This window comes from Hemitrygon akajei, chromosome 30 (genome assembly GCF_048418815.1).
Source record: "Hemitrygon akajei chromosome 30, sHemAka1.3, whole genome shotgun sequence".
NCBI classification, from domain to species: Eukaryota; Metazoa; Chordata; class Chondrichthyes; order Myliobatiformes; family Dasyatidae; genus Hemitrygon; species Hemitrygon akajei.
The window spans coordinates 6,122,360-6,248,265 of NC_133153.1; the positions used below are offsets into that span (position 1 = coordinate 6,122,360).

Consider the following 125,906-nt stretch of genomic DNA (forward strand, 5'->3'; position numbering starts at 1 on the left):
CACTCCACCCCCGTCTGTTCCTGTGTCTGTATCTCTCCATCCCCTGTCTGTACCTGTGTATATCTCTCCATCCCCTCTCAGTTCCCGAGTCTGTATCTCTCCATCCCCTGTCTGTTCCTGTCTGTATCTCTCCGTCCCCTGACTGTTCCTGTGTCTGTATCCCTCCATCCCCTCTCTATTCCTGTGCCTGTATCTCTCCATCCCCTGTCTGTTCCTGTCTGCACCTCTCCACCCCCATGGGTTCCTCTATCTGTATCTCTCCATCCCCTGTCTGTTCCTGTGTCTGTATCTTTCCATCCCTTGTCTGTCCCTTTGTCTGTATCTCTCCACCCCCGTGGGTTCCTCTATCTGTATCTCTCCTTCCCCCGTCTATACCTGTGTCTGTATTTCTCCATCCCCTATCTGTTCCTGTCTGTATCTCACCACCCCCGCCTGTTCCTGTCTGTATCTCTCCATCCCCTCTCTATTCCTGTGCCTGTATCTCTCCATCCCCTGTCTGTTCCTGTCTGCACCTCTCCACCCCCATGGGTTCCTCTATCTGTATCTCTCCATCCCCTGTCTGTACATGTGTATATCTCTCCACCCCCTGTCTTTATCTCTCCATCCCCTGTCTGTTCCTGTGTCTGTATCTCTGCATCAGCTGTCTATTCCTGACTGTATCTCTCCGCACCCTGACTGTTCCTGTTTCTGTAACTCTCCATACTCCGTCTGTTCCTCTCTGTATCTCTCCACCCTCGTGGGTTCCTCTATCTGTATCTCTCCATCCCCTGTCTGTACCTGTGTATATCTCTCCATCCCCTGTCTGTTCCTGTGTCTGTATTTCTCCATCCACTGTCTGCCACTGTGTCTGTATCTCTCCAACCCCTGTCTGTTCCTGTCCATAACTCTCCACCCCTATCTGTTCCTGTGTCCTAATCTCTCCATCCCGTCTGTTCCTGTCCGTAACTCTCCACCCCTGTCTGTTCCTGTGTCCTAATCTCTGCATCCCCTGTCAGTTCCTGTGTACTAATCGCTCCATCCAATGTCTGTTCCTGTCTGTATCCCTCTATCCACTGTCTGTTCCTGTTCGTGTATCTCTCCATCCCCTCTCTGTTCCTGTGTCTGTATCCCTCCATCCCCACTCTATTCCTGTTCCTGTATCTCTCCATCCCCTCTCTGTTCCTGTGTCTGTATCTCTCCATCCCCTGTCTGTTCCTGTCTGTATCTCTCCATCCCCTGTCTGTTCCTGTCTGCACCTCTCCACCCCCATGGGTTCCTCTATCTGTATCTCTCCATCCCCTGTCTGTTCCTGTGTCTGTATCTTTCCATCCCTTGTCTGTTCCTTTGTCTGTATCTCTCCACCCCCGTGGGTTCCTCTATCTGTATCTCTCCTTCCCCCGTCTATACCTGTGTCTGTATTTCTCCATCCCCTATCTGTTCCTGTCTGTATCTCACCACCCCCGCCTGTTCCTGTCTGTATCTCTCCATCCCCTCTCTATTCCTGTGCCTGTATCTCTCCATCCCCTGTCTGTTCCTGTCTGCACCTCTCCACCCCCATGGGTTCCTCTATCTGTATCTCTCCATCCCCTGTCTGTACATGTGTATATCTCTCCACCCCCTGTCTGTATCTCTCCATCCCCTGTCTGTTCCTGTGTCTGTATCTCTGCATCAGCTGTCTATTCCTGACTGTATCTCTCCGCACCCTGACTGTTCCTGTTTCTGTAACTCTCCATACTCCGTCTGTTCCTCTCTGTATCTCTCCACCCTCGTGGGTTCCTCTATCTGTATCTCTCCATCCCCTGTCTGTACCTGTGTATATCTCTCCATCCCCTGTCTGTTCCTGTGTCTGTATTTCTCCATCCACTGTCTGCCACTGTGTCTGTATCTCTCCAACCCCTGTCTGTTCCTGTCCATAACTCTCCACCCCTATCTGTTCCTGTGTCCTAATCTCTCCATCCCGTCTGTTCCTGTCCGTAACTCTCCACCCCTGTCTGTTCCTGTGTCCTAATCTCTGCATCCCCTGTCAGTTCCTGTGTACTAATCGCTCCATCCAATGTCTGTTCCTGTCTGTATCCCTCTATCCACTGTCTGTTCCTGTTCGTGTATCTCTCCATCCCCTCTCTGTTCCTGTGTCTGTATCCCTCCATCCCCTCTCTATTCCTGTTCCTGTATCTCTCCATCCCCTCTCTGTTCCTGTGTCTGTATCTCTCCATCCCCTGTCTGTTCCTGTCTGTATCTCTCCATCCCCTCTCTGTTCCTGACTGTATCTCTCCACCCCCATCTGTTCCTGTCTGTATCACTCCACCCCCTGTCTGTTCCTGTTTCTGTTTCTCTCCATCCCCTCAGTTCCCGAGTCTGTATCTCTCCATCCCCTGTCTGTTGCTGTGTCTGTATCCCTCTATCCCCTCTCTATTCCTGTTCCTGTATCTCTCCATCCCCTCTCTGTTCCTGTGTCTGTATCTCTCAATCCTCTGTCAGTTCCTGTGTCTGTATCTCTCCATCCTCTGTCTGTTCCTGTTTGTATCTCACCGTTCCCTGACTGTTCCTGTGTCTGTATCCCTCCATCCCCTCTCTATTCCTGTGCCTGTATCTCTCCATCCCCCGTCTATACCTGTGTCTGTATTTCTCCATCCCCTATCTGTTCCTGTCTGTATCTCTCCACCCCCGCCTGTTCCTGTCTGTATCACTCCACCCCGTCTGTTCCTGTGTCTGTATCTCTCCATCCCCTGTCTGTTGCTGTGTCTGTATCTCTCCATCCCCTCTCTATTCCTGTGCCTGTATCTCTCCATCCCTTGTCTGTTCCTGTCTGTATCTATCCGTCCCCTGACTGTTCCTGTGTCTGTAACTCTCCATCCCCTGCCAGTTCCTGTGTCCTAATCGCTCCATCCAATGTCTGTTCCTGTCTGTATCTTTCCATCCCCGCCTGTTCCTGTCTGTATCTCTCCACCCCCGCCTGTTCCTGTCTGTATCACTCCACCCCGTCTGTTCCTGTGTCTGTATCTCTCCATCCCCTGTCTGTTGCTGTGTCTGTATCTCTCCATCCCCTCTCTATTCCTGTGCCTGTATCTCTCCATCCCTTGTCTGTTCCTGTCTGTATTTCTCCATCCCCTATCTGTTCCTGTCTGTATCTCACCACCCCCGCCTGTTCCTGTCTGTATCTCTCCATCCCCTCTCTATTCCTGTGCCTGTATCTCTCCATCCCCTGTCTGTTCCTGTCTGCACCTCTCCACCCCCATGGGTTCCTCTATCTGTATCTCTCCATCCCCTGTCTGTACATGTGTATATCTCTCCACCCCCTATCTGTATCTCTCCATCCCGTCTGTTCCTGTGTCTGTATCTCTGCATCCGCTGTCTGATGCTGTGTCTGTATCCCTCCATCCCCTGTTTATTCCTGTTCCTGTATCTCTCCATCCCCTCTCTGTTCCTGTCTGTATCTCTCCATCCCCTGTTTATTCCTGTTCCTGTATCTCTCCATCCCCTCTCTGTTCCTGTCTGTATCTCTCCATCCCCTGTCCGTTCCTGTGTCTGTATTTCTCCTTCCCCTGTCTGTTCCTGGCTGTATCTCTCCATCCCCTGTCTGTTCCTGTGTCTGTATTTCTCCTTCCCCTGTCTGTTCCTGGCTGTATCTCTCCATCCCCTGTCTGTTCCTGGCTGTATCTCTCCGTCCCCTGTCTGTTCCTGTCTGTATCTCTCCATCCCATGTCTGTTCCTGCGTCTGTATTTCTCCTTCCCCTGTCTGTTCCTGGCTGTATCTCTCCATCCCCTGTCTGTTCCTGGCTGTATCTCTCCGTCCCTTGTCTGTTCCTGTGTCTGTATTTCTCCTTCCCCTGTCTGTTCCTGGCTGTATCTCTCCATCCCCTGTCTGTTCCTGGCTGTATCTCTCCATCCCATGTCTGTTCCTGTCTGTATCTCTCCATCCCATGTCTGTTCCTGGCTGTATCTCTCCATCCCCTGTCTGTTCCTGGCTGTATCTCTCCGTCCCATGTCTGTTCCTGTGTCTGTATTTCTCCTTCCCCTGTCTGTTCCTGGCTGTATCTCTCCATCCCCTGTCTGTTCCTGGCTGTATCTCTCCATCCCATGTCTGTTCCTGTCTGTATCTCTCCATCCCATGTCTGTTCCTGTCTGTATCTCTCCATCCCCTGTCTGTTCCTGTGTCTGTATCTCTCCTTCCCCTGTCTGTCCCTGTCTGTATCTCTCCATCCCCTGTCTGTTCCTGTGTCTGTATCTCTCCTTCCCCTGTCTGTTCCTGTCTGTATCTCTCCATCCCCTGAGTTGCTGAGGTCAGTGATGATTGGGCTGTCATTTCGGACAGTGTTTAAGAGCCGACGATACGGTGTGGGTCTGGAGTCACATGTAAGGATGTCAGACTGAGTGAGGCCGGCATGTTTCCACTCTGAAGGAAGTTACTGTATCAGATGGGCGTTTAGAGCAAACTATTGGTTGTCTATGGAGATAATCACTAAACCAGCTGTTCCCGCCCCCCAAATTTCAGGTCATTAACCGAAGTTAAATGCCACATCTGGAGTGGTGGGGTTTCAACTCTGACCTCGGGTGTGTGAACTCTGGAGGTACAGTATACAGGTACAGTGGTCTGAAGCTGGCAGTATAAAGAACAGACTCTCCCATTCATTGGTTTGCCAAATAAACGGGTCAGTTATCAGTGTTGCATTCTCCGTGCCTCTGGTTTTGAAAGGGTTACTGAGTCTCGCAGGTGCTGTCTATCACTGCAACAATCAGTTAAACAAATGACTAGGAGTGTCCTTTAGGCAAGGCTTGTGGTTTGTGTTTCTGCCCTGTGCAGTCTTACGATAAAGAAATAGCTGCAGAAATGAAGGAGGGCGGCAGAATTAACATCAAGTAAATGCTTGGAATTTGAGACAAATCTGGCAGAGTGCTCGGGGTAATCAAATGAACAAAATCAAATGGCTTTTCTTCAGGCTGTCGATGACAAGCGACCACGCCTGGCTGATCCTGATAAAGGTGGAGCAGGGATACACCCACACAAACTATTTTAATGAGGAAGGGCTGGAACAGGTGAAATGTAGTTTGACAAGTTGGGTGAGGACCTGGTCCTAGATATGTCATACCTGAGGTGTTGCTAAGGAACGCTCTGGTCAGGGTGGAAACAGGTGACTTTCTCTGAAGATGTTTGCGTATGTTGTGATGGAACACTGCAGGCGACAAGCTGCCCTGCGCGGTCTTCGGGCTGACTGGATTGTACATCAGTGAACTAAGGTCAAACCTCTAAAACTGTTAAAGTTACTTACTGACCAAATGGAGACTGCAGACAGATTCTGAGAAGCAAGCTTCTGGTAAAGAGAGTTTCAGCCGCGCTGTGGACGTAACTTCGGAGATCAACGTTTTGGGTTAAATATACTCACAGGAAGAATGCCGCAGTTTAAATCGGCAACAACATGCACTATTTCAGAGGCATCAGAGCCTGTCAAGGCAAGTCACTTACCTCTTTAACAATGTGTGACAGTAGTTAATATGGATGGCATATGCGAAACGTGTGATTGCTTGGACCTTTAAAAAGTTTGTTTCTTAGTGATCTCTTATCTGCTCCTCAGGGCAACATCCGAAGAGTACGACTGACACTGCACGCTGATGGGAAAAACACCTCAGTAAAAGATGAAGTCAAAAGTAAAGGGAAAGCAGAAACGGTCAGTACAATCCACTTGTTCCTGCCGATGAGGCCCCACAGCTATTAGTATCGGGGTTTATTTTGGCAAGAGTGATTCTGGAGATATCTGGAGGTGAGGTCACGGAGGGAGCTGGAGAATGTTGGCAGAGGACAGCCAACAGAGCGTTGCTAGTTATCTGGCAGGGTAAGGGTTACGTGAGGGCCGGTAGAGAATCTGCTGCGAGAGGTCTGAACCACTGATACAACAACATAACTTCGAATCCCATCATGGCAGCTCGGAAGTTAATTCAACAATTAACCACTGAACTACCGGATTGTTATAAAACCCACCTGAATCATTAATAACCAGACCCAGCCTAATCTATATGTGGTTCTGCCCCAACAGTGGGCTTGGCTTTCTTCTGTCTGGGCCATGTAGAGGTGGACAGTGCGTGCACTCGCGGGGGGAGCACGGTAGGCTCACTGGCAGGGCTGTATAATGCATACAGTGAATGCACTGTCACACACTGTCCGCAGAGATCCGCTCCACGACCCCCTGATCTTCGTGATTTTTTATAAACAACTTGGATGAGGAAGTGGAAGGGTACGAAGTTTGCAGATTACAAATAGATTGGTGGAGTTGTGCGCAGTGTGGAGGGGTGTTTATAGTTTGCTGCTGGGCTGAGAAGTGGCAGGTGGAGCTCAATCCGGAAAAGTGGGAAGTGATACATTGTGGAAGGTCGAATTTGAAGGCAGAATACAGATTAATAGCAGCATTCTTGACAGTGTGGAGGAACAAAAAAAATCTTGCAAGTCCACAACCAGAGATTCCTCAAAGTTGTGGTGAAAGTTGATAGAGTTGTTAAGTAGGCTATGGTGTATTGGCCTTCATTATTCAGGGGTTCAGTTCAAGAGCAACTTTTCTTGTAGCTCTGTAAAACTCTGGTTAGACCAAACTTGCAATATTGTGTTCAGTTCTGGTTGCCTCATTGTAAGAAGGACGTAGAAGCCTCAGAGAGGGCGCAGAGGAGGTTTACCAGGATGCTGCTTGGATTAGAGGGCATGGCTTACAAGGATAGATTGAGTGGGCTATGGTTTCTCTCTTTGAGAGAAAGAGAATGAGTGGTGACTTGAGGCATTGATCAAGTGGTAAGCCAGAGGCTTTTTCCCAAGGTGGAAATGGCTAATACAAGGGGGCATAATTTGAAGGTGATTGGAGGAAACTAGAGGGAAGGGGATGTCAGAGGTAAGTTCTTTTTACAGAGAGTGTGGGTGCATAGAATGGCCTGCCCAGGGTGCTGGGAGAGGCAGATACATTAGGGAACATGGATGATAGAAAAATGGAGCCATGTAGGAGGGAAGGGTTAGTTTGATATTAGAGTGGGTTAAAAGGTCGTGGGCTGAAATACCTGTGCTGTGCTGTAATGTTCTACGGTGAGTCCACTGGCCAGCACGTAGACACTGTAGTGTGGAGGATGCACAAACAATAGACAGTAGGTGCAGGAGTAAGCCATTCGGCCCTTCTATCCAGCACAGCCATTCACTGTGATCATGGCTGATCATACACAATCAGAACCCAGTTCCTGCCCTCTCCCCATATCCCTTGACCCCGCTATCTATAAGAGCTCTATCTAACACTCTCTTGAAAGCATCATCCAGAGACTTGGCCTCCACTGCCTTCTGGGGCAGAGCATTCCACATATCCACCACTCTCTGGGTGAAAAAGTTTTTCTATATCTCTGTTCTAAATGGCCTACCCCTTATTCTTAAACTGTGGCCTCTAGTTCTGGACTTGCCCATCAGTGGGAACATGCTTCCTGCCTCCAGTGTGTCCAATCCCTTAATAATCTTATATGTTTCGATCAGATCCCCTCTCATCCTTCTAAATTCCAGTGTATACAAGCCCAGTCGCTCCAATCTTTCAACATATGACAGTCCCGCCATTCCGGGAATTAACCTTGTGAACCTATGCTGCACTCCCTCAATAGCAAGAATGTCCTTCCTCAAATTTGGAGACCAAAACTGCACACCATACTCCAGGTGGGGTCTCACCAGGGCCCTGTACAGCTGCAGAAGAACCTCTTTACTCCTATACCCAATTCCTCGTGTTATAAAAGCCAGCACGCCATTAGCTTTCTTCACTGCCTGCTGTACCTGTGTGCTTGCTTTCATTGACTGATGTACAAGAACACCTAGATCTCGTTGTATTTCCCCTTTTCCTAATTTGACTCCATTTAGGTAGTAATCTGCCTTCCTGTTCTTGCCACCAAAGTGGATAACCTCACATTTATCCACATTAAACTGCATCTGCCATACATTTGCCCACTCACCCAACAGGGACAGTGTATACACTGGCAGAGGTTGAATGATGTATGTGCTCTTGCTGGTCTCAGCAGGCACAGTCCAGGGATGAATAAGTAAATATTGGCTTCCGATGGACCTGAAGTTTATGATGGTGATAGTGTGGAGGGAATGAATTGGGGAGCTGGATATTGTCGCTGAGGGAGGAAGAGGTGCATTATGGTGAAGTGTTTGTGGTCAGCACATGCATGCATGCTGCGTGCTTGGACGTTGATGCTGAAGGTGGCATGTGAATTACATATTTGGATAGTAATGGAATGAGGGACGTGGTGTCATTGCAGAAAAGTGATACCAAGGTTAAAGGTCACCTACGAACTTACTGCCAGTCAAAGTTAGCGTGAAGTGTGAATGACCTCTTCCAGCTTCTGCTTCTCAAACTCTTACGAGAAATTGGAAGGGGAGCATGGGGAGATACTTGAGGTGTGAGCTCAGGAAGAGTGAGTGTCAAAGTTTCTCCAATGCAACCACACACAGTAAAACTCCGATAATCCACACTCCCAAACTCGTTTTAAACTTTCCCACATTCCCTCAAAATTTGCCAGCACCCTGTATCCCACATTCCCTTTGAATTTACAGGATTTCATAGAAACATAGAAAACCTACAGCACAATACAGGCCCTTCTCCCCTCAAGGTTGTGCTGAAAATGTCCCTACCTTAGAAATTACTAGGCTTACCTATAGCTCTCTATTTTTCTAAGCTCCATGTACCTATCCAAAAGTCTCTTAAAAGACCCTATCGTATCGGCCTCCACCACCTTTGCCAGCAGCCCATTCCACGCACTCACCACTCTCTGAGTAAAAAAACTTATCCCTGACATCTCCTCTGTACCTACTCCCCAGCACCTTAAACCTGTGTCCTCTTGTGGCAACCATTTCAGCTCTGGGAAAAAGCCTCTGACTATCCACATGATCAATGCCTCTCATCATCTTATACACCTCTGTCAGGTCACCTCTCATCCTCTGTCACTCCAAGGAGAAAAGGCCGAGTTCACTCAACCTATCCTCCTAAGACATGCTCCCCAATCCAGGCAACATCCTTGTAAATCTCCTCTGCACCCTTTCTATGGCTTCCATATCCTTCCTGTAGTGAGGCAACCAAAACTGAGCACAGTACTCCAAGTGGGGTCTGACCAGGGTCCTATATAACTGCAACATTACCTCTCAGCTCCTAAATTCAATTCCACGATTGATGAAGGCCAATACACCGTAGGCCTTCTTAAACACTGAGTCAACCTACGCAGCTGCTTTGAGTGTCCTATGGACTCAGACCCCAAGATCCCTCTGATCCTCCACACTGCCAAGAGCCTTACCATTAATACTATATTCTGCCATCATATTTGCCCTACCAAAATGAACCACTTCACACTTATCTGGGTTGAACTCCATCTGCCACTTCTCAGCCCAGTTTTGCATCCTATCAATGTCCCACTGTAACCTTTGACAGCCCTCCACACTATCCATAACACCTCCAACCTTTGTGTCATCAGCAAACTTACTAACCCATCCCTCCACTTCGTCATCTAGGTCATTTATAAAAATCACAAAGAGTAGGGGTCCCAAAACGGATTCAATCAGGCTCGTAAGATACAACCTGCTCTTGACAAAGCCATCCTGACTATTCCTAATCATATTATACCTCTCCAAATGTTCATAAATTTTGCCTCACAGGATCTTCTCCATCAACTTACCAACCACTGAGGTAAGACTCACTGGTCTATAATTTCCTTGTCTATCTCTACTCCCTTTCTTGAATAAAGGAACAACATTCACAATCCTACAATCCTCTGGAACCTCTCCTGTTCCTATTGATGATGCAAGTATCATCGCCAGAGGCTCAGCAATCTTCTCCCTCACCACCCGCAGTAGCCTGGGGTAGATCTCATCAGGGCCCAGCAACTTATGCAACTTGATGCTTTCCAAAAGCTCTTTCTTAATATCTACATGCTCAAGCTTTTGAATCTACTGCAAGTCATCACTATTATCACCAAGATCCTTTTCCATAGTGAATACTGAAGTAAAGTATTCATTAAGTACCTCTGCTATTTCTTCTGGTTCCATACACACTTTCCCACTGTCACATTTGATAGGACATATTCTTTCATGTCTTATTCTCCTGCTCTTCACATACTTGGAGAATGGCTTGGGGTTTCCTTAATCCTGCTCACCAAAGCCTTCTCGTGGGCCCTCTGGTTCTCCTAATTTCCTTCTTAAGCTCCTTCCTGTTAGACTTATAATCTTCTAGATCTCTAACGTTACCTAGCTCGCTGAACCTTTTGTAAGCTTATCTTTTCTTCTTGACTAGATTTATTACAGCCTTTGTACATCACGGTTCCTGCACCATACCATAACTTCCCTGTCTCATTGGAATGTACCTATACAGAATTTCACACAAATATTCCCTGAACATTTGCCACATTTCTTCTGTACTTTTCTTTGAGAACATCTGTTTCCAATTTAAGCTTCCAATTTCCTGCCTGATAGCCTCATAATTTCCCTTACTCCAATTAAATGCTTTTCAAACTGTCTGTTCCTATCTCTCTCCAATGCTATGGTAAAGGAGATAGAATTATGATCACTATCTCCAAGGTGCTCTCCCACTAAGAGATCTGGCACCTGACCAGGTTTGTTTCCCAATACCAAATCAAGTACAGCCTCTCCTCTTGTAGGCTTATCTACATATTGTGTTAAGAAACCTTCCTGAACACACCTAACAAACTCCACCCCATCTACACCCCTTGCTCTTGGGAGATGCCAATCTATATTTGGGAAATTAAGATCTCCCATCACGACAATGCTGTTATTATTACACCTTTCCAGGATCTGTTTCCCTATCTGCTCCTCGATATCATTGTTACTATTGGGCGGCCTATAAAAAAACACCCAGTAAAGTTATTGATCCCTTCCTGTTCCTAATCTCCACCCACAGAGACTCCATAGACAATCTCTCCATGGCATCCACCTTTTCTGCAGCCGTGACACTATCTCTGATCAACAGTGCCATGCTCCCATCTCTTTTGCCTCCCTCCCTGTCCTTTCTGAAACATGTAAAACCCGGCACTTGAAGTAACCATTCCTGTCCCTGAGCCATCCAAGTCTCTGTAATGGTCACCACATCATATCTGCAAGTATTGATCCACACTCTAAATTCATCCGCTTTGTTCACAACACTCCTTGCATTAAAATAGATACATCTCAAACCTTCGGTCTGAGCACATCCCTTCTCTATCACCTGCCTATCCTCCCTCACGCTGTCTCCGATCTTTCTCTATTTGAGTGCCAGATGCCTCTTCCCCAGTCTCTTCAGTTTGGCACCCGAGAACATTTCTATCACATTCAAGCCTTTGATTTCTGTCCACACAAACAGTCCTCGCATGACCTTTATCCTTTTCCACCTCACTATCTGCTCTAACACTCTGGTTCCCTTCCCCCTGCAAATCTAGTTTAAACCCCCTGGAGCAGCACTAGCTAACAAGGATGTTAGTCCCCTCCCAGTTCAGGTGCAACCCGTCTCGTCGGAACAGGTCCCACCTTCCCTGGAACAAGGCCCAATTGTCCAGAAACATGAAGCCCTCCCTCCTGCACCATCTCCTTAGCCATGTATTTAGTTGCATTATCTTCCTATTTCTAGCCTCACTAGCACGGGGAGCAATCCTGAGATCGCATCCCTGGAGGTTCTGTCCTTCAACTTTGCACCAAACTCCCTAAACTCTCTTTGCAGGACCTCCTCCTTCTTCCTATCCACGTCATTGGTCCCTACATGGACCACAACATCTGGCTGTTCACCCTCCCCCTGAGAATATGGAGAACTCAATCCGAGATATCGCGGACCCTGGCACCAGGGAGGCAACAGACCATCCAGGGTTCTCGATCTCTCCCACAGAACCTCTTATCTGTCCCCCTAACTATCGACTCCCTTATCACTACTGCTGTCCTCTTTTCCCTCCTTCCTTTCTGAGCTGAGGGTCCTGGAATGCTACAGTATAACTTATTTCTAAAAAAAAATTGAAGTAAAGAGCTTTGTGCATTGAAAGGAGTCTAATGTCTGGAGCGTGTAGCTCTACGACAACAAGGATGAAACCAGACAGCTGTGGTGCTGGCTGGCTGGATAAGCCACTGGAGGAGGGTGTTGCCGATCACACCCACTTCACATGCTGATCGTCGCTTCGATTAGAACTGTTTTGTCAAGGCTGGGAGCTTAATTGGAGAAACTTTAAAAAAAACATGGTTGTGAGAAACCTGGTCATGGGTTTTTGGCATTCTGCACACAAATGTGAAGATAGATCATTGGTTTATGATGATGGAGGGGGCTAAGGGACTTTGTTGGGAAGAACAGGATACATTTGGAGTGGTGACAAAGGAGGGCAAACCATTGCTGATATAACTAACACAGAGGCTAGACTGGATGGATTTGGGATCAAGTGTTTGCAAAGGCAGGAAGAGCTGTAGTGAGCTAGGGGATATTGCAAAGTATCCACAGGAAGAAGTCTGTTCTGGCAGTGCTGATGGCATGTTAGAAGAGCTGAGAGAGGAAATGAAGGCCGGGGGGCAGCTAACTGAAAATTGTATTGGTTTATTGTCACATATACTGAGACACAGTGAAAAGTTCTGTGTGTCGTACAGGCCGATCATTCTGTGCATAACTACACTGAAGTAGTAAAAAGGAAATGTAGAATATAGTGTTGGACTTACAGAAACCGTCCAGTGCAGGTAGGCAAAGGAAGGGCAATGGCAAGGCAGGTTGGGAGATCATACCTGTGAGTGGTCTGACGACAATGGGAGAGAAGCCGACAGGTCTGGTCTGCCTCATGTGAGGTGGGTGGGGGTGAATGGCACGGGTATGAGGGCTCCTTCAAGTTGGCTGCTTTTCCGAGGCAGTATCAAGTGTAGAAGGAATAAATAGATGGGAGAGCATTAGAATTTAAAGAAATGTAGAAAATGCTGGAAAGTTCCAGGCCGAGCAGCATCCGTGCGAAGAGAAAGAGAGTTAAGGTTCCAGGTGTCTGTAAATAAGAGAGCAAGGTGTGGTTCCCAAGTGCAGGACGAGCACAAGGAAGCAAAGGGAGAGTGAAAAGAATTGAGAGAACGATGTGTATTTGGGCTGCTGATAGTTCGGTTTCACACTGTGACAGAGCTGCCTGTGTTTGTGCTTGTATTTGAGGCATTTGTGCTCTGGTACTTTGCATGTTCTATATTTATTTTCTCCACCATTGGCCAGTGTCTGAACTCTGACTGTGGTCTCCGCCATTGGCCAGTGTCTGAGCTCTGACATGGCACCCCGCCATTGACCAATCCCTGAGCACTGATACTGGCCTCTCCAATTGGCCAGTGTCTGAGCTCTCACTGTGGTCTCTACAATTGGCCAGTGTCTGAGCTCTGACTGTGGTCTCTACAATTGGCCAGTGTCTGAGCTCTGACTGTGGTCTCTACAATTGGCCAGTGGCTGAACTCTGACTGTGGTCTCCGCCATTGGCCAGTGTCTGAGCTCTGACACAGCACTCCGCCATTGGCCAGTGTTTGAACTCTGACGCAGCTACCTAAACCTCTGCCTAGCGGGCCTGACTTTTAGTTACTTTGGTGATTCAGTACACCTGGACCTATAAGCAGAACAGCATTCCATCCAGGAACCTGAGGTACACAGAAACTCTTGGCACACCAAGACAACACCGTGACACAGACTCAGTTCTGAAAGATATCCTTCCATTTCATTCACTGACCATTCCTTTGTCTTGTTGTGGCACAAAGAAAGACTTTATCTGACTCCACTTCTATAATGTACTCAAGCAACACGCACAAAATGCCGGTGGAACGCAGCAGGTCAGGCAGCATCAATAGGGAGAAGCGCTGTCGACGTTTCGGGCTGAGACCTTATTGATGCTGCCTGGCCTGCTGCGTTCCACCAGTGTTTTGTGTGTGTTGCTTGAATCTCCAGAATCTGCAGATTTCCTCGTGCTTGCGTTCTATAATGTATTAGAAGGTTGAAGCTGGGAATGTGATATTTTGCATGGTTTCCTGGGTGTTCCCGGAATTCAATCATAGTCTGTCAGTCACTGCTGCATGAAACCAGAGTAAATGTCATCAAAGCATCAACAGAAATATTCATTTCACAATTCAATAGTGCTCTTGTTTATCAGTCACAGAAATAGTAAGTCAGCCAGTCAGCCAAAGAGCCTGTTCCTGTTCCAATCCATATATATAATAGGCAGGAGGCTCTTGGTGGTAGGAAGTCATTGTGTGACACTTGTGTTTGAAACCCTCAGTGTAGATCCTAGAAATTTAATAAAATGGGCTCAAATATATCAATTTCACTGTATTATTAATGTACCTTGTTCACAAAATGACAATTGTATGAGTTGGAGGAATCGACTTACAACCTACTGTGAGTTTTTGTAAATGTGTAACTCTTTATACCTTTTCCACAGGAATAGCTGGAGATCAGCTGACGTTTGCTATCTCTTTGGCATTATTTTGCTGATATATTCTTTGTGATTGAATATATTGACACAGAACACAGCAGTTATAACTGATTTTCCTTATGAATGCAGCCCTTAACAAACCATTATTTATTTTGGTTGAATAGCTTCATTTTGTAAAGTGGGAACAGTGGGAAGGATAAAATTGCTCAGCTGAGGTTTGGGCAGTGGGCAGCGTATCGACACAGTTCCAGCCTCCAGTGTTTACTGACTGACAGGCAGTAAAGTATAAAACATTGATGTAAGTTGAGCACTGTTTATCTCTGCTCAAACAAATAAATTATTTAACAAGTTCTGTGAGGAACACTATTGTTTACAGGGATGGTTTCTTTTGTTTTAGTTGTAAGGTCTGGTATGTAACTCTGTGAAAAGTCAGAGGCTCTTATCTGATCCATGAGTGCGTTTAACGCATTACCCACATGGTCTTGTTAATGGCAGGATTCTTAGCAGTGTGGAGGAACAGAGGGAACTTTGGCTCTACGTTCATAGCTCCCTCAAAGCTGCCTCGCAAGTTCATAGGTTGGATAAGAAGGTAAATGGTGCGTAGGGCTTCATTAGTCAGAATCAGAATCAGGTTTAGTATCATTGTCACATGTTGTGAAATATGTTAACTTTGCGTCAGCAGTATAATGCGATACATAATAGAGAAAATTTGTGAATTACAGTACGTGTCTGTGTGTATATATATAATAGTTAAGTAAGTAATGCAAAAAAAAGTAGAGAGCTGATGTGCAAGGATTCAATGTCCATTTAGGAATCGGATGGCAGAGGGGAAGAATGGTTCCTGAATTGCTGAATGTGCGCGTTTAGGCTTCTGTACCTTCTACCTGACGGAAACAATAAGAGGAAATGTCCTGGGCGATGGGTATCCTTAACGATAGACACTGCCTTTCTGAGGCACTGCTCCTTGAAGATGTCCTGGATGCTGGGGAGGCGAGGGCCCAGACTAGGTTTACAAGTCTCTGCTGCTTATTTTAATCCTGTGCAGTAGCCCCCCACCATACCAGACGGTGATGCAGCCAGCTAGAGTGCTCTCCACGGTACACCTATGGAAATTTGCAAGTGTTCTTGGTGACGTATCAAATCTCCTCAGACTCTTAATGAAGTACAGTCAGGGTACTGAGTTCCAGAGCAGTGAGGCAGTGTGGCACTGTAAAATTCTGGGTACATTGTGACGGTTTCTTGTCCGCAAAGCCTTGAATTCAAAAGATTTTATGTCCTGTCCAATATAGATATCCGGGGTACCCTGACTATAGGGAGGTTACATTGTATCCACCTACTCTTCAAACACTGGGTTACTTCCCTGCCTAGCCTCTGCAGTGAAGTTTAGTTGCCAATACCCACTGCTTGAGTGGTGAGACCCCTCCCTACCAAGGAGGAGATAAATGCAGCTAACAAAGTGGTTTAAGCACAGTTATTTTAATTTAAGTGTATATCATTAAAAATTAAACAAATACTGTAGTTCTTAACACGTATTTAACACTCAGGGGATTTCTCATTTGTTGAAGTTTTCCAAACACAAGTGCAATTCATATGAACTAGAAGAACATATCAATAGCTTGCAGATGAATGATTTGTCTATCACGGAGACCAAAGGTTAAGGAATGAAGTCTTGTTCTTCTTTCTGTAACCTCATCTTTTTGTCATTCTCCTCGTCATTACGAACAATCCCCAAAGCTTGTGACATTTATACTATTTTGTGCTATATGACATCATCTGCATATGCTTTCCAGATGCCTTTGCTAGGACAAAGTAACTTACACAGCTGGTCTTGAAAGCTTCTGGCAATAGATACCCCAGACATCCACAATTAATGTGATGATTGGCCTTTGAAGTACACAAACACCCCAACTTGTAACTATGTTTGATGTGCGAAGTAACATAACCATATAACAATCCACAGCACGGAAACAGGCCGTCTCGGCCCCCCCCTAGTCCGTGCCAAACTCTTAATCTCACCTAGTCCCACCTACCTGCACTCAGCCCATAACCCTCCACTCCTTTCCTGTCCATATACCTATCCAATTTTACTTTAAATGACACAACTGAACTGGCCTCTACTACTTCTACAGGAAGCTCATTCCACACAGCAATCACTCTCTGAGTGAAGAAATACCCCCTCGTGTTTCCCTTAAACTTTTGCCCCCTAACTCTCAAATCATGTCCTCTTGTTTGAATCTCCCCTACTCTCAATGGAAACAGCCTATTCACGTCAACTCTATCTATCCCTCTCAACATTTTAAATACCTCGATCAAATCCCCCCTCAACCTTCTACGCTCCAATGAATAGAGACCTAACTTGTTCAACCTTTCTCTGTAACTTAAGTGCTGAAACCCAGGTAACATCTTAGTAAATCGTCTCTGCACTCTCTCTAATTTATTGATATCTTTCCTATAATTCGGTGACCACAACTGTACACAATATTCCAAATTTGGCCTTACCAATGCCTTATACAATTTTAACATTACATCTCAACTTCTGTACTCAATGCTCTGATTTATAAAGGCCAGCGTTCCAAAAGCCTTCTTCACCACCCTATCTACATGAGACTCCACCTTCAGGGAACTATGCACTGTTATTCCTAGATCTCTCTGTTCCACTGCATTCCTCAATGCCCTACCATTTACCCTGTATGTTCTATTTGGATTATTCCTGCCAAAATGTAGAACCTCACACTTCTCAGCATTAAACTCCATCTGCCAACGTTCAGCCCATTCTTCTAAATCTCCCTGCAAGCTTTGAAAACCCACCTCATTATTCACAACACCTCCTACCTTAGTATCATCGGCATACTTACTAATCCAATTTACCACCCCATCATCCAGATCATTTATGTATATTACAAACAACATTGGGCCCAAAACAGATCCCTGAGGCACCCCGCTAGTCACCAGCTTCCAACCCGATAAACAATTATCCACCACTCCTCTCTGGCATCTCCCATCTAGCCACTGTTGAATCCATTTTATTACTCCAGCATTAATACCTAACGACTGAACCTTCTTAACTAACCTTCCATGTGGAACTTTGTCAAAGGCCTTGCTGAAGTCCATATAGACTACATCCACTGCCTTACCCTCGTCAACATTCCTTGTAACTTCTTCAAAAAATTCAATAAGGTTTGTCAAACATGACCTTCCACGCACAAATCCATGCTGGCTACTCCTAATCAGATCCTGTCTATCCAGATAATTATAAATACTATCTCTAAGAATACTTTCCATAATACTATCTCTAAGGATACTTTCCATGAGATGTTTTCCATGAAAACATAACCTTGTTTTCTTGTGCTTGGCTAATACAAAACAAAAGTTTTCTTGGTCACTTCATTTTGCAAGGCAGCCCTTTTCATGGGCAGCCACCTGCTGTGGGTTAGCAGCTTGTATTCTGCAACACTTGCTTGCAAAGTTGTGCCCCAGTTTCAAGCTGATTATTTCTTGCAATTTACATTAAGAACCAGAGACTACTTCTTGTTTACAAAAAAAAACTGAGCCAAGAATATTTGTTAAGAGTTTAACTTTATCAGCAACAACTCCGACCCTTTGGAAAGGTCAAGTCACTGTGCTGGAAAGCTGAGGTTGGCAATAAGCTTCTCGGGTTCCAGGAAAGTGAATACCCATCACAACATTATACTTGGGAGTATTGTCTTCAGTTCTTGTTGCCTCATTATAGGAGGATGTGAAGATTTAGAGAGGGTGAAGTGGAGATTTACCAGGATGCTGCATGTCTTGTGAAGATAGTTTGAGAGAGATAGGGTTTTTCACTTTGAAGCAAAGGGAGATGAAAAGTGACTTGGCATAGAATATAAGGCATAGATAGAGTGGACAGAGGGTACCTTTAACCATGGCATCAATGGTTAATACGTGAGGGCATAATTTTAAGTGGAGATGTTAGAGACAAGTTCTTTACTCAGAGAGTGGTAGTCTATGAAACATGCTTCCAGGGGTGATGATAAAGGTAGATACCATCAGGTCATTTAAGAGACTCTTTGCTAGGTACATGGATAAAAGAAAAATGAAAGGATATGCACGAAGGAAGGGTTAGATGGATCTTGGAGTAGGTTTAAAAAGATTGACACAACTGTGCTGTAGTGTTCCATTCTATGTTTGATTGTGGATTTATCCATAGTTCACTCCCATTCCTCTGTCTGCATTCCTGAAATGTACAATCCAGCGTACCCTCCAGACCTCCCAGCCAAACAAATCCACACTTCCACTCTCTTAAGTATGTCACACACCCCATTAATGAGACCATAAATTTCTCCTAAGTACTTAGTGTCTGGAATATATGGTCATGACTGGTGGACTGACACACCAGGGACATTTAAAAGACTTTTAGATAGGCACACAGAAGTAAGAAAAATAACGGGCTATGGGTTGTAGAGGAAAGAAGTGTGGGATAGATTTATTTAGGTTGAAATTAACATCAGAGTCCAAGGGGTCCATACTTTGCTGGATTGTTCTATGGGAAGACCGAAACCACCACCTTGGTCCTCATCACAAAGTCCAGTCCAACCACCTACTCCATTTGTCTCCCTGAGACCTGTCTGAACACGAGCCCATTTCCTCAGAAGAATGGTGCCATATCTGATGCCAAGTTGAGCTTCTAATTGCACATCCATGTTACTGCCAAGACCCACACCTTGCCCACCTCTGCCCTTGCCACAGTTTAACTGTGGTTGAGAACCTCATCCATGGCTTTATTAGCCACTGGTTGAAAGCCTTGGTGTGTTTTGCTACATGAAAAATACTTTTTTAAATGCACATTACTCCATTTCCAAAGCATTATTATGGTGCCTTTAGCAAACTTTGAATAATTCACTTATTGTTGGAGCACAGTGCACATTCTTTGATCAGTTAAAGCACATCCACTATTGTTTGTTTTGTAGGTGAATGTTTTGAGTAGAGATTCAATGCTGGTAGCTGTTTACCATAAATTCCTGATATTGGAGGTTACTAGATTGAGGTAATGGATACATTATGATCTCAGTTCCCACAAGACTCTAACTGTTCTCCGAAGCTCTGGCTTGGAGCCGGAGTTTTGTTGCCGGCACTGAGTTTCATCAAACATTTTCCACTCAAGCCAGTAACTTTGGTTGGCACAGTGGCACTGCCAGGTAGAGCTGCTGCCTCACTGTTTCAGTTTGACCCTCACCTCTGGTGCTGCCTGTATGGAGTGTGTGCTTTCACCCTGTGACCACGTGGATTTTCCCTGTGTTACGAAGGTTAAGCAACTCTGAGGGGCCGAAGGGTACAATGTCGCCCCCTCCTTTTTGAGAATGGCAAGATCGCTATTATTTCGGGTCTGAGACCCAGGAACTGAGAGAGAGACACACAGAATACACAACCAGGTGGAATGTGTCCTGACATAAGCGGATGGAACCACTGATTACTGCCATTGTCTCTTGGAGAAGGAATTGTGTATTGAGTACTGTACTATTCATTGAAACCCCTCAGGGGACAACCAGAGTGGTCTGGTTGAGGGATTGCATCATCCCAACCTGATTGACATCTGAGACCCCGTGAGTAAGGATAAAAGAGGGGTCTGGGGGAACAACCCCTTTAGACGCACCAGGAGAAACGCTAGAAATCCCGTGACAGCATTTTATAGCGAAAGCCGGTGGGGGCTCGTGAGCGTCCTCCCTTGCCTGGGTGGCGGGCTCACCACGGAAGAATGGTTTAGCTAAAGGAGAGGTCACAATTGAACGGCCATGGCAATGAGACACCAGACGGATCAAAATCATAAAGGAAGGTTGGCAAAACCCGTAGCGGTAATATCTCTCTCTCTCCCCCTCTCTCCCCCTCTCTCCCCCTCTCTCCCCCTCTCTCCCCCTCTCTCCCCCTCTCTCCCCCTCTCTCCCCCTCTCTCCCCCTCTCTCCCCCTCTCTCCCCCTCTCTCCCCCTCTCTCCCCCTCTCTCCCCCTCTCTCCCCGCCCGATGGCAGCTTGTGTGAACTGAACTGAACTTTATATTTCCATCGGACAATACATTATCCCCTAGACGATAGAGCTTATTTCTTATTGATTATTATTATACCCGCACTTTTAGGTTTAGTATTGACGACGTAGATTATCTGTATATTTGCATTGATATTATTTTTGTGTATTTTTACTAATAAGTACTGTTAAAAATAGAATCATCAGACTTCAACGGATACTCCTATCTTTGCTGGTAAGTCACCCAGTCACGGGGTTCATAACACCTGTGTGATTCAGTTTCCGGTCACACCCCGATAACTCAGTGGTGGGTTAACAAGCTATTATGGTGTAGCTAGATGGTGGCAGAATCGGTTGAGCCCATTGGTTATGTCAGCTCATAAGAAATAGGAGGTGATCAGCCCCTGAAGCAATTCTACCATTCAATGAGATCCTAGCTGATCTTGTGGACTAGGTTATAAGAGATTAAATGGAAGAATAAGAAGGATGGGGTTGCTCTGACAGCACTCTTAGCTTCAAGGGCGTGTATAGCCCCGTATATTGTAAGGAAATGTATGCCGAGGATGCGGCCTAATACATTAGCTCACCTTTGGAGTTCCGGGATCTCGTGGCCCTGGAGATGAGCGGACTGAAGGCTGGTTCCTCTGCAGGAATCCATTGTGTCGTGGGAGATGGAAGATCGAAAGCAGCGAGCTGAATGCTGGCTGTGTGCCCAGAGACCCGAGTTCTTTGTCATAGAGCTCGGAAAAAGCGATGCAATGGACTTTTAACATCGTAAATCAGCAAGTTGTTTGTTAAGTGTCTCCTCTTGCTGTGAAATGGGGACACCTCTTCTTCCCTCATTAGGGGGAGAGAGAGGGCCTGTGGTATGTCGAATACCGGGTGAACAAGTAGTCTTTGGGGTACTTGCAAGTCTGTGTCTTTGCTGTTGCTTTGCTGCACGCTGGAGTTCTCGGTGGTGGGTGACGATGCTTTTTTTTTGCTGGTGGGGGAGGAGGGATCGTCGCTTTGCTGCTGCTTATGCGTGAGATGGGGGAGCTTGGGGGAGGCTTTGGGGTTCTAACATTTAACTGACATCATTCTTTGGGGGCACTCCTCTGTCTTTGTGGATGGTTGTGAAGAAAAAGTATTTCAGGATGTATATTGTATACATTTCTCTGACATCAAATGTACCTTTGAAAGACACATAGCAAGTAGGCCATTTAAAAAATAACAGCTCAGTGGGTTGTAGCCAGTATCTCTGTGAACTTGGCCATAGTTGGACAATACTCAGTGAGCTCGTAGATACATCTAAAACACCTAGTGTGGTGGGCCCCACCAGGAGGAGCATGTTTGGAGAAAATTAAGAAAGGGTCCAAATTTTATAAAGTGACCCAAAGGAATTAATTTAATTTCTGCAGAAGTATAAAGAAAAATGTAAACTGCATCAAGAAGGAGTTCTGATTTTAGAGTACACAACCTGAGAAAATGTAGCCCATTAACCATTGTGTCAGAATTTTTGTTCAGTGCCAACACTTCTTTGACAGTTCCCCAGACTGAAGATAACTTGTTTCCTGTCTGCTTTAGTGGCTGATGAGGTGTAGAGCCATGGAGCTGTACAGTTGTACAATAACCACATTTGCCTGCATTAAAAATGTATCACTCTGTTCCTCGTCTATTTAATTGTCTATCTAAATGCCTCTTAAACCATAGTGATTCATCTAATGCCACCATCTCCTCTGGCGGCACCTTCCAGATATCAAGCATTCTGTGTTTTTACTCCTCAGTTCTCTTTAACAGCTCCATCCTCTCTCCTAACCCCACGCTTCCTTTGTATTTGCCAACCTAATCTACATACTTGTCTCTTACGTACTTCATTCAGTTCACCTCTCAGCGTCCTTCACTCAAGGATAGCAATCCTATTTTTCTCTGCATAAAGTAAAATTTTCCATTCCTGGTGAATCTCATTTGCACTGGTTCCAGCACAGTCACATGCTTCCTTTAGTGTGGCCACCAGGACAGTACACAATACTCCAGCAATGGCTTAGCCAGTGCTTTGTGAGGTTGCAACATAACATCTACGGTCTTCTATTTAGTCCTCAACCTGTGAAGCCAAGCATGTCGTGTGCCTTCTTCACTGCCCCATCCACCTGTGTTGCCACCTTCACAGCATTTATATTCATGTACCCCTTGTTCCTCTGTTCTTCACAATCCTCAATCCCCTACCATTTACAGTATCACACCCCGCAGGACTTGCCATGTCGTACATTTTGATATTCAATTTCATCTACCAAGGCTTTGCCCAATTTTACAACTGATCTCTGTCTTGCTACAACCTTGGGCATCTATTCTCACTTTTCACACCACTACCAACATTTGTGTCATCCATAGATTAATTAATCATCTTTACTACGTTCACACCCCAGTGGTTGATATACATGATTGACATGCATGGTCCTGACACCATTGGTACACCACAGAAAAACACCAATCTACCTCTGCTCTAAGCCCATTTTGGATCCAGTTGGTCAGCTTTCCTTGGATCCCATGGGTCTTAACCCTCTGAATCATCTTGGTCAACTGCTGAGCCTTCTACAGCTGGACTGGAGGTGCCTGAGCATGCAATACCATCTCATATACTTCTTTTCCTGTTTGAGATTCCAGGCTATCCCAGAGTCAGTGGGATGGAAGTTACATTTCTTTGAGGAGGCTTTGAGCACTTCTTGAATGACAGACATTCTGCGTGGTGTCTTTAACTTCCTGAGATTAGACATTGTCGCTTAACAACTCTGTTCCTGTTATGCATCCTTTCAGCATGAACCCTGTTCGACAAACCACCCCCACTGCTAGATCTTTGCCCATGTTTGTTTCTCTGACCTCCTTACAATCTCACTGCGTCACACAGATTGGTTTTGATTTCAGTCTAACTTTACCTTGTTCTCTTCACATTTCAGTTCTCTTTCTCCCATTCCAAAACTCCTCCTTATTTACTTATCATTCTGTCCATGAGGGAGTTGGGAGAGTCCACACCTTCCTAACCTGGAAGAACCGAGAGGCAGTCATTATGATGGTAAGAGTTAAACAAACCTTAGTGAGAATTCAACTCAAAAATATCTCCCTCCTCTAGTGTAATGGTTCTGTGGAAAGTATTGACAAGAAAAGTGAGATCTGGAGTTCTCTAATTTTTATCCTTTTCCATATAATGTAGAAAGAAGCCAATTTGGCTCATCAAGTCTACTTTGGTAATATCAGCAGATCCTGACCCAGTCATCTACACGCTACAGATAATTTACAGTGACCATCTAACTTGCCTTTGGGATGTGGTTAGAAATCAGAGCAGCGCGACCGGTCAGAGGGATTAGCGCCCTTGAATGAGTCCACCAGATAGGACTGACCCAGGTCATGGGAGCAGGCTGAACAGCTGTGGCCACTGGGCTGCCCTTCTGATATTGGTATTGGTTAATTATTCTCACATGTACCGAGATACAGTGAAAAGCTTGTCTTGCATACTGTTCATACAGATCAAAAAATTACACAGTGCATTGAGTTAGAATAAGGTAAAACAAAAAACACACACAGAATAAAGCATTAAAGCTACTGAAAGAGTCGTAGGCAACCATCAATCCCAGGGGATCATGGGTTTGGGCCTCTGGTGGACTTTCCTCTCCAGGGCACAAGCCGGGGCGGGAAGATTTGAAGAACCGGCTGTTGCCCATGCAGCTGGATCCCCCTCTCCGCGTCACTGATGTATCCAAGGGAAGGACAAGTGTCGATACAGCTTGGCACTAGTGTCGTTGCAGAGGTTGTCAGAGTGAAGTTGTAAACAACATCAAACTGCCTTAGGGACCCCGGCTCCAGATTTCTTCCTCAGGGTTTACTCCCAAAGCCTTTCCCATGGGTGGGTATGGCCGCAAGGCAGCGGAGCTTTCAAATCAGTCATCCGTCTCCTAGGTGGGCTGCCGTCCAAGGCTGACGAGCCCAACCGGTCCGAAGCAACTGGTTTTGAGGCACCAGTGGTCCGCCTTTGCCCCTTCTGTTGTCAGTAGAAACCGTTCTGTCGGACCTAGTAGCTAAGCCACACGTGAAGCCCAAGAGTTGGAAATGATTGTCAGAGGCTGTTAGAGTTGCAAGCCATTTTGGAATATTTTATAGGTAGTGGGAGCTTATCCCCACTACCACCCCCAGTATGACAACCTTAGGAACTACTGAAAGAGTGCAATGTGGGTAATCAATAAGTGCAGGAACATAATGATGTGGACTGTGAGGCTAAGAGTGCATCCTATCATACAAGTGGTCCATTTAGAGTCTGATAACAGTGATAACGACAGAAGCTGCCCTTGAGCCTGGTGGGACATGCTTTCAGGCTTTTGTATCTTCTGCCCGATGGGAGGGGGGGAGAAAAGAGCATGTTCAGGTTGGGGGGAGGGTGTCTGATTATTTTGGCTGCTTTTCTGAGGCAGTGAGAAGTACAGACAGAATCCATATAGGCAGGATGTGATGAGGTCTGTCCACAACTCTGAAGTTTCTTTCAGTTCCATGCAGAGCGGTTGTTTATAGTTCGAAATGAGTCCTCGAGTCATAGAGGAGGTAGTCGTGGAAAAAGATCAGGATGGTCCTGAAATGAAGGTTTCAAACTGGGGGTCGTCTGATTTCAGCAGTAAAAGGCAGCCTAGTGGAAGAAGATCAGGAATCACTGCTACAGGGAAAACAATAGGTAATCAGTGAGGGGTGTTCAGGAGTGAAATAGGAGTTCAGGGTCAGCATTTCCCCATCAGAGTAAGAGGCAAAATTGGAAAGATTAGGGAATCTCCGTTTACTAAGCAAATTGAAGGCTTGTTCAGAAATGAGGAAGCGTTGTTAGGTTTAGGACTGGTTTGAAGTGCTTCCTTAGAGGTCCACAGGGGATGTAAGAGAGGTCTTGGCGTAGTTTTGTGCTAAACACTGATACACTTTGGGGTTTTCTGGAGTTCAGAGTTCAGGTCCAACTTTGTTCTGTGAGGAGTCTCCGTAGTCCTGATAGAATGCAGAGATTTCCACTGGGGTCTTCTGGATTCCTCCCCCAATCCAAGGACGGACTGGTTATTGTAAATGTTCCTGTGTTTACAGGTTAGGGTTAAATCGAGGTTGCTGGGGTGGCAAGGCTCAAAGGGCCGGAAAGCCCTACTCTGCACTGTATCGCTAAATAAACACAAATGCACCTCACAGACAACATGGCCGTCATCACCGTGGCAAAGCGTACATATTGACTTTGCTGGGCTCCATGTTTCTGATTACTGTGAATGCTCAGATGAAGTGGCCAGAGGTTATACAAACGAAGTCAACCATCTTAGCAAAGGCTGTCTCCACTCTGAGAACTATCTTCGCCTGAAATGGCTTACCAGAACAAATTCTGAGTGACAACGGACCACAATACATGTCAGAAGAGTTCAGACCATCCAGGCAAACGGCATCAGACATTTCAAGTCAGCTCCTCACCACCCAGCAACGAATGGGTTAGCTAAAGCTTCAAGAAGTCCATTAAAGCAAGGGACAAGGAGGACATATTGTGCATTGGAACTCTGTTCATGCGATGACAAATCAAACACTTGCAATGCTGTTCATGAGCTGTTCTGAGACCTCGCATAGACCTCCTGAAACCAGACCTCTGGAGGGAAGTACAGAATAAACCGTTCAGCCAGTTGCCAAGTGAAGCAGCAAGGAGCTTCAAGATTGGACAGGAAGTCCTAGCGCATGATTACCGAGAAAGCAAATGGGCACCCAGTAGGATCGCCACAAGAGCTGGACCACTGATGTACTCGGTGAATGCTGGAGTCTTCATGCAGACCAGATGCTGGATGCTCATTTGAAGAACACACCTGGATCAACTACCTCCAACATTAGTGACTGGACTTGCCTCTCGGTGGTGATGTCACTGACAGAAACGTTGTGTCGGAAACCGTGAACGTTGTCTTAGGCAAGACACCTGCCAAACCTAATGCCTCTCCACAGGTCCAGAGGTGCTATCCTGAAAGAAGCAGAGTGCCACCCAAAAGACTGAATCTTCAAAACTGTGAAGTTAGCTATGGACTGTTATTGTGAAAACATATTTATTTTGGAATACGGGTGTATGGAAGGGAAATTGAATGTTTTGTACATAATGTTTTGTACATAATGTTTTAGGTTTCATTAATCTAAAGGGGGAGAAAGTGTAATGTATGCACCTATTGCCTTTCGAACAATGACCACCCCTAGCACAACGTATTGATCTGCTGTCTCCACATGCACTGTTGTCTATGCATGCACATTGTTCTTCCTTCTCTCTCTCCCCCCTCTCTCTCCCCCCTCTCTCTCCCCCCTCTCTCTCCCCCCTCTCTCTCCCCCCTCTCTCTCCCCCCTCTCTCTCCCCCCTCTCTCTCCCCCCTCTCTCTCCCCCCTCTCTCTCCCCCCCTCTCTCTCCCCCCTCTCTCTCCCCCCTCTCTCTCCCCCCTCTCTCTCCCCCCTCTCTCTCCCCCTATCTTTCACGGGCATGTTTTTATTTAATTGAAATGTGGTTGTGCACAGACACAACAAAAATCTTTTGTAAGTATATTAGATGCAGGACAGTATCTTGGGTAAGAGTAAGTTGCTCGGGGAACTTGTGTGGAACCAGGGAACATGAATGGGATCCTGACAAATATATATCCTCTGTATTCATCAGTATCAAGGATGTGGAGGATGGAGAGTTAGAGGTTGGTCATGCTGACGTTCTGGAAAATGTTCCTATCAAGAAGGAGGACATGTTAAAGATATTAGCAGCCAGTAAAGTGGATAAATCCCCAAGGCCTGAGGATGTCCCCTGGGATGCTGTGGAAAGCATGGGAGGAGCTTTCTAGGGCTCTGATGGAGAACTTTTGCTTCATTGTTAGTCACAGGAGACTGGAGGAAAATAATGTTGCCCTCTTGTTCAAAATGGCTGCAGAGATAATCCAGGAAACTGCAAACAGCTGAGACTGTCATCTGTAGTGGGAAATAATCAGAAAAAGTTTGAAGGACTGGATTCAATCTGGATTTGAACTCCTGCAACAGATAAATAAAACATATCCTAAGCCATTCAGGGAAAATCCTTTTGGAAATGTTAATCCAGAAACATGTTAAACCAAAGAGCTGTGGAGGCAGAGTTAATAAGTAAATTCAAGTGTGACCTAGATGTATATTTGGTCTTCTTGTGAATCAAGGATGATGGAGACTGGGCTGAACTTTGGGAGCTGTAGTCTTATTGACTGACCAATCGGATCAGCTCAAGGCACGCTCTCATGCACTGCAGCTTGCAAACATTGATAGTGGAGTTTGGGCAGATGTACAGCTCTGGTGTTGGAATTTGCTGGAAATGTAGAAAGATCTCAGAGCAAGTGTATCTAAGTTTCTGTGGAAGCTCTTTCCAAGCCTCTGTTCCTGGTCTCAGCCTTGTGCACAAAGACTGTAATGGGCCAACTCTGAATGAAGGTAGGGGGAAACCAAGGTGATCTCAACGTCTCTCCAACACCAGCATTCAGTGATTCAGAGGAGCCAATTCAGTTAACAGAAATGGCAACTTCTGAAACAAAATTGCAATGGTGTCAGCAAATCAAATCATGGATTCTTTAGATTCATGTGGTTTAAGCACAGTGAAGAGTCTTCATCCACTGGAAAGTCACACAGCGTAATGGAGAGTTAGACAGGTAATATGAAAGGAGCTGGACAGTGAAATCCAAGCCAGTATCAACATCCAGTACGATATTTGCTTTGTTTATTCTGAAACATTTAGTAAAAGGACGAGTTTGCTAGGAGTTTGCCCTTTGTGCTGGCCACCTCCTCCTTTGTATATCCAATGCTCCGGCTAAGGCAGGTGCAATGAGATGGACTTTAGCATAAACAATGACAAAACATTGAATGTCATCCAGCTTCCTGTTCCAAAGTCAGCATTACAATCCTTGTGCAGTATAATGATCTGTTTCATACTCCTTTCTTCAGAGACTTTCCACCTTCTGCATCTTTATCCTTCCATTGTAAATTGCATCCAAAATTGTGTAAGCTGTTTTAATGTGGTTTCCAATAAACAGACAAATGCCTGGCTTCACACAGTGAACCTGTGGTTTCTCTTAATTTAAAAAAAAGGCTTTAAAATATTCCTTTTGTGTTTAAGAATAGTTGAATTAATGCAAATGAAAATAGCCTTATCAAAAGAGTAAGCATTTTAATCTGTGTCTAATTCATCACCTAAGACTAATATCTTAATATGCAAATAATTATTAAAAAATCCACCAGCACCTTTATTAAAATCGAGGTACATCAGCTATGTATGTTGTGTATTAGTTTTGTTAAAAAAATTGTATGCCCTTTGTACCGATACCACTAAAAGAACAAACTTCATTTTCAGTGTTTTCTCCAAGCCTCTCAAATGTTTGGATTTAATCAGCTGTCACTGGTGATTAATTAGAGCTGTGACATGACATGTTCGGTGGGCTGGTCTTGCTGAAACTATGCCAAGTATTGTGGAGATGTGCGTTTCACTGAAATTACTTGCACTTGTGTAGTCGTTTATATTGTTTGGTTGGGTTGAGTGTGAACTGCAGTGGAACAAAACAGCACAACTAAGGGAATATGTGGACCTCGGCTCTATCAGTGCCAGTGCTGCTTTGAAAACGTGGCCACCCTGTAATAAATTCCAGGTGAATCAGTCATTTTAGACAGTATCAGCCACTATTTTTTCCCCCACTTTTGAAGACTGTCAAGGGACACAATTTAAAATTTCCAATGATTTTCTGACAAAGGGAACTCTAGCTAAGATGGGACGTATGCATTCTCCAATTGATTGAGAACGTGGGCAAGCGTTCAGTTTCCAGACTCCATGGCTCTGAGAGCTGTGTTTCAAAATGCTGCCATTTCACTCCCGGCTGTTCCCCTACTACAATCCGGAGAACCCAATCAGCAGGAAATGTTGGAAGGCTGCGCTACTAAAAGTAAACAGATTTCCATTGAACTCTGTGGGTCAGCCAGCAGCTGTGGAGGCAAAAGGTGTAGGGCGACGTTTCAAGTCAAGTCCCTGCCTCAGGGCTGAAAGGAAAGAGGGAAGACTGCTGGTATTTAGCAGTGCAAGTGTAGGGTGAGGTAGAGGCTGCTGGGTGAGGGTAGAGCCAGAGGGGAGGGGATGAGGGGTAGAAGGAAGAAAAAAACCAGGTTCACAGGGAAGTGTGTGTGAGAGGGGAGCACTAGGCATGAGGGTTAAATGGAATTGAAAAATTTCAATGAGACGTATGAGACGGTAGCTGACTATAGAAGCTTTGCGACTGGTTATCAAATCCATACATACTATCCATGGATGGATATGATGTGATAAGTTTTGTATGAATATTGAATTTTCCAAAAACATTGACTTGGCGGTTTTCTCCCTTGGTCCATGCCCACCTTATAAGCAGTGGTCATTGTGAGCAGTTTATGGCCCCACATCAAAGAAAGGCATTGGAGAGGATCCAAAGGAGGTTTATGAGAATGTTCCTGGGAATGAAAGGCATATGAGGGGCTTTAGGACTATAGTCACTGGAGTGTAAGAGAATGAGGGCGGGATCACATTAAAGGCTGCTGAATATTGGAAAGCCTAGATAGAGTGGGCATGGAGAAGATGTTTCCTACATTGGGGGAGTATAGGACTAGAGGGCACAGCCTCAGAATAGAACAGAGATGAGGAGGAATTTCTTTAGCCAGAGGGTGGTGACTGTGTAGAATTCATTGTCACAGATGACTGTGGAGGCAAAATCATTGGGTATATTTAAAACAGAGATTGCTAGGTTCTTAATTAGTCAGGGTGTCAAAGATTATGGGGAGAAAGTAGGTGAATGGGGTTCAGAGGGAAAATAAATCAGCTGTTATTGAATGGTAGGGCACTTAATGGGCCGAATGGCCTAATTCTACTCTCATGTCTTATGCTCTTGTCCACTCTGCTAGCTGGTTTCCTCTGCCCATTTTCCTTCCCCCTGTGACTTAACCTATTAGCCACCAGCCTCTGGCCACCCCACCCCACACCTGCCCTCTTATTTATTGCCCTCTTCCTCCTCAGTCCCGATGCAGTGTCCCAGCCCAGAGTGTTGACTAACACCTTTTGCCTCCAAACTGCTGCTTGACCCACCAAGTTCTTCTGACACTCTGTTTGTTCTAGATTCCGGCATCTGCAGAGTCATTTTTGACTCCTTCCTGAGGAAAGCTGGATCATAAAATCAGATATCGAGGCACCAAGTTTACATTAACCATCAAAACATTAGGGATCTGAACTGTGTGTAAAGTTCTCTCATGCGCTGTATATGGAATAGGGAGAAGAGACAGTTGCAGGAACTGTATCTCTTTCAGTGAAACACTTCAATGATCTATTCTCTCTCAGCTGCTATTGTTTCTCTCCTAACTGTAGAAAACTTTTACAGAAAAGAAAATGTCTTGCAACGTCACAGGACTGATTTGACACATAGCGTATTTCCCCATTACTGGTTTGTATCTCTTTCCGGAGTCATCCTTTGATTGACTTGGACACAATATGAGATCCTAGAAATCGCAAATAAAGCAGGAACTCTCAGTGGGTGAGGCAGCATCAGCGGAGATGAAACAAGGGTTAACATTTCAGATGACCTTTGGTCAGTTTCTTCCTCCTCAGGTTCTCTCTCGGAGTGACTCAGTGTGAAGAGTAAATTCATGGCTATCAGTGAGCTGGCATGAGGTTTCTGTTGTGGTTAGACTTTTCCTCTTTATTGCAGGAACTAGTGCCAGTGTTTGGTTTGGATCACTTGTTTGTTGATTGCTACCTGCCAGGCTGAAAAGTTGAACACAGAGGAAATGAGCTTGTCCCTCCAGCTGTGGCCATAATTGTATTATTGTCACTGGAAGCCTGTGAATGCGGATCCACGCTTGTGTAATACTGGCTCTCAGTTTTCTGAACTGAGAACTATTGTATATGGAAATTGAAACTCAGTAATTCATCCTCAGATCTCTATAAACAGCCGATTCTTGGTCCCTCTGGCGAGGTCATTGGCAGAGCACAGTTCCTATTAGATCGTGTCTAAGGCCACAGATTAGGATTATGCTTTTGTGGGTTTTGGATGTGGAAAGACGTCTGGGGCTGTGGTCAGGGCTCAACTAATACAGACAAATTGGTGGGGCCATTGTGTTTTTGGTGTCTCCACAATCTGCCTTGCACATCACCCTTGTTTTGGCAAATCATCTGTGTTTTGTTAGATTTCCTATTTGCTTTGTTCATTAAATTCCCTTTCCTCTCATTCCTTGCAAGTGCCCCTGTGATGGACCAGTCCTGTTGTTCTTTCCTCATTGGCTGTTGGTAAACTGACTCTGAGTGTCAGCCAAGGGTGTTAAGAGTAACCAATTGAGATTGAGACTTGATTCAGGAATTTCTGAGCAGTAGTTACTCTCCAAACTCTTTCAAAGATGACCACTCTGCACTACACACATGTGTAGCCATTCCAGTAACCCATCCAGGTTTGTCCATAAGATTCCTACTGGAGATAATCTGTCACTATACCTCAGCAAGGATATCAGAAGAGAAAGGAGTGTCATTGGAAATAAAGACAAAAAGAGTTCATGTCCTGAACAATGGATTAATGGGCCTCTGCTAGTCGAAATATGCCCCCACATGCCATAGAATCCACTGAAAGGAAAAAGACCCTTCGGCCCTCTGATTCTATCTACCATTTGTCTACACACCAGAGGGGATATTTGCAATGAGGAAGTAACTTATCAAGCCATGTGGCTTTGGCATGTGAAGAAACTGGAGCAGTAGGAGGGAATTCAAGTGGTTGTGGGGAGAACGTGCACACTACACAAACACCCTGGCCACTGGAACTGTGAGGCAGCTGTTCTACCAGCTTCACCACTGCATTTTCATGTGTGCTGCATTGTAGTAACACTGCAGTCAGCAGCAATGCATTCACTTCCAGATGAAGGTATTGACCCAAAACATCCATTGTCTGTTTTCCTCCATAGATGCTCCAGATTCCAGGATCTACAGTATCTTGTGTCCCTGTTGTATGACTCCTCTGAGAAAACTCTTCAAGATGTGTTCACTTTAAAGAGGCTTCCCTCCTCTTTTTGATGAGAGTTCTCACTCTCTCACTGCACACCCTCTGTGATCTCTGTCCTCCTCAATGAGTCCAGATTAAGTGACTCAACTAGAAGTGCCTCCTCTTCATTTCCCTCCACAGATGCTGCCTGACCCACTGAGTTCCTCCTGCATTCTGTTTCTTTTTCTATTCATTTCTGTCCCTTTATTTTCCTGCTGTTTATTCTGCCGTGTGACTGATACTACAGCCCTGAAGACAAAGCTGCTGTCAGAATGTTCCATCCCTCAAAGCCGGGAAGCACGCTCTCAGCAGGAACCTGCAGAACTGCACTGATGATAATGAGTAGCCAGAAAAAAATCCAGCACAATGAGTGGAAATGTTTTGTTCCGAGTCTGTAAACAAGGTGAAACTTGGCGTTTTGCCAGAGTTTCTGTTGCTGACTCCTGCTTGCCAGGGAGCACAGAAGTACAACACGAGAGGGGGGTTGGTGAGTGACACTGAGCTGAGAGTAAACTGCGAACATGACCTTCTCCACAGAGGAGACTTCACTGCAAAACGTGGTCATTACATCCTCCACATCGGCAAGGAGAAACGACTAATCAATCACCAAACACGGGAGGATTATCCTATCATGTGCAGTGTGAGCGCAGGGGGCTGAGGGGCTCAGGCAGAATCCATCTTAAATCAATATCTGAGTCCCTCTGTTCTCTGCATTAAAGTGGCAGCATAATTAAACTGTCATCGTGTCATGGTGGAGACGCAAGAGACTGCAGATGCTGGGATCTGGATTAAGGAAAAGCTGCAGGAGGAACTCAGTGCTCGAGCAACATTTATGGGAGGAAACTCCCTTGTATTTCTTCAAAAAAAAAATAGATCAAGGCATTTCATGTATTGTAAGCTGGATCCTCTTTGGTAGATATTTTTATTGTAATAAAATTAGTCAGAAATGAATTATTGACGCGTTCAGTACCGTTTCAGTGGGAAAGAACAACGCTTCACAAAAATGAGAATAGTTTACTAGTGTAAGAACCTCACCTGACTGAAGTGAAGCCGCTTATAAAAATCGCTCAAAGACATTTGTAGATGTGTAGAGGTTTCTACACAACATTAACGTGCAATAGATGGAGCAGGGAAGATAAAGTAGACGTCGTTATGATTTGTAACTCCAAAACCGAAGTTAAGAAAAAACACGGGAGCACTGGCTCTTACTTTAGTAAAGTGCACATACATGATGTGATGGCATAATGACGTATGCCATTCATGTACTTCTACATATAACCTGTAATGAATTATGTCAACAACAAACAATGCTTAATCAAACAATATATTTACAATATTACTAATATAAATACACACCAGAAGTCTTAATGTTGTAATGTTTCTTCAGAGAGTAATGTTGGGGAGCCGGTGATATGGAATCATTGGCTTAAAACTGAGCAAGAGAGGAACTAGAAGTCAGGAAGTTGTTAACATATGGGATCCTTTGTTTCAGGGAATTGTTGAAGGGAAATGAATAGTTTGAGTCAGGAGGAGATTCTGGTTCATGAAGTGAGATGCACAGCAGAGCTTCTTACGATAACTGTACGTAACTGGCCCAATCTCTCCCCAGTAGGTCAGCATTGGTTCTCTGTAACAATCCAGATGGACCTTGAACAGCTTACTACAGTATGCAGTACTTGTTGACTTTTTAGGAATGACTAAATAACCCAAATTCCAGCAGCCTTCCTTGGATCAGGACTAGAGGAGAGCATTCTGACGGCTGCATCACTGTCTGGTATGGAGGGGCTACTGCTCAGGACGGAAAGAAGCTGCAGAAGGTTGTAAATCCAGTCAGCTCCATCTTGGCTACTAGCCAACAAAGTACCCAGGACATCTTTAGGGAGCAGTGTCTCAGAAAAGCAGTGTCAATTATTAAGGACCCCCAACACCCAGGGCATGCCCTTTTCTCACTGTTACCATCAGGTAGGAGGTACAGAAATCTGAAGGCACACACTCAGCGATTCAGGAACAGCTTCTTCCCCTCTGCCATCTGATTCCTAAATTCCTAAAAAAAAACTGTTCAATACACATAATTGATTTACTTGTTTATTTATTTATTACTTTTTTCTCTCTGCTAGATTATGTATCGCATTGAACTGCTGCTGCTAAGTTAAATTTCGCACCACATGCAGGTGATAATAAACCTGATTCTGATTCGGAGGTATTTATGACACAGTGGATGCCCACTGAAAGTTTACCCTCTGCCAAGGATATTAAGGATCGGGAATTGCTGTGGTTCTGAAGATAATGGCACATATAGTGCTTTCAATTAGGGACACAGTTCATTGACCTTGAATCTTGACTCTGTTTCTTACAGATCCTGCTAAGGATTTCCTGTGTTTCTTGCTCTTACTTCATATTTCTGCAGTAGCTTGTTGTGTGATTCCTGATTCGTTGAGGTGGGATGGTCTATTTCCCTATGGAAAGTAAAAATAGTGTGGCTGCAGATGGGTTACATGAGGCCTCTGTTACTACCCTGGGTCAGATTTTCCGTTAAGGATGGTCCTGGTGTATCCATATTAATGAGGGAACTGGGGCAGGGAGACCGCTGAAGATGTGCAGCCCCTGGACTCAGTGCCACAACTCTCCAAATATCTGCTGGAGGGACTCAGGATATTTTATATGTTCCTTCACAATGACTCTGTCCGGGAACAAATGTCTCCCCTTATATCATATATGTCAAACTCAAGGCCCGCGGTGGAATTATCTTTGGCCCGCGAGATAATATCTAATTACTATTAAAGCTGGCCCCAGTAATCGAAGCGCCTATGGCGTATGATATGGCTAATGCTGAGTTTATTCAGGTACCAGGTTTTCAGGGTTTTTAGTGTTTATTCGGCAGTCTTGCTCGGCAGTCTTCTTCATAAGAAACGGAATTTGTAAAGTGAAACACTTTGTAGTTATAGCAGACACTGAGATACATGAGAGCAGGCTGAAAAAACGGAGGCAACGAAAGCTGCGTTCGCACGCGTCCGACTGATCCGGCCCGCATGAAGCTGCATTTTGCTCAATCCGGCCCGTGACCTAAAATGAGTTTGACACCTCTGCCTTATATCTTGAAACTCCAGGGTGACTGACGGTTGTTGAGCTATGAAGCAGGCTTAGACCCACATCAGAAGGCAATGCCAACCCTCATTGTTCACTTGCTACTGGATATTTGCGTTGGACTTTCGAGAGATGACGTTGGACATGTGGACAAGATTCCTTCAACATTGGCTCAATGGAAAATCTCTGAGTACATCACTAAAAGAGATCAGAATGATCTTGCTACAAACAGATTGTCAATTGTACCTGATTCACAGCTCCAAGGAAACCTTGTGGTCCTGAAGTGTTCTGGAGTTTCCCAGGCAACAATAGGAGTGCTAATCAGTTCAACTTCTGCATTATATAAGCTATTCTGAGCATGTTTACTGCCTTGATCTGACGTATCCCTTGAGCAGGCATCGAGGAAACTTATCATCTTGCACTTGAGGTTTTAAACTACAGCAGAAACATTTAAATGGCTGGCTGGCTTTGGTGTTGTCAGAATAGAGAGAGACTCTATTCTCTCATAGGCAGTCTCAGAGCTGGGATTAGTAGATAAGTCGATAAATGGTGTGACTTGCTGGCTAATTATATAAATGGGAAGCTGGTATGCTGTCTGCACCAGAAAACAGACAATGCTGGTGATGCACCATCAATAACTCTCTCTGAGACGTAAAGGCGAGATATCGGCTTTTATTGACTGGAAGAAGGAACAAGCAGTGATTGACCACCATACTACATCCTGGAGACTGAGAGGCCGGGCTCAGGCCTCAATTGCCTTTATACCGGGGTCTGTGGGAGGAGCCACAGGAACAGTCAGCAGGGGGGGTGTCCAGACAGGTATATGTAGTTCACCACAGCTGAAAATATGCAGCTGGTCAGGCAGTATCTGTGGAGAGAGAAACGGACTTAATGTTTCTGGTCAAGGACCCTTCCTCAGAACTGGGTGAGAGAGTAAATAAATCTGTTCTAAGTCAGAAGAGTGGTCCTGTTTACAGAGACCGTCAGGGTTTGTATGCAGTGCACACTCAAAAACCGAAGTGAGAGTCACAAACAGTTATAACCATTGCTTTGCTTCTGGCCTGACAAGAAGTACAGTGGAAACTATGAGGGAAGAAGACTTGCAGGACTGCATACTTTGAATTTTTACTAATAGATTGCAAGTTTTCAGAATATTTAGTGACCTAATCCACCTAAATTCAGGTTCCTCCACATGCCATCTCTGAATAACTGCAGGAACTCTGAGAGATATGTGGAGGGAGCTGAGTGTTTGCAGTGGGAGTAAGAAACAAACAGAGAATGAGGGAGGTGAACTTGTAATGGCATTGGGTTCCGTATTCACAAAGCTCTCAACTCAAAAGATGACTTTAAGCCTTATTGGCGATAGGTATCCTGGGTACCCTCACCGCGGAGAGGTTTACAGTATCCACCTACTTTTCAAAGACCAGCTTACTTCCCTGTCTAGCCTCTGCAGTGAGGTTTAGCTGCTAATACCCACTGCGTGAGTGGTGTATTCACCCCACCTACAAAGAGGAGATACTTCCAGTTAAGAAAATAACTTAAACACAGTTAATTTGTTTCTAATGATACACATTTAAACTCAGACAAATGATTCTTAACACACATCAGCACTCACAGAGGATTTATAATTTATAAAAGGTTTCCAAATTACAAAAGATTTATGAACTACAAGAGATTTCCAAACCCAGGTACAATTCTTACGAACTTGTAGAAAATACCAGCGAGTATCAGATAAATGAGTCATCCATTCCAGAAACTTTAGGCTGAAGAATGGATTCTAGTTCTTCTTTCACTAACCCCACCTTCCTGTTGGTCTCCTTGTCATTCCTAATAATTCACCAATTTTCCCTGATATTTTCTACTGGATTACATCATCTGCATGTGAAGCATTCCAGCTACCTGGGACAAAGTAACTCATAACTCATTCGGATAAGTTTCTGGTGATAGAGATCTCAAACATCCACAATTAATGCTGTGCAGACTCCCTAAGTACACAAACATCCCGACTTGTAAGCGTATTTGATGTGTTTGGTGACAGGACCACGTGGTCTTGTGTTTGGCTAATGAAGAAAAGTTGTCAGGTTACTTTGCAAAGCTGTGTGTCCAACTTCAAACTGATTGCTGTTTGCAATTTACATTAAGAACTGAAGATTTGGTTAGAATAAGAGAAGACACCTAGACATTTTTCCTTATTCGTATGTGATAAACACAGGAGACTGCAGCTTCTCTACCACACTCCTGAAATTTGCCTTCAACGATTCCTTGGAGGTCAATTTCAGAAATGGAGTACAGCCCAAAGACATCACCAAGATGCAGCTTCAGCACTGGTGTCTGGCTGGAACTTTACCCCATCATAGACTGCACACATCAGATGCCCTGACATGTTAAATGTTGCATGTGTTTGAATGCAAACTGATTCATTATTACAAATTTTAATGACAACTTGCAATTTCATTGCCACTTTACCATAGTTAAAGATTCAGTGCAAAATTAGCATTGGAATTTGGCCACATTCCAGCAATGCAAATGGCAGTACAAGGAAACAACTCACTCAGAAATGTTTAGGTAGCTTCTTAAAAAAGGTAGCAAGGTTTCGACAGGAGCCTCCAGGAGACGAGGCTTTAGAAGCTGAAACTTCCCACCAACATTGAAGTTAAGGATTAAAAGTGGGCCTATACTTATATTGTGTTGGCCAAAGAGACTGCACGTGCTGGAGCTTAGGGCAACACAAAAAAGTGCTGGAGGAACTTGGCGGTGCAATGAAGTGCCTTGCTGACATGAAGCTCACGAAGGAAATGGAAATGGAAATGGCAAACCCTTCAGAACACAGTAACTCAGTCATTCAGGCAGGGAAATAGACAGCTGACATTTCCATTGAACGGCAGAGGGCAGGGGTGGAGATGTATACAACACTCCTGAGTGGCATCCTCTCCCCTGAGAGAGCAGGCAGGGTGACCACTTCAACAAGCACCATGGCCATTGGGAGCTCTTTTTGCCAGCCATTTTAATTTTCCTCCCCATTCCACAGCAGAATATCTGCCCTTAGCCTCCTTTGCTGGCAGGGTTAGGCTAAATACTAACTTTATATTCTGCAGGGGTACTCTGCTACCCAATAGCCTGAATATTGAATTCTCTAAATTATGGTAAGTGCACCCTCTGTCCTTTTCTCTCTCCTCCTGATCTACCCAGTTCCATCTGTACTCATCCCAGCAACCCCCATCCCCTTGCTTATTTCTCTATTTCCCCTCCTCCTCCCAAACCATTTCCATCTGCCTTCCCCACCTCCCTCACTTCATTCCTTGCCCCACCCTCATCTCCTGTCAGGTTTCATCATCTCCGACCTTCGGTTCCACTTCACCTGGATCCACAGTCGCCTGCCGGCCCTTGTTTCACCCCTCCCCTTCACCCTTCTGCACTGGCCGTCTCCCTCTGCCGGATGAAAGGTCTCGCCCTGAAATCTCTGTTGCCATCTTTCGCCAGCGATGCCACACAACTTGTTAATTTCCTCCAGCATCTTGCGCGTTGTTTAACATAATGCCTGTCCCAACCATGCGGTGTTGCAAAGATCTTTTCAGCGAATTAAATGCAATTGTTACAGCAATATTCAGATTCAGTTTATTGTCATTTAAAAACCACAAATGCAATGCAGTTTAAAAAATGAGACAACTTCCTCCAGAATGATATCAACAAAGCACATGACAAAACAGTCCACACCAGAAAATCCACATAATGATTGGCAATCCCCAATCCAGAGTCCAGAGAGGCTGCTGCGTATTAATATCGCGCTACCATCTTAGCGCGTTCCCCGGAAAGGAGAATATGACCATGGCTAGACCATCTGTGCTAAGGATGTTGATTGTGCGATTAAAAATATCGTGCAGGGTGGCAAGGAAAATCCTGACTCTTATTCAGGATGGTGCTGGTGCTTTTTATTTACATCCAGCTCCAAGAGCAGATCCAAGTCCCAATATCATGCCTCCTCCACAAGGCAACCAGGCAAGCACCTGGCTGGATTATAGTGTTACAGTTCATAAATTTCAGTTTAAATTCACAACCTTTTGACTTGGAAACATAAATGTTATCAAGTGACAGGTGGCTGAGTTGGAAGTACATAAAATGCTAGAACTAGAGCAAGCTAGATACTTGGGCAGTTAACTGGACGGAGCAGGTTAGAGGGAGAGGCAAGATTGGAAGCAAAATTCAGGAATTTTAAGGCCAAGGCAATGTTTAACTAGGAGTCAATGTCTGTCAACAAACATGGGCAACGGAGCAATGGGTTTAGTCAAAATAATAACATAAACTACAACTTGATTGTGACTCAGCACCTAAGCCCAGTGTGAGACCTCACAATCCATACAGACGTAACCTGTTCTGTATAGACTGTGTGTTTAGATGGTGTTGCCGCCTGCCTGGAATGTCGTCTCCACACCCCGCTGCCCACGGGAGGACTGCAGTGAGGAGGAGTCGGTGACCCACCTCTTTGCACACTGCGGGTTCGCGGAGAAGGTGTGGAGGAGGATGGAAGGGACAGTGTCGAGGTTCGTCTCCAGCAGCTGCGTAACAGAGGACTCTCTGATCTACGGGCTGTTCCTGGGAACGCACACAGAGACCAGATCATCAACTCGGTCAAAGACGCTCTTTGGTCAGCCCGAAACTTGATGGTCCACCAGCACATGGAGATGTCCGTGGGGGAATGCTGCCGACTGGCACATTCTCGGCTGCAGGAGTACGTGCTGAGGGACGCACTGAAACTTGGTGCAGCCACCGCAAGGGCCCGGTGGGGAAGGACCACAGTCTAGGGTTCTTCTCCTGCGGGAGTTGAGGGGTAAGGGGGGGGGGCGGGGTGTATACCCCTCAACAAGTGTATGTAAATATGGAATAACAGAGTGCCACGTGCGTGGCAAGAAGTGTGAAAATGTAAGACAGTAATGGAAATAATTGTAAAGAATTGAAAGCCATTGATTGGTTTATTGTATATAATTTTATTTTTGCAGCCTGCCAGGCAAAACTGGGACCACTGCTGTTCCCACCCTGGTGTAAGAATGGTTACTCTTTCTGCACCATAGCAGTAACGGTGTCGTTCCAGGAGCTTCCCGGTCTCCAGTGCTGGTCTGCCGAACCGCTGAGGCTCAGTGGAAGTTTTCACTGTGATCCGTCCACATACAGAGGCAGACTTGATCCTAATCCACTCACCTCATCTGATTTTACAATACATCATACATGGGCCATGTCACATGGAGAGCAGAAGTGGAGGGTGAGGGGTTGGGGAGTTGGGCCTCACTGGATTTAACGGCAGTGTTGGCCAATATTTCCCACCCCTACAGTGGAGTGTGGTGTGTGGACACAGGCTGCAGGCAAGGAGGGGAGGAGAGGAACTCGGACTCCCAAGCAACATGTTGGACAGTAGCAGATCAGCCTTGGGCTGGGGAGAGTTCTTGCACAGAGCATGACCCACCAACAATGCTATAACCCCACCCACCTTGACTGCACTCTTCCTGCCTCCATTTTGTCGAGCTTTGGGCTACAGTCATATAGAGATACAGCACAGAAAGAGCCCATTTAGACCACAAAACATTCTCTCCACATTCTCTCCACATTCCCATCAACTGCTCCAGATTTTACGAGGAGTGCCAAATGGAGTTTCATTCGGATAAGAGCAAGGTGTTGTATTTTGGAAAGTCAAATCAAAGTAGAACTTTCAGAGCAAATGACAGGGCCCAGGAAAGTGTTGTAGGTTAGAGGAACCTCGGAGTTCAAGTGGAATCACGGGTAGACAGGGTGGTGAAAAATGTTTTTGGTATGTTGGCTTTCATAAGTCAGGCCATTGGGTGTAAAGGTGGGTGGCCATGGTAAGGTTTTACTGGACACTGGGGAGGCTGCACTTGGAGTACTGTACTGACATCTGGCTGCACTTTGCTCGGTAAGATGTTACAAAACTGGAATGAGTTCTGAAAAAATTTACAAGGACTTTTCCAGGATCTGTGCGGCTGAGCTATAGAGAGAGGTTGGACAGACTGGGACTTAACTCCTTGGAGTGCAGGAGACTGAGAGGTGATCATATAGAGGCGCATTAAATCATGAGGGGCATGGATAGGGTGAATGCACGCAATCCTTTTGCCAGGATTGGGGCAACTTTTTTAGACTCAGGCTGGAAAATGAGCTGCGACAGGAAGTGGTTGATACGTGGATAGGAAAGCTGAGAGGGTTATGGACCAAACCCTGGCAAATGGGTTGACTTTGGATGGGGCATCTAGGCTGACATGGATGAGTTGGGACAAAGGGCCTTTTTCAGTGCTGTGTAAGTCTATGTCATTGAGAGCATCGAGTCTCTCTAACCGGACAGTGAGAGCATCTATTAAACATGGTTTCCTCTCATACCTGCTGTGAAGGTGTATGAGTCTCCCTTGAGAACTCTTAAATTTCTCTCTCTACAAAAACAAATGTTCCATTGTTAATTTGTACAAAAAATAACAAGCTTTCCTCAGTAAGATACCTGATTTCATTTGTTTTATTTTTAAATGCTCTTAATTTTTCTCTCAGTTGTTGAACATCTTTTGGCCACAAGGTTTAACCTCATGTGTCTGTGACACAAATGTCTCCCTTAGCTCTGGCCTGATATATATCAGCCTCAATTTGTGTGCTCAAGTTATTGACAACCGCTAGCAGTTTGCCTTTGGCAAAGTATGTAATAATCTGGTGTGAGCACCACACGCAACAGGCTGGAGGAACTCCGCAGGCCAGGCAGCATCTATGGAGAAAAAGTACAGTTGATGTTTCGGGCCAAAATGTCGACCGTACTCTTCTCCATAGATGCTGCCTGGCTGCTGAGTTCCTCCAGCATTTTGTGTGTGTTTGGATTTCCAGCATCTGCAGATTTTTTCTGGTTTGTAATAATGTGGTTTGAGACTGGTTTCAATAGTTTGACTCTTTAATAAATAAGTCTTTTGACATGTGAAACCATCTATTTCTTTAATAATAGTAGCTAATGCAGGTTAACTACCCCTTATCCGAAATGCTTGGGGCCAGAAGTTTTTCACATTTTGAATTTTGGATATATAATGAGATAGTTTGGGATTGCTGTAAGAACTTAAGAAATAGGAGCAGGAGTAGGTTAACTGGCCCATCGAGCCTGCCCCGCCAGTTAGTAAGATCATGGCTGATCCGGCCATGGACTCCCCTCCACCTATCTACCTTTTCCCCCAACTATGCAAAAATCTATCCAACCTTGTCTTAAATATATTTACTGCTTCATTGGGCAGAGAATTCCACAGATTTACTAAACGGTCTTCGTCTTACACTTGTTCGTCGCACATGTGTGCTTAGCCCCTTGCTCTCCTCACTTTACACTTATGACTACGAGGATAAGCACAGTCCGAGTGCAGAAGGAGAGACACAGACATGGAATGAACAGTTCACTGAGGCTGAACCAAAGGTGGTGATGAATCAGCATATTGGAGGGGGATTGAAAATCTGGCTGAGTGGTGCCACAACAACAACCCCTCACACAACATCAGCAAGACCAAGGAGCTGATTATTGACTTCAGGAGGAGAAACCAGAGGTCCATGAGCCAGCCCTCATCGGAGTCAGAGGTGGAAAGGGTCAGCAACTTTAAAGTCCTCAATGTTATCATTTCAGAGGACCAGTCCTGGGTCCAGCAATTAAGAAGAAAGCAAAGCTGCATCTCTACTTCCTTTGCAGTTTGTGAAGGTTCGGCCTCATTCAAAGATTCAAAATGCATTTATTGTCAATGAATGTATAAATATTACAACTTCGAGATTTGTTTGCTAAACAGGTAGTCACAAAGCATCTAAAGCTTTGACAAAATTCATGGAGAGTATATTGAGTGGCTGCATCACAACCTGGTATGGAAACACCAAAGCCCTTGAACAGGAAATCCTACACAAAGTAGTGGATACGGCCCAGTCCATCATGGTTAAGCCCTCCTCACTGTTGAGTGCAACGACATGAAACGTTGTCGCAGGAAAGCAGCATCCATCATCAGGAATCTCCGCCACCCAGGTCATGATCTCTTCAGGAAGAAGGTACAGGAGACACATGACTCACACTGTCGTGTTCATGAATTGTTATTACCCCTCAACCATCAGGCTCTTGTACCAAAGGGGTAACTTCACTCAACTTTACTTGCCCCTGAAATGTTCCCACAAACTGTGGACTCGCCTTCAAGGAATATTCAATGCATGTTCTCAATACTTATTGCTTATTTTTTAATTAATATTATTTCTTTTTGTATTTGCACAGTTTGTTGTCTTTTGCACACTGGCTGAGTGCCCAAGTTGGTGCACTTTCATTGATTCTGTTATAGTTATTACTCCATGATGGACTTATTGAGTATGCCCACAAGTAAATGAATCTCGGTTGTTTATGGTGACATGTATGTACTGTGATAATACACTTTCAACCTTAGGTGCTGAAACTCTAACAGCGTGTTAGATTTTCATCAGTGACAATCTTGGAAAACTCGCCAATAAGTTTATCTGTTAATTTGTGATCAGCAGGCACTTCATCATCAGAAGTCTTTAAAAATTTCATGCCATGCCATTTCTGAAATTTCTGCTGGAGGAGCTCAGTGGGTCGGGCAGCATCTGTGAAGGCAGAGAGATGTGGATGTTTTGTGCCAAGACCCAGTATCAGGTTTGAAAGTGTAGAGATGGAGAAAGACAGTATAAAGAGGACAGTATAGAGACAGTATAAAGAGGAAAGGACAGTATAAAGAGAGTATAAAGAGGAAAAAGGAAGGAATGTTATCCACCTGTTCCTCCCATCCCAATACCCAATTGTTTTTCCCTTTCCCACCTCGTTCCATCACCCACACAATATGCATACTCAGTTCAAGTTCAACTTTAATTGTCATTCAACTATACACATGTATACAGCTAAACGAAACAGCATTCCTCCAGGGCTAAGGTACAAAACACAAACAAATGAATGGTGCATGGGATGTTTTCTTAGAATTGAATTGAATTGACTTTATTGCTTACATCCTTCATAAGTGTAACAGCCTGGGAAAGGTTTCACTGCTAATGCAATGGTTTCTCTGTAGTAGCAGTGTTTGGGTTACGGCTAGAGATAACGGGGGCTTTGGAATGTGTAACATCCAATGAAGGCAGTGTTTTTTTTCTTGTTGCGTGCCTGAGAGCGAGTTAATCTGAGTCTTTTGTTTGGCAAGAGATGAGGAGAGAAACCGTGAGAAAGGGGAGGTGGTAGACTGCAGGACGGAATGGACTTGGAGTGGGAGTCGATGAAGCCCGGGGAAATCGATGGAGGACTAACGGAAGGGAAACCATGAGATCCAACTTGTGCACATTAGACTGTTTCATTAAAGTGGGCCCTTTTCTTTTTGTTTTACTTTACTAACCCTTTAGTTGAATTAAGAATTAAAAAGCTAAATCATTTAGTTCCATATGGTGTACTGTCTGTTATTTTGTGGTACTGATTTGTAACGGGGTAACATCCACACAAACAAGAGGTTTTACATCTCAGATTTCACAAGTTTGGTGGGGCCAGCGACTGTTGTCCCTAGACTGGTTCTGCCGGCCGAACCTGAGGGTCACATATACATGAGGAGTAAAATATTTACGTTGCATCTCTGTCTGAATGTGTAACTTATAGTAATTTGTAATAAATGGTAGGTACAATAGGACAGTCAATATAACATAGAAATACAATTGTATCAGCATGAATTGATCAGTCTGATGGCCTGGTGGAAGAAGCTGTCCCAGAGCCTGTTGGTCCTGGCTATTATGCTGTGGTACCGTTTCTCTGACAGTAGCAGCTGGAGCAGTTTGTGGTTGGGGTGACTCGGGTTCCTGATGATCCTTTGGGCCTTTTTTACACAGCTGTCTTTGTAAATGTCCTGAATAGTGGGAAGTTCACATCTACAGATGCGTTGGGCTGTCTGCACCTCTCTCTGCAGAGTCCTGCGATTGAGGAAAGTACAGTTCCCAGTGATGCAGCCAGTCAAGATGCTCTCAATTGTGTCCCTGTAGAAAGTTTTTAGGATTTGGCAGCCCATACCAAACTGTCTGAGGTGACGCACATTTTGCAACAAACAGCCTGCAGCAGTTGCTCATCTCCTACCCCTCCCACAAATGGTTGCACCTGCACATTGTCCATCCTTGGCGTGTGACGTTCACAAGAGCCATTCTGGTCAGTGGGACACGAGGCTCGTCCCTCACCGGAGGCGATGTGGAGGACTCATCCCCAGCTTTGTAGGAGCAGTGGGTAACTCTGGACGTTCCAGTTGGACTTGCTTGTTTCTAAGGGGCTGTTTTGCGAGATGTCGTAGTATGTAAATAACATGCAAAATTATTTTAAATTTATTTTCTTGGGAACTACGGATTAAAGTTAGTAAAAGGCCAAGTAGGGCAAAACCCAGGGTATCGCCTTATGAAACATTACAACATTTTGATCGGACTCACAAGCAGATCAGAGCAGTTGGTGGCAAAAAGCCTGAAGTCAATTCTGCTCCACTTGTGCAGGTGGGCTTAGTAACCTTTGTTGTCTTGTGGAAACGATGTGCCTCTGCCACAGTGATTTTCAGCAGCTGGTTTTCATGGGTAAGACCTTTGGCTCTTTGCCACATGATTTCTTGCATTTTGTTCTGATTTGAGGGATTGTACTTTTTCCATTTCTTCACCAACTCAAAGGTCACTTGTGTCCGTTGATAGGATGGGAATTAATCTGACGATATCTTTTGTCCTCTGAAAGATAGGGGTGGACTGAAATCCCTACAAGAATGTGCACTGTATCAGTAATTGATAATTGGTTGATTAATGCCACATGTACTGCGATAAAGCTTTTGTTTGCGTACTATCTAGACAGATCATTCCGTATATAAGTACATCGAGGTACGGTGAAAGAAAAAAAAACAGAAGACAGAATATTATGTTGCAGTTGCGCAGAAAGTGCAGGTCAGGTAGTTTACCGACTTGCATCTGACCTGGTCTATAGTAACTCAGGTCCTCTGTAATGTGATAAATTATAAAGTGTTTTGACAAGACCATGGGTGCAAGATTGATTGCCCTATCTACAGATATTCCTGAAGTCAGTGTAGTTACGGATTCCCTGGCTGAGAGGTTTGCTCTGTGAAGAGAGACTGAGGAAATGTTTTTCTGGAGTTTAAAGAATGGGAGGGATGTCATTGAGATCTGCAAACTTCAAAGTGGGGCTGATGAGGTGAACACCGTGAGGCAGGAGACATAAACGGTGGAGGTACGGTCCAGTCATTCAGGACTGAAGGGAGGAGAATGTCCTTTGTGCAAACAGTTGTAAGCCTTCTTGAGTTTCCAATCCGGGGCGGCTGAGGCTGCTCAGTCACTTTGTGTGTTTATGGCTCAAAATAATGGAAATAAAGGGAATCAGAGGATAAGTGGGAATGAGGAAACACCATCAGTCACAATGGCAGAATCGGTCAAGCCTCCTTCTGCTCCTGATTGATGCACCATCAATAACTCACTCTGAGACGTAAAGGCGAGATATCGGCTTTTATTGACTGGAAGAAGGAACAAGCAGTGAGTGACCACTATACTACATCCTGGAGACAGAGAGGCCGGGCTCAGACCTCCATCACCTTTATACAGGGGTCTGTGGGAGGAGCCACAGGAGCAGTCATCAGGGGGCGTGTCCAGACAGGTATATGTAGTTCACCACACTGACATTTAGTGATTTTTGAATTTTCTGCAGATTGAAGATTAAAGTTGAAGTTATTCAGAATTTCAAGACACCATGGAACTGCAGTTGATGCAGTTGGAGTTGGGTTGTTAATCTGTAATGCAAATTCCCATTCAGCTATCGCAATTACTGGAGATTACATTGTGGCATGCAGGATCAGTGCTAAAACTGGCTGCTGAATTCTTGGTCATTAAACACAGTATGGTGCAGAGCCTTGTGAAATGGGTATATCCCAGTTTTGGTCTGCTCAATGTCTCCAGCTATCTAATTTCAGCCAGGGTGACGTTGTTGCCTTCGAATGAAGCCTGGAGAGCAACCCAACAGGCTCCTGTTTCAGTTCAAGTGGTTTCAACTCTGCTTAATTCAGTGAAGGAGAACCACACTTCGTATGCCATGCATTATGTAAATCTGCATCAGTTTTATTATAATAAATGGAATGAGTCATAAAATGAGGTGGTTGTGACTGTTACCACAAAATCTTTTGTGGGTATGAATTGAGTAATCCAGCAAATGTAGCCACAGGCCAAGCAATGTTATGTTTAAAAATAGTTCATTGCTCTTACGTGGTATGAGAAATTAGACTCTACTAAGAGACAGGAATCTTATTTTAATTTAGAATGCCGAACTTTATCATAAAATTGATATTTTTCAGCTAACTTATAAAGTTTTCTGCTTCACTTCACCATAATACTTTCCATTGGAAGTTATTATTTTATTTGATATCTGGTTTCAAAAGGAAAAGGAAGACCTGTGAGGCGCTTACAGATTGAGTAATATTGCTCTCAAACTCCTTTCTTGCTGCAGGAAGAGAAAACAAGCACGGGAAACAGGAAACAGCCTGGATCTCTTCATGCTGAAAGTGACAAATCTTCAGTTCTGGTGAGTGCCATGGATAACGCAGGAGCCACAGGCCCTCCTGTAGGGTAGTGTCAGTATGCCACATTGTCTCTCCTTTAAATGTGGCAATACAGTCCTGATCTCCCATCTCTCACCTTGTGCCTCTGGTCATTAGAATGGGCTTTTTACTCCTTTACCCCAGTCCTCTGACTCCTTGCAATTCCAGCCACGAGACAGTATGGAATTATTGTTTGGAAGTACAATGTGCCGCATATTTTAGAAAGTACACTTTTGAAAACTGTTCCTGCAGTTTCCGTGTTCTCATATCCATCCTCTTAATGTCTGAGGGTGGATAAATCCCCTGGACCTGATGGAATGCACCCTTGGGTTCTGAAGGAAGTAGCTGGAGAAATTGCGGAGACATTAACAATGATCTTTCAAGAATTGATAGATTCTGGCATTGTACTGGATGACTGGAAAATTGCAAATGTTACTCCGCTATTTAAAAGGGTGGGAGGCAGCAGAAAGGAAACTATAGACCTGTTAGCCTGACATCAGTGGTTGGGAAGCTGTTGGAATTGATTGTTACGGATGAGATTACGATATACCTGGAGGCACATGACAAGATAGGCCAAAGCCAGTATGGTTTCCTGAAAGGAAATTCCTGCCTGACTAACCTACTGTAATTTTTTGAGGAAATTACAAGCGGGGTAGACAAAGGAGATGCAGTAGCTGTGGTGTACTTGGATTTTCAGAAGGCCTTTGACAAGGTGCTGCACATAAAGCTGCTTAGCAAGATAAGAGCCCTTGGAATTACAGGAAAGTTACTAGCGTGGGTGGAACATTGGCTGATCAGCAGAAAACAGAGAGTGGGAATAAAGGGATCTTATTCTGGCTGGCTGCTGGCTACCAGTGGAGTTTCACAAGGGTTGGTGTTGGGACTGCTGCTTTTTACAATGTATGTCACTGATTTGGATGATGGGATTAATGGATTTATGGTTAAATTAGCTGATGATACAAAGATAGGTGGAGGAGTGAGTAGTGTTGCGGAAACAACGAGCCTGCAGAGAGACTTAGATAGTTTAGGGGAATGGGCAAATAAGTGGCAAATGAAAAGCAATGTTGGAAAGTATGTGGTCATGCAATTTGGTGGAAGAAGTAAATGGGCAGTCTATTGTTTAGATGGGGAGAAAATTCAAATTACAGAGATGCTAAAAGTCCTTGTGCAGAATATCCTAAAGGTTAACCTCACAGTTGAGTCAATAGTGAAGAAGGCGAATGTAATGTTGGCCTTCATTTCCAGAGGTATAGAATATAAGAGCAAGAATGTGATGATGTGAGTCATCTATAAGTCACTTGTGAGACCACACTTGGAGCATTGTGTGCAGTTTTGGTCTCCTTAGATTAGAAAGGTTATACTGACATTGGAGAGGGTTCAGAGAAGATTCACGAGAATGATTCCAGGAATGAAAGGGTTACCATGTGAAGACGTCTGGCAGCTCTTGGGCTGTATTCCCTGGAGTTCAGGGGATTGAAGAGAGATTCTGAATGTTAAAAGGCCTGAACAGATTAGATATGGCAAAGTTATTTCTCATGGTAGGGGAGTCAAGAGGGCACGACTTCAGGTTTGAAGAATGTCCATTTAGAACAGAGATGCAGAGAAATTACTTTAGTCAGAGGGTGGTAAATCTGTGGAATATTTTGCTACGAGTGGCTGTGGAGGGCAAGTCATTGAGTATATTTAAGGCAGAGATCAATAGGTTCTTCATTATCCAGGGCATCAAAGGGTATGTGGAGAAGGCAGGGGAGTGGGGATGACTGGAGGAATTGGATCAGCCTGTGATTGAATGGTGGAGCAGACTCGATGGGCTGAATGGCCTACTTCTGCTCCTATATCATATGGTCTTATGGTTTCCACCTCCACCCCTGAGTTGGCACCCCAATAATTTCCTTCTCAATGATCAACTCACAGGTTTTAAGACTCTGCCCCAGAATCCCACCATTTGCCATTCATCCTAAAAACTTTTCTTGATAATTACCCATGTCATTATCATGGTAAGATGAAGGAACACATACCAATCCTCACAGAAGGATCAGAAGTGGAGAGAGTGAGCAGTTTCAAGTTCCTGGGTGTCAAGGTCTCTGAGGACCTAACCTGGCCCCAACAAATCGATGCAGTTACAAAGAAGACAAGACAGCGACTATACTTCATTAGGAGTTTGAAGAGATTTGGTATGTCAACAAATACACTCAAAAACTTCTATAGATGTACTGTGGAGAGCATTCTGACAGGCTGCATCACAGTTTGGTATGGGGGGGGGGGCTACTGCACAGGACTGAAAGAAGCTGCAGAAGGTTGTAAATCTTGTCAGCTCCATCTTGGGTACTAGCCTACAAAGTACCCAGGACATCTTCAAGGAATGATGTCTCAGAAAGGCAGTGTCCATTATTAAGGACCTCCAGCACTCAGGGCATGCCCTTTTTTCACTGTTACCATCAGGTGGGAGATACAGAAGCCTGAAGGCGCACACTCAGCGATTCAGGAACAGCTTCTTCCCCTCTGTCAACCTATTCCAAAATGGACATTGAACCCTTGAACACGGCCTCACTTTAAAAATATGTATTATTTCTGTTTTTTGCATGATTTTTAATCTATTCAATATATGTATAATGTAATTGACTTATTTATTTAATATTATTCTTTTTCTCTCTGCTAGATTATGTATTGCATTGAACCGCTGCTGCTAAGTTAACAAATTTCACGTCACATGCCGGTGATAATAAACCTGATTCTGATTCTGGTGTCCTCCCAATCCATCGGTATTTCAACTTCAAAGTCATCCTAATGCCATCAGCCCTTCCAACATCTGCACCTCCTTTATCCACTGTTCCTTAGTCTACTCTCATTTAATGGAGCATCCAACACTCCCTCAGTCTGCACTTCCATTGTAAAAATCCGCAGAAACTCTGTTGAGGCGTTTATATTAGAAAAGGACGTACTAGCATTAGAGAGGAGGTTCATGAGAATTATCCCCAAAATGAAAGGGTTAATGTATGAGGAACATTTGATGGTTTTGGGCTTGTACTCACTGGAATTTAGAAGAATAATGGGGGGAATATCATTGAAACATACTGAATATTGAAATGCATAGATGGAGTGTTTCCCATAATGGGGTAATCTAGGACCAGAGGGCACAGTCTCAGAATAGAAGGACGTCCCTTTAGAACAGAGATGAGGAGGAATTTCTTTCACTAGACGGTGGTGTATCTGTGAAATTCATTGCCACAGAAAACCGTGGAGGCCAGTTGTTTGGGTATATCTAAAGAGGAGGTTGATAGGTTCTTGCTTAGTAAGTGCATCCAATGTTATGAGGAGAAAACAGGGGAATGGATTTGAGAGGGATAATAAATCAGCCACAACGGAGTGCCAGAGCAGACTTAATGGGCCAACTCGCTTAATTCTGTTCCTATGTATTATGGTCTTGTGCATGTCCCTATCTACAAAATCTGTCAGTGCGTATACGAATGCAGATGAACTTTTGACTAAACTATGTGCATGGCTTTGCACCAACATTAGTTTGAAATGGCCACCTTGAATACAGGATGCTCGATTGTTGGCTACTATTGAACTAGACTGCTTAATAGTACTTGCAGCAGCACCAAAGGTATCCGCCGATACTACACCGGCAATGAAGATGGGCTGTTGCTGCTTGTGACAGTATCAGGAGACGGGATATAGCCAGCGAGATTAGAGTTAGGTTCCATCAGCAGTAGGCGTAGTGAGGAAGCAGACATGTTATTATGAACATGAACAGTTTGAGCAAGCTTGACGATCTCTCCCGTGCACAGCCCATGTGGAGGTGAAGCAGGCAATAGAGCTGGGGATGTGCATAATGTTGGTGAATCTACCAGCTCCAGGATCCACAGGCTTGAGCACTTTAAGAACTCTGCAGAAAGCCCTGTAGGGTTCACTCTGATGTTGGAAGATTCTGAAGGAATAATATTAGTTATTATGGTGGACCTAACTCTTGAGGGAAGGTTGAATCTGAGCATGGGAGGGAGTTTCAAGATGGGGGGTTATATGGGAGGCAGGGTTTGAGGGTCGGCACAACATTGTGGGCCGAAGGGCCTGTAATGTGCTGTACTATTCTATGTTCTATGTTCTATGATCCTAAGGGATGGAGTTTCAAATGCAACTTGATCCGGAGGAATGGAACGTCAGGATTGCTGATGATCCAGTTTCTTATTACTTTCCAAAGATGTGTACCTTGTCAGGTTAGTTTCCCTAGTGTGTAGGGAAGTGGGAGAACTTGAGTGAATTTTTTGGGAACGCGGGGAGAAGAAAAATGGGATATATGTAGGAATGGTTTAAATGGCTGGTTGATGACCAGAGTAGAGTCAGTGATTGCAGGGTCTGTATCCTTTCTGTATGAACCTAATGGTCTACAACCTGCAGACCAGAGTCAGCGGCTACAAAGAAACTGCCCAAAAAAACAGAAGGAGATGGAGAGTGAGGCAGGGAGCTGACTGTCTTTGTAGGGTGAAACCCTTTGACTTGGTAATGAGATTCGGTACAGAAGACCTGAAGACACACACTGTTATTTAGGAACAGCTTCTTCCCCTCTGCCATCTAATTTCTAAATGGACATTGAACCCAAGAACACTACCTCAGTACTTTTTTATTTCTATTTTTGCACGACTTATTTGTCCTAACTCTTTAATATACAGATATATACTTACTGTAATTCTTTTTTTTCCTGTATTTATCATGTCTTGCTTTGTACTGCCACTGGAAAATTAACAAATTTCATGACATATGCCAGTGATATGAAACCTGATTCTGATTCTGGGATTGGACAAATGAATCGAGTCCCCTGGTGAAACGGGGCAGATGCAGAGTTTCCGAGTTCTGCTGGAATGATCATTAGCTTTGTGGTTTCAAATGAGTCACAGCAATGTGAGGGAGTATATGTGGAAGGCAGTGCTGTCTTGTGGAAAGGTGCTGTGGGGTCCCTGGTATTGGGAGAGACACTGAGGAGAAGAAACTGTTTACAAGAAACTGTACTAGTGGCTAGAGAGAAACTGGTGAAGAGATGTAACAGACGGGTCTTCACATGGAGTGGCTACAGAGTAGTCTTGGAGAATCTTCCACACAGAATGATCCTTGCTGACTTAGAGCAGGTGAGAGATGTCACAGATATTCAATGTTCTGGTTCCTTTGTTGGCCAAGGAATGGGATCTTGGTCCTGTTCAGTAGGAGAAGCTTTGTTAATTCACTTAGTGTACCGAAAGTTTGTCTCACATACTGTTCATACAGATCAAGTCATTACCCAGTGCATTGAGGTAGAGCAAGTTAAAACAATAACAATGCAGAATAAAGTGGAACAGCTACAGAGAAAGTGCAGGATAGGTAGACAATAAGGTGAAAGATCTTTCACAACCATGCAGATTGCGAGGTCACACACAAAATGGTGGAGGGACTTAGCAAGTCAGGCAGCACCTATGGAGGGGAATATACAGTCAATGTTTCAGGCTAAGATCTCCAACTTTTCAGCATCTGCAGACGCTCTTACGTTAAAAGACTGTGAGCTCAAGAGTCCATCTTACTGTACTGGGGAACCATTAACAATCTTATTACTGAAAGGTGGAAGCTGTCCTTGAGCCTGGTGCTACATGCTTTCAGGCTTTTGTATCTTCTGCCCCGTGGAAGAGGGGAGAAGAGAGGATGCCCAGGGTAAGTGGGGTCTTTGGTCATCAGAGCTGGAAATGAGCTAAGGTAGTTGTGGAAGACTGGGCCATGGAAGTCCAGATTGTTCAAGATGTATGATGTATAACCAAGCCAAGTTTGGAAGATGCTCATTGCAGTTGAGGGAGGTTCCTTTGACAGACCACGGCTGTGAAGGAAGGTCGTTGATGGCACTGGGAGAAATGACACAAAGTGATACACCCATACTCATGCTGGTTTAAGAAGAGAAGGACAATCGGGATGCAAGACAGCACGAGAATAAAGGCAGGATTGGAGAGAGTGAAAAGATCACCCAAGTCAACAACATAAGGGACGTAACTGTTGGGTTGGTGATAGTTAGTTATTTACCACATGCATTATGTTCTTGCAGTTATAGTTATTAGTTAGCTAATGCATGTTTAAGTAAACTCACTGTACACAGCGTGTTCAAAGTAATGCTGATAATTATGTTAATATGAAAAAGGTAGGGAAGGATGTTTTAAACTAAAGTCGTGGTGGTTTATTGGAATCACTGGTACTGGAGGTAGGTTCCTCAGAGGTGTAGGTACAGCTTGTAGTGAAGGGTTTTGTAATTGAGAGGACTAAGAAAATCAGTTAATTAAATGTATTGATATACATATCTATCAGCAATAATTGATGGTTTCAAGAGTTTATTATTTGCTTTTAAAGGTGGAAGTCAATGCAGCTTTTGTTGTGAACAATGGGAGTTTATCTTTAAGAACTGAGTTTATCACATGGTATGACCTCGATACCTTATTGCACGAGACACTGCAGTGTGGTTTGAGCGGGCTGCCTGCATTTAATGATGTTCTGTTGGGCGGTGTTAGCAGCAACACTGCACTAGCTTCTCATTCCTTAAAGCTTCTTTAGTTCTCTTTCTTCAGCACCATTCGGATCCTCAGCTGCTGATCTGGTTGGTGGTGTGGGGACAGCACAGTTCAAGGTGAAAGCATGCAACCTGAGAAGGAGGTGATGTAGTGTTATGTTGCTGCACCTGGAACCGTGGCAGTCTCGGTGTCACTGCAACTGTAGAGCGGCAAACCCTCACAATACCCCTCTAAAACCTGTGAGCTCATCCTCAGTGTGCTTGTGTAACTGTGTTGAGGGGCAATTCATCAGAAAGCTAGTGATCACTATGTTCTTGTTAAATACAGTCTCACCCAAGTGCTAGTTATTGGGTATAATCATACTGAATATTGAAAGGGCTAGACAGCATGGACATAGAGACAATATATCCACGAGTGGGGCATTCTATGGCCAAAGGACACAGCCTCCGAATAGAAGGATGCCCCTTTAAAACAGAGATGAGGAGAAATTTATTTAGCCAGAGGGTGATGATTCTATGTAATTCATTGCCACAAATGGGAGACAAATCATTGGGTGTACTTAGAGCTGAAGTTGATAGATTCTTGATTAGTAAGGGCATCAAAGGTTACAGGGAGAATGCAGGAGAATGGTGTTGGGGCGGGGGGATAACAAATCAGCCATGTTTGAATGGTGGAGCAGACTTTATGAGCCAAATGGCCGAATTTGGCATCTACGGCTTAAGGTGTTATGGCCTATGATCTAGTCAGCATGGTTTTGTGTGCATGGTCAAACTAGGGATATCAACATGGCTCTATGCAGGGGGAGATTTTGTTTGAGTTATTTGAGGAGGTAATGAAGAGGACTAAAGGCTCTACATGTTGTCTACATGGATTTTCATAAAGTACTTGACAAGATCTGACATGGTAGTTTGGTGCAGAAGATTGAGTCCACAATGAGATGGTATGTTGGGTACAAACTTGGTCTAGTTCTAGAATGCAGAGGTTATTTGTGGAGAGATATTTTTCTGACTGGAGGTTTGTAACCTACGATATTCCACAAAGATCTGTGCTGGGACCTTTTTTGCTTATAATATAATGTGGATGAAAATGTAAATTAAGAATCGGAATCAGATTTATTATCACTGCATATGTCGTGAAATTTGTTGTTTTGTGGCACCAGTACTGTGCAAGACATAGAAGTTACTATAAGTTGCAAAATAAATAAATAGATCAAAAGAAGAAGAATGAGGTAGTGATCATGGACCATTCAAAAATCTGATGGTGGAAGAGTAGAAGCTGTCCTTAAAATGTTGAATGTTGGTCTTCAAGCTCTTGTACCTGCTTCCAATGGTAGTAATAGGAAACAGACATATCCCGAATGGGGAGGGTCCTTAATGATAGATGCTGCCTTCCTAAGACACCACCTCTTGAAGATGTCCTCAATGGTGGGGAGGGTTGTACCTGTGATGGAAATGGGAGAGCTTACAATTATCGGCAGACTTGCAATCCTGTGCAGTGGAGTCTGGTTTGGAGGGGCCACTGCACAGAATTTCCTTATTTTTGCTCTCTTTTTAGACAATAGACAATAGGTGCAGAAGTAGACCATTTGGCCCTTTGAGCCTGCACCGCCATTTTGAGATCATGGCTGATCATCTACTATCAATTTTTTTGCACTACTTATTTAATTTATTTATATATTTTTATTGTAATTTGTAGTTTTTTATTAGGTATTGTAAGGTACTGTTACCGCAAAATAACATATTTCACGCCATATGCCAGTACCTCATTCTGATTCTGATGCAGTCAGAATACTCCCAGTGGTACATATATGGAAATTTACAAGAGTCCTTTGTGATATACCAAATCTTCTCTTACTCTTAATGAAATACAGACACTGGCATGTCTTCTTTGTGATTGCATCAATGTGGTGGGCCCAGGATATTGAGATATTGATATCCAGGAACTTGAAGCTGCTTACCCTTTCCACTGTTGACCCCTCAGTGAGGACTGCTGTGTCCTGATTCTCCTGGCTTCCCTTTCTGAAGTCAGTCAATTCCTTGGTCTCCCAGACATTGAGTGCAAGAATGTTGCAATGCCACTCAAATAGCTATGTATCTCTCAGTCCTGTATGTCTCCTTGTCACTGTCTGTTCTTATTAGTAAGTCTAATTAGTATAGTTTTATTAGCAAGTTTGCAGGTGATGCTGAAGTTGGTGGAGCTGTTGATAGTGAGGAAGTTTGTCAAAGGATATAGCAGGATTTAGATCAGTTGGAAATGTGGATGGAGATGTGGTAGACTGAGTTCAGTCTGAAGAAATGTGGGGTGATGCAAGCACAAGATTGCAGAGCCCTGAGAAACACTGGTGTACAGAAGGATCTTGAGGTGCAAGCCTATAGCTCCATGAGAGGGGCAACACAAATGGATAGAATGCTAAAGCAGGCATGCAGCATGCAATGCCTTCCTCATTTGGGAAATAAGGTATAAAATTTGGCAAGTCATGTTGTAGCTGTATAAAATGTTGAGCAGGACATCTTTGGAGTATTGTTTGCAGTTGTGGTCATCACACTATGGGATGTAAAGGCTTTGGATAGGGTGCAAAAGAGGTTTACAAGATGTCACTTGGATTAGAGATTTTGGACCTACTCAGATTGTTTTCTCTGAATTGTCAGATAGGAGTATGTAAAATTATGAGAGGCATAGATGGGTGAAGTCTTTTCCCATGATGGACGGGTCAAATACTTTCAAGGAGAGCTGAAAATAGGAGATTTTTGAGGCAATCTTTTCAGTCAGAGAGAGGTACGTGCCTGGAATACCCAATGGAAGTGGTAGAAGCAGATACAACAGCAACGTTTTGAAAGCATTTAGATAGCATGATCAGCAGCTGAAGAGCAGATACATGAGCAGGCAAATGGGACTGATTTCATTTGGCGTTGTGGTCCATAAGACCATGACATTATAAGATAGAGGAGCAGAATTAGGCCATTTGGCCCATCAAGTCTGCTCTTCTGTTCAATCATGGCTGATTTTCATTTCTGAGCCCCATTCTCCCAATAACCCTTAACCCTCTTACCAATGAAGAGCCTATCATCCCTGCCTTAATTACACTTGTGTCATGGCTTTCACAATCCCCTGTGGCAATATATTCATCATCCTATGACTGATGAAATCCCTCCTCATCTCAGTTTTATACTGAGGCTGTTCTTCAGATCCCAGACTCTCCTCCTAGTGGAAATATCCTCTCCAAGTCTACCATATCCAGGCCTTGCGGTATTTGACCTTTCAAAATCTGGTATGTTTTAATGAGATTTTCATTCCCCCCCCCCCCCACACCCGTCATCCCTCTGAAGATTGAGTACAGGCCTAGAGGCATCTAACACTCGTCCTTGTTCCCATGTTTCTAAGCTGTTCTGCTCCTTATTCTAATGAAATTCTCTAAATTGTAAGGAAATGTATAAGGTGTTGGTATTGCTGAGCACGGAGCAATCATTCTGTGTGTTGGTACCTTGACTAAATGACCTGTTATTTCTCCTAGCTTCTTCAGAATGGCTTTGGTTCCAATACCCCTCCCAATGGCACTGTGTATGGAGTGGTCCAGCGAGCTGACACAAATAAAGCCGAGGTGGTTGTGTACGAATGGTCGGTGAACCAGCTCAAGGAGGAAATGAACTACATTAAGGAGGTATGACATTTCATGCTTCCTGATCGCTCTGGGTTTGCTTAGTCATTGGCCATTGGCTGTGCAAGTAGCTAAAGCCTACAACAGTTCAGAAGTGCGGCCAGAACCAGAGATAACTCTCCACCAGATCTCAGTGAAGATCTGACACCAGTTAGCTTCAACTTGGGGAAGGTGGACACCTCAGGTATTCCCCAGTCACCTGCAGTCAGATCCCTCCACTGGTCTGGAGGGATGGCTATGGAGAAAGAAAACCCAGATCTCCGTTCCAGTCCAGCTCTGTGTTTACCTCGATGTGGCAGCTTGCTGTGCACAAGCCGGTTGCCTCGTTTCCTCCACACAATAGTGACCAGCTTTCCTTCAGGTTAGTCTGTTTGCCTCATTGCCTGATTACCTGTCCGTTTAGATGGCCTACAGTGAGAGGCAGAAACATAGTGCAGTACAGGCCCCTTGGCCCATCATTTCATAACGACCTTTTAACCTACTCTACAATCAATCTAACCCTTCTCTCCTACACAGCCCATAACCCGCCATTTTTCTTTCATCCACGTGTCTATCGAAGAATCTCTTAAATGTCTCTAAGGTATCAGTCTCTACCACTGCCCAGGGCAGTGTAATCCAGACCATTACCACCCTGTAAAAACCCTCTCTCTGACATCTCCCCTAAACCTTCTTCCAAAGGATGTACTCTGACATTATCCATTGCCTCCTGTGTTATGCTTTGTAACTTCAAAACAGTAAACTAATTCAAAGGAAGACACAGGAGTCTGAAATGTGAGTCCTACTTCATAAGTGAGGCATGCACATATCACGAGGTAGGGTGATGACGTAAGCAATTCATGTATTTATACATATAACCCACAATGAATAATTTAAGCGAAGAAGAATGCTTAATCAAACAATACATATGTATATACACACAAGATTATTCAAATATTACTGAAATATTAAATACACAACAACCTGGAACAAAGCTGTCCGCTCTCTCTATGCCTTCTATAATACACCACAATGCAGTCACCTCTCCTCCTCCTTTGCTTCAAAGATGTTTTGCTGGAATAAAAGTCAGAGGTCTTCGTTGACTGAAGATAATGGGTATTTGGTGTGGAGAGTGGTCCTTGGGTTGAAACGTTATCTGTTTACTAGGTGCGGCAGTCACTGGAGCAGGTCAGAGAGCAGATGTTCGGTGAGTTCAACGGAATGAAGCAGAGAATGCAGCAGCTGACGGATGAAGTGAAGGTGAGCTGGTACAACTACGGTATATGACCCCTGTCTACGTTGTTACATCCACCAGCTATCTCCCCTCCTTTCCAGTCAGATAAAGGATCTTAGCCTGAAATATCAGCTGTCCATTTCCCTTCACAGTTTTTATATCCCAGATTTCCACATCTCTAGTCTCTTGCATCTCCACAATGAATGGTACAGCCGTTCCTCAAGTACAGTTGTAAATGGGGGTTTATTCTCCAAGGCAGACTTAGTGAATCAGCAGTTTAAATGATTTCACAATAAATTCAGTCAGTTAGAATATCAAACAGGCAAACTTTGTACACCATTACTCCACGTCAATGTTTAACGCGTTGATCCAATTTCCAATCCCGGGGAATCCAGGTTAGGTTCTATACGACAAGCATTTGCTCTACACTTACACAGGACTGTACACGAGGGGTATCTGCAGGCAGATCCCCCACAAAGTGCAGGCTTACAGATGCATGCACATATGTCTTCCTTCCACCTGCATAAAGTTAAAGATGCACATTTTACCCTCTAGAAAGCCCTCAATGTACATTCCTGCCTGACACTTGCCTTCAGACACTTCATTTCTGCTATAACTTAAATTTAAAAAAAAAGCCAGATTGAAGCTAGATATAGTCCAATCAAAGGTGGTGATGAATCAGTATATTGGAGGGAGATTGAAAAGCTGGCTGAGTGGTGCCGTAACAACAATCTCTCACTCAATGTCAACAAGACCAAGCAATTAATTATTGACTTTGGGAGGAGTGAAGTGGGAGTCCATGAGCCAGTCCTGATCAAGGAATCAGAGGTGGAGAGGGTTGGGTATGGTTATTCATTGATTCTAGTGTGATGAATCAGCATATTGGAGGGAGATTGAACATCTGGCTGAGTGGTGCCGTAACAACAATCTCTCACTCAATGTCAGCAAGACCAAGTAATTAATTATTGATTCAGGAGGAGGGAAGTGGGAGTCCTGATCAGGGAATCAGAGGTGGAGAGGGTTGGGTACGGTTATTCATTGATTCTAGTGTGTTTCTTGGACTTACTGTGTTTGTCTGCAAGAAAATCAATCTTAGGGTTGTATATGGTGATGTATATGTAAATAATTTTATTCTGAAATTCAAACTTTGAGATAATTACACACCAGAAGTTCTCAGTGTAACAACATGAGCTGGGATTTACCTGCTCCTCATTTTTATACAATTCTATTCAACAGCAAGCTGAAAATATTTGAGAGTAAGATGCACCTCCCCTTTTACAAATATTGTCTAGGAGTGAATGTGTATTTTTTCACAAAGACTATAAGAAATAATGACAAGTTTGTAAATTGTTGTGAGAGTGATATATTTGTTGTTCAGCTTCCTTCAGTCAGAATTTGGCATCTGGGACCATACACCTCACTGTACATCAACACAACACACCAAAGTTCACAATGTACTATTGTCTAATTGTGGGCCCTAATATTTCAAGACTTGAGGTAAATATTTTTAAAAAGTTATGACCTTAAAGTTGATTCTTTTTAGATCAGCTTCTACACCCAGTCACCACTGAAAAGCAAACAATAACATATTGTGCAATATCTTCATTTTATTCATTCTTTGGGAAGTGGCCAAAACCGCCAAAAACCAGCATTTGTTGCCCATCCCTAATTGCCCTTGGGGAAAGTGGTATGAGCCACTAGTGAAGGTGCTGTTGCAGAGGGAGTTCCAGGGTTTAGACCTAGTGAACTTGAGGAACAGTGAACAACGTGTGAGAACAGGGAGTGCATTGAAGGACGATGCTACAATCGTCAAAGGGGATCTCAATATGCAGGTAGATTGGGAAAATCAGGTTAGTGCAGAATTCCAGGGGGGAGAAATTTCTAGAATGCCTACAAGATGGCTATTTAGAGCAACTCATGGTTGTGATCCAGAATTTTCTCACGGTTACCATCAGGTAGGAGATACAGAAGCCTGAATTGGAATCAGAATCTGGTTTATTATCACCGGCACGTGATCAAAATCCTGATGAAGGGTTTTGGGCCGAAACATCGTCACTACCTCCTCCCATAGATGCTGTCTGGCCTGCTGAGTTCTGCCAGCATTTTGTGTTTTTATTTATTTCCAGTATCTGCAGATTCACTCGTGTTGCCTATGTATATTGAATAGATCTTTAAAAATGCAAAAACAGAAATACTGTATATTTTTAAAAAAAAGTGAGGTAGTGTCCAAAGATTCAATGTCCATTTAGTAATCGGATGGCAGAGGGGAAGAAGCTGTTCTTGAATCACTGAGTGTGTGCCTTCAGGCTTCAGTATCTCCTACCTGATGGTAACAGTGAGAGAATTCTGGATCATAGCACAACACCCAATCCAAAATAGCTGAGAAAAGGGCATGCCCTGGGTGCTGGAGGTCTTTAATAATGGACACTGCCTTTCTGAGACACCACTCCTTGAAGATGTCCTGGGTACTTTGTAGGCTAGTACACAAGATGGAGCGGACTAGACTTACAACCTTCTACAGCTTCTTTTGGTCCTGTGCAGTAGCCCCTCCATACCAGACAGCGATGCAGTCTGTCAGAATGCTCTCCACGGTACAACTATAGAAGTTTTTGAGTGTATTTGATGACATGCCAAATCTATTCAAACTGCTAATAAAGTATAGCCGCTGTCTTGCCTCCTTTATGACTACATCAATATGTTGGGACCAGGTTAGATCCTTTGAGATCTTGACACCCAGGAACTTGAAACTGCTCACTCTCTCCACTTCTGATCCCTCTATGAGGATTGGTATGTGTTCCTTCGTCTTACCCTTCCTGAAGTCCACAATCAGCTCTTTCATCTTACTGACGTTGAGTGCCAGGTTGTTGCTGCGGCACCATCCCACTAGTTGGCACACACTCAACAATTCAGAAACAGCTTCTTCCCCCCTGCCATCCGATTCCTAAATGGACATTGAACCCTTGAACACTACTTCATTTTTAAAAAATGTACAGTATTTCTGTTTTTTTGCACATTTTTAATCTATTCAATATAGGTGTACTGTAATTGATTTACTTATTATTATTATTTTTATTTCATTTATTATTATTTTCTACATTATGCATTGCATTGAACTGCTGCAGCTAAGTTCACAAATTTCACGTCACATGCCGGTGATAATAAACCTGATTCTGAAAGCTTAAGGTGAAAGAACCCTTCGGGAAAGTGAACATAATATGATTGAATTCACCCTGAAATTGGAGGAGGAGAAGCTGAAGTCAGTATTACAGTGGAGTAAAGGGACGGCAGAGCAGCAATGGCTGGAATTTCTGGGAGCAATTCGGAAGGCACAAGGTATAACCATCCCAAAGAGAAAGAAGTATTCTGAAGGCAAGATGACATAGCCAAGGCGAACAAGGGAAGTCAAAACCAACATAAAAGCCAAAGAGAAGGGAGTATAATAGAGCAAAAATTAGTGGGAAGTTGGAGGATTTGGAAGCTTTCAAATAGCAACAGAAGGCAACTAAAAAGGTCATTAAGAACGTAAAGATGGAATACAAAAATAAACAAGCCAATAATATTAAAGAGGATACCAAAAGTTTCTTCAGATACATGAAGTGTAAAAGAGAGGCGAGAATGGATATCAGACTGCTGGAAAATGATGCTGGAGAGGTAGTAATGGGGGACAAGGAAATAGTGGACAAACTAAGTATTTTGCTTAGTCTTCACTGTGGAAGACACTAGCAGTATGGTGGAAGTTCCAGGTGTCAGGGGTCATGAAGTGTGTGAAGTTACCATTACGAGGGAGAAGGTTCCTGGGAAACTGAAAGGTCTGAAGGTAGATAAGTCACCTGGACCAGATGCTGTACAGCCAAGGATTCTGAAAGAGGTGGCTGATGAGATTGTGGTGGCACTAATAACGACCTTTCAAGATTCTGGAATGGAGCTGTAATACTGGAAAATTGTAAATGTCACTCCACACTTTAAGGAGGGAGAGAGGAAGAAGAAAGGAAACTATAGGCCAGTTAGTCTGACCTCAGTGGTTGGGAGGATGTTAGAGTCAATTATTAAGGATGTGGTTTTGAGGTTCTTGGAGAACATGGTCAGCATGGTTTCCTCAAGGGAAAATCTTGCCTGACAAATCTGTTGGAATTCTTTGAAGAAATAACAAGCAAAATTGTCAGGACGCTGAAGCAGGGACCAATCGCAGACTAAGTACTGTGCACACTGTGATATTTACTGAGTAGCAAATCCGGGGGGGGGGGGGGGGGGCAACAAAGTCGGCATCAAAGTTCAGGCAGAGATCGAAACATCCAGAGAAATCCAAAAACCAGAATCGGGAAATGGCAGAGTCAATATTCAGACAGAGTACAGACACAAATGCTGGAAAGGCTCAGGAAAACTCACTGGCACAATCTGGCAACAAACAGGTGTAAACACAGGACTGAAATACACTGAGTATTAAATAGAGAGGCAGATAATAGATGGCGTACAATGAGAAACAGGTGGCAGCAATACAGGTAATAATGAGAGATGGAGTACTCTGTAATACAGGGGCCGGAGTAGAGCAGGAGCACATGGCAATACAAAACCACAGACTGACAGCTAGGGGGAAAACACACAAAAAGAGAGTTCAACTAGAGGTACTGACAAGAACAGACAAAGGAGAATTGCTTGATATTGTGTACTTGGATTTTCAGAAGGTCTTTGACAAGGTGCCACATATGAGGCTGTGTTACAAGCTACCAACTCATGGTATGACAGGGAAGTTTCTAGCATAGGTAAAGCAGTGGCTGATTGGCAGGAAGCAAAGAGTGGGAATAAATGGAGCCTTTTCTGGCTGGCTGCCAGTGACTAGTGGTGTTTCACGGGGGTCTGTGTTGGGACCAATTCTTTTTATGTTATATATTAATGATTTGGATGATGGAATTGATGGCTTTGTTGCAAAGTTTGCAGATGATACAAAGATAGGTAGTTTTGAGGAAATAAGAGGCTACAGAAAGACTTAGATTAGGAGAACGGGCAAAGAAACAGATGGAGTACAGTGTTGGGTGAAGTGTATGGCCATGCACTTTGGTAGAAGAAATGAAAGGGTTGACTGTTCTTTAAATTGAGAGAAAATACAAAAAAGCTGAGGCACATAGGGACTTGTACAGGATTCCCTAAAGATTAATTTGCATTTTGAGTCGGTGGTGAGGAAGGCAAATGCAATGTTAGCATTCACTTCAAGAGGACTGGAATATAAAAGCGAGGATGTGATGTTGAGACTTTATAAAGCTCTGGCGGGGCTTCACTTGGATTATCGTGAGCAGTTTTGGGCCCTTCATCTTAGAAAGGATGTGCTGAAACTGTTCAAAGCAGGTCCACAAAAATGATTCAACTGTAACAACTGTTCCTGAACTTGCTGATGTGGGACCTGAGGCTCCTGTACCTCTTGCCCAATAGTAGTAATGAAAGAGAGCATGTCCTGGATGATGGTGGTCTTTAATGATGGATGCTGCTTTCTTGTGGCACTGCTTCGTGTAAATGTACTCAATGGTGGAAGGTGCTTTGTCTGTGATGGACTGGGCTGTATCCACCAGTTTATGTAGTCCATTCTGTTACTGGGCATTGGTGTTTCCATATCAGGCCATGATGCAACCAGTTCTCTACTGTGCATCTATAGAAATTTGTCAAAGTTTTTGGTGATGTGCTGAATCAATTTTCTAAGATTGTAGAGGCACTGTCGAACCTTATTTGTGATGACACTTGTGTGCAGATCCCAAAATAGATCCTTAGATAGGTCAATGCCAAGGAACCTCTGATCAGCTCAATCTTCCTTTGACTTCTCCACTGAATCTGTAATCTTAGGAGGATGTTACTGGAAATCTTAGTGATATGAATGCCATTGGCTATTGAAGGCAGGTGGTTAAGGTGTCAGGGAAATATTACTGCAGGCGTTTCTGTAGCACTGACATTACCTGAAACCCATCAGCCCAAACCTGAATGGTGATTATGTTTCACTGTATGCAGATGTGGATGGCTACACCTACTGAAGAGCTGTAAATGGCATTATTACTGTGCAATCTTCAGGGAACATCTCACTTACCTCAAAATGGAAGGCTGGTGATTAATGCCAATGGCGAGCGAAGTCTGGGCTAGGATCAAAATCTACTCATGGTGCAACTTACATGATAAATCTTCATTTGGCATGTTGATGTTCTTGTAGTTGGAATATTGAATCAGAACCAGGTTTATTATCACTGACATGTCATGGAAGTTATTGTTTTGGTGGCAGTAGTATGGTGCCCAACATAACTATTGCTATAAATTACAAAACAAAAAGAAAGTGCAAAAGATAAATAACGGGTTGGTGTTTATGGGTTTATGAACTGTTCAGAAATCTGATGGCAGAGAGGAAGAGGCTGTTCCTAAAATGCTCCATGTGGATCTTCAGGCTCCTGCATCTCCTCCCTGAAGGTAGTAATGCAAAGACAGCATGTCCTAGCTAATGAGGCTCCTCAGTGATGGATGAGGCACTACCTCACGAGGGTGTCCTCAGTGGTGGAGAGGTTTGTGTCCATGTTGGAGCTGGCTGAGTTTATAATCTTTGGCAGCCTCTTGTGATCCTGTACATTGTAGTCTCCGTACCATGCTGTGATGTAACCAGTCAGTATACGCTCCATCACAGAAATGTAGAAATTTGCCAGAGTCTTCGATGACATGCCAAATCTCCTTCAGCTGTTAATGAAATAGAGCCTTCTGTGAAATTGCATCCTTTGCCCGGGAACTTGAAGGTGCTCATGCTTTCTATTGCTGATCACTCACCTTGCTGAACTTCACAATCAATTACTTGGACTTGCAGAGGTTGTTGTGACACCACTCAACCAGGATATCTCATTGTCGCCATCTGAGATCTGCCAGCAACACTGAAGTCTTGACAAATGTCTTTCAACATGCACACCTAAAAATCATCAAGACCATTCGTCTGTGGTATTTGCATCAGTAGGCCAAAAACAAAAGGTAGTGATTACACTTCAGCACTGAAATATATCATGAGTTGACTTCACTACCACATTGACAGAGTTCTTAACAGTGTGGGAGACACCTGCCACCTACAGGCTGTGGTGGGTAGTTCAGCACCTGAGTTCTGGCACACTGACTCCATGCTAACTGGGTAAAACGTCCCAGTAAATAGAATCCTGGAGGCATGAAACCAATTTTCACAATGCAGCTAAGGAACTTAAACCAGCTACTGGAATTTACATTCCAATTGAATAAATACTGAATTTAAATGTGTTTTGCATCAGTAATGTTGATCATAAAATTTGTATCAGTAAACAACCCACTGGAGGAATTTAGCAGGTTGAGGTGTGTCTGTTAGGGCGGAAAGGAATTGGCACCACCAGTTCCTTCCCACCTTCCTCAGATGCTGCTCAACCTGCTGAACTCATCCAGCAGATTTTGTTGCGATTATACTATCAGTTGTTGTTAGTTTTATAAATATTCATCTGGTCTCTACCTGGTCTGACTGTACGTGACCCCAACTCTCTGACTTTCTCCAGTAAGGCAGTCAGACAGCTCCCATCTCCCAGTCTTACCTGGGATACCTGCAAATCAATAAAAAATAAGGATGAATAAAGACTTTCTCCCAGTTTTTTTTAGTACAGGGTTGTATACAAGAGTAGAAGAACGTAACAAGCAGGACCAGTCCTGTGTGCCTGCTCTGGTATTCAGTAAGATCATGGATGGTTTTGTTTTCCATGCACTCATCCTGTATTGCTCACTGTACAAACACCTCTCAGTCTCTGCCTTGAATATACTCCCTAATTTCTCCTATGCAGTTCCCTTGGGTGAAGAATACTAAAGATGGTTGGGTTGAGTTGTTCTCCAATCTTGACAATTTACTTGCAAACGTTTTGTCACCATGTGTCTGTTTGATGCATCACCCTTTCTATCTATTACGTTTACTCTCAGCAGCCCTTTGTCTCTTCGGTGACGTCTTATGGGAGCTCTTCCTATTTACAACCTGCCATTCCCCTTCTTGTCCCTCTTCTCTCCCCTTTTCCATTGATTCCTCCTCTTGGGATGGGCCCTGGGTGTTGCAGTTGTGGGTTGGGAGATCGAGACAGGTGGCATTTTTTCAGTCCTGCCCTTGGATTCTGTCTCTGCTGGGGTCTCTGGTGCAAAGACCTTAGACTGGATAAAAAAGTTTTGCAATCCTTTCCCCAAAGGTCCTGGCCAATTAGAGGTTCCAATTCTGAGATGAAGAGGCGCTCTAATGAAGGAACTGGACCCTGGAGTGGGGTATTGTAAGTTGCTGAGCCTCTCTGGTCTTATGGGCTCGAAGCTCAGATCCATCTGCCTTTCTCCTACCCGATCCTTGAGCATCATCAGACCAGTCTTAACCAGACTGAAAGGCATCAGACACACTTCCTGCCTTAGATCCAGCATCATCCCCACAGGGTTGGTAGAATTTTTGCTCATTTTGGCAATAACACACACCTTCTCCTTCACTGCTTGCCCCATCCTGCTCTGCTTGCAGGTGCCAAACCTTTTCTGACACCTTCCACCTCCCAGATCCCCCCCCAGTCTTCAGAGTGACACCCAAATCATTCCATTATGATGCTGTGCTTCTGGTGTCACTGACGGCGCTGGTCGGAATCTCTGGAAGACTTTTCTTTAGCCTCACTGTTACCATCAGGCAGGAGATATAGAAGTCTGAAGTCCCACACTACCAAGTTCAGAAACAACTACTTTTCCACAAACAGCAGGTCCCTGAACCGACCGGAATAACCCCAACTCTGCCTCTGCGATGGAACACTACGGAGCACATCCCTCTCTATGGACCCGTTTTCCATTGGTCTGGTTTTTTCTGCACGGTCTTGTTTTTGCAGTCTCTTTTTCACAGGATGGTATAATTTTATGTATATTTATATATCCTCCCACCTCGCAACACCCGCCCCCAGTGTCTCTGAGATGTGTACCATGCTCTTCCTTGTGCTTCCACACTCGCTCATTCTAGAGGAGCTGGTATGCCATTTGGAATGAGCTTTACTTGTGTTGCCCGGTCATCCCTGGGTACGACTGGGTATCCTCCTAAGCTTCTCCGGTTTCTCAGGGTGGGAATGATACTGGCCTATCTCCAACTTGTCGCAGCAGATTCCCCACTGGTGCTGTTGAGGGCAGGAGTTTAGATGTTGATGGGTTTTCTGTAATCTGGTTACATTCAGTGGAGTGAATGGGTGGGTCAGTTGCTCTTCCCAACAGAGTGACTCAAACTGGCAGCAGCCTTGTCTGCTGAAGTTTAATCCATCAGTGATAATTTGCAAAAACAACACATAGGTAACTTGTTGGAGTGTCAGCTCATATAGTACGGGGTATTAGAATACATAAGACCATAGAAGACCGAGGATCAGAATTAGGCTATTTGTCCCATCAAGTCTGCTCCACCAATCATGTCTGGTTTATTTTTTCTCTCAGCCCCATTCTCCTGCCTTCTCCATGTAACCTTTGATGTCATTACTAATTAAGAACCTATCAATCTCCACTTTACCCTATCACTTGGCCAACACAGCCACCTGTGACAATGAATTCGGCAGATTTCTCTCTGGCTATAGAAATTCCACCTCAGCTCTGTTCTAAAGGGACATCCTTCCATTCTTCATATTAGCCACAAAGCCATCAAGTCCATCATCCAGGTCATTTAAAGATATAGAAGTGGTCCCAACACCGACCACTGCAGAACACCACCAGTCACCAACAACCGACCAGAAAAGATCCTGTTTATTCCCATGCTTTGCCTCCTGCCAATCTTCTATCAATGCTACTATCTTTCCTGTAATACGGGCTCTTAACTTGCTTAGCAGCCTCATATGTGGTACCTTATCAAAGGCTTTTAGAAAATTCAAGTAAACAACATCACTGATTCTCTATGATCTATCCTGTCAGTTATTTCCTCTAAGAATTCCAGCAGATTTGTCAGGCAAGATTACTCCTTAAAGAAACTGTGCTGACTTCAGCTTCTTTTATCACGTGCCTCCAAGTATTCCAAAGCCTCATCCTTAATAATGGACTCTAACATCTTCCCCAACAACTGAGCTCAAGCTAAGTGACCTAATCATTTCTTGCCTTTTGCCTCCCTCCACTCTTTGAGATATTTCTAATTTTCCAGTCCTCCAGAACTATTCCAGAATCCAGTGATTCTTGAAAGATCCACAATCTCTTCATCTATCCTTTTTAGAACCCTGGAGTTCTGGGGTCCACCTGGTCCAGATGATTTATCTACCTTTAGATGTTTCAACTTCCCGAGCATCTGCTCCTTAGTAATAGCGACCACACTGACTCCTGCCCCATGGCGCTCTCAAATTTCTGGCATACCGCTGGTGTCTTCCGCAATAAAGACTGGCACAAAATGTCTGTTGAGTTTGTCCACTGTTCTGGGATTGGAAACCTGAAACCTGACTTCTTGTGTAAGGCTGTGAACTGAAGAGGTGATAGGGCCATGTTTGTTCCAACAGGCCAATCCCACCCATCCCATTTCCCTCTCCCAGTACCCCTTCAACCCTCCTACCTTTCACCATCTCCTCTTTCATCCTTGGCCACTTTCCTTCACTAAATGCTGAATTTCATCAAACAATCAACTCACCAGGATGGGGAGCTCCATAGGGTTACAGGGAGATCAGCAAACCCCACATGACTAGTTGGATCAGATCCATGTCCCTGGGTTGTTGGACAGCAGCACGAAGACACCTCATTTGCTTCAGTTCCACGAGTTGGCCATGTTGGTTTCCTCCCACATTCCAAACAACTTGGTTTGTGGTCTTAATTAATGTAAATAGTTCCTGGTGTGTAGGTCAGTGGTAGAATTTAGTGATGGGGAGGGAAAGCAAGGTGTGATCAATGTAAACTGGTGCTTGGTAGTCAGCATGTAGGCTGAAAGGCCTTTCTCTGTGCAGTATGACTATGACACATTCAGATCCAGAGAGGAAGAGGTGCGAAGGCTAAGTCGCTCCCCCTGCTCATCATTTATAAGTTTGAATAATTCAGTTCCTGAAATATGGAGACGAAGGCTGCAGATGCAGGAAGTGTTGTGGCACTGACCAGTCAGTGGGGACCTCAGTCTCTGGAACTTCCACACCAAATCTGAGTGATCCTGGTTTCTCAGCAGCCTTGCCGCACGTCTGCAGCTGTTCCTGCAGCTGGCTGCTCCTCCGTCTCCTGGTTTTGCTGCCAATAGCGTCATATGATCGGTATCCACCGAATAACCAAGGATTCAACTTGCTTTGATAAGGCAAGTGGAGCCTGTCAGGACTTGGCTGCGGAGAAGGAGACTGCGAGTGTTTTGGAGACATTTCCTTCTGGACTTTGCGCACCAGTTTTAAAAAGCAGGCAGTGCCAGTCAGGACGACTAAGGAGCAAGAGATTGGTGGGTCAATAGTAACTTAGCCTGGCCCAATAAAAAGAATCGAGGTTTCAGCAGAGCAGCCATGCCATGAGCAGACGCAGTCAGAGTGGTCAGGCTTGGGCGAGAGCAGGTGCAGATTAAAACAGATCCCCGATGACTACATCTGCTTCAGCTCCTGACTGGCAGGGTCAAGGATTGGAGCTGCAGGCAATCAGGACCATCCAAAAGCTGAAGACTTCATAGATGAGACTTTTAGTGAGGTGGTCACACCTCCAGTGCAATTTTCAGGTGGTAGCTGGGTGACCACCAAGAGGAGTAATGGGGTGTGAGCGTTCAGGGCAGGGTTCTCTGTGTGTTCCCCTCAGCAACAAGTATACCCCTCTGGATGCTGCTGGGGGAGGGGGGAGAGAATGACCTATCGGGACATGGCAGTAGCAGCAGCCGGGTCAGTGGCACTGTCTGAGGCTCAGCAGGGAAGTGATAGGAGACTCGATAGTTAGCCAGACAGACAGCAGGTTCCGTGGCCGCAAAAAAGAAACTAGAAGGTGTGTTACCTCCCAGTGCCAGGGTCCAAAATGTCTCAGAGAGACTGCAGAAGATTGTCAAGAGGGAGGGTGAGCAGCCAGAGGTCATGGTGCACATTAGCACCAATGGCATAGGTAGAAAGGGGGAAGATGTCCTGCATAGAGAGGGGAGAGGTTGAAGAAAAGGACCATCAAGAAAGTACTGTTTGGATTACACCCACTGCCATGTGCTAGTCAGGGCAGGAATAGGATGATGGTACAGATGAATGAGTGGCTGAGGAAGTGGTGCAGGGGGCAGAGTTTCGGATTTCTGGATCAATTGGATCTCTTCTGGGGAAGGTATGACCTGTACAAAAAGGAAGGGTTATACCTAAACCCTAAGGGCACCAATATCCCTATGGGCAGGTTTTCTAGAACTGTTTAAACCAATTCGGCAGGAGGAGGGAAACCGGAGTGATAATGCTGAGGATACAAGTAGATGCAGTGTGTAGTGAGACTGAGGAAGGACAGACAGATGATAGGGCAAAATTGCAGTCAGAGAGATGAGATGAAATGTAACATGGGGGCAAAATCGAAAAGGGTGATTGATACAGGAATTAAGGTGTTATCTTTGAATGCATGCAGTATACGAAGATGATCTTGTAGCACATTTCAAGAATGGCAGTTACAGCAGTGTGGCACGGCTGAAAGAAAATCATAGTTGGGAGCTTAATATCCAAGGATGTACATTGTATCAAAGGACAGGCAGGTAGGCAGAGGGGGTGGGATGGCTCCGAAATCAAATTCTTAGAAAGTGGTGACATGGGATCAGTAGATATAGAATCCTTGAGGATAGAGTTAAGAAACTGCAAGGGTAAAAAGACCTTGATGGGAGTTGTACAAAGACCTCTGAACAGTAGCCTTGACGTGGGATATAAATTACAATAGAAAATTGAAAAAACATGTTATAAGAGCAATGTTATAATCGTCATGGGGGATTTCAATATGCAGGTAGATTGGGAAAATCAGGTTGGTGCTGGATCCCAAGAGAGGTAATTTGTAGAATGCCTATGAAATGGCTTTTTAGAGTAGCTTGTGGTTGAGCCCACTAGGGGAAAGGTGATCCTGGATTGGGTGATGTGTAATGAACTGGATTTGATTAGGGAATGTAAGGTAAAGGAACCCTTGGGCAAAAGAGTTCATAATATGATTGATTCACTCTGCATTTTCAGAGGGAGAAGATAAAGTCAGATATATACACTGGAATTTAGAAGGATGAGAGGGGATCTGATTGAGACATATAAGATTATTAAGGGATTGGACACGCTGGAGGCAGGAAGCATGTTCCCGCTGATGGGTGAGTCCAGAACTAGAGGCCACAGTTTATGAATAAGGGGTAGGCCATTTAGAACTGAGATGCAGAAAAATTTTTTCACCCAGAGAGTGGTGGATATGTGGAATGCTCTGCCCCAGAAGGCAGTGGAGGCCAAGTCTCTGGATGCATTCAAGAGAGAGTTAGATAGAGCTCTTATAGATAGTGGGGTCAAGGGATATGGGGAGAGGGCAGGAACGGGGTACTGATTGTGTATGATCAGCCATGATCACAGTGAATGGCGGTGCTGGCTAGAAGGGCCGAATGGCCTACTCCTGCACCTATTGTCTATATCAGCGTTACAGTGGAGCAGAGGGAATTACAGTGGCATGAGAGAGGAGCTGGCCAAAGTTGATTGGTAAAGGACAGTAGCAGGAACAATGGCAGAACAGCAATGGCTGGAGTTTCTGGGAGCAATTCGGAAGACACTGGATAGATACATCCCAAAGAAGGAGATGTACTCTAAAGGGAGGATGAGGCAACCATGGTGAAAAGGGAAGTCAAAGATGGCACAAAAGAGAAGGTGTATAATATAGCAAGTTACTAGTGGGAAGTTAGAGGATTGGGAAGCTCTTAAAAACCAGCAGAAGGCAACCAGAAACATATAAGGAGAGAAAAGATGAAATATGGAGGTAAGCTAGCCAAAAATGTCATAGAGGATACCAAAAGTTTTTGTCAAATATATAAGGAGTAAAAAACTGCTGGAAAATGATGCTGGAGAGGTAGTAATGGGGAGGGGGTGTTCAGTGACAGAGAAATGGAAGATGAACTTAGTAAGTATTTTGCATCAGTATGCCAGAAATTCAAAAGTGTCAGAGGGCAGAGGTATAGTGGGGGAGTCTAGAAGCAGAGGGCACAGCCTTAGGATAGAGCGATGCCCATTTAATACAGAGATGAGGAGGAGATTTTAGCCAGAGATGGGTGAATCTGTGAAATTAATTGCCACAGACCGCTGTGAAGGCAAAGACATTGAGTGTGCTTAAAGTGGAGGTTGATATGTTCTTGGTTAGTCAGGCATCAGAGGATACAGGGAAAAGGCAGGAGAATGGGGTTGAGAGTGATAATGTATCAACCATGATGGAATGGTGGAGCAGACTCAATTGTTGAGTGGCCTAATTCTGCTTCTATGTCTTATGATTTTACGGATAAAACGTGTTTTTGCATCCACAGTCCGTAGCAAGTGTTCTAATCCATGAAAACATCTTCAAACTCCTGGGAGGATCTAATTTAAGAGACTGTAAATGCTGTAATCTGAAACATTGATCATTCCCTCCCCCCTCACAATGCTGCCCAACCCAGCTGCTTCAGTTTGATGGGTTGTGACGATCATCTCTTGTGTTTCAGGCATCGGAGGTACGGCAGGCATCTCTACAGCAGGAAGTGAGCAGCAATTCCTCAGCACTGGAGCAGTACAGGCACATGAACAACTCCCTGACAGCCATGACACTAGACATACAGGTATGACTGACCCCTCCCTTGCGTTGTTTGTGTCTCACTCATGTGATGGATTACCAGTCACCTGAGGATGTAGTTGCTCCTGATCTACTGAGGAGACTCACCAAACAGAGGAGTGAAGCTGGAAAGTGTCTTCCTGGGACGTTAGAGTCATGGAGTCATAGACGCAAGCAGCACTGAAACGGGCCCTTTGGCCCAGCTGGTGAACTTCAACCAAAATGGTAACCATCCAAGTTACGTAGTCCCATATCCCGTTAAACCTTTCTCATTCACGTATCTGTTCAACTGTCCTGTAAAAGTTGTCACTGTACTTTCCTCTGGCCGCTTATTCTACATATGGACTACCCTCCTTAATTAAGAAAAAAGTTGCCCATCAGGTTATTTATTACCTTTTAAATCTTTCCCTTCTCACTTTAAAGTCATGCCTGTAGTTTCTGATTTCCTAAGCTTGGGAAAAAGATCTAGTGCATTTACCCTACCTATACCTCTCATGATTTTACATGATCTCTATATGATCCCCTCTCAGCTTCCCATGCTCCAAGGAATGAAGTCCTAGCCTGTCCTACCTTCCCTGTAACCCAGTCCCTCGAATTCTGGCAACATCCTCGAAAATCTTTTCTTCACATTTACCAGGTTATTAACACCTTTCTATATCAGGATGGCCAGGACTGAACACAATACTTCAAGTGCTTATTCTTGAGAAGCAGCCCAAATGTCTACATGAAAATATAAGCAACTCCAAATGCCATAAGATGTCAGGCATAGGAGCAGAATTAGGCTGTTTGGTCCATTTAGACTGCTCCGCCATTCCACATACTTGATTTTTATCCCTTTCAACCTCAGTCTTCTGCCCTCCTCCCATAACCTTAGACACCTTGACTAATGAAGAGCCTATCAGCCTCTGCTTTAAATATTACCACTGACTTGGCTCCATAGCCATCCATGGCAATGAATTCTACAGATCCCCACCCTCTAGCTAAAGAAATTCCATCTCATCTCTGTTTTAAATGGACGTCTTTCTATTCAGAACTGTGCCCTCTGGTCCAAGACTCACCCACTCTGCACATTAACTCTATCTAAGCCTTTCAATGCTCAATGGGTTTCAATGAGATTCACCCCCACTCTTCTAAACTCCAGTGAGTACAGGCCCAGAGTCATCAAATGGGCCTCATATGTTAACCCTTTCATTCCCAGGATCATTCTTGTGAATCTCTCTGGGCCAGCTCCAAGGCCAACACAGCATTTCTTGAGCAAAACTGCTCAAAGTACTCCAAGTACAGTCTGACCAATCCCTTGTAAAGCTTCAGTTCTTGCTTTTATATTCTAGTCCTCTCAAAATGAATGCTAATGTTTCCTTTGCCTTCCTTCCCACTGACTCAAACTGCAGTCCTGTACCAAGACTCTAAACTCCCTGTTTTGAATTTTCTCCCCATTTAGAGAATAGTCTACGCCTTTATTCCTTCTTCCAAATTGCGTGACCATACACTTCCCTACACACTATTCCATCTGTCACTTCTTTGCCTATTTTCCTAATGTTTCAGTCTTCCTGCAGGCTCCCTGCTTCCTCAATTCTACCTGCTCCTCCACCTATTTTTGCATCATCCACAAACTTGGCCTCAAAGCCAAGTCATTGTTGTCATCCAAATGATTGACATATAATGTGAAGACACCGGACCGCTGAGGGACATCACTAGGCACTGATGGCCAATCCGAAAAGGCCCCCTTTTTTCCCACTCTTTGACTCCTGCCAGTCTGCCAATCTTCTATCCATGTTAGTATCTTCCCTGTTATGCCACGGGCTCTTAGCTCGTTTACGAGCCTCATGTGAGCACATTGTCAAAGGCTTTCTGAAAATCCAAGCAAACAGCATCCATGATGAGAAGAACCTAGGAATATGGTGGTGCAGTGAAGAATTCTTTGTCTTTGTCATATGACTGATATCATTCAGACAGATCCACTGAGGTAGAACAAAAGTAAAAATGTTAACAAAATGCAGAACATAGTGCTACAGATAGAGAGAAAATGTAATGCAGACAGACAAGTAAAGTGCACGGACCATGACTGGGTGAGACTGAGAGATTAAGAGTTCAACTTTTAGTTTAAAAGAAATCTGCTCAAGAGCCTTATAGCAGTGGAACAGCAGCTGTCCTAGAGCATGTTGGTTTGAATTTTCAGGCGTTTGTATCTTCGGCCTGATGGGAGGGAGGAGAAGAAACAATGTTCTGGGTGGAGGGGTCCTTGATTAGCTGCCTTCGCAAGGCAGTGGGAAGTGTTTCTTTAGGGTCTGAGAGTCAAGTAGGTAGATTGCCAAAGCAATAAACAGATTTGAGAGAATATTTTTATTAATTCATAAGGTCATAGAATAGGGATTTAAAAGAGTAGAATGATTACAATAAATGTAAAGAATAGACCTATTGAGTGCAACTTGTAAAGAGTAATCTTATTTTGGCACCATCATGTACATTTCATAAAGAAACTTCATCTTTCAATGCAATTACTTGTGTCTCATGTCTTCCTGGTGACATCTGATGTATGGCAGCCGCAAGCAGAGACCACCTTCTCGATCAGCAACCTGTGCTGTGGATGCAAAGGTGGGGAACACCTTAAAGCTTTAACTTTCTGCACCAGCTCACATGACTGCACAAATCATAATCAACTATTGAAGTTAGTCAATGAAGAAAACAAATTGCATATTCTTGAAACAAATATTGTAGAATGGGTGGTTTGAATTTTATTCCAGAAGAGGGTTTTTAACCAGGTGCCTTGTTTTTATCAGAGGACCCTCTTGGATGCAACAATAGATTCCAACAGGAGGCAGGAGAAAATGAGAGATCTTCAAAAGTCGTACCAACTGTCACTGGAGCAAATGAAGGAGAAAGATCAGCAGATACACAACGCACAAATGGAGAACCAGATCCTGAAACTCAAGGTAAACAACACAGTGAGAGTTGCAATGACAGCCTGCATACGTGGAAGCATAGAACAAGAGTGACCTCTAAAAGTGCAGCTGGTGGGTATTAACACACAGCATATTGGTATTAAATATAAATGAATTGTACAAAATATTGGGTAATCAATGTAACATGGAAAATGACCCTTGGTATTAATTGTAGGAGTTGGCCATTCCTTTCTTTGTGTGCCTCCTGTGGACCTGATCACGTGTGCATATACTTTACTTTATTGTCACCAAACAATTGATACTAGAGCGTACAATCATCACAGTGATATTAGATTCTGCGCTTTGCGCTCCCTGGAGTACAAATCGAAGTAATTATAATACAAATTTAAATTATAAATCATAATTAGAAAATAGAAAAGGGAAAGTAAGGTTGTGTAAGTCAGGTCCGAGATTTTTTGAACGTACGGCCCAGATCCGGGTCAGGATCTGTTCAGCAGTCTTATCACAGTTGGAAAGAAGCTGTTCCCAAATCTGGCTGTACGAGTCTTCAAGCTCCTGAACCTTCTCCTGGAGGGAAGAGGGACAAGAAGTGTGTTGGCTGGGTGGGTCGTGTCCTTGATTATCCTGGCAGCACTGCTCCGACAGCATGCGGTGTAAAGTGAGTCCAAGGATGGAAGATTGGTTTGTGTGATGTGCTGGGCTAGGTTCATGATCTTCTGCAGCTTCTTCCAGTCTTGGACAGGACAACTTCCATACCAGGTTGTGATGCACCCTAGAAGAATGCCTCCTACAGTGCACCTATAAAAATTAGTGAGGGTTTTAGGGGACAGACCAAAGTTCTTCAGCTTTCTCAGGAAGTAAAGGCGCTGGTGGACCTTCTTGGCAGTGGACTCTGCTTGGTCACACCAAGTCAGGTCATTTGTGGTATTCACCCCGAGGAACTTAAAGCTTTTGACCTGTTCCACCTGCGCACCACCAATGTAGGTGGGGTCGTGCGGTCCGCTACTCCTTCTGAAGTCAACAACCAATTCCTTCGTTTTGCTGACGTTGAGGGATAGGTTATTGTCTTCACACCATGCCACCAGGTTCTTAATTTCCTCTCTGTACTCAAACTCATCATTACCCAAGATGCGGCCTACAATTGTGGTGTCATCAGCAAACTTATATAGTGAGTTCGATGGAAACTTGGCTACACAATCATGGGTGTACAGTGAGTACAGCAGGGGGCTGAGTACACAGCCTTGTGGGGCACCGGTGCTCAGAGTGATTGTAGAGGAGAGCTTGTCCCCTATCTTTACAGCCTGGGTCCTGTCTGTGAGGAAGTTGACGATCCAGCTGCAGATCTGAGTGCTAAGACCCAGGTTCCGGAGCTTAGGAATCAGTTTATTTGGAATGATGGTATATTTACCATTTACTATTCTGGATTCTTTTTGACCTGTAGGTCAGTTAGCTGAAACTACAAAACTCGGCTTTTCACTTAGACCTTTCAGTCTATTCATAGAACACTGCATCTGTGAAGCATTTTTTATATCAGTCTTACATCATTCTTACATCATTTCCTGACACAGCAGCTGATCATCATTAATGGTGTCATTTGCCTGTTTAGATATAATCCCATCAGCGCCAATGTTGATTACAAGTATCTGCATACAGGAAGTTGGCATTTAGCACATATGCATCAGCGTGCCAAACATTGAACACAAGAAAGCCCACTCTATCCTTCAGCTTTGTCCTTCTCTTAGTGACCAACCACACTTCAGGAGAAGGTGAGAGCTGACCAAAGAGCTATGCCTGGAACCTCCCAGCATCAATAAACATTGATTTATCATAAGGTGTCCCTGTTTGGATCACTTTTCCCATTACTTTAACATAAACAGCAACCTTAAAGGGACAAGCCAGACTAAACATATTATTAGCAATTACATATCACAATTATGGTTCAGGCAGGCGGTAGGTAAGTAATGGCCTAGGTTACAAGCTATTGTACAGTTAGCTGATCTGAAGCAGGCGTACATACCTCGAGTCAGGATTGGTGGCTATCAGTATATGCAGTCACTACATGGATAAACTGATGGTAACTCTGGGACTTCCATGTACCAGTAGTTAAAGTGAGATCCTGAACAGATTATCAGTAGTTCTACCTACAGTTATGTTGTCGGGGTATTGTCATGTAAATGTTACTACAAATAGAGTATTTTTAAAGGATGTATTTGTTTCTGTGTATTTCAGTTTTTTAATGGTTTTAACAAGTGTGAACAGCTCGGTTTTCACCTGTTGACTGGAGAAACTGGGAGTGGTCTTTTTGAAGCAAAGTAGGTTTACAGGATATCAGACAAAGATGTATGACAGGGGTGTAATGGCCCTTAAAGAGGACATGGTTCCCATTAGCAAGTAGATCAAAGACCAGGGAACGGGGTTTGAATTTTTTGGAGCAAAGAGAGGAGAATGTGGGAACAATATTTTTACTCAGAGTCTAATCTGCAACTTATTGCATTTTAGAGTAATGAATCGTAAGAGCAGAGTTAGGCCATTTGGTCCATTGAGTCTGCTCCACCGTTCAATTGTGGCATTCAAATTGTTTTTTTTGTCATAAACCCATTTTCTCATCTTTTAACCCTTAACCCTTAGCTCTCTTACCAATCAAGTACCTATTACTCTCTGCCAATCTCCGCAATACACCAATGGTGTGGATCCACAGCAACGAATTCCATAGATTGACAACCTGAAGAAGTTTCTCCTCACCTCAGTTCTAAGCCCCTTTACTCTGAGGCTGTGCCCGTGGATCCTAGGCTCTCCTACTAATGAAAACCTTCTCTCCACGCCCACCTTTTCCAGGCCTTTCACTATCCAGTAGAAACAATCTATACCTTGAAAAGAAAATCGGATTGGGATGAGAAGGGATAGTTTGCAGATCAGTTGGGAATGAGGCTGATGGGTTTGATTTGCTGGGAGCTGGCATAGACTCAAACACTCAACTCCTTCCGTGCCATAACTTTCTCTGCTTCTATGATCTCAGCTGGGCGAGGAACCAGAAGCTCTCCCTCTGTGTGTAGAATGAGTTAAAGCCTTCAGGGAAGGATTGAAGGAAAATATCCCAAATAAATCACTTGCACATACTTCTAATAACAAACTGAAGACACAAGAGACTGCAGATGCTGGAACTTGGAGCAATAAACAGTCTGCTGCCGGAACTCAGTGGGTCTAGCAGCATCCGCGGGAGGAAAGGAACTGCTGATGTTTTGGGTCAAACCCCTGCATCAGGATGGTCCTAATGCAGGGACACCAAAAAGTCTTTTACCTTCACTCGTGCTGCTCGTCCAGCTGAGTTTCTGCAAGACTGTTTGTTGCTTCTACAAGTAAACATTGTGAATGACCAGCACCTCGGCTGCTGTAAGCATACCTCACTGACCTTCACACAATGGCTGACACAGAATGTGCTGCCAAGATTTTAGCTTCATGGAGTTGAGGGTGAGACTTCCACTTTTACAAGGGTCCAAAATTTATCAAGTTTATAGCCAGCCGAATGGACGAGCCAGCCTACACAGTACGTTATCTGTCCTGATGAAGGGTCTCAGCCCAAAGCATCAGCTGCTTACTCTTTTCCACAGATGCTGCCTGGCCTGCTGAGTTCCTCCAGTGTTTTGTGTGTGGTGCTCAGTATGTTGTGAGTCATTTGACTCCCTAGTCATCAAAGGTTTCTTGTCTTTTATACTCAAAACCTCTTTACAAGAACAAGGCAACAGTATCACTGCAACCCAGTGTCACCAGTTTGGTCATCATGCTGGTCTCCAAGCTGGTACTAGTCTTCATTCAGGCACATAACAAAGAGCTGCTGATAACCTGCACCATTTCTTTCCAACAGTGTTAGACAGTCCAGCTATTACCTCCCTGTCCCAGTGAATGGGATCAATCCTCATTTCCGGAGCTGTCTGTCTGTCTGTCAGCCTGCTCATTCCCCAGAACCACATGGGTTTCCCTTGGGTGCTGCAGTTTCTGCTCACATCCCAAAGATCTGCAAATTGTAAGGTCAATTGGACATTGTAAACTTGTCCCTGGCTGTGTGGGTGAGGGATAGAAAACGTGGGGAATGATAGGGGCTAGGGTAGTGATTGCTAAAAATGGGTGTTGGTTGTCTGAGGGGCCTGTATCTCTGCTGTATAGACGACAGAGGATAGAAACAGGCCCTTCGGCCCAACCCATACATGCCAGCCAAGAGGTGTATCTGAATTAGTATCCCTAAGTCTTTCCTATCCATGAACCTGTCCGTGTTGTAATTGAGGCTATCTCTACCATTGCATATACTCACTACCCTCAGTGTGAAAAAGCTCCCCCTCGGGTCTCTTTTACATCTTTCCCTTCCTACCATCTAGTTTTAGACTTCCCTACACTGGGCTAGACTGTGCCCCCCATGATTTTATAAACCTCTATAAGGTCACCCCCCCATGGTAAAAAAAAACAGCCTCAAATCCCAGTAACAACTTCATGAATCGCCTTTTCAGCTTATCTCTCTATGATTTAACAGTGTTGACATTTTGTATGGCGATTTGTGACTTTTATCCGCTATTACCAGTAAATGATCTTTCTGTTTTTCCAACTTTGGGATTAACTGAGGCTAGGGAGTAATTAACGTAATTTTATGTGGAAATACCCTGACAATATCAGAGATACAAACAAGTTTCTCTGAGCAGAATTGCATGAAAAACCCTGACTCCTATAGTTTATGACATTTTTTAAAATCCTTACAGAAAGAATGATGTTTTAAAAAAAATAAATGTACCCATTGTTCACATCTGCTTTCTGTTTGAATTTTACATTAATGCTATTGCAGACATGGTTATCATCTGAAACATTAATTTTAAAACAGCTGTTTTCAAAGCACAAGGAAGCTTGAGATTGCTATGTTTTCCCTGTGCACTAAAACTTAAAAATAATTTAAATAGCTAAAGTTAATATTTATATTTCAGGTATAATCAGGTGTGATCAAAGACTTTAAATAAATGATTCAAATGCCATGTTAATGAGACATGCCAAATGTTTACTAGCTGGCCTGGTTAGCCCACATTGAAAATATTGCGCTCAGTTCTAGTCGCTATACATGTGAGGGTACTGAGTAGATTCATCGGGATGTCACCTAGATTGGAGGATTCTAGTTGTGGGGAGTGACTGTGTCCCTCCTCCTCCAAGAGGAGGAGGCTGAGGGAGCCTTGCTGAATGTACACTACCCATCTAAAGGAAACAACACTTCCCTGGGAATAAGGTGCCAACCCAATACATATATCACATACAGCACATAGAATAATATTAACTGATAATTAAACATATTCTGTAGATGTTTAAGTTGCTGTAAAGTGTATCTATGATATATAGTTAAATAAGCTACAGTAAATAACTAAATAGTGAATAGTTAAATAATTAAACAGTAAATAGTCAAATAAGCTGCTGCTGCTGTCATTAATAACGTGGGGTACTGGGTGGTAGCAGAGTGTTCAGGAGTCCCACAGTCTGGGGCAAGAAGTTGTTAACCAGCCTAACAGCCCCAGTTCTTATACCTTCTGCCTGATGGTAGGAGGTCAAAGAGATTGTGGGACAGATGGGAAAAGTTCTTGAAAATGTGGAAGGCTCTGCGAACACAAACTCTTCTCGTGTATATCCTGGATGGGGGCAGGGTGGGGGTGTGGGAGACACTGATGATGCTCTCAGCAGTCCTCAGGATCTATTGTGGTCGGATGCCTTGCAGTTCCCATACCAGACGGTGATACAGCAGGTCAGGACACTCTTGCTGCTGCTCTGGTAGAACGTGGTTAGAAAGGAGGTGGGAAGCCTTGGTCACCTCAATTTCCACAGGAAATGAAGAAGCTGCTATGCTCTCTTGACTAAAGAGGTGGTGTTGAGGGATCAGGTGAGATCATTCATGATGTACACTCCAAGAAACTTGTTTCTCCTGACTCTCCGGAGAAGAGCCATTGATGTTCAGTGAGGAGTGGTCAGTCTGCACCTCCCTGAAGTCCACAATCATCTCTTTAGTCTTGCCCATGATGAGACTCAAGTTGTGTTTGCACTGGTCCACAAGCCACTCCAACTGCTCCCTGTATGCCGACTCATCATCGTTGCTGATGAGGTCAAACACTGTTGCGTCATCAGTGAACTTAATGACGTAGTTAGAGCTGGACCCAGCTGTACCGTCGTGCGTCAGTGGTGTGAACAGCAGGAAGCTCAACGTGCTGCCCGATGGGGCTATGCTGCTTAGTGTGGTGGAGCTTGAAATATTCCTGCCAACATGGACTGTCTGAGGCCTCTACATTGAGGGGTCCAAAATGCAATTACAGAGGGAGATGTTGAGACCTAGTAAGGACAGTTTAGCCACCAGCTTCTGAGAAATGATCGTATTGAATGTTAACTGAGTTGACCATTCTCTACCATTCTCCAGATGGGGCAGAACTGAATAGAGGGCAGAGGCTATTGCATCACCAATTGACTGATTGGAGTGATAGTCCAATGTTGTGGGAAGGCAGGATTTAATGCAGTTCCTGACCAGCTACTCAAAGCACTTCATTATTATTGAAGTCAGTGCCACCAGACAGTGTCATTAAGGCAGTTTACCAGTGGCTTCTTGGGCCCTGGGATGATGGTGACAGTTGTACAGCCGTTTAGGTCGTCTGTGACAACAACTGCTAGCTTGGCTGGACAGTCTCTCAGCACCAACCAGCAATGTTGTCAGACCCTGCAGCTTTAAAAGCGCAAACACGAGGAAGTCTGCAGATGCTGGAAATTCAAGCAACACACACAAAATGCTGGTGGAATGCAGCAGGCCAGGCAGCATCTTGTAGATTTATAGATGCTACCTGGCCTGCTGTGTTCCACCAGCATTTTGTGTGTGTTCCCTGGGTTGACCCAGACTAGGGTCTTCCCTGCATCCACTGTGGCCAGACAGAGTGCCTGAACCTCGGGAGATAGGGGGGCTTCCTCACTGGCACATCATTCAGTGCACCAAAACGTGTGCAGAAGACATTCAACCTATCAGGAAGAGAGGAGTAGAAAGTAAGTATTCTCCCCCCATGGCAGAGGCATCAAAGAACAAAGGGTATAGGGTAAGTACGAGGAGTGTGAAGAGATTGGAGGAAGAAATATTTCATTAAGAGTTGGTAGTACTTTGAAATGTGCTGTCTGAGGAGGTGCTGGAGGCAGAAACTGCCACCATTTTTAGGAAGCGTCTGGATGAACAGTGGGATTGGCCTTTTGGTTTAGTTCAGTTGCAAACTAAGCACTGCCCTTCTCACAAGTATTCTGCATTCTACAAAATGGAGGTGTTTGGCCCACTCAGCTGGGTCAACCATTTAGTGAGCTCATCAATGATCAGTGATCTAATTCTATGTGCCCATCTTTTCTCCTTTAAAATGGTTGTTGAACAAAATCGATTAAACTCCTGACGAACAACTCCACCAAAGCATTTGTACCTGACTTCTCTCCTTCACGTGTGGAAGTCTAATCTAAAGGCCCAGCCGAACACAGAATATTGTTTACTTGCAGAGTAGAGGTAGGTGCAGTTTTGCGGAGGTTGAGGTAGGTGTTTAACACAGAGAGTGCCTGGGATACACTCCGAGGGTGCTGGTAGAGGCAGATTCATTAGAGTCATTTTCGATAGGCACATGGATGAAAGCAAAGTGGAGCCCCTAGGCCATGTAGAATGGAGGGGTTAAATTGATCATCCATTAGGCTAAAAAGTCAGATCAACATTATAGGCCAAAGGGCCTGTACTGTTCGATGTTCTATTTACTTATTTTGAAACAGCTGAACCTTTTTAGCTTAAGAGTCACAACCTCTGCAACCTAACAAGTATTTCAACCCAATCGGTCATCTAGTGCTTTGAGAAACAATGCTGAGTTTCCTAGAAGTATTTGGTAGTTTGACTCTAAATTTGGAAAGCAACTACCATTATTTCTTTTCGTGAGAGAGACCCACTGTGAAGGACCTTAGTTGTTGCACAGAATACACAACGTATCCTTTATGGCAGGGATAACGGTTTAATCATTCAAACTGGGTCAGCTTCATCTGAGAATGGCCCCTTTGTTTCTTCTTTACTTAAGCTTGCACGCTTGCTACCTCGTCCACCGTTACCTCGTGCTGATTTCTAAAATAGTACAGTGTTTTGATACTTTATTTTGAAATCGAAGAGCATTTCCTTATTTACTAAACACTTCATTTCTTGTCAATGTGTTACAGATAGAAACTTCTCAGGAAGCCAATGCCAGTGCAATGAGGGAAATGACCAGAAAACTTTATAACCAGTACGATGATAAACTGAGAGAAGCGGAACAGAAACATCAGGCTGAAAAAGAAGCTCTTCAGGTCTGTCTGGGTACTAGTGGCGTGCTTCTATTCTCGGGGTGTGAGCCAGTTACCCCCGCCCCCCCCCCCACCACCTCTTGAGAAGCTCATGCTCCACCCTTCTCATTCTCAGTTTTTCTTAAATTTTAAAAACAGATTTCATCCCATCGTCTATTGGTCTCCCCCTCTCCCCATATATGTAAAATCTATCTATAGCTATCTATCTATCTCTTTCTTAATGGACATCTCAATGTGCTGGAAGGCTAACAAGTTTCAGGCTGACCTAAGGATCTTCCAGCAGCTCTTGATGTCTGTCCTGGTGTGTGCCTCATTCTTCACTCTCCATTTTGAAATAAGACTAATGAAGTTAAGTCCTGGGGGAGGTTCCGCAATGATCCAGCTTTTTTCAACCCCACCTCAGTGACACTGCCGTCTGTTACTGGAATGAGAATATTAAATGAGAAGTGATTTGGGAACTAGCTAAAATACCCATTGAAAGAAGGTCATGTTAACTCAAACTTTGTGATTCAGGAGGAAGGAAACAGGGTTATTGGAATCTGGGAAGTGTGCACCTGATTGGGTAAAGGTTGCAAAGAGAGTAAAAATGGAAACTGAGAAATGTGTCTGAACTTGCAGAAAATCAGGCAATTCAGCGGCAGAAACAAATGTCTTGGTGGAGAGAGCCCATACTTCCCTCCCAATTTGGAAATAATCTGAGACTAAAGTTATTAATGATCCTTAAATGACCCTCTTATCGTGATTAACTGTTTGTAAATAGACATTCTTTGATACAACAAAATAAAATGATTCTGTTTAAAGTACAATTGTGAAGGTACATTTAGTCAGTTAAATAGAGAACTCTAAGCCAGGAAATTTGGGGAGAACTTAATGCTTACTGCGCCCAATATGACATCACTGATAGAATTGCCCTTACACCTGGAGAGCAGGGTCAGATGCTCAGGATCTAGGCACAGTTTTATTTTGCTTCTTTATGTTAACTCCAGCACAGTTCTGTGGCTCTGTGCTGAGAGCCAGAAATGATGGGAATACAAATCGGGGTTTTCTTTTTTTATTGAAGGCACGAATAAATCAAGCTGTCCATGAACTGAAGTTAGCCAATGAAAAGATTTCGGCAGCAGAGCAGAAAATCGCAGAAAGGGACCAGAGGATTCAGGAGTTGGATCAACTCATTGCCCGAATGATGGAGGTATTATGAACTTGCATTATATTTCTTTAGAATGCTTCAGTCATGGCGAATAGTCTGCTGTCCAGCTGACTGTCTTCTGTTGTTATTATCTTCAAGCATGGCTTGAGCAGACTGCCTTGATGATCTGTTTTAAACCCCAGGGAAGACAACTGCATTCTTCATCCAAATCCTACAATGCCTCCAGGTCCTTGGGTGTGAAAACGCCCATCTAGTATGCCAAATGTCAATGCATCTCAGTGGCGCAAAAATATATGTTGGCACGTTAGGGCTCCTGAAACATATATATATATTTGGTGGAGTGAGTGTAAGTTTGCACAATTTGTTTAAAGATAGAGATACCGGCATCTGAATTACAATGATTAAAATGAAATGGGCTAGATGCTGTTTTCAAATTCTAGCGTGTGGATTTTCCTATCAATATTAGAAAGGTGAATGAAATTTGGACAAATATTAAAACATCCCAGTTTCTGTGGGTGGGATGAATGGAAGTAATGAGGCGCACCCTGGTACACATGGAAAAGTGCAGTGAGGACCTTGTTACTTCAACAGCAGGAGAAAGCCACATTGAAAGTTAGACTGTAGAATCAGTTCTGCATTGGAACCACCAAACTAAACGTAGGTTCAGACCTATGATAAAGTTAGGAATTCCCAGCAGTCTTGCAGGTTCTCCTAAGGACTCATTTCGAAATAGACACTACACTACATATTTCTGAGGTTGGTCACCTACTTATGACATCAAGAAGCCGATTCAGTCCCTTTGGCTCCACACTGGCTTCCAGCTCACTGCTGACATCTGGAGGTGAACCTTTGATAAGACAACTACATCGATATTCAACATTCAAACCCCAGGAAAAAGCACATAGCACTATGACTGATATTCTTCATGTTCAATATTCAAAGTAAATTTATTATCAAAGTACGTATATGTCACCATATACTACTCAGAGATTAATTTTCTTGCTGGCATTCACAGTAGAACAAAGAAATACAACAGAATCAATGAAAAACTAAACACAAAGACTGACAAACAACAGAAGTGCAAAAGAAGACAAACTGTGTAAATGCATAAAAACTAAATAAAACAAACAAATAAATAATAGTACGTAAGAACATAAGAAATAGGAGCAGGAGTAGGCCATCCGGCCCATCGAGCCTGCCCCACCATTCATTAAGATCATGGCTGATCTGTCTGTAAACTCAGCTCCATCTACCTGCCTTTTCCCCATAACCCTTAATTCCCCTACTATGTACAAATCTATCTAACTGTATCTTAAATATATTTAGTGAAGAAGCCTCAACTGCTTCCCTGGGCAGAGAATTCCACAGATTCACCACTTTTTGGGGAGGAACAGTTTCTCCTCATCTGCATCCTAAATCTTCACTCCTGAATCTTGAGGCAATGTCCCCTAGTTCTAGTCACACTTACCAATGGAAGCAACTTTCCTACTTCTATCTTATCTATCCCTTTCAAAATTCTGTATGTTTCTATAAGATCTCCTTTCATTCATCTGAATTCCAGAGAGTATAGTCCCAGGTGACTCAATCTCTCCTCATAGTTGTCAGGTCATTGAAAGTGAGTCCATAGGCTGTGGAATCAGTTCTGAGTTGAGGTGATTGAAGTTATCCATGCCAGTTCAAGAGCTAATAGCTGATGGTTATGTGGTGAACTACATATACCTGTCTGGACTGCTCCTGTGGCTCCTCCCACAGACCCCTGCTGACTGCTCCTGTGGCTCCTCCCACAGACCCCTGTATAAAGGCGACTGAGGCCTGTTGCCCAGCCTCATTCTCCAGGATGTAGTGTTGTTCATTCTTCCAGTCAATAAAAGCCGATACCTCGTTTCCTACGTCTCAGAGTGAGTTATTGATGGTGCATCAGGTTGAAGGGTAACAACTGTTCCTGAACCTGGTGGCGTGGGTCCTGAGGCTCCTGTACCTCCTTCCCGATGGCAGTAGCAAGAAGAGAGCAGGGACTGGATGGTAGGAACCATTGATAGTGGATGCTGCTTTCTTGTGGCTGCACTCCTTGTAGATGTGCCCGATGGTGGGGAGGTGTTTGTGTGATGGTCTGGACTGTATCCGCTACTTTTTGCAGGGTTTTCTGTTCTTGTGCTTCGGTGTTTCCCTACCAGGCTCCGATGCGATACATCACAGTGAAGTTTGTCAAAGTTTTACACTACACGCTGAATCTGCAAAAACTTCTAAGAAAGTAGAGGTGCTGTCATGCCTTCTTTGTAAAGGCATTCATGTACTGGTCCCAGGACAGGTCCTCTGGAATGATAACACCAAGGAATTTAAAGTTACTGACCCCCATCACCTCTGATCCCCTAATGATAACTGGCTCATGGGCCCCCAATTTCTTCCTCCTGCCGTCAATAATCTGCTCTTTGGTTTTGCTGACATTGAGTGAGAGGTTGTTGTTATGGCACCATTCCACCAGATTTTCAATCTCCCTTCCACATGCCGATTCATCACCACCTTTGATCTGGCCAATGCCAGTAGTCTCATCAGCAAGCTTAAATATGGAATTGGAGCTGTACTTAGCCTCACAGACATAAGTATAAAGCAAGTAGAGCAGGGGCTACACACACAGTCATGTGATGTACCTGTGAGGATGGTGATTGTGGAGGAGATGTTGTTGCCAATGCAAGTGAAGAAATGGAGGATCAAATTGCGCAAGGCCCAGGTCTGGGAGCTTATTGATTAGTTTCAAGGGGATGATAGTGTTAAATGTTGAACTATAGTCAATGAAGAACATGTTGATTTATGCATCTTCACTGTCCAGATGATCAGGGTAGAGAGAAAAGCTAATGAATGGCATCTTCTGTAATATTGCTGTCATGTAGCATGTGTTATATAACTGCCAGTAATGTTACCAACTAAACCTTTGGCTCTGCCTGCTCTCTCAGGATGATAGATGTCCCATGACACTATTTTGAAGAACAGGAAAGGTTGGTATGGGTTTATTATTTTCACATTTACTGAGATACAATGAAAAGCTTTGCTTGTATGTATCCAGGCAGATGATTGCACTGAGATGGTGAAAGTAAAAGGTGGACTGCACAATGTAGTGTTGCAGCTGTAGAGAAAGGGCAGTGCTGGTAAACAAATACACTGCAAGTGCCATAGTGAGGTAGATGAGGAGAGCAAGAGTTTATCTTTCAGTGTAAGGGAGGGCTGGAGTTAATGGAGTCTCAGACAATATTTATTCCTCAATCAGCACAACTAATATTAATAGTTACATTTCTGTCCCCGCATTGCAGTCTGCATTTCAAGCAAAACAAACTTTGGCTGTAAAGAACTTCGGAATATCTGGAGGTTTTGATAGGTTCTTTATAAATGATCTTCCTTTTGTTCTATTTACATGTTAACATCTACTTAGCCAAGTACTGTAGTCAACAATGTCTGATTTAGATCAATTAAAAAAGTGAGTAAAACACAAATGAAGATTCAGACTCTTTCTATGAAAACAGATTTTTCTACACAAAGCTCCCAAAAGAGATCATCTTTTTCCAGTTCTGTCATGTGATGGGATTTCCAGACGGACAGAGGAAAAGATTCAGAAATGTTTCAAAGCTTTTTAAAGTCTGTTGTAAAGTCTCCACCTTCCCTGGGATGTTCAGGCTCTATGAGGAGGAGTGGTGAGATGATGTAGAGACTGTATATAAAGAGCACATAGAAAACCAACTAAGTGACAGAAAGGTTGGAGCAACTCATCGCCTATCCACCTGCTACCATTCCCCCTTCACCCCCTCAACAACCATAATTACCACCATCATGCCCCTCCTGCCCCATCTGTGGAACAGCCCATAATTCTCATGTTGTCATTCAGACATCTTCCAATCCACTAAGCCATCGTGGAGACAAATAATCCTTAATCCTAAGGGACAACCTAAGAATTTTTACTAGTCTCAAATTTGTTGCTATCTCATCCACCTCTTCAAAAAAGATGCCATAGTGTTACGTAAGTGGAATTGAGACTAAAGATATCTGATTCCCTTTTGATATGTTCCTCATTTTCACTGAGATCTCAGTTGTATTTTGAGAGCTCCAGTGGGGTGGGGGTGGGGGGGGGGGTTGTACTGAGGTTATCTTAATCATAGGTTTGCCTGCAGATGTAACGATCTGCAGTGTACTCATTGGAGCCAACTTCTCCAACTTCTCCTAAGTCAGTGTGGGCTTCCCTCCCAATAGGCACTCCTGACTGGTTACCTTAGCGCAGGGAATAGCTTCCAGGTTCATCCATGCCTGATGCCCCACTCAGCCCAAGATTACAAAGTAGTCAGGACTAGGAGTAACAAAGGTCCATGCCTGCTGTTTGGAATAGGACATGGATGTCAGGGGTGTAGCATGTGAGGGCTGGATGTTCTGATGCATGCTCAGAACCAAATTTCCCACCTCAAGCCTGGTCCCAATGGACATACGTGGATGCATGTGTATGGGGAAAAAATGACCAGCTTAGGTAGAAGAATGGACACAATCTGTAGTCCTGCAGCCCAGCATACCAATTACTGCAACAGGGGAGGAAGGAATCCTCACATCCAAAAGCAAGAGAATAGCTTACCATTTCTGCTAACATTATTTAAATATAAACCAATTAACCATTTGGAAAATGAAGCTACAGATAATCTAAAGTATAGAAATGTTCAGTGTGTTTTGAAGATTGTCACTTCTATTTGGATGAAATAGCTTTAATGAAGTGATCTGACCAGTGTCTGATCCCTTGTTACAGGAGCGTCACCTTTTACAGCAGAGGTTACAGGAACAAGAGGAGCGGCTCCGACAGCACAGACAGAGAGATGAACCAGATGCACGGACCAGTGAGAGGTGCAGATAAATCGAGTCCAGCTCTGCATTCTTCACAGATGTGCAATGCAATCTCATAATTCAATTACATTTTTTCTTATTTTTCAAGCAAGACTACTTATTTACAGTCTTAATTATGTAAACAGTTCAGTGTTAATTAATTCCCTGTATATTACTATAACCTCTCTCCTTCCTGGAAAAATCCCTCAAGTGTAGTAACATTTCTGCACTACATTTATAATGCTGAAACTTCCATATAACACTTACCTCATTTTTTATTGTTAATCATGTTAAGTTATAGAAAAGTGAAGTGAAGGGCTGTGATTGGCCACAGGGTTGCTGCACAATACTTTTACTCCTGACTGGTGCATTTGACTTTACTCTGCTGCCCCATTTTAACTCTCATTATAAAGTTTCTTGTTATGCCCTTAAGCGATTCCACACAGCTCACAAGCAATAAATACTTCTGAGTAGAGTCACTATTGCTGAGGGGGCAAATGAGGCAGCCAAAATTCACCAGATAGGATTCCAGAACCAGGAACATTGTACGTGTTCAGTTAATTTGCTTGTGGTTGTGTTTATTGTAAGTGAATTGTAACCAGGACCAAGGTAGAGTGCCAATCAACTGATTCCTTCCACTTCAACAGGTATATTGGGATGGGAAGGATCGGTTTGGTGGAGCATTATTACCAGTTATTTGTATATTTCGGTCCAATTTGTCAGTCTGGTCAAAATTTGGAAGATTTGTCTGACAACTAAACACATGGTGAGATGTGGAAAGTAATTTTGAGAACGCTTAAATGAAGACAAATTGTTGGACAGCCATTCACCAGACTTCTGGTGAGATAGGGTGGTGTTACACAGATAAATATAAAACATAAACAAGTCAACGTGATGGCTGAGGGTGTCTGAATACACAGAAAGATAGAAGATGGAATGAAGCAATTTATTTCAAATTATTCAATCAAAATTCCAGTGGGCATCAGAAACCTTGATAATCCATGGAATCTCATCTCTTTACTTGGTAGTGTATTCCTACCCTCAATAATCTAAATTATTGTTTCTCTTTCCTTCCTTTCCCTTCCTCCTCCCTCACTCCCATCTTCCACCTCCTCTCCTTCCTCCGTACCCCCATCCTTCCCTCTTCCACTCTTTCTCTCCCCTACCCTTCTCTCTACTTTTCTCAGCCTCTATTTTTCTTTCATCTTTTCTCTTTCATTGTCTCCACACGGGAGTAGGTTCTATCTTTCACCAAGAAGCAAAAAGCTCCCAAGATTACTATACCCTTCCCCCATAGGAATAGAATCCCTCCGGGCCTCTTACACCTTGCTCCAATTATTTAATTGGAATTTCGCCTATTGACTTTGGCAATTGGTAATCAATCATATTACATTTCATGAGGCACTTCAGTAATGGGGAAGAATGTGGGGGCAGAGCAGGGGCAGGCTCACCAGCCAGCAGATTTATGGTCTTGTGGAAACCTCTGCATCATTTGACATAATTTCTGTTAATCCCTGGCTGTGTCAGGTCCCAGAAAGCGGAGGAGGAAGCTGCCAGTCTGAGGGAAAGAATTCAACACCTGGACAACATGGTGTACTGTCAACAGAGGAAAGTCAAGCAAATGATTGAAGAGGTGGGAAAAAGACAACTGTTCCTCAGTTTGATGTATCACTGTGTCACCCTTTTAAAAAGCTCATTAATGTTATACACTATACATTAATAGCACACTTACATCCATGCATTTAGAAAACAGTTCAAACCTCAGTAAAGTGCTTTGAATCTTTTACATTACCAAATTATTGTCAAGGTATTTCCCATTTAAGGAGTAATGTAGAGGGCTTAGTCCATTCTGATTTGACGTGACTGGTGCTGATAAGGTTTACAGTGATCATGCTGGAATTGAAGATCACTGTTATATCCCATTTCTGTTCCTGTGCTGCTTGCCTGAAAACAGCAATGGCTTCAGTTCATGCAATGGTATAAAGAATGAATGGCTTTAATAGGGCATTCTTTTTTTAATATAACTGGATGGCTGGTTTTTTGCCACTAGAAGCTGCCATGGAGCTGAGTTGGCCTAGGACTGGAGCTGTAAAAGACTGGCCAGCAGGAGGAGCTGTGTTTCTGTGTCTCCCTGTTCCTTTCCTTTTTGGGACAGAAGATTTGTTGGTACTCATTCCATGTCTGTCATCTGACAAGAATTCAGTGCTGAAAGCCAGTTACTGGCACACTTCTTTATGCACGGGATATGATGTCTTTAATTGCACTCAAGGTGGTGGAGAGCTACCAACTTGAAGCACTGCATCCCTCTGGTGTTGGTCCTCGCAGAGTGCCGAGAAGTGGAAGGTTCCAGTACAATGAAATTGTGGTGCTACATTTCCAACTCCGAATGTTATATGATTTGCTCTCCTTGCCCTTTGTTGTGGAGGTCATGGGTTTGTGGACTGCTGTCAACCATGGCCTGGTAGTGAACTTTGTGTTACAGGCTGACATGGCGAAGGGAAGGAAAGGATGTTTTAATGTAGTGGATGGAGTGCAAGTCAGGCTCTTCTTTTCAGCCTCTGGCAGTGCACTTCAATTGTATGTAGCACTGACTCTGAAAAGCTACCAATGAAGTAGCTGAGAATGGTGCATCCAGGAAAATCAAGGATAGTTATTTTGATGAAGAAGGCACAATGTACAACTCTACAGCAACCTCAGATCAAGTATCACATTGTTAGAAACGCTCATCTCATTACTGAAATCCAAACATTGACAACTGTTAACAACATTGATAATGTTAATATGCTGGTGAGGCTGACAGTTCTGCTATATGTTGATTTTTGTTTTGGAACTCCAGGTTGAAATTCTTAAGAGCAAAATCCAACACAAAGATGCAATTATTGAGAGCATGCAGGAAAGGATTTCTTTCTTGGAAGCTGAGGTAAGGACTTGAATATTTCCTGTATATTTAAAAGCAAATTCTCTTTTCAATGATGACCTTCTGATAGACAATTAAAGAATTTCTTCTTCCAATTACTTTAGCCCACTTCCACCACCCTAAGATTATTTTTAAGAACTTAAGACATTAAAGAATTTTTTCCCTTAAATAAGTTCTTTATTTCAATTTTGGTCTTCCTTCTGGTTCACTCGCAACAGTGTCCTAAAATTACCATTTTGTTTCTACAACCTTCTGCGTAGAGGCAGACATGTGGGAACCCTAAATGAATTAGGGACGGAAGGCTTGGTCAGGGCAGCTGCTCTTGAGCTTTCTCCTCTGCTCCCTGACGGCACAATAACAACAACCTGCCTTAATAAACTTGGATAGATAAACTCCGCAAGGTCCTTCTCAGTCGTGTCAACAGATGAAGCTGGATGTTGAGCCATATGAGGGATAGAAACTTCAGAAAAAGTTTGGAATTCAAGGGCGACCATAGGGTATTTGAGGGTGCTGGGGGGAGGGGGGTTATCGAGGTTATTCTGAAGCGTGAGGTCTAAGTAACTGAAAACATAACTGTGAAATGTGGACCAAATGTGGCCAGAGAGTTTTGTAAAAATCCATGGAGGTACGAGGTCCTGAAGGAATTTAAGATGAGCATAAGAATCATATGTTGGGATTATCGGGGAGTGGGAGTCAGTGGGCTACGATGGAAGAGGAGCTGAGGTTAATGAATTGACATTGTTATGGCCAGGTACTAAGAAGGTAGGAGGAAGATTCAGGTTCATGACTGGTGCCAGGCCAATGTCACTGGATGTCCAGCTGCACCCATTCTTTCAGGAACTAAAGTGGAAAATCTGTCAATGAGTAAAAATACAAAGTAAAGCAAGAAAACACTTAAACGCTTGTACTTCTGCAGAGCTGGTGTCCTGAACTGAAAACTTTTGCATCTTGATTGTTGAGAATGAGAAACAAATAAAAAAAAACATCTTTCAGGATATTAGCCGGCTGGTGGCGTAGTAGCGTCAGTGCCGGACTTCAGATTGAAGGCTCCCGAGTTCGAATCCAGCCAGTTCCCTTGTACACTTTCCATCCGTGCTGGGTTGAGCGTCGAGCTAGCAACTCGACCTCCTAAGGAAGCCTGCTAAAAAAAAATGTGATGGCGTCCTGATGACTCCACTCGGAGTTATGGGCTTTCTTCTTCTTCTTCTTCAGGATATCCCTTACATTGGTGACATTAATGTTTCTAGTTCTGAGGTGTTTGTTTACAAAAGCTCACAATTGAAGTACAGTCCTGGGCCATTAGAATTGTTGAATCGTGTGGAATACTGAGCAGAAGTGAGAACAAGCTAACTACAAGTTACGTCTTTACACTATTCCCACCCTAACTCATTGTTATTCTCCCCACGCATTCCCGTCAACAATCCCAATCCCTACTTCTTACCAACAGACTTGGCCAATTAAGCTGCTAACCTGCACATCTTTGGGAAACGGGAGGAACCTTGAGCACAGAGAGGAAACCCAGAGAGAGAGAGGGAGAACACACAAACTCCAATTCTAAGAGAATGGCACAGGAGTAGGGGTAGAAGTCGGGATAGGAGATGGCCTCAGGTGGTTATCCAGAAAATAATCAGTAATGAAGAGAATTTAAAATAGGAGCAATGCAGTAGGGTTATAGATTATATAGGACAGGATTATAAAGTAACATGACATAAGTCCTATAGAATGAATTATAGATCAAATTGAAGTGTATACATGAATAAATGACAATAGTCGAGCTCACAGTTTTATTAATACAAAGTATTAATTGATTTCTCTACTCAGTTGTGCACATCCCTGAATTCAGATGTAAACTACCCCCAACAACTAGATTCTAATCATTTTCTTGATGTGTTTTTACTGGTGCATTTGATCTCTAGAATAAAGAACTACAAGACAAACTGGACTACATGATGTCACTGGATCAACAGAGAACCGTGGAGACCAGGGAGCAAGCCGTGTCTTGTGATATTCCCAGCAGGTAACCTCCAACTCCTCCAGCTTCTCTCCTGCAATATTTTGGAATAAGGAGAAAGCGACTCTCCAGGGGAAGTTAAAATTTAATGTCTGACACCCTTATGCAAGGGAGATGCAGGATCCAGGGGGCTGGGGTGGAGGTGTTGGCCCATTCCTATCAGGGCCCAGGCAGAAAGGTGGTCATGCTAAATTAATTCAATAGACAATAGGTGCAGAAGTAGACCATTCAGCCCTTCGAGCCTGCACCGCCATTTTGAGATCATGGCTGATCAATTCCTATCAATACCCGGTTCCTGCCTTGTCCCTATATCCCTTGATTCCCCTATCCATAAGATACCTATCTAGCTCCTTCTTGAAAGCATCCAGAGAATTGGCCTCCATTACCTTCCGAGGCAGTGCATTCCAGACCCCCACAACTCTCTGGGAGAAGAAGTTTTTCCTTAACTCTGTCCTAAATGACCTACCCCTTATTCTCAAACCATGCCCTCTGGTACTGGACTCTCCCAGCACCTTGCTTCAGGAGGGGAACAAAAGATGTTTTAACACAAGAGACTCCACAGATGCTGGAAGTCCAGAGCTCATACACAAAATGCTGGAGGAACTCAGCAGGTCAAGCAGCATCTATGGAAAGGAATAAATAGTCAAAGTTTTGGGCTAAGACCCTTCATCAGGACTGGAAAGGAAGGGGGCAGAATAAAATGTGATGGGGTGGAGAAGAACAAGGTGAAAGGTGAAGCCATGTGTGTATCAAAGGTAAAGGGCAGGAGGAGGGAATCTGATGAGAGAGAAGAGTGAACCATAGGAGAAAGAGAAGAAGGGTGTGTTAGGCAGGTGAGGAGAAGAGGAAGGAGGTCAAAGTGGGGAATAGAATAAGAGGAGGATCGCATTGTTGAGCACCTTTGCTTCATCTGCAAAAAGTGGAATTACCCAGTGGCCAACCATTTTAATTCCTATCCCCATTCCAATTCCAACATGTCGGTTAATGGCCTCCTCTACTGCCATGATGAAGCCGCTCTCAGGGTGGAGGAGCAACACCTTGTCTAGGTAGCGTCCAACCTGATGGCATGAATATTGATTTCTCTTTCCGGTAATCTTTTAAAAAATTTCCTTGTCCTTTTCCTCTTCTTCTATTCCTCACTCTGGCCTCTTACCTCTTCTCCTCACCTGCCTTTTACTTCCCCCTGGGTCCTCTCCTCTCCTTTCTCCAGTGGTCCACTCTCCTCTTCTATCAGATCCCTTCTCCAGCCCTTTACCTTTCCTACCCAACTGGCTTCACCTATCACACTCCAGTTATCCTCAATCCACTCCCCCCACATTCCCTTTTTATTCTGGCATCCCCTTTCCTTTTCAGTTCTGATGAAGGGTCTTAGCTCGGAACGATGACTGTTTACTGTTTTCCATAGATGCAGCCTAGTCTGCAGAGTTCCTCACGCATTATGTATGTTGCAAAAATGATTGCATCTTCATGGTTCATTCAGAATTATTTTCCAGTAACTGACGTATAGTCACTCTTTTATTGGAGGGAATGTGCACAGCAAGGTACCACAAGCTCTCTAGACAGTCTGAATGCAACAGAGTACAATTGTGCTTCTTTCAAACAAGAGGCTAGGAATCTTTTAATGCTCCAGAGAAGATGAACGGGGCTGTTGCACTTCACTGAGAGTGGTGCACGGGAAAACCCAAACTTCTGCATCAGATCTCAGGAGTGAGATTCATGCTGCAAATATTTCAATCCTAACAAAAATATTTAAAGCATAAAGCAGAAATAATTGCATAGTTTGAAATGTAAGTAGAACTTCATGAAAGTGCACAGAAGTAAGCCATTCCTCCTGTGCTGACTCTTTGAAATAACCATCCAAGTAATTTTGTTTGCCTGTTGTTTTCTCATCAACTGGCAGTTTTCTTTTGTTTTCAGTTGCATAACCTATTTCACTCTGAAAGTTATGATTTTCTTCCACCATTCATTCTAACACTGTGCTCCAGATTAGGATGAAACTTATCTCATTCTCTCCAGTCCTGTCACCAGTCATCAAGGCTCTGTCACCTCAGATCACTAAATCTCCTGCCACTGAAAAGAGATTTTTCTAATGAAACGCTTCATAATTCTCAGCTTCCAATCAATCTCCAATCATCCTTTGCTGCTCTGAGGAGAAGGCCCCCATCTCTACACAATTTAAGTCCCTTTTTCCCCCATTTACTACCTTAATAAATCTCTTTGATGGCCTCTCCTAGCTCCTTGATGTAATCCTTGATGCCCAGAACTGAAAAAAGGTGCTTTAACTGGAGTATAACCAGGGACTTCTGAGAAATTAACAGAACTGGGTTGTCACTCTACACCTGTGCAGAAAACAGACAAGTTAATTGTGCAGAATAGCCAATGAATGGGTGTAAGTATGAAATGGCAAAAGGAGGGAGGAAACCAAGGAGAGAATGTGAAAATCAGCCAATAAATATGATCTCTCAAATGCAGTGTGTGGATGAAAGCTAACAAATGTATTATTTGCAATTTATTGGCACAGGATTACTCCAGTGACAAGCAATCACAATGTATCCACCCCGTACATGAGGCTCTTGGAATTTAGTCTAGGGAAAGAGACACTCTGACCGTCCTGCTCTTTTAATGCTACTGATGTCTGGTGGAATGTGTGGGCAATCCAATGGCAGCCATGCCTCAACTGGTTTGACTGAGTTGGTGCCTCACAGAAGTGGTTTGGTAACGTGAGTGCAATAACATTAAATGGCACAATGAAGGCTAATGTCTCTTTGCATCAACCCGTGCACATCAAACTGTATGTAAGGTACATGAAATGAACAAAAAAAAATGCAGTATTTATTTTCAATATTATTATAATATAAATTTTATGCTTGTTATTTTGGTTCAGGAACTGAAATTAATTATTTTTAACTAAGGTGATATATAAATGCAGAAAAATAATTCTTAAAGGGGTTTTACAGAGAGTTCTTGAGTTAAAAGCTGTTGCTTAATTGAAAAATAATTTCAGCCACTGTTCTACATTGTAGGCTGAAGTGCCAATGTCATGCTGAACTGTTCTAAAAGTTACTGCCTGGTATTTAACATTGGAGCTGTATGTGAACCATTGTTGTTCTGATTCATTCTCAGAATAACTTACTATTAATTCTGAAGTGAAATCGGTAGCATAGAGAGCACAGCCTAATGGAACCTTACCAGAGAGAATTGGATATGGATTTGTAACAATACTTCTGAGTGGGACTCGATGGGTAGTACTCCAAAGGAATTGGCGAAGGAGAGATGTCCTATTTAAGATGGAGTTCACAGCAGGTTTTCTGTCTTGGGGGTTTGTGAGTCCAAAGGCCAGTGAAATCAGAATCATTGAACACGCTTGAGAAGCAGGATATGAACATTACTGGCAACAGGCAGCAGTGTGGAGTTGAAGTTACGATTTTTCAATGGCAGTACAGGCTCGAAGGGCTGAGTAACCTCCTGATTTGTATCCTGTCTATAATGGAGCTCAAACCAGTGACCTATTGCCACCAGGGGGGGCTACGCTGGCTGTTTGATTGGTAAAAGTTATAAATCACTGATTCGTTTTCAAGATAACAGAGTGATAACGGAAAATGGATGGGCAAGGTGCCATAAGACAAGACTAACTTCAAATTTATCATTATCAAGTAACCTGGTCACATCTCTGTGACATCAGTTAGGCTAGATGCCGAATAAATTGGTTGTATTGGTAATCATATCATGAAGAGAAGTACATGTAAAAGTTGCAAACTAGATGTAACTCTGATTCCACAATAAAGTTTGCAGCTTCTTCTGTCTGTTTAAAAGGAAGTTGTTAAGGTAGGCTTCTGCTGTTTTGAGCTACTTTAATAATGAAATATTTTGTTAAGTAGCGCCGATGAAAGAACATGCAAACTGCTCACATGGGATAATTCACTTTTTAGATTTGAGTATGTAATAAAGTTGTTGATGTAACTTTATACAGAAAGGCAGAAACCTTCAGACCCTGTTACTGAGATGAAAGTAGCTACAATGCCATAAAATGGAAGAGAAGTGAACTGCTGAAATCTGGTTTAAGTTAAAATTCTGTGTGGCTTGGGGCAGAATTAAATGAAAACAGAAACAGTGTTAGGAACCTCAGTTGAGGTAAATAGTGGAGACCAGTCTGGCCATTGAATTTAACTGCACTCCATGCTATTCAAACATTTAATGTTATCCTTAAAAGAACATCAGCTTATTTGAGTTTAAAATCACCTCAATTTATTTGATGAAAGGAAAGAATTTACATTTAGTTATTTCCTTTCACTAACTCAAACCCTCCAAAAGCATTCTCTAGCCAATGTAGAAATCATCAGCGCCAAAATGGGAAGATCCCACACAATTAAAAAAAACATTAAACATCTATTTTGTTGATACTAGTAGATAGGTAAGCATTTTAAGTTGCAAAGAAAGCAGAGAGATTGAATGACACACATGATGGAGGAGCTGGCTGAGTGAAAGTGGTGAAAGATTGTTAATTATACCTGGTCTGTCCGGGTGAGGTGTAAATGGTGGGAGATGAACGAGGACAGAGAGAAAAAATCCTGGCATTGTGAGGTCATGAAAATCTGTAGTTGCTGGAGATGTTCAGCAAAGTAGACAGCAGCATCCGTGAGGACAGAAAAACAGGTTTAACATCACAGCTAGTTTTGAAACAAATCAGAAAAACTCGCTACCTAAAATTGTCAATTTCAATGTTGAGTCTTGATTTATCAACCATCAGAGTGCATTATCCACAGCACCCCCCCCCCCCCCCCCATCTTTGGTTCTATTGTGCAATAACCATTAGGCCTGTTTATGTATTTGCATCTCTTGGGTGGGGCTTAAATTTATTACTCATCAGCTGTAGAAACATTGTCCTTTTTCCAAAGCTGGAAGTGATCAGCTTCCAAGAACTCTGTGAGGTTGAGGCGGGGACTCTCAAAACATTTGAGAAGCATCTAGACAAGCACTTGAATCATGAGGCAGAGCAGAGTACAGCCAAGTGTAGTTAAATGGGGTTAGTACAGACTGGTACTTGATGGTTGTCACAGATGGTAGGCTGAAGGGCAGTTACTAGGCTATATGACACTATAATCCAGTCAGACAGACTGATCATTTCCATCACTGCCATGATTAATGCATTGGTAGAAGTCACAGGAGAGTATTATTTACAAATATATATTGAGCACCATTTTTAAAAGTGGCTTCTGTTGTCTTTAACATTCAAAAGCAACAATGACAGAATTGGTCAAAGGAGGAAGTTCCCATTTCAGATTTAGCCAGAGGGTTTTCTTCATGTAAAACAGAGCTATTTCCTTTTTATATGAGTGTGGTATCACCGTTAGAAGAAATCAGATCCTGTGCATGTTATTCCAGCTTGCTTACTGACGTCACATTGTATGCTTCATTGCTCATATTGTAAATTCTACAGCTGTAGAGCTAGTAATGAAAATAAGGAAATCTTTCCACCCTTTTGCATTGTTACAGTTAGTGAAAACAGGTGGGCTAGCTGTTAATGAATGCTGGAAATCTCAACACATTTACATGTGTGTAGGCATCCATTTCATAGATGCAGAAACTTCCCACCGAATTCCTGGTACATTTGTGCTAATTAGGCAGAGAGAGCAGGTGCACATCGAGAATTCCCACAAAACTGCTAATAAATCTGTACTAATTACCAGTCAGAGTGAGGATAAATTCATTGAAAGAAGCAGCAGGAGTTGGCTGCAGTTTTCTGGTGAGATTTTCTGGCTTGCATTTGGGCTCATTCGCACTCTAACCACACAAATCGTGTATGTACATATTCGTAGTGGACAACGATCATTACTTGGTTTGTGATGGTCACATCATTTGCATATTTAAATATTGTATTCAATAGAGTGATTTCAATAAAAAGATCTTCATCTAATCTTTCAAAATTGAGATATCTATATTTTTATTCAAGTTATCAAAAGTCTATAAGATAATGTATAAAAACAAAGGTACAATATAATTAATAAAATATATTTCATTAACAATATTTAATATTTCATTCTTTATAATGCAAAATATCATTTTAATGTTTTCAGTATAATAAATGAAGATTTAATCAAATACATTGTCATTTTGTCAGTTTTGTCCAACCTGGTACTGTATAAACAATTTAAAATTTCAGCTTAAAAGTCAGAAAAATATACTATTTTCAAAACTTTTCTCCATGTTCTAGGCCTTTCAAAATGCATGAGGTTTCAATGAAATTCCCTCATTCTTTGAAACTTCAGTGAGTACTGGCCCAGAGCCATCAAACGCTCCTCATATGCTAACCCTTTCATTCCCAAGATCATTTTTGTAAACATCCTCTGGACTCTTTCCAGTGTCAGCACATCCCTTCTTAGATATGGCTCACAATACTCCAAATGCAGTCTGGCTAATACCTTCTAAAGCTCGGCATTACATCCTTGCTTTTATATCCTCGTCCTCTCAAAATGAATACCAGAATTTCTCCAAGCTAGGACAAGCCCAATACATATGAATAAGAGAGGCCTCGCCCCCTTTACACTTATCACAACAGGGACTAATATCAGTTTAGAACAGTGACAATTTAGTTTTGGACATATGAGTCCTGTGTACCACCTTGAACTGTAAAAGGCAGTGGCGAGCATATAGAGAAGTTGAATTAACTGACTTGAGAATTGAATCCCAAACCTCGTCGGACAAAAATATAAATCATGCTCCCAGGCAGTTTTAATTTTGTTGAAGGGGCTCGCTTCAACATCATTAACATATCTCGAATAGTAGAAATTAAACCTTTATCCAATGGATTCATACGAAGAAACAAACCACAACATTTCTAACGGGTAACTCAGGAAAGCTTGGTATTAAAGGGTTGATAAAATGTCTAATTTGGAGATATCTAAAGAAGTGAGTGTTGGGCAGGCCAAACTTTACAGACAATTGTTCAAAAGTTGCAAAACACTTGTCTATGAAAAGATCTTCAAAGCTCCTAATGTCCTTTTTGTGCCAGTCTAGAAATGTTAAATCCTGCATAGAAGACTGAAAAAGATGATAGTGTAGAATAGGACTAGAGAGAGAGAAACCTTGAAGCCCATTATATTTTCTGAACTGAGCCCATATTCTCAGAGTGTGTCTGATAACCAGATTAACAATTGATTTCAGCAAATGGCAAGGAAGTGCAGATCCAAGAAGCGTGGAGACGGAGAGATTCTTGTTAGAGTTCAACTCCATTGCCAGCCATATTGGGCAGTCAGACTGATTATAAAAGTCTTAATTGCTATTTGGAACCTAACCCTCTGATTGCTCTTTTCGGTACTTTGGGAGAAGCTGACATGCATCTCCGAATAAGCGTCGTACATTGTCTTTCGCCTCTCTTTTGGCCAGAAATGCAGTCCTTCTCAGGTGGAGAGATGCTGCCCCACCCACCCATGCTCAATGGCTTAGAGATATTATATCCTGCTTAGACCTTGAAAAGATTCCTTATTCACTTCTGAATTCGGACATAAAGTTCCAAAAAGGTGTGGGTGTATCCCTCCTTTTTTTCTTTTGCATTTAAATCCCTTACTTCCAGCTTCTTATGGTTAAGATCTATGGGTTTTTTATGTGTAAACATATTATAGTTTAGGTAGTAGGCAATATACATTCTTTTTATAAATACAGCTCTGTGGTGATATAGTTCTGATTAACTTTTTTATATGTCGTTAAGGATGGCTTGGAGTTGGGTAGTGGGAGGGTGGGGTGGTAACTGACTTTATACGATTCTACTATGGGTGCTTTGCTTAATTGTTGTGAACTGTACTTTTGATATGTTTGTTTTGCACTGTATAAACCTCTTTTATTTTGTTGAATTGTAAAAACTCATTAAAAATTAATTTAACAAAATGAATGCCAACATTGTATTTGTCTTCCTTACCACCAACTCAACCTGCATGTTAACCTTCTTAGGAATTCTCCACGAGGACTCCCAAGTCCCTTTGCACCTCTGATTAGAAAATAGCCTATGCCTTTATTTCCTTCTTCCATGACTTTAGTCCTTCAAAAAAATGCATGAGCATGCACTTCCATATAGTGTATTCCATCTGCCACTTTGCCCATTCTTCTAATCTGTCCAAGTCATTCTGCAGACTCCCTGCTTTCTCAACATTGCCTGCCATTGTATCCTCTGCAAACTTGGCCACAAAGACATCAGTTCCGTCATCTAGATCATTAACACATAATGTGAAAAGTAGTGGACCCAGCACTAACCCTTGTGGGACACCACCAGCTGCTGACAGTCAACTAGTAAAGTCCCTATTTATTCCCACTCTTTGCCTTCTACCAGTCAGCTAATCTTCTGTATATGCTAGTATCTTCCCTTAAATACAATAAGGTCTTGTCTTGTTTAACTACATGTGCGGCATCTTGTCAAAGGCCTTCTGAAAGTCCAAGAAAACAACATCCACTGGCTTTCTTCTGTCTATCCTGCCCATGATTTTCTCAAAGCATTACAACAAATTTGTCAGACAAGATTTCCCATTAAGGAAACCACCCTGACTTCACCTCATTCTATCCTGTGCCTCCAAGTGTCCTGAAACTTCATCCTTACTAATGGACTCTGATACCTTGCGAACAACTGAAGCCAGGCTAACTAGCCTATAATTTCCTGACTCTTGCCTCATCTGTTCTGAAAGATTTGAGTGATATTTGTGAATTACTAGTCCTCTGGAACCATCCTGAATCTAGTGATTTAGACCATAAGATATAGGAGCAGAATTAGGCCATTCGGCCCATCGAGTCTACTCCCCCATTTCATCACGGCTAATCCACTTTCCTTTCAGCCCCAATCTCCTGCTTTCTCTCCATATCCCTTCATATCCTGACTAATCAAATATATGTTAACATTTGCCTTAAGTATACCCAATGACTTGCCCTCTACAACTGCCTGTGGCAAAGAATTCCACAGATTCACCACGCTCTGGCTAAAGAAATTCCTCCTCATCGCCATTCTAAATGAATGTCTTTCTATTCTGAGGCTGTGTCCTCTGGTCTCCCCCACCAGAAGAAACATCCTCTTCAAATTTACTCTATCAAGGCCTCTCATTCTGGAAAGATCACTACTAATTCCTCCACAATCCCTTCACTACCTCCTTTGTAACCTTATGGTGTAGTCCATTTGGTCCTGGTGACTTATCAAAATTCAGGCCTTTCAACTTCCCAAGCACCTACACATTAGTGATAACAATTCCACCCACTTCTTCCCCCTGACACTTTGGAATTTCTGCCGTGCCGCAGGTGTCTTCTTCAGTGAAGCATAATGCAACTATTTATATTGTCCATCTGCCATTTCTTTATACCCCATTGCTACCTCTCTGGAGTCATTGTCCAATGGTCTGATGCCCAGTCTTGCCTCCCTTTTAGTTTTTATACAGTATATCTGGGGAAAAAAGAACTTTTGGTATCCTCTTTTATATTATTCGGCTAACTTATCCTCCTATTTCATCTTTTTTCTCATTGCTTTTTTAGTTGCCTTCTGTTGTTTTTTAAAATTTTCCTAATCTTATTGTTTCCCAGCAATTTTTGCTATTTTGTATGTCCTTTCTTTTTCTTTTATGCTGTCTTTGATCCCTCATTAGCCATGGTGACCTTATCTCCCTTTAGAATACTTCTTCTTTGGGATGAACCAATCCTACGTCTTCCAAATTACTACCAAATCTCCACCCGTTACTGCTCTAGGTCATCCCAGTTTGTGTCCCCTTCCAAGCAACTTTGGCTAGCTTCTCTCTCCTACTTCTGTTGTATCCTTTACTGCACTATAATACTGATACATCTGATTTTAGTTTCTCACTCTCAGACTCTAATACATTCGGTTGTATTATGATCACTGCCTCCTTAGGGTCCATTTACCTTAAGCCCTCAGTCAAATCTCATTCAATCCAGAATTGCCTTTTCCTGAGTGGGCATGAACGCAAGCTGCTCTAAAAAACTATCTTATAAGTATTTCACAAATTTCTTCTCTTGGGAACCAACACCCACCCAATTTTCAATCTCCTGTTGTAATTTGTACCTCACATTCTAGTTACTGTTTTGGATCTTTTTAAACTTGCAGTTTCTTAACTCTACTCACAGGAATTCTATAATTTCTGATCCTATGTCACTTTTTTCTAAGAATTTTATGTAATTTTCACCCACCTCCTCTGCCCACCTGTCTGTCCTTTCATTACGATGTATTCTTGGAGATTAAGCTTCCAGCCATGATCATCTTTCAACCACGACCCATAAAGACATACCTGCTCATTTTTAACTGTGCTACAAGAACATCTACCTTATTTTGTATACTGTGTGCATTCAGATATAACACCTTCAATCTTGTATTCACCACCCTTCTCTTCAATTTTGTCTCCACATTGCCTGATGTTACATTCTTATCCCTTTACAAACTTGTATTTTTCTTTATTCTGGAGACTTCCATATCTCTCCTGCACACTCATTCTTTTTTATTTTATCCATTCTTTTCCAAGCTACTGAACCTACGCCTCCACTGATTTGTCTCTAACCCCATCCACAGCCCTTGCTATACAATTCACCAGCACCCTGGTCCCAGCATTTCCACCCCATTGCAACGGCTCCCTCTTCCCCAACATAGGCATCAATGTACCACAAATTGAAACCCACTTCTCCCACACCAATATTTCAGCCACATATTTAACTCTGATCTTATTAACCCTGTTCTAATTTACACGTGGTTCAAGTTACAATCCAGAGATTATTATTTTTTGGTCAGCATTTTTAGTTCCTATTCCCTCAGCAGATCCTCTTTCCTTGTTCTTCCTACGTTATTGGCACCTACATGAACCACGACAAGTGGATCTTTTCCCTTTTTGAGATGAGGTCTCAGGCACCAGACAGCCTTCAAGATTCTCTATCCTTGCAATAAAGAATTGTGCCTATTGCCCTGACTATACAATTCCCAATTACAACTACACTTCTCCCTTCTCTCCCCTTCTGAATTACTCCCTGAATCACAGTTTACTTGATTATTCTTCCTACAGCCTCCACTTTCATCCTTTCAGGGAGCAACAATCTCCGGCCTTTTGGGCAAGCAGGCCACAGACCAGATTTGAAGTAGTTAAACCAAAGGGTGTGACTGGCTACTGAACACAGTGTTCAAGTAGCTCTCTCACTCCCTGATACGTCGCCGTGTTTGAAGCTCAGATTCCAGGTCATCAGATGGGAGCTCGAGGTCCTTGAGCAACCACACTTGCTGCAGATTTGCTCATCAGGGACTACAGTGGGGTGTACCAGCTCCCATATCATGCAACTACAACATATCCCTACTATACTTAGTAAGTTGTAATTTTGGATAATTTAGCTAACTACTAATAAACAGAAACCTTACCTGTTCTTTGCTGCTACTATCCTGTGCCTCTGAAACTAAAGCCTCACTCTATCTCTGGAACTTCACCAGTGGCTAAAGATGAAGCGGACAGAAGGGAATCTATAAGTCTTAGCCCACAAAATCGGAGGATATGTTTGGTAAAGCCCAATCTTAATGCACTGTAAGGCTGCAAAAACCTCCTCTCTAGTACTTTGCATGAGTTGCAGAATATTGTCACTCAGTTCAGCCAAATGATGCCAATTACACCAAAATTTCCACAGGTGTTACACTAACATCTGTGGAAAGCTGAGAGGCTGCAAAATGTGGATCAATGGGGACGAGATACTTGCTAACAAAGCTGTTGCAAGTTTTAAGGACCCATCAACAGCAGCTCAAACCTTTTACAGAGTCACACAGAGATGGGATTCATTTTCATTCTGTGGATCTGCTGGGTCAACAATTTTGCCTCAGGACAGTCATCTTTCCTTCCTGTCATGGAGTTGAGGGGTTATCAGTTAGAATTTCAATTCCCAAATTTGTTTATTGACTTCAGTTTAAACATAGATATTCATAGAATTCCATTGAGGCCCTGGCTGGAATGACTCCATGGCCAAATTGACCAACTGCATTTGTGATCTGGAATTACTAATGTGATTTCCAGAATATTGTTGGCACCTATCAGGATGCATTTCAAATTATGTTGAGAAACTTGGATGGAAAATGAATGTTATCTGATTGCAAATATTTTTTCTCAGTTTACTCCCTTCCTTTCCTGACTCTTCAGCAAGACTATAATGGAAAGGCACCAGGGCTTCTGTTTATTCTTGGGTGAGCCCAGACAATGAAAATTGTGACTAGTTCCTTATGCCATCAAATCTCCATTGACCCGCTTAATCCATCCACACCCTCCTGATCTTTCATTTTCCTCCCTGTTTTTACACAACAGTTAATGGCAAAAATAAGTCAATTCTAAGCACTCAATCTGGTAAAGGAGTATTTCAATCATTATTATTAATCAAGCAATTCCTTATTATCATCTGACCATTCTACTTGGCTCATTGTAACTCTTCATAACTGTGAAGATCTCCATCTTATATCAAAATTGTACAGATATTGAAGTATGAAGCACACCAGAAAATGTTACAAGTACTCAGCAGGTCAGGCAGCATTAATCTGAAAGTTCACCAACTGAAAAATGAACTACCTTTCTCCACAGATGCTGTCTAACTAATTTTTCAGCATTTTCTGCCTCTTCTTACACAGTACTTTAAAATTGTAATCGTAGGGACATCCACCAAGGAAGCAGGCCATTTGGCCCATCACATTCATGTCAAACAGCAATCACCCTTCCCCATAAATCCCATTTCCCTATACCCTTCTACATCTAAGTGATTTAAGTGCTTATCTGCACATTTCTTAAATGTTGTCAGTAACCTTTCCACACTTCTCTCAGGCAAGGCATTTCAGACACTCAACACTCACTGAGTGAAAACCATCCATCAGTCAGCCTCTCTGAATCTAAATCTGTGTTTTGTTTTGACACCCTCTGACATGAGGAAAAGTGTCCTGTAGTCTGTCTTACCTGTCGCCTTTTTCATTACGTCAATCGTATCATCTCTTAACTTCCTCTGCTCTAGGGAGGACAGACTTAGCTTCTCCTGAAAACTGAAACACTCCGTTTCAGAAAACACTCTGGCAAATCTCATCTTTTCTTTAGTGTGACAACCATGCATACTTTGACAATAAAATGAACCTTTGAACACTTTGAGGCCGAATTGAAGTTTTATAAGATTGGAACATAAACCTCCCTGCCTCTAGATTCATTGCCCTGACTGGTGAAGGTAGTATCCAATATGCCTTCGGAACTGCATTATTTACTTCATCTGTCACGTTCAAGGATTTTTGGATTGCGCACCCTGTTCATCGATACTCCCTAAGACTCTACTGTTCATGGTTATGTCCCAGCATCATTAGTTCTCCTAAAATACATCAGCTCACATGCCCTGTGCTCTGTCCATTAGGAGGAGTAAGCGCGTTTAATCCCAGCGTCCTCTGTATGTCTTCCTGTGGATTGTGTGGTTTTTTTCTGACTGTTCTGCTTTCTTCCCACAGTCTAAAGATGTACTGGTTAGTATGCTAATTGGACATTGTAAATCGTCCTGTGATTAGGTTAGGGTTAAATCGGGGCTGGAAGGGTCTGTTCACCGCTGTATTTCTAAATAAAATAAAATAAAACTCTATCAATGTCCAAGTCAACTGTGAACTAACTAATCAAGCCTCTTACATCCACGTCCAAATCACTCGTGTACAGTACAAAGGTGCTAGCACCAATACTTGAGGAATACCACAATATCACTAAAACCACCCTCTACCATCACCCCATCTCCTATTGCTGAACTAATTTTGGATCCATTTTACCCATTTGCCCTGGATCCCACGGGCACTAACCTTTCAGACAAGTTTCCCATCATCTTGCTTATGCTGATAAATTTGTCTATGCAACTGTAAATGTACATTCTCAGTAACATTCAGAATTTGTATGTAGGTTTTTAACCTCCATTGTGGGGTTCCTGCGGTCAGCAGATTTCTAACATCAGTTCATTTGTAACGCACAGTTTTGTATGCTAACAGAAAAATAACCTTTCCTTTAGTTAACTGCTGGCATCTTCCAAATTTACTGATGGAAGTCCCTGAAGGGGACTTATACAACCATAATTGGAGTGAAATATAAGCTATGGAAAAGCTGAATAAATGCTATCTGTTTGTTGGGGGTACATCACCCTTTACTGGATCTAAATACAGAAATGCTGCTTCAAGTTACAGAGGGAGGTTTGGGTGACTCACAGCCAATGGCTGGCATGAAATACAGGTTAATGACAGGAAATGATTAAGTACTAATTTTTCTTCTCTGTAGAATTATTGAATGCACAGAAGAAGGACTTTTGGCTCATCATGTGAAGTGTTCTAGTTGGCACTGTTTTGGACATGTCTTTCATTATTGAAGACACTAGGGTGAACTCTGAAGAAACAGGAGCTTTATGTGTTATTCATGATGGAATGGGAAAAGATCAACTCTTTTTGTCTTCTTCCCATTCCAGTTAGAGGCTGCATGCTGAGTGGTAAATCCATCAGTTTAGTTTTCAGTAAAATGTTGTCACCACACTAAGCTTTAAATAAATGCTGCTGCCATTAAACAACGCCCAGCTCTGTCATGTAGGACGAGCTCATAGTTTCAGACAATTTCATGGAAATTTGCTCTGTAGATAATATCATCATTGCTGTGAGCTCTTACATCTGTCAACCATCAAGAAAGAATTACAAAAATCTGAATGAAGATAAAAAGCATATTGAAAACATAATGACCATCCTGGTAGCTAGATAGAACCACTCTACATGACAAATATAATGATGACAAACACCAGGGTACCTTTACTAATTTAAAACATCAATCTAAAAGCTACAATTACAATTTATTCATTGTCATTTAATATCAGATCCAAGCATCTAAAATGACTTCATTTAAACTGATTTCTTTTATGAAATATGCCAATTCTGCTGCTCAGTTTTCAAAATAACAAAGGACAAACTTGTAATTTCACCAAAGTGTGCATTGACAAATGGGGTTGGATGAAATTCCCCAACCATGATGTCATGATCAGGCTCAGGGAAGTGATTTAAAGAGGTGATTTTCATATCTGTTTTCTTGATCTTGCTTTTGGATACAATTCCAGTGTACGGATGTTTCAGGGAACCACTGAGCACAGAAAAGAAGCATTTGGCCCATCATGTTGTTCTGACCATTTGAAGGACACTTACCTTTTTTTGTCTGCCATAATCATTTAATCCCTTTTCTCTTTCTGGTTCTGTATCACACCCTCACGAGTTCCGACATCCATGATGTAAAGCTACAATTTTAGAATACTTGGTGAATCTATACACTATCTTTCAATTACTGTAGTTCTCGATGCGCACAATTCTCTTTGCTTTTTCACATCTCCCCAGTTTCTTACCATAAGGAAATCCATTGATGACTCCGTTAGGAGTCATTCCGGAGTTATGGAGCATAATTATGGATTCGGTAAGATGAGAATCAGTCTTCAAAAAATAAAAACAATGCACACAAAATGCTGGAGGTTGGGCAGGATATATGGAAATGAACAATTAGTCAATGTTTTGGGTCGAGACACACCATCAGGGTTGGATAGAAAGGGGGAAGAAGCTAGAAGAAGGAGGTGGGGACAGGAGAAGAACTACAAGCTAGAAGGTGATCGGTTACACCAGGTGGGTGAGGGAGGGTTGATGAAATAAGAAGCTGGGAGGTGATGGGCAGAAAAGATAAAGGTGTGAGAAGGATTCTGATAGAGAGGAGAGTGGTCCATGGGAGAAAAGGAAGGAGGAAGGGCAGTCGGTGAGGAGAAGAGAAAATTAAAGTGGGGAGCTGGAGTGGGGAACTGAAGAAGAGAGAAGGGGAGGGAGGGCATAATGTTATCAGAAGGTAAATCGATGTTCATGCCATCAGGTTGGAGGTTGCCCAGACGGATTATGAGGTGTTTTTCCTCCAACCCGGAGATAGCCTCAGAGTGGTAGTAGAGGAGGCCATGGAGCAATATGCCACAATGGGGATGGGGATTGGAATTGAAATGGTAGGCCAGGAGGATAGCACGAAGGTAGATAATAAATCAGTCTCCCAATCTACACTTGGTCTCACCAACATTCAGGAAGCTGCAGTGGGAGCACTGAATACAGCAGAAGACCCTAACAGATTCACAGGTAAGGTGCTACTTCACCTGGAAGAACTGCTTGGAGCCCTGATTGGAGGTGAGAGAAGAGGTGAATGGGTAAAGCATTTGCAGGGATAAGTGCAGGAGAGACGGCAGGACGAGGGAGTCACGAAGGGAGTGATCCCTGCAGAAAGCAGTGAGTAGGAGGGGGGGAAGTAAAAATGTGTTTGGTGGGAAAATCCCCTTGAAGAGGGCAGAAGTTTTGGAGAATGATGTGTTGCATGCAGAGGTTCATGGGGTGGTAGATGAGAACAAGAGGAATTCTATCTGTGTTAAGGTGGTGGGAAGATGGGGTGAGTACAGATGCTTGGGAAATGGAAGAGATGTGGATGAGGGCAGCATTAATGTTGGAGAAAAGTAAACCCTGTTCTTTCAAGAAAGAGGGTGTCACTGATATCCTGGTAAGGAAAGCCTCAGCCTGGGAACAGGTGCAGCCGAGATTCTAGAGAGGAAATGCTCATCCTGGGTTTTGTACAGGAAAACCCCGTCCTGGGTTCTGGATAGGAGACACTGTCCTGGGTTAGGGAAGGAAACCCCGTCCTGGGTTAGGGACAGGAGACCCGGACCTGGGTTAGGGACAGGAGACCCGGTCCTGGGTTCTGGACATGAGAACCCCGCCCTGGGTTAGGGACAGGAGAACCCCGCCCTGGGTTAGGGACAGGAGAACCCCGTCCTGGGTTAGGGACAGGAGAACCCCGTCCTGGGTTAGGGACAGGAGAACCCCGTCCTGGGTTAGGACCTTCCTTGCTTCGACTCCCTTACATTGAGGGCGCAAACATCAAATTGTAATGTTTTGTAACTCCAAAACATGAAACTAACTGAAAGAAATACATGAGAGCCTGGGGATAACACATGTACGCTTCATTCTTTACTTCAGTGTGCTCTCACTTATCACATAGTGGAGTAATGGTGTATGACGTTCATGTACTTTTACATATAACCCGTAATGAATTATGTAAACAAAAAATGCTTAATCATACAATATATTTATGATATTACTGAAATATGGACCATATCCCTCCATACACCTCTCATCCATGTACTTGTCCAAGCTTTTCTTAAATGTTAAAAGTGAGCCTGCATTTACCACTTCATCTGGCAGCTCATTCCCCACTCCCACCACTCTCTGTGTGAAGAAGCCCCCCCCATGTTCCCTTTAAACTTTCCCCCCTTCACCCTTAACCCATGTTCTCTTGGAAAAAGCCTCAGTGGCAAAAGCCTGCTTGCATTCACTCTATCTATACCCATCATAATTTTATACACCTCTATCAAATCACCCCTCATTCTTCTACTCTACAGGAAATAAAGTCCTAACTCATTCAACCTTTCTCTGTAACTCTGTTTCTCAAGTCCCGGCAACATCCTTGTAAACCTTCTCTGCACTCTTTCAACCTTATTAATACCCTTCCTGTAATTAGGTGACCAAAACTGCTCACAATGCTCCAAATTCGGCCTCACCGTAACATTCCAACTCTTATACTCAATACTTTGATTTATAAAGGCCAATGTACCAAAAGCTCTCTTTATGACCCTATCTACTTGTGACGTCACTTTTAGGGAATTTGTACCTGTATTCCCAGATCCCTCTGTTCTACTGCACTCCTCAGTGCCCTACCATTTACCTTGTATGTTCTACCTTGGTTTGTCCTTCCAAAGTGCAATACCTCACACTTGTCTGTATTGAACTCCATCTGCCATTTGTCAGCTCATTTTTCCAGCTGGTCCAAATCCCTCTGCAAGCTTTGAAAACTTTCCTCACTGTCCACTACGCCTCCACTCTTTGTATCATCAGCAAATTTGCTGATCCAATTTACCACATTATCATCCAGATCATTGATATAGATGACAAATAACAATGGACCCAGCACTGAACCCTATGGCACACCACTAGTCACAGGTCTCCACTCAGAGAAGCAATCCTTCACTACCACTTTCTGGCTTCTTCCATTGAGCCAATGTCTAATCCAATTTACTACCTCTCCATGTATACCTAGTGACTGAATCTTCCTAACCAACCTACCATGTGGGACCTTGTTAAAGGCCTTACTAAAGTCCATGTACACAACATCCACAGCCTTCCCTTCATCCACTTTCCTGGTAACCTCCTCGAAAAACCCTAATAGATTCATTAAACATTACCTACCACGCACAAAGCCATGTTGACTCTCCCTAATAAGTCCATGTCTATCCAAATACTTGTAGATCCTATCTCTTAGTATTCCTTCCAATAATTTACCTACTACTGACATCAAACCTATCAGCCTATAATTTCCTGGATTACTTTTAGAGTCTTTCTTAAACAATGGAACAACATGAGCTATTCTCCAATCCTCTGGCACCTCACCTGTAAGATATCAACATTTTAAATATATCTGCCAGGGCCCCTGCAATTTCAACACTAGTCACCTTCAAAGTCCGAGGGAATACCCTGTCAGGTCCTGGGGATCTATCTACTCTGATTTGCCTCAAGACAGCAAGCATCTCCTCTTCAATCTGTATAGGTTCCATGACCTCACTGTTTGTTTGCCTTATTTCCATAGACTCCATGCCAGTTTCCTTAGTAAATACAGATGCAAAAAAACCATTTAAGATCTCCCCCATTTCTTTTGGTTCCATACATAGCCGAGCACTCTGATCTTCAACAGGACCAATTTTATCCCTTACTATCCTTTTGCTCTTAATATACCTGTAGAAGCTCTTAGGATTATCCTTCACCTTGAATGACAAAGCAACCTCATGTCTTCTTTTAGCCCTCCTGATTTCTTTCTTAAGTATTTTTTTGCACTTTTTATACTCCTCAAGCACCTTATTTGTTCCCTGTTGCCTATACATGTCAAACATCTCTCTCTTCTTCTTTATCAGAGTTCCAATATCCCTCAAGAACCAAGGTTCCTTATTCTTATTCACTTTGCCTTTAATCTTGACAGGAACATACAAACTCTGCACTCTCAAAATTTCTCCTTTGAAGGCCTCCCACTTACCAATCACATCCTTGCCTGAGAACAACCTGGCCCAATCCATGCTTTTTAGATCCTTTCTCAGTTCTTCAAATTTGGCCTTCTTCTAGTTTAGAACCTCAACCCGAGGACCAGATCTATCTTTATCCATGATCAAGTTAAAACTAATGGTGTTATGATCACTGGAACTGAAGTGTTCTCCTACACACACTTCCATCACCTGTCCTAACTCGTTTCCTAATAGGAGATCTAATATTGCATCCTCTCTAGTTGGTATATCTATATATTGATTTAGAAAACTTTCCTGGACACATTTTACAAAATCTAACCCATCTAGACCTTTAACAGAACGGGAGTCCCAATCAATATGTTGTTAATTAAAATCCCCTACTATCACAACTTCATGTTTCCTGCAGTATTCTGCTCTCTCTCTGCAGATTTGCTCCTCCAATTCTTGCTGACTATTGGGTGGTCTATAATACAACCCCATCAATGTGGTCATACCTTTCCTGTTTCACAGCTTCCCCATATGGCCTCAGTAGACAAGCCCTCTAATCTGTCCTGCCTGAGCACAGCTGTAACATTTTCCCTGACTAGCAATGCCACCCCCCCACCCTTCATTCCTCTGCCTCTATCACGTCTGAAACATCGGAACCCTGGAACATTGAGCTGCCAGTCCTGACCCTCCTGTAGCCAAGTTTCACTAATGGCTATAATGTCATAATTCCATGTATCAATCCACACCCTCAGCTCATCTGCCTTCCCCACAATACTCCTCACATTGAAATAGACACACCTCAGAAGATTATTACCACCACTCACAACCCTTCTATTTGTGACTTTGAATGAACTTTTAACATCATTTATTTTCACCCCCGCTCCTCTATCTACTCTGGCACTCTGGTTCCCATCCCCCTGCAAATCTAGTTTAAACCCTCCCCAATAGCACTAACAAACCTCCCTTCAAGGATATTGGTACCCCTGTAGTTCAGGTGTAACCCATCACTCTTGTACAGGTCCCACCTGCCCCAGAAGGGGTCCCAATGATCCTGAAATCTGAAATCTTGCCTCCTACCCCAGTTCCTCAGCCATGTGTTCATCCTCCAGAGCATCCTACTCTTACCCTCACTGGCACGTGGCACAGGTAGCAATCCTGAGATTACCACCCTCGAGGTCCTGCTTTTTAACTTCCTACCAAGCTCTCTATACTCACTCTTCAGGACCTCCTGACTCTTTCTTCCTATGTCATTGGTACCAACGTGTACCATGACATCTGGCTGATCACCCTCCCACTTCAGAATGCTGTGCACACAATCAGAGACATCCCTGACCCTGGCACCCGGGAGGCAACAAACCATCCAGGAGTCTCTGTCACGACCACAGAACCTCCTGTCTGTACCTCTAACTATCGAGTCTCCTATCACTACCGCTCTCCTCTTCTTCCCCCCTCCCTTCTGCACTGCAGTACCAGACTCAGTGCCAGAGATCCGGCTGCCACAGCTTGTCCAAGGTAAGTCATCCCCCCCCCAACAGTATCCAAATCGGTATACTTGTTGTTGAGGGGAATGGCCACAGAGGAACCCTGCTCTGCCTGCCCTTTCCCCTTTCCTCACCTGACGGTAACCCAGTTACCCTTGCCCTGCTCCTTTGGCATAACTACCTCCCTGAAACTATTATCTATAAACTTCTCATTCTCCCAATGATCCGGAGGTCATCCAGCTCCTGCTCCAGTTCCCTAACATGGTTTGTTAGGAGCCGCAGCTGGTGCACTTCTTGCAGGTGTTATTGTCAGGGAGACCGGATGTCTCCCTGACTTCCCACATCCTGCAAGAGGAGCATTCCAACACCCTGCCTGGCATTCTCTCTACTCTAAATGAACAAAACAAAACTTACCGGAACCTACCCTCGCCTCTGCCTGTTCACGCTGAAGCCTGTTGTACCAAAGCCATCCCACTCTGTTCCCTCTCACTCCACTGCCCGCTGGATATGGTGGTCGCCTTTTTAAACCTTTGGCGCTCTACTGGCTGATGTCATGTGCCTGCGCAGTCCAGCCTCTTTTCCCAGAGCAGTGAAAAAAACCCAGGCTTCTCTCCGAAGATTCCTTACTCCTTCACTCTCAGCCTCTAGCTCCGATTTAGAAAATCGCCTCCATAGCTGCCTGTGGCAAAGAATTCCACAGATTCACCACTCTGTTGCTAAAGAAATTCCTCTTCATCTCCATTCTAAAAAGATGCTCTTGCATTCTGAGGCTCTGTCCTCTCCCACCATAGGACTCTTAGTCCATAGTCTTAGACTCTCCCACCATAGGAAACATTCTCTCCACATCGCTCTATCAAAGCCTTTCACCATTCGATAGGTTTCAAAGAGGTCATCACTCATTCTTCTGAATTCTAGTGAATACAGAACCAGAGCCATCAAACACTCTTCATATGACGAGCCATTCAACCCTGTAATCATTTTCATGAACCTCCTTTGAACCCTCTCCAATTTCAGCACATCCTTTCTAAAGGGCATAAAACTGCCCACAAAACTCCAAGTGAGTGCTTTATAAAGTTCCAACATTACACCCTTGCTTTTATATTCTAGTCTTCTTGAAATGAATGCTAACATTGCATTTTTCTTCCTCACCACTGACTCAAACTGCAAATTAACCTGTTCTGTCTTTAATCCTTGCAAATACCCATTTTGTAGTCTTTCAGCAGGACTGCTTGTCCAGGAGTGAAACATTCAACCTCATTGTTTTAGGAGCCCTCAATTTGTCTCAGCTATTTGTCCTACATACGACTTCTGATACTGGGTTTGAGGAGATTGAAGTGTGAGCAAAAGAGACAACCCAGGAACAGTGTAGTCGGTTGTGGAGTGTGCTGTATTTCAATATGCAAGAAAGAAATTGGTGAGCTTCTGATTCAGCATCAGTGTAGTGTGTTCTGTTGACATTACCTCAGTTAGGAGCCATTTTTGAATGCTTCGTTGTGAAATTCCATAAACAAAGTGATCTTTCAGTGCATTATTAAGTCCATCACTGAACAGACAGTGCTCAGACAATTTCCTCAGTCCAGTCACATTAGCTGAAATGGACTCCCCTATCTTTTTATCTCACTTATGAAACCCGAAGCTCTCTGCAATCAACAATAGGTTCAATTCTAAATGTCCCGGTATTATGTTCACAATATCAGCAAAGCTCATTTCAGCTGGTTCGATTGGAGCAGTTAAACATCTAAGGAAACCGTATGCTTTCCACCTATAGCACTTGGTAACACTGGCACTTGCTTTTCATTGGCTATTTCATTTGCTTTAAAATATTGCTCAATTCATTTAATATACTTCATCCAGTTATCTGCTGTGCAATCAGACATGTCTATCTTTCCAATGTATCCAGCCATTTCTGCTTTATGTATTTATTATTATTATCATCACCCAGTACTCACGGTTTACGAGTCAATGAATTTCAGCCATTTTCTTCTTATCTTATAACTCTACCATCTCTTTCCCCTTCCAAACAAAATGCATACTGTGCTTCAACAGGTGGGTAGTTGTGTCAGGTTCATTTTAAAACTTTCTCCTCACCACAGCGATGTTTTGTAACTCCAAAATTAATCAAAAGAAAAACACAGGAGTTGTGAATACATACCTACTTATTCTTTCTTTAGTGAGGTGCTCACATGTGGTGTGCTGGGGAGGGGGAAGGGGGCAGGGGAGAGGGAAGGGGGATGAAGAGAGAGAAGGGGTGGAGAGAGGGAAAGGGGGGTGGAGGAGGGGTATACAGCTCTGAAATTTTTCTTCTCCAGATAACCACAAAACCAAGAAAGAAAAGAACAGCAGCATGAATATCAACCCCAAATCCCTCCTCTCCACACAAAAACATGAACAAAATCAGAACAGCAACATTGACCCCCAAATCCTTCTCTCCCACACATAAAAAATGAGAAAGATCAGGTGAACAACATAGAATACAAAAATCCATAAGACTGAAAAAAAGTCCACAGTCCAAGTTCACATCGAAAACACAGAAAACCTGGGCAACATTCTCCCTCTCCATAGCAGAGCGATCTCACCAGCAACAGCTGGCAGTCTCCTCTCTCTGTAGCAGAGTGAACTCACCAGTGATAAAGAGGCAGTCTCCTCTCTCTGTAGCAGAGTGAACTCACCAGTGATAAAGAGGCAGTCTCCTCTCTCTGTAGCAGAGTGAACTCACCAGTGATAAAGAGGCAGTCTCCTCTCTCTGTAGCAGAGCGATTCCACCAGTGATAAAGAGGCAGTCTCCTCTCTCTGTAGCAGAGCGATCTCACCAGCAACAGATGGCAGTCTCCTCTCTCTGTAGCAGAGAGATTCCACCAGTGATAAAGAGGCAGTCTCCTCTCTCTGTAGCAGAGAGATTCCACCAGTGATAAAGAGGCAGTCTCCTCTCTCTGTAGCAGAGAGATTCCACCAGTGATAAAGAGGCAGTCTCCTCTCTCTGTAACAGAGAGATTCCACCAGTGATAAAGAGGCAGTCTCCTCTCTCTGTAGCAGAGAGATTCCACCAGTGATAAAGAGGCAGTCTCCTCTCTCTGTAACAGAGAGATTCCACCAGTGATAAAGAGGCAGTCTCCTCTCTATGTAGCAGAGAAATTCCACCAGTGATAAAGAGGCAGTCTCCTCTCTCTGTAGCAGAGCGATTCCACCAGTGATAAAGAGGCAGTCTCCTCTCTATGTAGCAGAGAAATTCCACCAGTGATAAAGAGGCCGTCTCCTCTCTCTGTAGCAGAGCGAACTCACAAGTGATAAAGAGGCAGTCTCCTCTCTCTGTAGCAGAGCGAACTCACCAGTGATAAAGAGGCAGTCTCCTCTCTCTGTAGCAGAGATTCCACCAGTGATAAAGAGGCAGTCTCCTCTCTCTGTAGCAGAGAGATTCCACCAGTGATAAAGAGGCAGTCTCCTCTCTCTGTAGCAGAGCGATTCCACCAGTGATAAAGAGGCAGTCTCCTCTCTATGTAGCAGAGAAATTCCACCAGTGATAAAGAGGCAGTCTCCTCTCTCTGTAGCAGAGCGATTCCACCAGTGATAAAGAGGCAGTCTCCTCTCTATGTAGCAGAGAAATTCCACCAGTGATAAAGAGGCAGTCTCCTCTCTCTGTAGCAGAGAGATTCCACCAGTGATAAAGAGGCAGTCTCCTCGCTCTGTAGCAGAGCGATTCCACCAGTGATAAAGAGGCCGTCTCCTCTCTCTGTAGCAGAGCAAACTCACCAGTGATAAAGAGGCAGTCTCCTCTCTCTGTAGCAGAGATTCCACCAGTGATAAAGAGGCAGTCTCCTCTCTCTGTAGCAGAGAGATTCCACCAGTGATAAAGAGGCTGTCTCCTCTCTCTGTAGCAGAGTGAACTCACCAGTGATAAAGAGGCAGTCTCCTCTCTCTGTAGCAGAGTGAACTCACCAGTGATAAAGAGGCAGTCTCCTCTCTCTGTAGCAGAGAGATTCCACCAGTGATAAAGAGGCAGTCTCCTCTCTCTGTAGCAGAGTGAACTCACCAGTGATAAAGAGGCAGTCTCCTCTCTCTGTAGCAGAGCGATTCCACCAGTGATAAAGAGGCAGTCTCCTCTCTCTGTAGCAGAGAGATTCCACCAGTGATAAAGAGGCAGTCTCCTCTCTCTGTAGCAGAGAGATTCCACCAGTGATAAAGAGGCAGTCTCCTCTCTCTGTAGCAGAGAGATTCCACCAGTGATAAAGAGGCAGTCTCCTCTCTCTGTAGCAGAGTGATTCCACCAGTGATAAAGAGGCAGTCTCCTCTCTCTGCAGCAGAGTGAACTCACCAGTGATAAAGAGGCAGTCTCCTCTCTCTGTAGCAGAGCGATTCCACCAGTGATAAAGAGGCAGTCTCGTCTCTCTGCAGCAGAGTGAACTCACCAGTGATAAAGAGGCAGTCTCCTCTCTCTGTAGCAGAGCGAATCCACCAGTGATAAAGAGGCAGTCTCCTCTCTCTGTAGCAGAGAGATTCCACCAGTGATAAAGAGGCAGTCTCCTCTCTCTGTAGCAGAGCGATTCCACCAGTGATAAAGAGGCAGTCTCCTCTCTCTGTAGCAGAGCGAACGCACCAGTGATAAAGAGGCAGTCTCCTCTCTCTGCAGCAGAGTGAACTCACCAGTGATAAAGAGGCAGTCTCCTCTCTCTGTAGCAGAGCGATTCCACCAGTGATAAAGAGGCAGTCTCCTCTCTCTGTAGCAGAGAGATTCCACCAGTGATAAAGAGGCAGTCTCCTCTCTCTGTAGCAGAGAGATTCCACCAGTGATAAAGAGGCCGTCTCCTCTCTCTGTAGCAGAGCGAACTCACCAGTGATAAAGAGGCAGTCTCCTCTCTCTGTAGCAGAGCGAACTCACCAGTGATAAAGAGGCAGTCTCCTCTCTCTGTAGCAGAGATTCCACCAGTGATAAAGAGGCAGTCTCCTCTCTCTGTAGCAGAGAGATTCCACCAGTGATAAAGAGGCTGTCTCCTCTCTCTGTAGCAGAGTGAACTCACCAGTGATAAAGAGGCAGTCTCCTCTCTCTGTAGCAGAGTGAACTCACCAGTGATAAAGAGGCAGTCTCCTCTCTCTGTAGCAGAGAGATTCCACCAGTGATAAAGAGGCAGTCTCCTCTCTCTGTAGCAGAGTGAACTCACCAGTGATAAAGAGGCAGTCTCCTCTCTCTGTAGCAGAGCGATTCCACCAGTGATAAAGAGGCAGTCTCCTCTCTCTGTAGCAGAGAGATTCCACCAGTGATAAAGAGGCAGTCTCCTCTCTCTGTAGCAGAGAGATTCCACCAGTGATAAAGAGGCAGTCTCCTCTCTCTGTAGCAGAGTGATTCCACCAGTGATAAAGAGGCAGTCTCCTCTCTCTGCAGCAGAGTGAACTCACCAGTGATAAAGAGGCAGTCTCCTCTCTCTGTAGCAGAGCGATTCCACCAGTGATAAAGAGGCAGTCTCCTCTCTCTGCAGCAGAGTGAACTCACCAGTGATAAAGAGGCACTCCTCTCTCTGTAGCAGAGCGATTCCACCAGTGATAAAGAGGCAGTCTCCTCTCTCTGTAGCAGAGAGATTCCACCAGTGATAAAGAGGCAGTCTCCTCTCTCTGTAGCAGAGCGATTCCACCAGTGATAAAGAGGCAGTCTCCTCTCTCTGTAGCAGAGCGAACGCACCAGTGATAAAGAGGCAGTCTCCTCTCTCTGCAGCAGAGTGAACTCACCAGTGATAAAGAGGCAGTCTCCTCTCTCTGTAGCAGAGCGATTCCACCAGTGATAAAGAGGCAGTCTCCTCTCTCTGTAGCAGAGAGATTCCACCAGTGATAAAGAGGCAGTCTCCTCTCTCTGTAGCAGAGAGATTCCACCAGTGATAAAGAGGCAGTCTCCTCTCTCTGTAGCAGAGTGAACTCACCAGTGATAAAGAGGCAGTCTCCTCTCTCTGCAGCAGAGTGAACTCACCAGTGATAGAGGCAGTCTCCTCTCTCTGTTGCAGAGAGATTCCACCAGTGATAAAGAGGCAGTCTCCTCTCTCTGTAGCAGAGAGATTCCACCAGTGATAAAGAGGCAGTCTCCTCTCTCTGTAGCAGAGCGATACCACCAGTGATAAAGAGGCAGTCTCCTCTCTCTGTAGCAGAGTGAACTCACCAGTGATAAAGAGGCAGTCTCCTCTCTATGTAGCAGAGAAATTCCACCAGTGATAAAGAGGCAGTCTCCTCTCTCTGTAGCAGAGCGATTCCACCAGTGATAAAGAGGCAGTCTCCTCTCTCTGTAGCAGAGCGAACTCACCAGTGATAAAGAGGCAGTCTCCTCTCTCTGTAGCAGAGATTCCACCAGTGATAAAGAGGCAGTCTCCTCTCTCTGTAGCAGAGAGATTCCACCAGTGATAAAGAGGCTGTCTCCTCTCTCTGTAGCAGAGTGAACTCACCAGTGATAAAGAGGCAGTCTCCTCTCTCTGTAGCAGAGCGATTCCACCAGTGATAAAGAGGCAGTCTCCTCTCTCTGCAGCAGAGTGAACTCACCAGTGATAAAGAGGCAGTCTCCTCTCTCTGGAGCAGAGCGATTCCACCAGTGATAAAGAGGCAGTCTCCTCTCTCTGTAGCACAGAGATTCCACCAGTGATAAAGAGGCAGTCTCCTCTCTCTGCAGCAGAGCGATTCCACCAGTGATAAAGAGGCAGTCTCCTCTCTCTGTAGCAGAGAGATTCCACCAGTGATAAAGAGGCAGTCTCCTCTCTCTGCAGCAGAGTGAACTCACCAGTGATAAAGAGGCAGTCTCCTCTCTCTGTAGCAGAGAGATTCCACCAGTGATAAAGAGGCAGTCTCCTCTCTCTGTAGCAGAGAGATTCCACCAGTGATAAAGAGGCAGTCTCCTCTCTCTGTAGAAGAGAGATTCCACCAGTGATAAAGAGGCAGTCTCCTCTCTCTGTAGCAGAGTGAACTCACCAGTGATAAAGAGGCAGTCTCCTCTCTCTGCAGCAGAGTGAACTCACCAGTGATAAAGAGGCAGTCTCCTCTCTCTGTAGCAGAGCGATTCCACCAGTGATAAAGAGGCAGTCTCCTCTCTCTGTAGCAGAGCGATTCCACCAGTGATAAAGAGGCAGTCTCCTCTCTCTGTAGCAGAGCGAACGCACCAGTGATAAAGAGGCAGTCTCCTCTCTCTGTAGCAGAGTGAACTCACCAGTGATAAAGAGGCAGTCTCCTCTCTCTGCAGCAGAGTGAACTCACCAGTGATAAAGAGGCAGTCTCCTCTCTATGTAGCAGAGAAATTCCACCAGTGATAAAGAGGCAGTCTCCTCTCTCTGTAGCAGAGCGATTCCACCAGTGATAAAGAGGCAGTCTCCTCTCTCTGTAGCAGAGCGAACTCACCAGTGATAAAGAGGCAGTCTCCTCTCTCTGTAGCAGAGATTCCACCAGTGATAAAGAGGCAGTCTCCTCTCTCTGTAGCAGAGAGATTCCACCAGTGATAAAGAGGCTGTCTCCTCTCTCTGTAGCAGAGTGAACTCACCAGTGATAAAGAGGCAGTCTCCTCTCTCTGTAGCAGAGTGAACTCACCAGTGATAAAGAGGCAGTCTCCTCTCTCTGTAGCAGAGAGATTCCACCAGTGATAAAGAGGCAGTCTCCTCTCTCTGTAGCAGAGTGAACTCACCAGTGATAAAGAGGCAGTCTCCTCTCTCTGTAGCAGAGCGATTCCACCAGTGATAAAGAGGCAGTCTCCTCTCTCTGTAGCAGAGAGATTCCACCAGTGATAAAGAGGCAGTCTCCTCTCTCTGTAGCAGAGAGATTCCACCAGTGATAAAGAGGCAGTCTCCTCTCTCTGTAGCAGAGTGATTCCACCAGTGATAAAGAGGCAGTCTCCTCTCTCTGCAGCAGAGTGAACTCACCAGTGATAAAGAGGCAGTCTCCTCTCTCTGTAGCAGAGCGATTCCACCAGTGATAAAGAGGCAGTCTCCTCTCTCTGTAGCAGAGAGATTCCACCAGTGATAAAGAGGCAGTCTCCTCTCTCTGTAGCAGAGAGATTCCACCAGTGATAAAGAGGCAGTCTCCTCTCTCTGTAGCAGAGAGATTCCACCAGTGATAAAGAGGCAGTCTCCTCTCTCTGTAGCAGAGCGATTCCACCAGTGATAAAGAGGCAGTCTCCTCTCTCTGTAGCAGAGCGAACGCACCAGTGATAAAGAGGCAGTCTCCTCTCTCTGTAGCAGAGTGAACTCACCAGTGATAAAGAGGCAGTCTCCTCTCTCTGTAGCAGAGCGATTCCACCAGTGATAAAGAGGCAGTCTCCTCTCTCTGTAGCAGAGCGATTCCACCAGTGATAAAGAGGCAGTCTCCTCTCTCTGTAGCAGAGCGAACGCACCAGTGATAAAGAGGCAGTCTCCTCTCTCTGCAGCAGAGTGAACTCACCAGTGATAAAGAGGCAGTCTCCTCTCTCTGTAGCAGAGCGATTCCACCAGTGATAAAGAGGCAGTCTCCTCTCTCTGTAGCAGAGAGATTCCACCAGTGATAAAGAGGCAGTCCCCTCTCTCTGTAGCAGAGAGATTCCACCAGTGATAAAGAGGCAGTCTCCTCTCTCTGTAGCAGAGCGAACGCACCAGTGATAAAGAGGCAGTCTCCTCTCTCTGTAGCAGAGTGAACTCACCAGTGATAAAGAGGCAGTCTCCTCTCTCTGCAGCAGAGTGAACTCACCAGTGATAAAGAGGCAGTCTCCTCTCTCTGTAGCAGAGCGATTCCACCAGTGATAAAGAGGCAGTCTCCTCTCTCTGTAGCAGAGCGATTCCACCAGTGATAAAGAGGCAGTCTCCTCTCTCTGTAGCAGAGTGAACTCACCAGTGATAAAGAGGCAGTCTCCTCTCTCTGTAGCAGAGCGATTCCACCAGTGATAAAGAGTCAGTCTCCTCTCTCTGTAGCAGAGCGATTCCACCAGTGATAAAGAGGCAGTCTCCTCTCTCTGTAGCAGAGCGATTCCACCAGTGATAAAGAGGCAGTCTCCTCTCTCTGTAGCAGAGAGATTCCACCAGTGATAAAGAGGCAGTCTCCTCT

General features: G+C 43.8%; 1 protein-coding gene across 1 annotated transcript; it reads left to right on the top strand.

The window, feature by feature from the left end:
• Positions 1–4,766: 4,766 nt before the first annotated feature.
• myzap (myocardial zonula adherens protein) lies at positions 4,767–102,411 on the top strand. The gene is made up of 14 exons (XM_073032909.1): positions 4,767–5,427; positions 5,550–5,642; positions 47,982–48,056; positions 58,099–58,245; positions 59,386–59,478; positions 74,037–74,150; positions 76,924–77,076; positions 85,267–85,392; positions 86,450–86,578; positions 91,311–91,405; positions 92,912–93,017; positions 94,221–94,304; positions 96,218–96,318; positions 98,834–102,411. The coding sequence occupies exons 1-14, from the start codon at positions 5,368–5,370 to the stop codon at positions 98,916–98,918; spliced, it is 1,461 nt and encodes a 486-aa protein (XP_072889010.1). The 5' UTR covers positions 4,767–5,367; the 3' UTR covers positions 98,919–102,411.
• The last annotated feature ends 23,495 nt before the right edge of the window (positions 102,412–125,906 follow it).

Excerpts from the sequence above, each read along its gene's own strand:
- myzap (XM_073032909.1), top strand. The coding sequence starts at position 5,368 with ATGCCGCAGTTTAAATCGGCAACAACATGCACTATTTCAGAGGCATCA. Across the intron at positions 86,579-91,310 it reads TCATTGCCCGAATGATGGAG|GAGCGTCACCTTTTACAGCA; the intron begins GTATTATGAACT and ends CCCTTGTTACAG. Across the intron at positions 93,018-94,220 it reads TCAAGCAAATGATTGAAGAG|GTTGAAATTCTTAAGAGCAA; the intron begins GTGGGAAAAAGA and ends TTGGAACTCCAG.